Here is a 144,179-nt window from a genome sequence, read left to right as displayed (position 1 = left end):
AGTATGAAAAATTTTGTCAAGTTAATATAAAACAGTTAGACTATCATTGTTATTAGTCGATTCATAAAATTCTTTCAGTTGGTAAAACGGATGCTCCAGTAACCAGTTCTTCAGTCTTCGTACAAACTGCTGTTTTTCAGTCTTTCTAAGGTGTTCTTGGAGGGCGTTCCATAACTTTGCTCCTGCGTAGGTAGGTTTCTTCTCTGTCATAGTGAGTCGGTGTACTGGGAGTTGGTAGTTGGTGGCAAGCCTAGTATTGTAATATTGGGATTTTGTGCACCGGTTCTTGCTGCTTCAGGTGACTTAATATGGAGAAAGGTGATAGTTTCCAAGATGTAGAGATTGACAACAGTGAGAATTCTCAAATCATAAAATGGATGCCTGCAGGATTCCCTTTGCTGGAGGTTGCTAGGAATTCTGATTGCTCTCTTCTGATGGACTAGGAGACGTTACGTGTTATTCGCTGAGGTGCCTCCCCAGGCAGCAATCCCATATCGAAGGTGACTGTCGTATAGGGCATGGTAAGCAGTCTCGACTGTTGCTGTGTCACATGTACTTTTTATCCTGCGAATTACATATAATGCTGTGCTCAACTTTTTGCACAGAGAGTGCTCAACTTTTTGCCTCTCATACGAGATGAGAGGCCACCATCATGTCGGTTATATTTGACTTTTGTGATTGATTTGAAATTTCTTGTAGGTCTAGTTTAAACACTGGAATAACATATAACCTATGTCTATTTACGTTTAGAAATTATGGTAGAGCCATTGATTAAAAAATATCATTTATATGTATAGGGATGTATAAACTAACGATGAGACAGAAAGATTTCATTACTTTCAAGACTTTTAAATACATTATGTCCCGTAACTCTCTGGACAAAGGTATATGACCCTATTGCTGAGGTCAAGATAATACATTTCACAATATGAACATGGGATTCCGGTTCTTAGTGTCACGTCTGTCTGTCTGTACGGTATATGTCTTTAAAGACAAAATGAATATCTTAAGAACTAATAAATTTAATCGTACAAAATTTGGATCAAATGTTTATGGAAACAAGGCCAATTATTACTATAAAAATATATTATCCTCTAATACTTTCAAAATGGCGGCTATTATAACCCTTTAACTTTGAATATCTTAAAAAAACAATTTTACTAAAGGATCATAAGTGAAATGTTTAGTGAATTTTATCACAAACGTTATGACACCAACATTATTTAAGTCGAATAATAGAGTTTTTTTACTGTGACAAGACATGGCCCACACTAAGGGTTATTGAATAGCCAACTATAGATGATGTCATAATATTATTTTTAGTAATCGTCCTTGTTACCTTAAACGTGTGATCCAATTTTAGTTGATTTATTAGTTTTTAATATATTAATTTCTTAAAAAAAAAATATACAGATAGACAGACGAGAAACTAAGCACCGGAGACCCATGTTCATATGGTGAAATGTGTTTGTCTTGACCTGAGCAATAGTGTGATATACCTTTGTCGAGAGAGTTACGGTACAACCTGTACATTCTATTCTGCAATAATGTTTTTGAACAGATTGTATCCAGATATGGAAATGTTTAGTTAAAAGATATTAAAGTGTACAAAGTTGTACAATCAGTGCAGGACTGAAGGAGATAAAAGTATTATCTAACCTTTAAACTGGTCTAGATAGCGTAAGTGACAAATTCAAACGTTCAAGATTTGTTGATTTTATCGAAAAAATTGCTATAACATATAACTTTATTTGAAAGCTTTATATGTGTTGTGTTTCTGAACATACTAGAAAATTGATTCTGAGATTAGGGTACGGCATGTTTACAATGCATGAACTACAAGATGAAGAAACGGGCATGGTTCAGCAAAACATTCTCTCAGAGACTGCATGCAGCTCGAGGAAACAAGCGACAGAAGAGAGTTCATCATCAAACACATTTTTAAATATTTTAAAATCAAAATAATTCATTTCTATAAATTGGTAAGGATATGTAATTTTTCAACCAGCTATTAAGACCAGCTACAATTAATAATACTAGTTGTCGTGGCTTACTATGCTATTACATAATGACACTCGATATTTTTAGTACTCAGCTTTAAAATATGAAGTATTTCCATTATTGATCAACCGAGTTTGTGATACATGGTATTGTTGGATTCACAATTAAATGATCTAATTGTAACATAATAACTCTACATTTTTATGATATCCAGATGTTAAGATATTTACGCTTTAATTTAAATAAGCCTCTATTTCGAAAATAAACCTTGTAAAATTTAATTGTGTTTTAGTTATATCTTTGGGTTTCAAAGCTATATTTCAAATTTTAATTTATTAAATGTAGTATTCAAATGAAAAAAAAAAACATGATTTCTTGTATCACTAAACGATGGAAATTGTCCGAAAAAATCCACTCCTTTCACAAAGTGACTAGGTTTGGAGGAATTATTGAGTTTTTGAAAGTTTAAATATGATTTTCCTTTAGTCCAGCGATAACATCTTAAAAGATTGGTAGAGAGTTCAGAGACATTCTTTATATAAAGTAGATTAAAATTACTGATTATATAAATCAATAACTTTTAGGTTTAATGGAATATCGTTTAAATACGGTTTATTTTTTAGTGGTTTAGCAATGTTTACTCAACATCTGCAGGCTAAATTAGGAATTTACTTTTTAATACCGTCATTGACTTTTAATTATTACGGTTGGTTTTGAAGTGGCTAGAATTATGTGACTGAACCCTGTAATCTGTTAGGGGTACAATGTCACTCTCGAAATTACTCCACTCCGGGGAATCTCCATATTACATAATCAATCAGCCAATCGCTGGGCCCGCACCGTCACCGTGATCCAACTCGCCGCTACCAGGTCGTGATTTACGTACGCAGATGACAACTAAACAATGTGACGTAACGAACAACACAACAAGCAGTTTTAACCCGTGACTGTGACGGATGACAGATCGGACGTGCCTGTTTACATGTAAACCAGTCCTATAAATCCAGGCGGCAGTAAACTCTATATTGTCCCGGGCACCTGGCCACTATGGGTTTACGGGCCAGAGGTCTGCTACCTTGTGCCTTGTATTGGCCCTTATATTGTCCTCGGGGCCTCTCAACTGAAATAAAAATATGTCATGAGGGCCCCAGCCACCTTATTTGAGATTCCGGTGTTCTCTCTCTTTATGCACACGGCGGATTCTCCCGGTTTACGGCTGTTTTATGGTCATGTTTTTATTTTTTCATCCGAACGCCGCCGCCCTTCCGGACGCCCCCGCGTGGAAATGACGCGATCGGAAAATAAAGAATCGTGTCACAAATTGTAAATTTTATCTGTAAATGGTTTGTTTCCACTGACTCCTGTGGTTAAATAAACGAAGTTGCTGGAAATCTAATTTCTCCTATTAGGATAATATGACATAAGGACTAAGGAATGTAAAATCTATTGAATTATCTTTAAGTTATCAAGGAAAAACTCAGTATATTATTATATAAGTAATTTTTAAAATAAATTTTGAGTTTGTATAATCTACAAATAAATCTCGTGATTTCTTTCATTATTATAATTATTCAAAATACGTTTACCTACTTTGGTTTTTGTTACACCGTGGATTAATTGTCTGGTAATCGAATGATGTTTGATGGTGATGTATAAAGCATAAAACTGATGGCGATTTTTCACCCTTATTTTGCTCGAACAGACTACCCTTAGGACTGTGAGGAGATCTCAACAAGCGAGATAAAGAGGTGAGTAGATCTATCTCAAAGGGAAGTAATTAATAATTATAAAAATTGCTTAGATTAAAACGTAAAAGTTGCCTATTATTATAATCCAAGGCTAAATAATAGTACCATGAACTTCTTTGATACTTTCAGTTGTAACACAGAATAATTAATCCATTAGGGAGAACGAATTCAGTCTAAAAAAATTAATACTTTGATTGCACCTGTTGAAAATGTTATGTCAGAACTATGAAGAAGTAGTTGATTAGTACTTAAAAAAATAGGGAATGCCATTTTAATTGAAATGTGCAATATTTTTGATAAAGTTAAAAAATTAAGAGTTTTTATCTCCTAAGGCATAAGGATACTAAAATGGTTAGTTATTTTAATCAAGAAAATGAAGTTTAACTAAAAAAACTTGATTTAACACTAACAACAACCGATAACTTTAAATTTCGGATGTATATTTCTTATAAGGCCAATTACGTTGATAGATAAAAATCAATTAATTATCAAAAGTTATCATTACAAACTGAAGATGAAATTTCAGTCAACTTTAATATTGTTTACCAAGTAGTCGTTAAGGACAAGTACTGAATGTAACATAATTATTAATAAATCTAACAGTTTTAATAATGAAAAGATATTTTTTAAATTGAGACCTTTTGATTATTTTTACTAAATTTAATAAACAAATTACTTTATAGGAAAGAAAAATATTACTACAAAATGAAGGAACCTAGCTATATAGTATTGTACTGAATATCCAAAAGTATATTTTTTATTACTAATTATAAAAACATTGGCTGGCGATCTTAATTATTATTATACGGAATATAATGAAATCGATACAAGCAGAAACGCTGATCTACCTACTGTCATTTATACTTAGTCATGACAAAAGCTTTGAGGCAAATACTCCTGACTTGGGCAATATATGTATGGATAGTCAGAAAATCAATATAAATATTCGAAAAGTTCTATAAAAATCTTAACACTATAAAGTAACAACTCTCAAATTTGGCTTTTTATGATTTGTAAGAAATCAATTCAGACGTGATTAATCAGAGATGGAACCTGTATTCATGACAATGGCTTTCTTATACTCACGATTTACTAAAGGGGATCTAGAGCCATTTATTAATGAAATTTTAAAATAATTTGGATTATTTGCAGTAAATATTTCCATATAAAAGTCGGAGTACTGTTTGCAGGAAGTGTATCAAGCAGATTTACATCATACATAGATTTCGAGCGTGACATTTCTCACAGTTCTTTAAAAACCATCAACACTATTACGTTATATGTAATTTATAAGTAGTTTTGCAAGAGCGGTGCTTAATGGTTTAAGGAAATGTCTCGAGGAAATTTGATGGTCGTCCACCACATAGTTCCAGCATAATGTCTAGTTAACTTAGAATTCTGATCTGTTCTTTTGGAAACCGGTTCTAAGTAAACATTTTCTCGCCTGAAGGCGTCACCCTTGGTAGTAAAAAGCAGTTCCACTTCTTGTTGTATCCTTTTCCTTCAACCTCATTACTGTTGAGCCAGCTGATGTTCGGTCCATTTCCATTACTTCACAACTTCGGCAATCAGACATCTCCGTAAATTTATGCCTCAGAGCATTTCAGTAGCACAACCCTAAATATGCTGGAAACGGAATCAGCCTTAGTTTGAGGTTGGCTGAGGTGATTATGTCACAGTTATTAGAAGCACTTTCAAACTTCACAACATATTTAAAGATGCTACAATGGGCAATGACAGCGTGGTCTATTTAGCCATTGCCGATGTTTCGGAGAATTAGAAAAACCAAAACAACCGGAAGTCACAAGTTATCGTGATGGTTGAAGTATCCATTGCCATCGATTTTAATTTGCCTCATTATGAATTGTTGAAGCTTATATACGAGTACTCGCCTTCGGATTACTGGGGGGGCTACGCCCCCCCCCAGGCTTCTAGGTGGGTTGTTAGCAAATTCGGGTAAAGAGGGATTAGGTATTGTTTGAATTTGGAGATGAGGTTTCCAAATTTCGTAGTCGCATCTGTAACCGTTTTCAAGAACCGTGTGGGTCATAATGCTTCGCTAACACTCAGCCAAATGATGTGGTGTGTATGCAAATAATCAATAGATTGAGTAGATAAATCAAGTGAGCAAAATTAAGAAGAAGAGGAAGAATTTAGTGATAACTAAAGTCTGAGATTAGTTTTGCCAGGAAGTGAAAAGTAGACCGTAGCTTGCTTTACAAGTTTTCCGGTTTTAACTATACTTTTGACTTTGGGGGCGTTATTTTGACTTAACCGTTAGAGATACGACAAAAAGTGACTGAACCTTTCTTGTACATAAGCTAAAATCTTTTGCTTAGCCGGCACAGAGCTGAAGAGAAAGTACTGCACGGGTCAGCTTTTATGAATTTTTAGAGTGAATAAAACTAAAAACCGACCAGCTCGAAGATATTGTTTTTTTTTTTTTTTTTGTCGAACATAGAGGGAGCCTGGAAATTCTATGGCGTTTGCTGACGATCTTCTGTACCTTGTTGACTCGTCCTTGAATCTTCAACTCCGTATCACAGTTAGCTTGTCACTTCACGACGAGTTTTGTTGTCGATGCTAGTCATATGAGCTTTCAACGGGCAGCGGCATCCGGGAGGAACAAGGAGAGAACCAAAGCACTTTACAGTTTGGTGGGCTCAACCGTAGCTGGCTGGGTGGACTACGCTACCTTTTCAACCAATTTCCAAAAAACTAAAAAAAACTACTAAATTTCCTACTTTTTCTCCCCCTCCCCCCCAAACCCGACGCTCAAAATGGTGTAACTTTTTACCAAACAATAAGAGGGTTATATAGAACAATTTGGAGTTGGAATAAAACTTTTACTTTGGATGTCAAGGTTAGGCCTTTTTTTAGGTTAATAACACCGTACTATTTGGAATCTTAGACCAGTTTAAATTACGTTTCAACCATTATCTCTAAACAAGTCCACATCGTATCAGGAAATAAATTCTGTAAAGATCCTCATTGCCGTGGTGTTTGTTGTAATACTAGAGATAGAGTTGTGCATGTAAGGTGAATATTAAACGTCTTTTATAAACATACCAGCGGATTTATCCAATACTGACTGGTGGAAACAACACTTATAAGACAATGAGTTGAGATGCCATAATCCAATTTGCTGTTTAAAAGGAGCAACCACAGTTACAAGCAATATTCTTTTTATTTTGATTATAAAATACGGTGAGGTATCAGGTTAAATATACTAAGTATTCAGGTGAAAAGTAATTTATAGTGAAATGTAAGCAGATACGAAGAAAGGTTTAGTTCTATTGTAATATTGCAATATTTGGCTGAATGTTAGTGAAGCCTATCATTTGAAGGGATGGAACAATTTAATTTCTGTCTGTCAGTCTGTTCGAACGATATTTCGTAATGAAAACATGGAGCGGTAAACAGAAGGAGATTAAAACGTCGAGAACATTCTAAGCAGTTTCGTAACAAGTCTAAAAAGTCTGTTCAGAAACGTAGACGTAGGTTTAATAACAATAAGTCTACAGTTAAAAAAATTTAAAGAAAATACTTAAATTTGATGATTATGAACTTCAACTACTGCATGCTTTGAAGCCTGATGTCAAATTATAGATGTATGACAGCTGTTATTCTGTACGAAAATGGATTGAATACAAATATTATATGACAGATGAAATGAACATGTATTAGAAATTAAATTAATTAAATTTTACCTTATCAATAAAAATCAAACAAATAATTACATTTAAATAACATGGAGTATATTAATATAATATTTTAACACGTAAATTAAAAATTTACAAATTAATAAACTAACTAATTTTGTAAGTCCTTAAAACACATTAAACAAAATGATACTTTTAATATATATACACATAAAACACAACAAGGTTATTATAACTAATTATTCCTAATAAATCCTAACTTTAATTTCAACAAATCTCACATTCATCCCTCTGCCAGTGCTACGACCACACAGACCGGACCTGCCGCGGCTAACCGCTTAAGATACATATCTTTTAGTTTCGCCACAAACCGGAAACGGCTATTGATGGACTGTTTGAAGAAGGGCATCCCACATCCTACAAGCCATCATTACATAGAATCAAACACTGTAGTTCTGTGCTGGGGCATTCTCAAAACCGGAGCGAGTGCTTCTGCACGGAGGTGTACCATGATACACAAATATAAAATATTCAGGAAAATATCGGAGAAAAACATTTTTATATTGAAAGTACTAGTTTTAGAATTTTAATAAACCTTTGATATTTTACTTTGAAAATATTTGACTGAATATAGTACGGCGTGATGTGCTGCTCCAGTTTCACATCGTAAACGTAACGTATACAATAGTTTTGAGTCCTTCGCAGCTTCTCACTAAGTGCTACGGCCATGTCATTGATCACGAAGTTACAGTAGTTGCAATGCTGAAGTACAAGTGATTTAGTCAAGAGCAGCCTCACTAAGTGCTACGGCCATGTCATTGATCACGAAGTTACAGTAATTGCAATGCTGAAGTACAAGTGATTTAGTCAAGAGCAGCCTCACTAAGTGCTACGGCCATGTCATTGATCACGAAGTTACAGTAATTGCAATGCTGAAGTGCAAGTGATTTAGTCAAGAGCAGCCTCACTAAATCACTACGATCCGGTAAAAATTATTGTAAACGTTTAAGTGAGTGAATAGATGTGAAAACCCGTTCACACACCTCCGCAACAGCATCAGTCCAAGTCAAAGTCGAGTTTATAGTGAAACCAAGATCTTTTACCTTGTAAAGTGTTACCATTTACAGATCAATAGTATTGAATTTTATTGAGTTTTTCTAATCGAGAGTTACAAATAATGATTGGTTTCGTGTTTGTGTGGTTTAGAGCCAGGCCATGAGTTTCGGACCACATAACAATGTTTTTAATGTCACCATTAATGTTGCTTTCAAGTTTTATTGTTAGAGCCACCACAGTCAACAAGAGGCAACACAGTCCGTTTCAGGCTGTATTCTTACTTTGAATAATTCAAGTTTCAAATTTTTAATTTTCTAGTAGTTTTCACAATAATATGCGTTTATAATACTGAATAATTGTATTGAAAATGTATTTAATAGGTACAGTGAAGATTGTACATAGACATTTCAATCCGCTTTGAATATCTATGCACAATTTTTACTATACCTATTAAAATATGTTTTTACTTTTTGAAGGATATAAATATCCCCCCTTTTCAAATATTTGACTTAAGTATGGTGGGTAACTTTAAATTTTCAAATTGCAACCTCTATCTTGTGACATGACATTTTAAATGTAAATTCAAAAGAAACACAATGAAATGAACAAAACATCTCTACGATGATCCTAGGAAAGGTTATGGACAAACAATCAATTACATCTAAAGGGTGTAAATTAAGTCTTGATACGCCTGGATATATTCCAAACGGATTGAGATATCAATGTACAACCTTCTCCATACTTTTTTAAGGGTTAAAAAATGCCAACTCCTTTTTAAAGAGAGTAATTTTAGATTTTAAAATTGCAATCCTTATCTTGTGACATGTCGCATTAAAGGTATATTCAATAGAAACACAATGATACTAAGAATACACCTCTATGCCGTTTCTAGCAAATGTTATGGACAAATAATCCCTTACATTGTAATGCTACATAGAAAAAGACGCCTCTTACCAAAACTATGCTCACCAGAACCATCAGATACAACGTAAAGGGAAAAGCTGGGCCTCTCAAAGTCTTACTAAAAGATATCACGCATGTTTTGTGTTGAAGATTGGGGAATATCTTTACCCTCCAAAAGTCTAAAAAAAGTATGTTAATAGGTATGGTGAAGATTTCACATCAATATTTCAATCAGTTTGGAATATTTCCAGGCGTATCAGGACTTAATTTACACCCTTTATATAGTTTATGTATGTGTCTGTATATTAAAAGCCAAATACCATTGACTGACTGACTGATCACACTCTCTTAAAAACTATAAAGCTTTGGATCATTACATTTAAAGGCTCTAGATTTTAACTAAGAAAAGCTTTTTTTAGTTAAAAAAATTAGGGTTATCTAACCCTTAAGTATGTTACATACTCAAAACTAAGTTGATTATACAGGGTGATTCATGAAGTTCTCCCCCACTTCTACAGCACATTGTAGGCTACTAGTAAAAATAATGAAAAAAAATGTTATATAAACATAGGTCCGAAAACGCTTCGTTAGCGAGTTACAGCTAGCGAAAGATTTCGCCTGAATTCCTGGGTTAAAGAGTAAAATAAAGCCATACTGAACTTTTGGAAAGGTTAATTAAGTAAGAAATATCGTGGATTCTTATGTATTTTTACCTGATAAATCTAATAAAATAGGTTTCAGAACTGTACCTGTAGTAGTTTTTGAGGGATTCAGGGTTAAATGCAAAAATTTAGGGCACGAAACAATGTTTTTTTAAGTTTGATGTACAATAACTTTGTTAAATTGGTAATAAAATACATAAAATCAACAAACATTAATTGTAGAGAATTTAATTCTGAGAAAATTGATATAATCAAAGTCTAAAATAAAACAGAAATAAGTACCAAAAATCGATTTTATTCAGTATAATACATTACTAGCTGTAAAGAAATACCGTACGGTATTTAGTTAAAATAAAACAAAAACAAAATGTTTGTTCCTTAATGATGAGATAAATTGAGAAAACAAGATTAACTGTTAAATAAATTTGTTTGTAAATAAAAATATCATGTTTTATTACATTTTATTTTTTTTTTAATAAAAATTTACATCAAATGTTCGAAAATAAATGAAGCAAACATTTTCCCATTATTGTTTACTAATCATCGAAATGCAGTTTTTTGTTTTATTAATTTCTAAGTTGGTAACGCACGAATAACAGCTGAATCAACAATGGTATTCTGTACTGTTACGTTAGAACTGTGTATTAGTGGTGTTTTGCAAGCTACAGCAGGAGATCGGGTTCTGTGAATCGTGTTATTAAATGCAATTTTTCTGTGAGTTATAATTCGATTGTTTATTCAGCGATAAAATGCCTTACTTATTTACATCATCGGAATACGCTGATATGGTTTTTATTTTGGGTTACTAGAGCTGCTGTAGAAGAATATGAACTACGTTACCCTAATAGGAGGATTCCAGATACCAAAACAATTTCAGGAACTTTTCGTACTCTTCGGGAAACAGGATCATATCCAAGTACTAGAACCAATTATGAACGAGCTGTCCAACTTGATGATGGATATTGTTATTAATGCTGTTCATCGCAGTCCAGGTGTAAAGTACACGACGTATTTCTAGGCGGATAGGAGTTTCGCAGTCAACGGTGTGGAGGTCACTTAATCGAAACAAATTTTATCCGTTTCATAAACAAAAGGCTCAACATCTACAGCTAGGGGATGGTCCGCTTCGCTTGGAGTTTTGCAACTTTTTGAATATTAATAATCAACTCTACAAGCGTATTTTGTTTACGGATGAGGCACAATTCACTCGGGATGGTGTCAATAACTTGCACAATGAACACTCATGGGCAGAAGAAAAATCCACATGAGGTAGTGGAACAGAACTTTCAAACACCGATTTAGCGTCAATGTCTGGTGTGGCCTTTTGCACAATCGGCTGATTGGACCTTTCATATTACCTGGACGCCTAAATGCTGAGTTCTATTTGCATTTCCTTCAAGAAGAGTTGCCGCAGCTGTTAGAGAATGTTCCTTTACATCTCAGACAAAATTTGTACTTCCAGCATGACGGAGCACCTCCCCACTTTTCACGTGCCGTTTCTGCTTACTTAAATCATCAATTTCCTGGACACTGGATTGGTCGTGGAGGGCCTCACCCTTGGCCACCAAGATCACCAGATCTATCTCCATTGGATTATTTCATCTGGGGATGGATGAAAGACATTGTATACAAGACAAAAGTGAATTCTCGTGATGAATTAATTGCCCGTATTATGGATTCGGCTGTGCAGATACAGGGAAGTCCTGAAAAAAATTAAGAAACGCAACAAAAGCAATACATAAACGTGCTGCAAAATGTATTGATAATGATGGCCTCATTTTCGAAAATCTATTATAAAAAGGTGCGTACGGTTGGCCCAACCTGATTAATTTTGCTTAAAACTAGTAATGTATTATACTGAATAAAATCGATTTTTTTGGGTACTTATTTCTGTTTTATTTTAGACTTTGATTATATCAATTTTCTCAGAATTAAATTCTCTACAATTAATGTTTGTTGATTTTATGTATTTTTATTACTAATTTAACAAAGTTATTGTACATCAAACTTAAAAAAAAACTTTGTTTCGTGCCCCAATTTTTTGCATTTAACCCTGAATCCCTCAAAAACTACTACAGGTACAGTTCTGAAACCTATTTTATTAGCTTTATCAGGTAAAAATACATAAGAATCCACGATATTTCTTACTTAATTAACCTTTCCAAAAGTTCAGTATGGCTTTATTTTACTCTTTACCCAGGAATTCAGGCGAAATCTTTCGCTAGCTGTAACTCGCTAACGAAGCGTTTTCGGACCTATGTTTATTATAACATTTTTTTCATTATTTTTACTAGTACAATGTGCTGTAGAAGTGGGGGGAGAACTTCATGAATCACCCTGTATGCATGTTGCCTACCTTAATTTTACAAAGGGGCTAACCTACCATTCTTCATACCTTCTAAGCAAGGCACTCACTAAATACAAAGCTGAAATGAAGGAATGGTCCATACTGATGCCTGAACCCTCCGTTTTAGTTTCTTTAGCTACTGTAAGTATGCTGTCCCAAAATGCTATAGGAAACTGATTCCGAGTATCCTAAGTAATTCTTTGTTTGAAGGTTATTTTTGACGATGGAAGGATTGTGAAGGAAACAGGATTTTTCCGGACATTTGCCATCGTTCAGTGAAACAAGAAATCAGTAACACTACGTTTCGAGATCTGCAATCTGATCTCTTCTTCAGGTAAAGAACTAACCTTTTATTACAAACTAGGTTAAAATAAACAAATCTTACCAAAGCGTTGTGGCACGCCTAAGTAGACTAAATAGCTTGAATTCGTCACTGCTGCCATATATTCAAAACATCACGTTAAAAAAACTCGTGAAGTCTCAAATTTTGTTTCAGCAGCAGTAGTAAAACCATATTTTAGGTTCAACTGAACGTAAAGCCCATTAATAATTTAAAAGTATATAGTAGAAAAACCTTATTTTCAGTTGAACCGAAAACTTGAACAAAATTTCCTCTCGACTGAGGTACTTCTCCAAAATAAATATAGTAGGCTACTTGTTTAAATTCTCAGAAAGACTAGCACACTCCATTAAAGTACGGTAAAAATGTTTGTGTAAATGTATGTATGTATAATAATACCATTTGTGAATTATGGATGAGAATTCAAGAAATATTACATATCCTTCCTTTCCCGGTTTGGAACACAAGAGAAACTACAAAACAATTCTTCCAGATTTATTCATCGACTCGAAAGTTTCACAACGTCCGGCGCGTCGTCCAGCCGCGGCCTAACCGCCGGAGTTATAACTTGGAGAGCCACGGGAGCGGGGATGAGATGCAAATGGGGCGACAAGGGGCGCGGGAGGCACAGCTGGGAGGAAATGACATGCGGCCGCCAGTGCCGTACACGGGTCTGAAGGGCCCTGTGCATGTGGAACATGAGGGAGTCCATTCTAGTCAGAGAGAAAGAATGTAGTATGTCTTTTTTTAAACTATTCTACAAAGAGCTATTAGAAAACAACAAGTTATTTTGCTCTATTTTACTTCTGAATGTTTTTGAGATTTAAAAATACTAAAAAAATTAAAATTTATCGTGTGAATAGAGAAGGAGGCATAATATATCATAGGTTTTCTGGATATTCGTAAACTATAAGTAATTCAAAATAATTTAGTATTTTTGCAAGGTCACTTTTACGCCCCTAATTTTTGACTATAGTGTTGTGGAAGATGTTTCATTTAGAATATTTAAGCCTAATTGATACACATTTACAAATCAAATCAAATCAAATCTGTTTTATTGCTGAGACAATAATACATCGTATGGCAAACGTCAATTAATAATAATATCCTAAAATTTCAGTCATTCATACTATAATACACATACAGACATACAATGTTTAAAGTCACACCTCTTTCATTCATCGCCAATGCAACCCACTTCGAACAGCGGTGTCATTCTTCAAATTGGGCGGCCTCCCAGTTGAAAGCCAAAAACTCACCTGCATTATAAAACGCTTTTTAGTTTATTTTTTTTAAATCGTACGTGTTTTTGAATTTTTAAACAATGGAGTTAAAATGTTTGAGATATTTTTGTGAATAACCTGAAAAATGCTAAACAAAGTTTGGAAGCGAATTAACTATATTTTTAAATGTCATCTCATATTATTCTACGACTGCAATTAAGTTCGTAAAAATACATTGTTCGTATGAGGCTTCAACCAAGATAGTCGCCAGTATAATTGGCTCTTAAAAAGAAAGAGAAGTGTAGAGATACTAAACAATTCCAGGAAATAAATTTAGGCGATGTATGATAATGAGTATGACAATACTTAGAATAATGAAAGCCCACAACAAAGTAAATCTTTTAAGAGTCACTATATGGAATTCAATTCCACAAGAAAGTAACACAATTTAAACCTAGGGATTGTACTATGGATATCATAATATGATCGGCGCCAGAGCTAGCTACGGCGGACAGCATGTGGTCATTTGATGGGATTCCGATATGCGAAAACACGGAGAAATAATACAAGACAGAGGACGGGGCCAGAGAGAAAGAGAGCTAGCTACGGCCCTGGACGTCGCGGGCAGCATGTAGTTATCTGATGGGATTCCGATATGCGAAAACACGGAGAAATCATGTAAGAACGGCGAAGGGGCCAGAGAGAAAGAGAGCTAGCTACGGCCCTGGACGTCGCGGGCAGCATGTGGTCATCTGATGGGATTCCGATATGCGAAAACACGGAGAAATCATATAAGTCAGCTCGAGGCCGGGGCCGGGCCAGGCGAGAGAACTGTAATAAAAGTGTGAAAGGGAGGCTGACGTGAGAGGAAAGGATATCGGGGATAATCGGGTGGTGTCTGGGGACCGGTGAAACATCGATACTCGCAACATAACAACATCGAAGATTGCTGGTCATCGAAGCGGGGATGATGGGTTCTCGGCTTTATGGCATTCGCCAAACTTCCATTTACTATGATAAACTTACATACTCGTACACTTAACATCGCAATTTGTGGTAAAAGTATCGAAAACCAACACATTGGCCATTTACATTTATATAATATCAATAAAATATACTTATATGATCACTCAAAGTATTTCGTTAGATAATTATGTCAATATCTGTGAGAAGATTTGTCCATTTTCATGTAAAAAGTATGAGAAACCAGTTAGGTATGTTTTAAATGGGAATATTCGTGATTTCCAAGGACAAATAAGCTATTGATATTAACCTTGAGGTAATATTCAAACCCGAAAAGGTAAAATGTTGACCGATCCTACCCTCAAGAACAAGATATTGTGTGTGTTCATTTGTATGAGGACGCATGTTCGTGTACACCAACACCAATGGTACACTTTTCTACACATTTTCATTAAATTCCTTCGTAACTTTAGATCATTGGCGAGATGAATTAAAAATTGGGGTTGGGGATTTTATTTACGAACATTTCACAATACCTTTTTCGTTTCGATTGAACAAATTCTTGTAGATACCTCCAACCATATAAAACATATACCCTTATAAAATTTAAGCCATTAACAGTCGGTTTAGCATAAACGTTTTAATATTTTGTTTAAAATACTGAAACATAAATTATATAAGTACTTTACGGCATGAAATTTGATTTGGAGACATTTATAGCGAAAAACATATGTTTTGGAGATAAGGGCTCTCTAACCACATCTATGCTGTCACTCAAAATTGTGTCTTAATATTTGGAGCGGTGTTCCAAAATAAACAGCCAGCAATAATTTCACGGTTACAATAGATTTGAAAGTGTACTTGTCACATTTGTACTTGAAACCAAAAGAGTCTTCAGATTGCAAAAGAGGCCATCAGAATCCTTTTAAAATTGAAAGCAGAGAATCTTGTAGGAATTATTTCAGAAAGCTTGGTTTGCTAACCCTGCCTAGCTAGGTAGCAGGGTTTACACACTCGAGGTACCTGTGTATAGACGCTTCAGGTGTGAAATGACCCGGGGAGGATGTTCATGGATATACCACGAGAGGTGGGGACAACTTGATCGCCTTCCCTCTCAGGTTGGTGTCATGCTGACCAATGCTGTTCAATTAATTTTAAATTCTATCAAGTATACAGACTTAACATATTATATTTATATCACGTAAAGATTTGTACTTAGTATTTTATACATTGTCATAGAATTCATGTGATATAACAAATTTGTTCAAAGCAAACAAATTAATGTGATGCAATGCCTATTCCTTCACAGACATGTTCAAGATTACTTATTGTGTTATTGCACAAAATGTATACTTTGGAAAACTGATGAAATATTTCTATTCATACAACATAATACATTGTGGATACACCAGTTACTCGACAAGTCTTCATCTTTTCAGGTTGAAGATGTTGCAGAGAAATTTATCGGTACGTTTCTGGGCTAGACGATTATTTCTCTTAATTTTTATAAAAAATAAATTTAAAAAGTTTGGATGAAAAAACATTAATATGAACAATATTTATCCAAATAACCAACAAAATTCCAAAATTTGGTGCAGGCAGTAATATAAAAATGACCTAATAAGAAAATACTAGTATCTATAACATTTGAACCCCATTCCAGCAGATAGTTGATCAAGATTTATACTCCCAAACATTTACCAGAGACTTCTCAGCTAAAGAAACAGTTATTCTCTAGAGTCAGTTCATAGCTCTAGAACTGTTCTTCGTTTCAGGTTTGCAGCATTGAACCCATGTGTAATCCAACGACGAAGAACATCTCCTGGAGTCCACACTAGCTGAAAACCATTTTTTGGAACTATTCTACTTTACTACTCCTATACAATATCTCGACTTATTCGAATCAAACGACTTCTAAACAAAGACTAATGATCAAATATGACTGAAAATTCCTTTCAGTTCCTCAAATTGGTACAATTAACCGAAAATAACCTACTCCGGCGGGTGCACCTTTTCATTTTTCGTGGAAATCTGTACCTCGCTGTTTCCTGAACTGTTTAGTGTTTACAGAAATGAAAATGACATTGTAATTCTATTATTGCGGTCAACGACCAATGATCTTTGACAAGATAGAAAAGATAGCGGGAGAAGATAAATTAAATATTTACAAGTATGTCCGCAACCTCCAACCAGTCGTGAACACCTTGGGAGCGGTAGACGGATTGAAAACAACCCAAATAAAAGTGGAAGATTACAAGAGGACTACGCCTGCAGCTCTGTCGGGCGGTGCGTGCTTGCTGAGTAACGCCGCCTGTTAGACTTCAATAGCACAATTAGCAGCTTCACCATTAACACCTGGTTTTAATGACACTGGCTGCCGAGCCACGCCGCTGTCCGCCTCATATAACTCTCCGTGCCGACTACTAGAGGAATTAGATTGATGTGGTTCCCTCAACATCTGGTACCTACAGCTAGTGCGGATATTCGGAGACTTTGACCAGCTTGAGAGACTTTGGTCTTCTTGATCATCCTCAAAATGTGGACTTTGGAGTTAAAGAACAAGTATCCCACTCTGACATCAATTATCCAATCATCATCTCAATTTGCGGAGTCGAAGTTGGGCTTCAGGCAGCTCTGGATTATATTCTTTTGGTCCAAAGTGTCAAATGCCTTTTTCCCTGTCTCTAAACTTAGCCTTGGTAGGTGAAATAGACTACTTTGTTGAGTCCAGCGCTGACTCACTTCATGCCTAAAAACCAGCTTTCTCTTAAGATATTCTGGACTTTCCGTCTGAAGAACCTTATGAATCAGTTTGAAGATGGGAGCAACCCTCCACCGTCATCACCCCAGCACTTAATCGGTACTCGCTTATGTGATCAAACTTCCTCAAACCGTAAACAAATCTCAATGTCCCATTCTGCAAACGGGTGAGCAATGGATGGGAACATTAAGAAGACCTATGTTACAGCTCCTACTTTACCTCATGGGAATATGTGTTTTTTTCCCCAGATTGACCTCCACCTCTGAAGATGACGTACCTTAGTGTGGAATTTGAGGTGTATTCGGGGATGAAGAAAGTGGATCCTGTTAAATTCTCTTGCATTTTAACGGGACAAAGAAAGCCTTTGAAGCCTCTGTAGTATTTGGATATTTGGCACTCATTTATGTTTCCTTGACACAAGGTTTGCTGTTTGTGATGTCATTGTAAATTTAAAAGTGCTGGAACGCTGAAAATACAATGTGGTATAGGTAGTTGATCTGTACACCGATGATCAGAATTCTTTCTTAATGGTTGTGTAAACGATTTTGGTTGGGAAGTTTTAAACATTTTAAAGTCGTGCCTCTTTAAGATAAGATAATGTCCCTCAGGATAGGGATAGGTAGGAAACGTGTTGTTAATCACTCCATGGGGAATTACAGGAATTTAAAATAAGAAGTTTAGATTCTTTGCAACCACAGTAACAAACAAAAAGGTTGAAGATAAGAATATGAATTCTTTACATTAGGTACCTAAATTATAGCTTGAAGGAGTAGGATTAAAAAAAAACGATTTATGACTTACTTTTAATGAAATATAACTTAAGAAAATTACAATTCAGCTATGAGCTGTAGTGGGGACCGTTTGATTTTAACCCAGTAAGAACAATGTTAAACCTCATACCCTTTTGTGACGTTATTTTTCTGTCTTAGAATTTTTAGGGATGTTTCATTCTAAACATACAACATATTATTCTTCTTATTGATTATTCAGAAAAAATCTCTAACTTTTTTACTTCATAACTTAAACAATGAAAGAGTATAAACTCTACAAGAAAAAATAAAATGGCATTTGGATGCATATTATAAGGTCTTCAAAATGAGACAACTGCCGTAATGCTGCGATCAACAATAAGAGTCTTTTGTTCTTATAGAGAAAGAAATCTCAAGGTTGTTTCGCCGCAGGTCCAAATTTATAAATGTATGTTCTATCAACTATTTAAATATTGTTTTAAAAGGATCACTAAATTAATGTATTAATTATAAAAACAGCTAAATCTAATCAGCCAATACTTTATATAATTATTGACTATATAGTCCAATGATTTATTAACTATCATTAGTTTGTACATTAATATAAATAGTCCATGTATACATTAGTAAAAAAATTTTAAATATTTACCTTATAATATCTGAGTGCTTTGGCGTTACTCAGGTATTACATATACTCGTATTGTACAACGAATGTTATCAATAATATTTAAATACAGGATTTTCAGTCATCGTTTAACTATTGAATTTGAATATCCTATTCTGTATAGTATAGTAGTAATTTTCTCATAATAGTAAAATATTGTTCAATAATTAGCTATACATATATATATATATATATATATATATATATATATATATATATATATATATATTAGTTCTTAGGCTTATAGCAGGCGGTGTCACCATTTACGTTTTCTGGTTCACACGGCGTCGGATAACTAACACAATTAACATTTAGACCTGGCTATGGGTTTTATATTTTTTTAAATCTTTTGGTTTTAACTATTTAAATGTAGTCCCCATTAGTAACAAAAAAATGTATCGTTCAGTTTTGAGCTATGTCAGGTTTTACTAAGGTACTCGTACTTAGGTTGTGTGTGGTTTAGTTCGACTATTCAACTATAACTTATTCCAACACAACTCTAAAACTGCAGTTGACCTGAGCTACTGCACTCTAATTTCATGCAAATTTGTATCATAGGAAAAGTATAGCAGTAGACTTTCTGTATCGGTTTTAACGTAGGCTTTTTATTTCAGTTTATATTTTTATTCTATGTCGTATTGTGGTGGAATTAATAAAATAGTTGCAGAAACACAATTGCGAATTGTGTTTATATTTTTACGATTTATTATAATATATTATTGCGATCGAATCGCAAAGATTGAAAATTCTGAAAAGAAATAAATACATCCTTTATGGAAAATAATGAAAACATTTACTTCAGGTTGATCAAAAGACTGCTGGTTAATTCCTACGATTAATTTAAAAAGATACGTGTTGTTTGGGTGGTTACGTCTATTTCAAAATTGTAAACAAGAAAAACGGTCAGCAAGCAGCTTATTTGTCTAAATCTTCAAACAGAAAGTCATTCAGTGCAATACATTTAATAGTTTCTCTGAAGGATTTAGAGATGTTTTTCAGTGAAAACGATCAGATTTATTATATATAGGGTATATAGACATGAAATTTGGGCGCATTCTGATAAAACCTGCGAACAACTACTGGTAAAGTTCGTTGTAATCCGGTCAACGAGTTGTACATCATAGTTTGAAATCATCTCAGTTAGAGTAAGAACAGCTGATAGAGCTGCAGTTTTTTTTATGCTCTAGCCTACTACGATGTTGTACATCAGTGTCACCACTGGTCGTGTGGGGCTACTAGTCTGCATATACTGCAATGCCTCCGACCCAGCTGAGACACAAAAACTTGACGGAGCTGTTGTAGGGTACAGACACCGTTACCAACTAGTTGTACAACTATTTTGAGTTGAGCAACTAATCTGCCACGGCTAATAGTCCCAATTCGGCGTAAGGTTCATAAATAAGCTCCCTGATGAGATAAAAAATTTAAATGATCCTAAAAATTTCAAAGCTCGATTTAGAAACCTATTGGTGTCGAGGGTGTTCTACTCTGTTGAAGAGTTTATGATGAGTCGCTGGGATTAAATTTGAAGTTAATTGAAATAAATTGATCAAGTCCTTTAGTTCTGTTCTAAATTTTAATCAGCATAGCTGAAAACTTTTTAATGACTGAAATGACTTGCATTTAAATTGATTTATAAAGTTGAATTCATTTTAATACACGTATATTGACGATTGTATACAATTTGCTTAAATTGTGAACGCAATAAAGATTTATTATTATTAATTTGATTCAATACGCTCAACACAACTGCCAACCCAATGGCTGAACCAAGCAACATCGAGCGTGGCTGCTGCTTTGATGGGTGACCGCTGAACAATCCTGTCCGTGTTTTTCAACAGAAAATTGCGTGGGAGGCCACGGGTAACTGTTGTATTCCAATCAGCACTAATACACCTCAACATTACATAAAGCAATTATGTTGCAGAATTTGGCGAATGTTAAAGTGAGTATGAAGATATTAAAGAATATTATATTGAAAAGTTTGATGTAAAGTTTTTAAGGTGTTCTTAGTTATTACAAAAGTATATGTTATTTTAATTTTTATCAGTTTTAGAAGTAAATTATTATAAAGCATTAGAGTTAATATTTAATTTTTGCTATATTTCAAGGTTGCTAATGCTTTTTGGACCAGACTATTATTTTCCGTTAAAATACCTAGAGACCTTTATACTTGGAATTCAACAGAAACTTTCTTAAAGACTTGTGAGACACATTACTGTTGCTTTTTAATACAAAGTGTGTTGACTATAGGCTACGTTTACACGTTTTTCTCATAAGCTATTCCAATAATATAATTAAATTTTATAATTTTTACAAGTTCTTCGGTACAGCTCTGTACACTTGATTTATTATTATTTTAATGGATGTTTTTTTTAGTATGAACAAAAATGTGGTAGTGATGGTGCGGGGGGGGGCTGGTTAGCGATGGATCCTTGCTCTTATGGAATTTCAGCAATACATAGACATTATTATAGTGTATTCCGGAAGAGGGGGATTTGAACCGGTACCCCTCCTCTAGTTACGGCCTTGTTTCTTATAGATTTACCGCAATATTCATACGATTTCGGGAATACTAGTACCTATGAGAAAGTCGAAATAAAAAAACACGAATGAACAATTTTAACTAATTAAACGTATAAGACAATACATTCAATTTAAAACAATCTTGACTGGCTTTTAAGGAGCTCTCATTTGAACAGTTTTTAGCAAATTAAGCGCAATAAATTCCCAAATTGGCGCACATTAAGGAGTTTATGACAGATTTAACGCCGGCAGCTGCCAATACAACTTTTATCGAAGAACTCTCATTTTAAAGTTTCCTTCCGAGAAGGTTCATAAATAACGGAATATAAAAGATTAATGTCGTGTTATTATTTAATTTCCAACTTTGCCGGAGTTAACAGGCGCATAAATAACACCTCACCGATATTGCGATAAGGCGCGAGATTATAGCTGCAGCCGAAGTTACGACCGATGTTGATGCTGATTTTTTCTCCCCTCAAGTCGCGCTGGAGTAGCGCCTAATGTCGCGCTAAATCTCGGCCAATCGAGTCTCACATGCGCGACAAAAAAGTTCCCGCCATTCTACATAATCTACTTAAAACTTTGCCCTCTCTAATTAAGTTAAACCGTCCCACTTTTTGGGTCCTTTGTCGGCTATCGCACTTGATTGCGATTGGTCGCAAAAGTGTTTTTCCTAATCAGTAGCAATAACTTGACTCGACCCTTTCTAATGCGTTGTGGAACGTTCGTTTTTATGTACGGAAACTTGTTGGCGGATCGTTTGGCAAGGAGAATGTTTTCTCTTGGCTTTATTCCTAGTTGAGCACTGCACTTTTTATCTACTTATTCCTGATATTGTAGTTTTGCCTGCAAGCATTGCGCTTGACATGAATGCTTGCAATAGATTTTGTTTATTTTATAAGTACATTAATCCAAGAAAACATTCCTTTTATTCCACCTATTTACGTGGAACGTAGATACTTCAAATCGTTTTGCTAGATTAAATGTATTTTGGGATGTAAAGTAAAAACCCAAGTAACTAAGCACAAGTGAAAATAAAAACTACATAGATGATTCATATTTTTCTTTTACTTTGCATATCTGCTCTATTAGTTTAGCAAGGCTAACTCAAAGATCACAGTTATCTAATGACAACTGATAATAAGAGATTCAACCACTTTGGCATTTAATGTTATGATCGAAACGACTAACAAATAAGTTTTCAGTGTTGCTTATTTTCTATAAATTTCCTTTTTGGGACTTCAAGTTATCATTTACATGCGCTTACGTGATCTGATATTAAATTTAGGTACTATCTCGGGAACGTTTTTTCTTTTTCTCGCCAGAAGTGCGGCGCCGAGGTCGCCACCGAAGTCCGCACTGATGGCCAGGGGCGTTTCCGAACAGTACTTTCCCGACCTCAGATCACGTTGACGGACCTGGCACGTGATCTGAGTTCGGGAAAGTTCCGAGCTTCGGTGGCACCCTCCCGCACTAAAAAAAAAAAAAAACATTCTTCTATGTAGTACCCAAATTTAAGCTCAGATCATGTGAGCGCTCGTAAAGGTTAACTTTAACTTTGGTACTACCAGTGACATATTTATGGTAAACAAATCTAAATCTTATATTGCGCAAAAACAAGTAGAAGATAGAGGCCTTCGGATAATAGCAAAGTATCTAGCATTGTCAGAGCCGTTAATATTTCATGATTCCGCTAATTCTGATGGAAAATTGCTCTTAATTTGGGTTAATTTCCATGACTTGTCTTTTGGCGCCATAACCGCTTGCTCTTGCATTATCTATCTGTCTTTGCGGGTGGGACCCACAAATTCATGAAAAAGCTCGTTATACTCAACTATTTTTATATTTTATTAAAACCCACAAAATATGTATCCTCACAAAACCAAAGCATATTAACAAAATGTTATTACAATAATAATCAACAAATACAACGGAGTATCAGAGAACCTAACAGAACGTAACGAAAGTCCAATCAATAGAAACAAGTAACTTAATCACATGTGTAATTATGTCATATGATAAAAGTGGTATGATTGTACTCAGTTTGTTTATGTTGCGGTTTTTACGTTGCCATCATTATTACCTATGAAACCAATGTAACCAATTTTGGATTTTGTTTTTACCTTTAAGTGTTACCCAACATAGTTCGTATTTTGGCCAAACGAGTCAATACAATAAATTATAATAATACAACTATAACGCAGAAAACCAGAAGACAAATTATTTTAGACAAAGGGAGGAATAATATAAATTGTTTTAATAAATTGGGAGTTGATATAAAGCGGCTGCATAAATGTAAGCGATCAAAATCACTTGCCATTCTTCTTTGGAAATCAAACCCCCGAGGCCCGAGTTGTCGAAGAACCGATACTACAAGGTGTGTTAGGATAAATTTCCCCTACATCTGAATCCACTAGATCAGTGGGAGAGGGTCGGTTCGTATGTCCTAAAACTCGGGCATAGAGAATTATTCCCTTTGACGAACTGAAAATCCACCTAAAATACGAAATCCAGCTATCGCTGATATATTCCATAGGATAAAGTAGAAGGACGCCTCACCACGTGTTGCTGAAGTTGCTTGTAAAATTTCAAATATATAGCTCATTTCATTCTCGAGATCTTGTGTACAAATAGATAGATGGAAAATTATAAAGAAAAGAAGTTTTACATTCCTCCAGTAGAAAAAAAAGAAACAAATCAGACTACTAAGTCGTAGACTAAAATGACGCTCAGCCAAATTCCATAGATAAACATTAATTAAGTGTTTCCATCAGTTAAGAGTTAAGTTAAGTCCATCATAGAACTAATTCAAGTTTTGTGGTAAATTTAAAGCCTAAAAAGTTCTAAAAAAATATTACTACACAATACATTCACATATAATATTTGATCATCTAAATTAGATTCCATAGTAGTGATCAAATAATGGAAACCCCGATTAGCAAGGGAGGGTACTACAATGCAAGATTACGCTGAATTAAAATATTATCACTTAATTTTAACATTAATTAACTCTATTATTTTTTATTCTTTATTTTTACTCTATGGTAAATTGTCACTTTTTTTACATAATCTTTCTCATCTGATTACACTCAGTTTGTTTACAATTTTATTTATTCAGTTTTTTTTCTTCATCACGGTTATCCATAAGACTAATGTAATATTCACTATGGTTCAGCAAATTCTCATGGGATGACATGCACTATTATCGAATTCTTTTTTGCCTACATAGATATGAAGCTTCATGCACACATTAAAGTCTGTATGCCAGGTCGTTTAGGAATTATCTTGTGGATATACAGACAAACGAGAAAGGCACAAATTTTGTCTAGTCCCTCAAATGATAGGCTTCGCTAACGCTCAGCCAACAAGAAATCTGTCATTCAGGATCTAGGGTGAACAAAAATGTGTGTTATAATAAACCACATAAGCATAATAAATCGCCGTGCCACGCCCAGCGTAGGGACAAGCACCCCCAAACAAATTGACCTTAGTAAAAAAATTAATCAGTATATATTATACTGATTATTATAGGTGTTAATAACTATCATCTTATCTATATTTGTAAACAGATTCATCTGTTAGTCTCCAAACACTTCATCAGTTTTCATCGTATTCGTATATTCAACGTTTTTTGGACATTTTTTCCAAAATGTCAATCAAAAACGATATAACAAAATGGGAAGATGTAAGGTCCTCTCTGTTAGTGTTAGAATATAGAGGTTGGATAATATTTATTTACGAATGTGCACCACTGTCAGCATTAAACATATTTCAAGATAGATTTACTTTGGCACTCAACGCTCGTACCAAACGTATTATACATTTCCACTACTTTTAAAAAAAGTATTGAAATACGAAAAAAAATACAAAACTAATTATATTACACAATAAATATGATTCAAGACGAAATTCGACAAACTGTGACCCACGAAGGATGCCTTGGACATATTGTTACACCTTGTCAGCCCATAAATTGTAATGGCAAAAGAATGTACACAGGAAAACAGAAAATATACTAAGTTTGCTGGTACAATATATCATAGTTACAAGAGATACATAGACCAAAGTAAGAAGAGAAGCCAGTTGTAAGAGCTTAGTGACAAACGAGAACAAATTGAATTTCTTGGGCTTAGTACACAAGAACTTGGTACTTAAGAGTTAAAATTTCAAACTTTTTTTCATGTTTGAGAGTTGATCTATTGCAGATCAATGGACAAACATAGGTAGTGGCGTTGTGGTCATTGGAGAAACATGTTCATTTCTTCATTGGATCCATTAATACCGTCTCTCGATATTCTAGTGACGTCAGATTGCTGAGCGAGAACAAGCGATATGTCCAAATACGAGTTTTAAGAGTTACAATCCAAAAATGAAGAGTTGTTGGTAAAACACGCGAAGCTCTGTAATGTTACGCGGACCTCTTGATGAAGTTATCCGTAGCTGGGATTTTCCATTTCAGCTCTGAAAGCTCATATTAATGTCTTCGCTGGATCGAAGAAATCTTTGCAAAACCTGAAGACCTAAGATATTATATGTCTGTATGGGAGTTGATATAAAGCGGGTGCATAAATGTAAGCGATCAAAATGAATTGCCATACTTCTTTTGAAATCAAACCCCCGAGTTGTCGAAACGATACTACAAGGTGTGTTAGGATAAATTTTCCCTACATCTAAATCCACTACATCAGTGGGAGAGGGTCGGTTCGTATGTCCTAAAACTCGGGCATAGAGAGAATTATTCCCTTTGACGACCTGAAAAACCACCTAAAATACGAAATCCAGCTATCGCTGATATATTCCCTAGGATAAGGTAGAAGGACACCTCACCACGAGTTGCTGAAATTGCTTGTAAAATTGCAAATATATAGCTCATTTCACTCTCGAGATCTAATCCCATATGTCTATATGTCTGAAGATCAGACATCAGAAAGACCGGTGACGAACTTAACAGATTCCGGTGATTTTATACCAATACGTTAGCTACATATTAGAAAATATACGAGAAGGCGATCGCTTCACAATTGAACACCTATATATCAAATAATGAAAAATTACACAGATCAGTCTGGTTGGTCTATCAGAAAGGACAGTTAATGCCACGGAGTAGCTAGTGCATGTCACAGACAAGTACGAGTGGCTCTCGACAAACATAAAAGCAGCTTTCGACTCCCTGTCGTGACCTGGAGTAATCGAGAAGTTGATGTGTTTGACCTATAGCAAGGAAATTATCAGCATCATTGTGAGCTAAGTGAAAGTACCGTGGAGGTTGGCTTTTGCAGTACTATCAGACAGGATACGATACCCTGTCTTCATTTTTTGGCCTTGAAGAACGTTATCTTCGACTACTTTCTCATGTCCAACTTCCCCGTTGGAAAAGCAATTAAACTCATCACGTGTGATAGTCCAGTCCGTGATGATAAAGGTGGACAAAGGAATCGGATAGACTGCAGAGTCCGTTTGGTTAAATCTGTAGTAGAAACCTGGACAAAATTGCAGTTTGCCCCAACCAAACAAAGCAATGAAATGCTCCTTCTCCATGCTCCATTATAACTTACTGAACAAGTAAATGCATAAATAGATTTATAACTACGTCCCGTCAACATAATTCGTTGAGAGCCGGTGGTCATCTTCATTGTGAGCCAAATAACTCATCACGTGTGGTAGTCCAGTCCGTGCTGATAAAGGTGGACAAAGGAATCGGATAGACTGCAGAGTCCGTTTGATTAAATCTGTAGTGGAAATGTGGAAACCTGGACAAAATTGCAGTTTGCTCCAACCAAACAAAGCAATGAAATGCTCCTTATCCATGCTCCATTATAACTTACTGAAGAAGTAAATGCATAAATAGATTTATAACTACGTCCCGTCAACATAATTCGTTGAGAGCCGGTGGTCATCTTCATTGTGAGCCAAATAACTTTTTAAAACTTGTTCGATATTCTATAAGATTTTATAAGCTTTAATGCATATTAATTGTATCTTTAAAATGAGACATCTCCCTTAACGCTGCAATAAAAATACGGGCGAAAATGTGCATAAGGTTAACATTATTCTTACGGGGAAAGGCTGAATGTTGTGAGTGTTAGTACTAGACCTGACTACGTCGGACCACACTATGAACAGTGTTCTAGTAAGACACATTACGTAATTATGAAATGATGTATGAGTTAGGCTACATGTGTTAATATGCCAAATGTTTGAATCTCTTATGGGTGTATCGAGTTTTTTTACAAATTAATGTATTCTGCTAATTTCTCGATGTCGTCATTATGGTTACTAATAAGACCATTGTAAAAATATTCGCAAACGCTGAGTCGAATTCCATGGAGTGACAAGCACCATCATCATGCAAATGTTCCTCAGAGAAATGAAGCTTCAAGCACAATTTTAAGTTTATAGCTCAGTTGGTTTTCGAGGTATCTTGGGTACATATAGATACACAGAAATTAAATTTTCCAGCCCTACGATTGAAAGGCTTCGCTGAAACTCAGCCAGTAATAAATATGGCAAGATTTTCTTCCCTTATAACCTAGAGGTTGTATTTAGTCTTCTGCACGTTACCAGTGAATGATTGAATGTTTATGTTGAAATTTTAATCAACTATATAAAATTAAATTACACAATTTTTATGACGGTATTTTGGGTACATCTGTGATTTATGTTAAAAAATAATCAAAATCATGGAAAACACTTTCTTATATTAACATGAGAATGTTTTTAAGTAAAAATAAGAACTGAGTTTTACAATTTTAAAACTATGAAAATGGTAGGCTAAACAATTTTTATACTTACACATAAATTGAATTAAATACTGAATTTAATCAAATTCTAACTGATCGGTTGATCTTATTGATTCGAAAACTTAAATTAAATCCGTAACCAACACAAAAATGTAATCTTTGTTTGAAATGTATGGATTATTTTAAAGAATACCAGTATTTCGGACATTTGCTATCATTATAAATGACTAATTATTATATTCCACCGTTAGATGATTGGAATCCATCCTAAATAGAACCCCAAAACAGCAAATATGGACGCAAATTAAGTATTTGGGTTTTTCTTAAACACTATTTGGAGGTTTTTTACTATAATTATTGTTATTTAAATGGATTAAAACTCAAAGTAGTGTAAAACTCAGTCGGCCTTTAAGATGATGTAATCGAGCTATGACTGGAATACTTTTTGAGTTTTTAAGAACATTTTAGTCACAGCCCTTTAGATATAAATTCTAACAAAAAGGAAAATTGAAATAAATATTATTCTACGTGGAGTGGTAAGAACTTGAGGCAGATTTCGAGTCATAGTATAATTATACTATGACTCGAAATTAAAAAAACAATCAGGTTATAGTTAAACCTGATTAGGTTTAATTATAAAATATAATTTCTTTAAGTCACAAACGAATAAAAAACAAGTCACCTCCTAAAGTTATAACTAATATACATAGTGTAAAACTTACATATTTTTACATCAGCAATTTTTATTTGGACATGATTACAAAATTGCGTAAATGTGCTACTGTAGTTCCCCAGTAATTTCTCGTGGAGTGGTTAAAAAATGTAGTGCTTTTCCTCTTGAAGAAGGTTCATAAATTGAAAATAAACATATTTTCTTAACTAAAAATCAATTACACTATCTCAAGCCACCGTGACATATAATGTGTTGTAACCCAGTTAGTTGGAGGCTAGATATTGTAAAATTCGAAACTATGCCGTTTGATGATCGATTCTCAAGTTGTATAGACGTCCTCTTGACGCTTTCAATAACATGAATACTAGTACTAGAGAGATCTCATTATTTATAGGTTGGTTAGGAGACGTTAATGGGTAATCGGCAATTCGAAATAATGAGACGAGCTTTTCAATTAACCAATAGTCAGACCAGTACATAAGTGCCGCTGTTTTCTTCAGTTGTCTTCTTTACTGAGCTATTAATTAATGACGTCGTCTAGGATTCTGTTAATGTTCGATTTAAGACTATATAGGGAACCAACGTCAATTAATTATAAAAGTAATTTATCTCATGTTTAACCATGCTTATTGTAACATGTACTACAACGTCTTTATTAAAACAAACATGTTGACTTACAAGTTATATTGGATTACACAACTGAAGCATCTACTCGGAATATAATGTAGTTAAAAATAATATAATTAAAGGAATATACGAATATACGTAATTAAAGAAAACGGCTATTTTCTTTGACATAACATTGTTATCAATGCGCACACCTCCGTAACACTATGACGTCCAGGTTAGTTGTTTCTATACGATTTCCTAAAGCTTAAACCTCCTTTCTAAAACGATTTCCTCCCTTGCAAAAGAACTCTTGCTATTCTGAATTTCTTTAGTTATCCATGTCAATTTTGTAAAAAGTCAATTCAAAACAAGGTAGGAGTAACTCCACAAAACGTTTCGCGTAACAGGCTTCACCGAGGTTCCTTTGAAAATGTCAAGATAGACTTCATAAAGAAAATAAATGTTTACATCTTACTAGCATAGAAACAAAAGCATGGCGGCTTTTAGCCTACTTAGTAACGACGTTAAATTAAATTCCATGGATATGTACGTACCATCGTATTGTCTATATAGAAATGAACTTGTATGCAAAACTTTATGTTGATATATGAAACATTTCTCGAGATATCTTGCCACATGATAGAAGCACATTTTTGTTCATTAAGTTAAATTTCATAACTTTAAGCAATAAAATGTTTGGTGAGCTAGAGAGGATACTACAACGCAAGATTCTGCGAAGATTAAATCTTGTCACCGACTTTTAAGATTGACATTCCACTCCATTATTTTTTTACGCTATGAGTAAAAAGTCTACGCACAAAGTCACCAACAGATGAAGGTGTATATATTGGGGTAGTTATACTACATGTGTTAAACTCTATACTCCATTTATTCTGATACTTATTGCTGACGTCATGGTTACGCACAAGACCAATGTAAAAATATTCGCTAACGCTCATCCAGATTTCATGGAGTGACATTCACCACTATCGAATTCAGTGTTGGTTATATAGAAATGAAGCTACACACAATTCTGTCTACCGGTCAGTTCGCCTCGAGATATCTTTCAGACAAGACCAAGTTTTATAATCGTGGGTTATTGTTTACCGGACTATTAAGGCTTCTCTTCGACATATCTCTAAACCTGTTAGAGTCACTTTCATTCGTACGTTATCGTCTCTTTACTTTTTAAACGACGCGACGTTACATGCTTTTGTAACAAGATAACGTAGGTACACTACATCATTCGTAATTTCGGTGCTCAGATAGGGTATTCTGACAATTTTTTATATGAAAGGATAACAGGATTTCGGACATTATATGTCATATTTTGGGATGTCTTTTGTTTAAGCTATGATCAGGAATGAAGACTGATTCAAGTTAAAAACAAGACCTTTTGAATTTTTATGCACTAGATTAAGATAGGTTTTGGTCTCAGATCATACCATACCTGAAATTCTGACGTCTCCGAGTAGGCTAATAAGTGGAGGCATAGCTGCTCGCTAGCTCAAGCCATTACGTACCTTTCTGAAATGTTCTAAATGTATAACTTAGAGCCATACTATCCTACCAGCCACCAGGATTGTACAGGTATATCAGAAAATTTGGACGTACATTTTCTCTTCCACCACAAGCAAACAAGTGAACCAATTAAGTTGAACTGTTGTATTAACTTAGGTTGTACACTTGGGTAATATATTGCCTTATTTACATTTCGAAATCACTATAAAGGCTCCACAAAACTGGAATTTTAGTGTCATTTAAATGTTTATGAGAAAGAATGAAACGGGTCTATAAAGTAAAATTGATGAAAATAAAAAAATCTTCTCGTAACAACTTATAGCTTGGAACAGAGTTTACACGTATGAGAAAAGAGGAAATTATACTTCAAAAAAACTTTTAAAAAAGATAAAAATTGTTAGAATCTAGTGTTTGTTTAGTAGTATACTGCAATTAAAAATGGCAAAAATAACTCAATTTTTTTGTATGGCACCAGTTACGAATTAAAACCATTTAATGTATCGCGTGTATTATTTAAATAATAAACTTCCATAAATCTAACTTAACAGCTGGGAGCCATTTTGATTGTAGTCCTTTAAAAGAACAATGTTGTCATTTTGAATATCATGTACATCCACTACCTTTTTTCCAGTCGTAGAACTGGGGAGATGTCACATTTTAAAAATATAATTAAATGGCACCCATACCCTTTTTACTTTTTTCGATACTTTTAAAGATTGTTCAGAAAAAAATGTCAAACTCATTCAAACTTTGCAGTTTAAATACTACAAAAGTATACACCTTAGAAAAAATAAAAAAGCTTTTCGTCGTGTATTCAGGCCCGTACTCAGACCGGTTTTTTCGGACAATTTTACCTGGGCCTTGCCATACGTCTATCTGAAGGTACCGTGTCGACGGACGGAGGGATATGACGATGTGCAGCCGGATATCTTTTCCGGGGCCCGGCAAACAAGGATGCAGCCAGCGAGGGGGTCAAAAGGGGTTCGGAGCCCCACAAAATTTTATTTTTTTCAATTATTTTTTTAGTAAACTGTTATTACTATTTAAATCATTCAGTATTACTGAAATATAGCCTACTGCTGAAAGGTCGTTCTCAACAAAGAAACGGGCCAAGGAACTTTTTAAGGAACAAAATGCGGCCTTACTCTCTGTCCACTACGGGAAAATATCAGTTGTCTGGATCTCCCCCCAAGTTTTTTCCTAGCTTCGTTTATACCTGGGCGCCCTTCCCCTACACTAAAATGACAGTAATAGTAAATATAATGATAGCATTATTATTTCTACATTTAGTTTCTACATTATAACAATGCAATATTTATTTAGGAGTTTATTTTTATTTGAAATACTAGTGTAAGTTAAATACAAGTAAGTAAAATGACACACTAAAATGATAGTAATAGTAAATATAATAATAGCATTAGTCTATTATTTTTACATTTAGTTTCTACATTATAACAATGCAATATTTATTTAGGAGTTTATTTTTATTTGAAATACTAGTGTAAGTTAAATACAAGTAAGTAAAATGACACACTAAAATGATAGTAATAGTAAATATAATAATAGCATTAGTCTATTATTTCTACATTTAGTTTCTACATTATAACAATGCAATATTTATTTAGGAGTTTATTTTTATTTGAAATACTAGTGTAAGTTAAATACAAGTAAGTAAAATGACACACTAAAATGATAGTAATAGTAAATATAATAATAGCATTAGTCTATTATTTCTACATTTAGTTTCTACATTATAACAATACAATATTTATTTAGGAGTTTATTTTTATTTGAAATACTAGTGTAAGTAAAATACAAGTAAGTAAGCGTAATCTGCGGCTGAGTTATGCGTATTACCACGCTTCCCGCTTCCGCAGTAAAACCGCGGCGATCGGGGCAACTTGCAACGGTCGTGCCTCCCTCGAATGGTCGTGACAAAACGCAATTTTTCGAGGGTTGAGGAAAGTGAAGAAATTCCGTGTTTTAGTGATACAATAATAATTAGATATAAATGGAATACAATTTATATAAAATATATTGTTCGCTATCAAATTGATATAAAACCGAGGAATACATTAAAATCAGCAACACTACGTTTCGAGATCTACAATCTGACCTCTTCTTCAGATACATAACTAACCTAACACATAATTACAAACTAGGCACATCTGAACGATGGAAAATGTCCGGAAAAATCGGTTTCCTTAAAAAATCGATGAAATGGGATAACACAACAAATAAGGACCTGAAGACAAGGACATTGCTTCAATATTACAGAGGGTTGAAACATACTTTCCACGAACGAAAGTCAGGAAAGGGGTAGCCATGGAAACCAATACTGAACTATTCCCTTAAGAAATTATTCTAATCGTGAATATCATGAAAATACGAAATGTTTGTGCTTCTATCATGTAATGACTACTAGGCTACTCATCATTCAGCTGAACGCTTCCATGAAATTGGTTTAAACACTGAAGCAATAACATATGTAAGGTGTGAATGAATATTTACTTTTCAAAACATTGCTGCATTATATTACATTTGAAGACCGTGCAGATACAAAACTATAGCCTTCGACTACTAGATTGCACTGCCAGTAACTATAGTGACTACTGAAATCTTAAATGGTATGGAAACCATCTATTGTGGCATTTTGCATAGACATTTTCGAAACGTCCCATCAGTGCTCTCAAAGAAACCGTTCCGCTCTCCAACTTGAAGGTTCGATGCACTGCTCTATTACTATTCGAAATGGACATATTAATAGGATTATCTTCCAATTTACTTCAGTTACGCACTAAACTAAGCTATTGGCGTGCCCTTTACACAGGAGATGACTATTGAGCACTTGTTATAGTGAAGGGAAATTGTGTGCGAAGCCACGGATAATACCTGACGCTCAGCTTCGGGTCAGGGCGTAAGTCTTCGCCATTCTTTACCCCTCATCCGCTACACTTCTTATTTCATAATGATTACCTTGGTCGATCTCAAAAAGCCTTTTAGAGAGTTGATACTCTGTTGTTGAGTTGGAATGGTGCTATCGTAGTTAACCAGCAACCCCCACGTCAACATCACACCCTCGTCTGTTGGATTCATCCATTCTGTCCAGGAGTATACCAAGAACGTAGCCAGGAAAAAAATTATAGGGAGTCCAGACAACTGATGGGACATAAGTAGTGAACAGAAATTGTTCACTAGGCCCCATTTTGTTCCTTAAACAGTTCTTGTCCGTTTCTTTGTTGAGAACGATCTTTCAGCAGTACATTTCAGTATAATACCTACTGAATTATTTAAATAATAATACTGGTTTATTACAAACATAATTTAAAACATTTTAAATTGAAGGAGGAAGTTCGGACTCCTTGAACACTCTCGCTGGCTACGTCCCTGGAGTACTCTATGAGAGGTGCTAATTCAAACGTTAGTTTTGAAGTGAGCATTTCCTGTCCAATGAATTATACCATAGAATCAAATTTGTACAATGCATATTTTTTTATATTAAAAAACTAATTAAAACGGGTTTTGCAAATCAAACATTTTTCAAAATTCCCTCGCACTTTGTAGCCTTACTCTATGTAACAGAGATTTTAAATTTAGATTTTAACAAAAGAAATATAGGTTACGTCACTTCGAAATACTATAGGAAACATAGCCTATTTTAAACTGTTCCAGATAAAGTAGCGCACTAAAAATTATAATCATACAACTTAAAGATTATTCATAACAGTAACTTACCGAGAACTTTGGGGTTGTTTTAGAACTTTAGAGATTATTTGGATAGTTCGAAGAACAAAAAATTAAGTTTCCTTCCTTATTCATAATAGGTAACAAAATTTGGGACTTTGGGAAAAGTGTTGCAGTGTGTACCTACAGTACGGTGTAGGCTAATACAGTTTCGTCGACTAGTATATTTTTATTTTATAATATAGTAATGTTGTTTATGCTTCTAAACACGAGATAATCCATAACGCTATTATACATTTGCTCAAGGGATATGAAATAAAAACTGATTTTTTTCATTAGAACTGCATACAATAAAATAAATGTCCCCGTAAACATTGTTTGAAAAATACATTACAAAGAATAAAAATAGACAATTAAAAATTAAAAACTCTTAAAGAAAATAAAATCTTTATTTTTTTACCATAAATATAAACAACCGTCCGTTTCTATTGAAATCGACCTCTGTGGCGACAATAGCAAACCAACATTAAATCTTGAAATACAATAGCTCAATAGACACGGGGACAATGTTATCAAAGCATTATGGTTCCTGGAGGACTGTGCGGGGTTGCGGGGAGGGCCGGGCGGGGGTTGGGGGGCGGCGGAAGTGGCCAATAATGACAAGACTGTATAAAAACTTGTCACTATTCCAAGTATATTTATTACGAGTTGAGAAGACACGGTGGGTAGGGGTAATTGAGTAATGAGTCGCGTGTAGGGATGGTGGGGGAGGGGCGTGGCCGGCCAATCAGAGCCGGGGGCGTGGTCTGCGGCACTCCCCTCCCGCTCCCGCGGATCACATGTCGGCAGTCAGTGTCCACCACGGCGTCGACGGAGAATCTCAGTGACTCGTCGCGCGACTCTTTCCAGAGCGCTGCGATGTTGACCCCCATGTTGAGCTTTCTGGAGGCGTCGGGCTCGCCCCCGCTCGCCGCGCTTCACTCCATGACCGAGATGAAGAACGGGCACCCTTCTTCCGCCAACCCGCACGGGATAGAGCACATCCTCTCCCGGCCGACCAACGTGGCTCGCGGGTTCAACGTCGGGATGGCAGCGGCGGCAGGCATGGCAGCGGCCAGCTACTACAAACACCACACACACCCTCTGGCAGAGCTGACGGGCCGTGGCGGCATCTACTGGCCTGGACTGCAGGGCCTTGTCAGCAACCCCATGGCCTGGCGGGACCGTCTAGCGAACAGTGAGTAGATCTGAATCTTAGTAGATAGATTTTTCGTCATAACTTTACTTTTGAAAAGAAAAACGTAGGATTTTGGAAAGAGCAAATAAATACTAGGCTATAGAAACAAAAAGTAAATACAAGAATAGAGAAAGCAGATAACTTATAGTAGCATTTTACAACAACAAAATTTGTATAAATTATAGAAAAGTGCTACTTATGGTTCCCTAAATTACTGTAATATTCTTAAAAAGTCTATTAGCTTAGACGGCCTGAGAAATATCAGACTGTAGCTAAATTCCAGTATTCCTTGTTTTAATTACGTACATACTACGAAAAACTGGCGGGTTATATTACGTTTCTGTCTTAAATTGTAGGTATTCCTCATAAATTATAAAATTGACCTAATTTATGCCTAATCATGAATGTAGTAAAAAGTTGCACATTATTTTAATAGTTTCCAAGTCGTCTAATGCAGCGTAAATTCCTGATTGGGAAGCTTGTTTGAATAGTAAAAATATAAATTAAACAAAAAGTAATTGGTGGTTTAAATTATCACTCTAAGTATTACTATATTTCTATACTCTTCTGCTTCCCATTTATCTTAGGCTACATACAATTTACTTTGGTGAACAAAGATATTTCTTATTGAAGAATTAATATAACAGAAAGGTAGGACAGTACAGAGACAAAAAGCACGCTCACAAAAATATAGCTACTAAGACTAACCTAGTAGCATAACGTATATAGCAAGAACAAGATTTAATGAACAAAAATTTAATAGCTAGTTAAAATTAATGTTTTAATTGCCGTACAAACAATGAAGCAGTAAATATTGCATCGAAATAGCATATTGGCTAGTCAGTATAACGGAATAAATAGGTAATTACATGGGCAATAATTAATAGTTTATTGGCCATATATTAATTAATTACTTTATCGTCAACGAAACGTGTAATATAACAATATTTGGTTTTATACTACAGGAAGTACTTTATTTTAAATACCGATGTTAGAGATTTATGGCAAACAATTTACACCATACTGATGTTTTAAAAATAATTATTTAATTTCAGACGAACACTGAATGTAAATAAGTTAGCATAAACCTTGTCGGTGATGAGCATTTACAGTGGCCTAATATTATTGGAATGGATAATGCTACAACCACATTATCGTACACGGTTGTCCAAAGTTTAAAAAACAAGTAAAAGACATCAACGCTAGACATCATGTAGATTGTAACAGTAAAACAAAATGTATTAAGGCCTATACTACGTTTACCTTGCTAAAATTAACTTGCTAAAATTAACAACATGAGTTATAAACTCATAATTCGTATTTTTTAAGTAATGCAAAGAAGGGGAAAGCCTATTTTAGGCTAAATACCAATGCAATTAAAATTATTACAATATTAACTTATACATGTGTTAGTACCAACGTTAAAGTCCATGTAGCTATGTACCTACTTTCTGCATAATATTGTAAGTTAATTTGTAATAGTTCTTATTCCGCTTATACTACTTTTTTACCATTAATCTAAAAAAAACCAGGAAAGGATTCTAAGAAATTAACAAAACTATAAGGCCACATTACGGTTCGTATTGCATTTAGGCTATTTAAGAAATCACTTCCGAATGCAGCGATTTTATTGTTTAATTTATATAAATCAACAAAACATGATAAATAATATTAGAAATAGAATCTTATGAGACTTTTAATCTACCTACACAAAATACGCATGCGTTACAAAAAAATGATTTTTTTAACCAATTCAAAACAAATAAACCAATAAATTAAAACAACCAATAATAAAGTGAGACAATTTAAAGAATACCAGGAATATGATTCAAGGAATATTGAAATTGATGACAAATAAATTTTAATCTGGATTTAAAATTGTCAGAATAGATTGTATAGCCTGAATATAATAGGATTCTTATACAATTAAAATAAAATAGAGCAAGGCTAAACTATAATAACAAAATAAATACAAATTTATGCTATGGGAATAGCGCGAAATTTTAAAGGTTTGTTATTAGTCTTAATATAGGCCACACTTCCAATCGAAGAAAATTGAGCGTCATTAATACAAATACAGTAGTTCACACTTAACATTTTTGTACAAGATTTTGGTAGGACTTTACGCAGATTTCAAGAAATCGTACATAAGAAATAAATCAAGAAACAAATTCGATTTACAATAATAACATTGTTTTACTTTCAACGCTTTGATTCCAGATACAAACAATAGAAATTGATTAAATATAAAATGTAATGCAATTAATAATTACGTTCAATAAATACGTCTAAATTATAGTATGAATATGATCGCCATTCATACAATTGTATGTTGACTTTTGGGTTTAGATTAGGCTATATTGCATGACCTTTCTTATTTACATTTTCTTATAAACAGATCGTGCTATATTTATGTCAAAAACACTTCCTCAGCCTTATTTAAATTTAAATTTGTATTCCCCAGTTAAATATTAAGAATGACAAATAACATGGATTTTCAGTGTAGGCATAAGTTTAATTTAAATTGTCTCATAAAGTAGTTTGAGGGCTTGTCATTATGTTTATAAATATAATGACAGTCTATTGTCAACGCCTTTGAAGAAAATATGTTCTTTTGTAATTTTATCATTTAAACATATAGGTACATAAAAGTGACAAACAATAGATATAATTTATCAAATAATTGTCTTTGTATACAAGTTATACCTATGAATTTTTAGTTGTATGTTTATTTTTTAATGTATGCATAATTTCCTTTGTGTATTGTCTGATACATAACAATGAACAATTAAATGAACGTTTAAACCTAACTCCACACAACAAAAACTTAGCGTGCTTCTATTGTATTGTATTTATAAAATTGTTCTATGAATCTGGCGACACTTATTAAGCACAGAGACCTTAAACCAATTTACACCGTATAAGCCCAAAGCCTGGCTTTTTTTGAAATCGATAGAGTAATTTCCTCTAAAAAAGAAATCGATTGTCAGCCGCTCTAGTTTTGGTAAATCTCGAAATAGGAGGCTATCATCGAAAATATAAAAATATAATTTTTACACCAGATCAACTTCACACGCTTAATACTCGTATCAACAGTTAGCCACGTAAATACATGTTAACTTAGCGTCAATTAACCATATACAGACCTTTGTGAACATTCGGTCTCTTTATCTAGTTGTCTGGCGATAATATAACTATTATTTATGAGTCACGTTTGGTTTTAAGTGTGACAAGCTAGGACAAATAATATGATATTTAAAAAAACTGTTTAAAATATTTAATCATTTTGAGATCGCCATTTTGACCTTCACCAAAACTATCGCGACTGATGATTGTTGTTTTCTTAGAAGAAATTCCTCTTTCGATTTCAAGAAAAAAACAGTTTGTGTGCTTATACAGTACAAAGTAGCTCTTAGCTCTGAGACCTTTATGAATTAGAGCTATCTACTTAAGGAACTTGTTGACAGTTAATTTCAAAGTCTCTTCGTTGTTTAATGACTTACAGTTGGTGGGTGTAGGATTTTGGTGCGTTTTAAAAGGTGACTGACACAATAAGATATGATTGCCTGTAACTTTGGCCTATTTTCAATTGCGCATTGAAGATTGTCAGAAAGATTGGTGTGCTCCCACCAGTTCTGTAAGAATGTCAAGGTATGGCCTATGGCGGAGATCCGGATCAATTTACAATGTTCCCATGCCAGCAGACTCGGAATCGCTGCTGAAAGATAGCCTACAATGATGATGCCAGTGAGACTAACTTATCATTGCGAACGGTCTGGTCTCTTGGAGTGGAATCTGATGGTCTTTAAGCGTCTAATCCTAGAAGTCTGGGCCTCAAGGGTCTACTGCCGATTGGATCAGCACTATGATTGTTTGAAGCAGCATACGGACTTTTGGTGGAATAAGTTTATGAATGACATACCGTACACGATGCGTGAGGGGGTTAGGCAATTCACCCCCTATCCCAAGTATACGGTTTGATGGTTTGCATAGTGTTGTAGGTACCGATGCTTTTCCGTTTTTCTTTTCCCAGTTTGTTTCCATTAGTGCAGGTGCTAATACTACGCACTAAAACCCTGTTTATTTGCCCACTGAAACTATTTGTTTGTTTAAAGTTCATTTTTAGTATGGACTGTTTGGTTTACACATAACGTAGCTATGATGGGAGGGGTTGATTCAACGTGATTGTTGAGTCTAGCTCCAGTTCACCTTCCTCTTAGTGCAGTGTCTGGAATCTGACGCTGTCACAGACTTGACCCATGGATTCTAGTGTCATGGTCGTCTGAAGATATAAAAAAAAACCGGCGACGAAGAACCTCAAAATTACTACAATGTTACAGACACGATCTCTAAGCACGTTGGAGCAACTGAATTTTCTGCACATAATGTAGATATGGTGGGAAGGGTTGGTTCAATATAAATGTTAGGTTTAACTCCTGGTCGCCTTCATCTTAGTGCAACGTCTAGAATCTGAAGCTGTCACATATTGTTTAGTATAGTAGTAATTCTTAATCAGTGTTGACTCTCAATATTTAACATTGAAGAGTCTCTATTCCCCCACCATTCCCTTCTTGACCCCCCCCCTTCGAAGAACTTTTTCGATCTCCTGTGTTTCGGGATTCTCAAACAGGGGTTGTGTAGTTATTCCGGACTCACCCAATGTACTATAATTAATCCAAAACTAAAGTTTTATTATACAAGTTTACTGTAATTTTACACATTAAATAAATAAACACGGTTTAATATAAAATATAAATTAAACTGTAATACCACGCGAAAGGATCCAAAATATAATTGGTATTGTACCCTATTGGGTAAGAGCCTTTTTTGGAAAATTGATATTGCTTTTAAACTATTAATAAATATAACACCAGTGTAGTTATATTCATTAACACAGGATATTCCGGAACTTTATGCGGGGCACTCATAAAGAAGCAGTTGTTTTCATAAATATTTAGGTTTTGTGCTTTTATGTTCTCGCCGCAATTAACACAATAAAGGAGTGAATAAAGAATGACACCAATTTCAAAAAGTTTTTATTGGTGTTTGACACATGATGAGCTAAAGGCTAAGTTGTGTGTGTAAGAATAGACTATTTAGTCATTTTAATTAGTCTTGCTTTTCGGTAATTTTAGAGAAGAAATCGGAAAAATGACAGGAGTTCATTAGTCAGCAATAGGAAATCCAGAAATACTATCGGGAAGGGAAAAGGGGATCTGGAGGGCTGTGGGGGTTGTAGAATATGCAAAATATTGTTGATTTAAGATTTTTTGAGATGTATCCTTCGCCATTGGAACGATACTGAGTCTAGAAAGCACAGTTGATGAATTCAGAAATAAAGTAAAGACAAGTAAAGTAAAGATATTTTATTTTTGCAGGCGAAGTTAATAGTAAGAAGCCCTCTCTAACACTTAAACCTGGTGACTAACGGCCACGGCGGGTTAGGCGGGCAGGTTGAATAGACAGAATCGCTCAGCAGTCACCCATTCAAGCAGCAGCCACGCTCGACGTTGCTTGATCTGGCTATTTTGCGATAACCGTAAAAACCGTAGAAATGAGTAATTGCAAGTGATATGAAACGTAAAGCAGGAGTAGCTTAATGTATAACTTTCAGTTTTAAGTAACGAGTTACGTAATAGTCTCTTTACAACACTAGGGGAAAATTTAAGAATTTACCAAAGTTACAACATAGCCTATTAAAAGTAAAGTGCTTAATTTTAATTGTTGACGTTATATGGCAACAACATAAATACTTTGTATCGATCCATTGTCTCAAATTAACCGTATCAGACGTCAAGACATCAGGTTTTAAATGCTTACCTCCTTGTACCACGATAGTCGTTACGTAATAGCAATTTATAGTTCCATTATCACACAAAGGTTATACCAGTACACTACTAATATTATTTAAATAATTTAAAAATTACATACCCTACTACTACTATTGGGAGTATACCTTTACAATCTTTAATGTAATTTCTTATTTTAACACTTTCTTCATGAAAATGGTTCCAGCGTGTAAAACTCCTAACAAATGAAAAATTTTAGTAGATATTTCCTAAAAATTCTAAATACTTTTGACGCTGTGTTACAAGAATCTATTACCAGTATAAATTATTTATCCAGATTATCTAATATTATGATTAATAAAGATAAATTTAGCATATTATCAGTTTCTGCTACAACCGGTAAGTATTTAGCAGACTGTTGTGCTTTTATACATTTCTATAAAAATAATTTTATTAAATTAGTAGTTATTCATAAAAATTAACATAACATGTGCGATATACGTTTAAAACAAAAATGTATATACTATAAGCTAAATTACAGAAATAGTGGTTACAGTTGTTTCAAGTAAATAGAGTTACAGAGCTATTCCAATATTTTAACTCTTCCTTTCCGGAAACTCGAAGTTCAACAATTTTAAAACAGTGATGTAGATTCCTGAAGTTAAGATCGCGTGTCACAAAATTCTGTCATGTCACCTCAAAGTGTGGATACTGTCTAGAATATTCCTGAGCGCCACGAAGGTAGTCAAGAATCGAAAATTTAAAGCAATGGGTTATTTTAGAACTGCTATACATTACAAATCAACAGTTCAAGGCCTCAGAGTATTTTATAATAAAACATTAGTAGCGTAAATATTGAAATATGTTTCATGTTTGAATTGCTAATAGCAGCCTATAGTGTTAAACATTAGGCTACTAATGAAATAACAAACGGATCACTATTACACAATAGAACATTTACTCACTAACTCACTAATCATTTTCCAAAAACAATCAACTTTATTGCCACAACAATACTGTAAACGGTGTTATTTTTATTCCGCTTCCCGTGCGATTTTCAATTACCGTTCCGCTTAATTAATTAACGCCCCGGCCGGCAGCCGCACGCCCCCGCACGCACCCTGCGGCCACAAACGGTAAAAGTGTTGAATTTGTTATTTAATAATCTGTAACGAGGGAGCAAAAAGCGTATCGTTTTATAGGCGGTTTTAATTATAGGGGCCTTTTAACAAGTGGGCATCGCACTGGGGTAGCCCCAGGGGGCGAATTACGGGGTTTATTGCTGTTTCAGTTACGGGGCCCACGGGGCTCGTGAGTGCCCCTTACACTTTGCCTTCCTTCGCTAGCTAGCTATCTGTCCTCATTGATTGAGCTGGGGCAGTCTGTATTATATGCGTGGCTACGTACCGCACAGAAATGCCCAAATTGTCAAGTCCACGAAAAATTGACTTTCCATATAGGAATTTTTATTCTTCTTGGTATTATGCATTTTTGAGAGCGGTAGTATGTGAGTATGACCACTGTAGGAGATTCAGGTTAAACCTTCTGAATAATTTTCACTCTCTTTTTTTAATAATCTGTTGTTATTTAAAGCTACAGGACCATTAGAGTAAAGTACTTATTTATAGATTTAAAAACTGTTTAATCTTTTATACTCAAATACGGTGTTGCTAAATTAGCGTAATCCATCTTTAGAGCATAAGAGTACTTAAAAGGTTGCTACAACTTTCAGAGGTATTATCACTATTGTTGAAGGTGATCTGATAAAATGTTTACTATAAAAGAACTTGCTCCTTTGGATGTGTCTGTATGCATTAAATTACATAGTACAGGTACAGAATGATTGAAAATAAATTGAGAATCAGTTTCTACAAGATTAGCAGCCAGGAATTTGGCTAGAAACTTTAAACAAGGAAGGTTATTGGTGATTAGGAATGCTCTAGGCTGTATCTAGTAAAAAAAATGGTCCAGGAGGGAGTGCATGAGGCGTTTCTGTATATATATTGAGACTAGGTTTTTCCTCATCCAAATCTTTCAACTAACCTGTGATAGAAATTGAAGAAACGTGCATATAATCTCAAAATTTAATTTTCTACGTCTTATAATGGATCAGAACTCAATTTAGATTTCGAATCTGCGAATAATTTTGGAACACCTAGTTGCTTATTTAGTCCCTTCATACATGCAAAGGATCCTCGTGTCATCGCATCTTCTATGCTGCGGTTCCTTGATGTTGGGTGATCTCTCATCACTAACATTGTCTGCACATTAAAACGCCTAACATACTTTTAGATTACAAATCTAGTTGGACATGGTCTTCTAAATGTACAGGTGAAACCTTGCAAACGAAGACGGACATCAGTCGTCCTGCGTAGTGATAATGTTTCAGAACGCCTGTAGCAAAAAGAGATGCAGCGTAGAGGCTATGTTCGCCTTGTATTTTAGTGATCGAAATAAACAGGTTGTTCTTATAAGTGACTCTTTTCAGAACTACATATACTAAGGATGTCTTAAAATATCACTGTGGTGATTTTAAAAACCAATTGATGAACTATTATGAAATGTTCTATTCAAGAATATTTTAATGTACAGTATTTAATTGGCCATAAACATTGTGACACACCTTTTGCGATAGGTTTAAAAGTTGCTGTCAACATAAAAATTAATGTTTTTTTAAATTAAAGTCTCCGTATAAAAAAAATTGTAGTAAGGTTTTTTAAAAAATGAGGTTTTTAATTGTTTTATAAGAAAAATTATTGTTGCAGTTGATAACCTAGAAGACTACTAAAAGACCTTGCGGATTTCTTGTGCGTTTTGTTTCTGTTTGTCAGAAAATAATATAATTTGTGCCAATTAATAGGGCTTTCAACCCGAAAAAAAGTAGAGAGAGACACTCCTTTTTCATTTTGTTGATTTTATTATTAAAATAAAGTCATAGCTTTTTCATTGACTACTAAAAGACTTTTAATAAACTTACGCGTACAAATTTAAAAGAGCTTTCAAAAATTGATGTAATTGAAAATGCCTTAATCTTGTTTGACAGTTATTTAATTAGCAACCCCCTTTTTTATTTACGAATGATTATAGAGTTCAAAGAATATATAACGAAGGAGTTCCTCAAGGGTCTCTCTTCTAATATTAATATATTTACGTAGATGGTCTTGGTGAATTGAAATTACATGAATAACTGTTTATTTACACTTGAATTTTAAGGCATGTAAATAATATAGCAAAGCATGGCAATAATACCACAAAAGTATATTATACATTTCTAGATATAGAGCTGTGTTACTTGCCATTTTTGTTGGTGCAAGTTACCCAGATTTTATAATGTTTATGATAGCCTAAAATTTCATTTGGCCATTCTTCCATGTTGTTATTTTTATAAAAATGTTTAACCATTTATGAGCTAAGATTATGTGTTTTGTGTTTATTTATTGGTGAAAACCTTTCGTTTTGCTGCTATATTCGAATATTGGACTATTTTATTATTATCATAATTTAATTAGAAATAGTACTGTTAACGGGCCAAATCCCCATGTTCATAAGCCTGTACTTGGCTAAGAATGTATTTGTATAGTAGAATTGAGAATTCACATCTTGGAATCTTTCCAATAGATCAATAGAGAAAAGTCAAAATGTTAAAGTTCCTTAATGTGGGTTTAGTCCGTAATTTTCAAGCTATAGGCTAACGTTCAAAGGCAAATCAATAACATATAAAGAATAAATTTGATACGTTTGCAACTTGTTACATTTACACAAACTTAATAGCCTATAACTGACAGGTTTGCATACCAGAGCAGAATACTCATTAAAGAATAGAATAACAATTATTTATGTATCATTACTTCTAAAATTAGGTCGATAGAAGCACTATAAATAGTGTGAAAACTGTTACCATAGCAATAACCAATAATAGAAAACTTAATTTCTTTCAAAGGTGTGTAATAAGTCCCTACACGAATAAACGGTAAAATAACACATTTAAATGTATTATGTCACCACGCCACGTCGAGGTTTCAAATTTAGGTTGTAGGCTACTCAATCTGACAATGATAAACAATTGAATTAAGTAAACAATTAAGTTGTAGCACGTGACTACTAATAATAGTAGTCTAACTACAAAGGTAACACCTATGCTCTCTACGCTGTTTCTAGTTTTTGAGTTTAAAAAATGTATTTCCTAAAGGCAACTTGCCAATTATAGTTATGAAGGATCATATAAGTTAATTGTTTTTTTTTCAAAAGTGTTGATTTTATTACTCGATTGTTCGTATAAAATATTAACAAAAATGGTAAATTATTAAATCACACAATATATTTTTAAAGCATTGCTGCAATAATGCATAATTATTTTAGGAGCGTGTTAAAGTTAAAATTTACGATCACGAGTAAAACGAAGACAAGTATTAATTGCTATGTCTAAAATTAAGTCTTCAACATTTTTTAAATTTATTACTTGAAATTTATACTTTTAATACATTAATTGTGGTAAGAGGCAAAATCCTTTACAATAATTTTGCAATAATTCAAAATCATCCTACGTAACAATGAATTTGAGATTTCAAAGTTTAATGCTTTAACGTAATTTATCTATAAATAATAGGGGAGAAATTTGTAACAAATTATTCTCTCGATTACATAATTTAACAAAACGACACAAGACTGTTACTTGCAGCGTCAGTGCTCACTAACTAGTGACAATAATTAGTGATTTGATAACTACCAATAATAATGGGTAGTTAGTGAGTGGTCCTCGACTCTACAATCGACAGTTTGGACTATACGATGATATGCGGCATATGGTCCCGTGTTATCGAGCACAATTATACCCAGTCATAAACCGGGTATTGCAGCTGTCTGTCTGTCTGTCTGTCCGTGTGCGATATTTTCTTGCCAATGTCGCTTTATGACCCGACAACCATCCGTTACAAATAACGAATCCGGCGCGCCGAGCCGATATCGCAGCGAATAGCGCTTATGGTGTTTATTCTGCTCCATTTGATTTAATTCTGCGATATATGACGGCTATTACGGCCCTAATCAGCTAGATGAGGTGGAGCGGCATCTGTTTCGTTTATTTGGCGATTTTGTAACATATTGTTGCCGTACCGGTGGAATAATTACATTTATTTTTATTAACAGTATTAGCTCTATTAAAGGTCGTAGATTTACTGCGCTTTTGAATGTTATTGGAACACTACCCTAACTGAAGTTAAATGGATTATAGTTTGGAATTTTTATTGATATAAAGGTTTTATTTAATTTTGGGTAATTGGAATTTCTTAAAAGTTTTTGCTAATTTGTTTGCTTTACTCTTTTTTGTGGCAGATATTTTTTTATTTTATTAAAAACGCGTGCCATTTTTAGCAATTCGTGTACTGTGATATAAAATCATAATATAAATATCAACTTCATTAGCAAATTTTTATAAATATTTTGTTTTTTTTTACTTATGTTATTATTAAAATCATCTTAAAATATAAAAACCTAAATTTTACTTTGATTTTTGTTTTATAATTGTCAGGGTCGAAGCAGAAAGAAGTAAAATAAAAAATTTAAAATTTTCAATCCACACAAAAAATCTTTATTTTCAAAATATCAACCAATCACTTATCTCTCAAAATAAAAATATAGCGCCCTTTTTTATTTAAAAACAATTAACGTCGGATCATATTATTTTGGACTACCGTCACTGGAGATAGTTTGATCAGGCGTGTTTATGCAGTAACATTCAATAACAGTGTCACAGAAAATTGAGACCTATATTCAAGCACATTTTTGAGAAATTGAAAAAAAAACTTGAGGCTTTTGCTCGATGTTGTAAATTATGATTTTGAGAAGGTAGATGTGGGCAAATTGCTATTAAAAATAAATGAAATAAAGGTTATTAATGATAGAATATGTAAGTAAGTTTTATAGTAGTTGAAACAGAATCTGTTTAGAACTTGGACATACCAGAAATCTACTCAACTGGTTGAACGATATTTATGGCTGACTCCATCAAACTGAATTCTTTAGATTCACCTACAGTACGGTTACATAAGATTAAACACAAACGAAACTTAGACGCCCCTTTAAGGTTAGTTCTACGACCAGTATACAGATGTCGTTACAGTTGCGCTGTATTCAGTAAATTCTAGTTTCTAGGTTTGGTCGTAGGATGGCGTTGTAAACTGTTCCAGTGAAACTTCTGTTTTTATGTTTCTGTGGTCGTGATTCTAGCTCGTGTCACGTAATCGGTGCACGACGTTATTGACCTCAATAGTCAACTTACTAGGCAGGGACATAGTCGATTAATGGTTGGCTCAGTACAAACCACTGGGTTCTTGGAATACAAACCACTTAACGCAGGCAACTTGCTCACTAACTGAGTAAAGTAAAAGATCATATAAGAAAAACTTTGTTTTCTAATCAAATTTATTGTCTAATAGTCCTTTAAATTGAAACTTGTGCTTAATGTGAATAATGTATAAATGTACAATAAAGAAGGTATTTGGAACACACCTATTTGTAATTAAATAAATAGTTTAAAGTTTATAGGCTTAAGTTTTTTTTGAGATATCGTGCGGACAAGAAGACATACATACATACATATATATATATATATATATATATATATATATATATATATATATATATATATATATATATATATATATATATATATATATTATATATATGAATATGGGAATGCAAGTATATACATACATTATCTATAATAACCAGAATGTTGACCTCTGTGAGTTCATCATGACTGGAGTAGAGAGGGATAACGGGTTGTAGTAGCCAGTAATATCGAGTCTAACTGCCACTTTGATACTGACCAGACCTTTGGGGCTCGCGCTTTCATGTCATTATGTATAAGAGATCTTTAATAAGGCATGTATAATTGGTTAATAGTTACAGTTTAATCACGTTGCATTACAGCTATAATTTAATAACTTATCTGGTTTACTAACACTGATGCAGTTAATTAAAATGCAACTTTTCTGCATATGCTTAAAAGTGTTACTTTATTGACAAGTATAAATGAATCTAACGTAGAAGCAATACGAGTAGTAATTTTCTGCGAATTTGTTGCGGAAAAATCTCAAGTGACAATTAATTAATTCAGGCCTTGTTAAAATGCCTGCACGTCCGTTTCTCCCTCCGCCAGTAGGTAAATTTCAAGTTAGTTTCAACGTAACACAGATCGTGTCTGAGCGAAAATTTTCGGAATATTCCATGATTTTCATCTACTCATAATGCAATAATAATAAACAATAATAAAACAATAATAAATCTTTGATTGGAAAGATTACTACAGTCTGTATTAGTGAATTTTAGTTGTACTGTTGTTATGATCTTTATAAATGATTTATTAGCTAAAACAGCATCTTCCTCTGCTGTGATAATGTTTCACATTGCTGATATGTTATTTAACTTTTTTTATTAAAGTCACTATTCATAAGAAAGATTAGAGTTATACCAATTTTACTGAGGTAGCTTCAATTTTGTAAAGTAAATTTCAATGAAATGAAGATGAAAACAACATTTGTATCTTGGCTGCAATTCAGAATCTTTTGGAAAGGAAAAACAACAGTATTTTTCCATATTTTTGTGCTTTTAGGCACCCAGGTTGAAAATAAAAGTAAACATAAAGCTCATGTCTTATAAATTATAAATGTTTTTCAGTTTGGAAAGAATAGGCTACATCAAATTATGTTTCTATTTGTAGGCTACCTTTATTACTTTGGTAGACTATTAGCATATTAAGAAATTGTAAAATTACATATTTCTAACGGGGTTTTTTGATTCATGTAAAGAGCAGCTATATTAATATTTAAATTGCTAAAAGGGGAATAAGAATAGCTTTAAATTTATTTATTGTTTCTTACATCCAATCGGAATTCAGTAAAATTGGCAGAATAGCCTACAATAAAATTAAGTGTAAGCGTGAAAACGACGCGATACCTTACAAATAAATTATACAACAATAAAATAAGCCAACAACTTCAACTCGGAATTAAATTGTGCAATTTTTACTCCTATCATTAAGGATATACGTTCTACTAGAAAACAGTAAATTTAAGCAAAGTAAACATTGAAGGATATTGATTACTTGGTAAGACAATACGACTCGATGTCAAACAACCTCAGCTTGAAGTGCTGTATGATTAAACATGTTTTTAATTACAATGTACTCGCACCTAGTATAGTAATAATTGATGCGTGCAATGAAATTAGGTTTCTTAATTATTGTGTTTAGATTTCTGTTGTCTTGTACTATACTTACTGGACATATTCTTTTCTGTTTACATAAAATCTGTATGACCTAAACTAATCTAATCTTTTAAACCCTAACCTAACATAATCTTACTTTTGTAAGGCATCAATATAAGCGCAAATCTCCCTTTACCATACACTGCTTATACATTATAGTTCTAGTCACATTTTGTTCTAGTTGGATCTATACAAAATAATAACCTTACTATATACCTTTAATACAATGCTATCTGTTCGCTTGTATAGTAATTATTAAGTAACATTTCTGCAAGAATGTGGGTTTAGCCCAATATTAATAAAAGCAATAAAGTGTATGTAGAAAGGATCGCATTTTAAATGGAAACGCTTTTGAACTTCATTATTTTAAAAATGCAGTTTTGATTCTCCTACATCTGCAATAATTTACTTAACTTATTTTTCAAGTTATTAGAGAATGATTCTGACATAACTGAACACAATAATATAATTTAAATAATTTATTATAAATAATATAATAAATAATTAATTATTGTTTAATTTACCTACCCTTTTTTGTAGAAACCAATAAAGACAAGTTCGAAGAAAGTTTTCTATACAACCAAGGAGCCAAGATTCAATTAGAATTGTACACGCACACAACCTAGTTTTCGTGATGTCGGAAGAAAACTATCTTCTAGTTAAATATCGACTGTCAGTCGCTTTAGTTTTGGCTGTAAGTTTCATTAGTTTATAAGTTTGAGAAACAACTGTCAGACATCTAAGGGTAAGGCTTTATCTGGGTCTTTGTAGAGTTCGATGAGGTTGATTTAATTTTTATTTACGTCTCACGGTTGACTTAACACGTTTTCATATTTAAAATAATAATAATAAAAATAAATAATAAATAAAAAATAACAAATAAAATAATTTAAAATGTCCCTGTAATACGATTTATGATTTGATGTTTTTAGGTCTTTCAATACTAAAATGAAATGAAATACCCATTAACCGTCACCAAAATGAAATGCAGCTGTCGACCGAGTTCTGCCTTATATGAAATTCCTCTGTCGATATCCTTAAAATTATAGGATGTGTGCTTATCGCAAATATAACAAAAATTGGTTCCAAACTTAAATAGTATCAGTATCGATTTTCACACTACACACATTAACATACGTTTTTGTCACTAGTAAAGGAATTTTCAAATTTGACATTTTTATCGATTCACGTCGTACAGATTGCTCTAATCACATGATGAGGAGAACTTGAGGAGCTTGTAACTCAAGTTGAGTGAACGGTCTGCGGAATGATTGCGCGATTATTTGGCCACAGCAGTGACAAATGTCGGCTGCGGCCAATGGTTGGCCGGTCAGCTGTGGCCAGTTTCTCTATAAAATCACCCCCTCCCCCTCTCACACCCACCCACCTCTTCCATTAACACGGCCGCTGAAATATTGCAGACTTGTTCACCGCCGCAATAATATCTCATTATTGACAGCTGGATAGTTTTTTGACATGTTTACTGCCGGCGCGGTCGAGCTTTTAGAGGGCGACGCAGCCACCGAATGGGCCAGAGACGTTGTAAAGTGAGACGCTAGTCGTGTTTCTCCAAGAACATAATAGTAACGTTTTCCAAGTGTTTTACACGAAAGAACGGCATTATACGTACATGTTTGTATGTATTCAGCATATAAAGATTGGCTCATTTGTATTTTTTAATAATAAGGTGTACATAGCACCACGTGTCACTGAGGTTACATAGACATTTCATTTATATACAGATTTCATTAGGCTACGCGTGTTAATATGTCACAGTATGATACGAGTAAAATGTCACGTGACTATACTCAAGCTGTTTCCTAATTTAGTTATTTATCAATTTTCTTGTTGCATATGTTCGCTAACGCTCAGACGAATCTCATGAAATTACAAAACTGAACATTGAACTCGGTGCTACTTATATAGAAATGAAGGTTCGAAGCGTATAGGTAGACCTATAAGTTATTTTCGAAATGCCGTGCAGATAGAAATGCACACTGAAATGAAATTATTCCAAGTCCTCATATGATTGCCTTCGCTGGCGCTCAGCAAATATATTTTGAAAATTAAATTCACAAAGCCATAACCCTGCTTTGCAAAAATTATTTGTATTGATTTGTACTGCTTTGCTAAAAATTATGATGTGTGTGTGTGTGTGTGTGTGTGTGTGTGTGTGTGTGTGTGTGTGTGTGTGTGTGTGTGTGTGTGTGTGTAGCACATTCACCCGGCAAGTGAGAGATCCGGGTTCGAGTCCCGGCGGAGCAAGTACTTTTTGTGATTCAATGTTTATTGAAATTTTATATATATATATATATATGCGATATTGCTGTATTTAATAGTAAATTATTAAAGGTTTTATATATATATATATATATATATATATATATATATATATATATATATATACTATCTTAGTTATATACAGATTGTCAATTAAGTCTGGAACCTCTTTTTTAATTTTTAAACCACAATATAAAAAAATACCAAAGTTCACACGTGCTTACTGGTGATAATAACGCACATATCTGCCCAATTACCGACCAGATAATCCCTTTGGGGGACGGTCAGACACTTAAATAGCAGCATTTAGGTCATTTTGAACAATTACTTTGATCACAGGTACTTAAAAATTGGTGTTTACTTGTAATACTTAATAATTTACATTGTTCAATTGTTTTAAAATTCAAATAGCTATAACTACTGAATGAATCCACCTTTTGAAGTCCGGTTTGCGGCATTGTACTCTGCTAAGTAAGACCTTTAATGCCCTAAAACTTGACCGATGCTGCTATTTAAGAATTTTGTCTGACTCCTTGTGGACCGTCCCCCAAAGGGATTATCCGGTCGGTTATTGGGCAGATGTGTGCGTTACTATTACCAGTAAGCACCTGTGAACTTTGGTATTTCTTTCTATTATGGTTCAAAAATTAAAAAAGAGGTTCCAGACTTAATTGACACCCTGTATATATATATATATATATATATATATATATATATATATATATATATATATATAGATATAGTATATATATATATAATATAAAATATATATATACACTATAAAATATAACGATAGGCCTATCGCATTCTCAGTAAAAAAGAATATACTTATTTTGAATTAAACGCGTTTGTTAGGCGATGCACTCACTCTACGTTAATTGGGATAGTGGAATTGGTCAGATGGATCACTCATGTAATTACTATACAATCCTATCAAGAAGATATCGACTGTCCAAAACTACCCTCCTCACCTGATTATGTTAAAACAAATCACCTACCCAAGATTTAAAACGGCCTTTCCTTAATTTCCCGGTTGGGTTTGATTTGTTTCCAAATTGTTGTAACAAAGCGAAGGCCAATACGGAAACACGCTGTTGATCCAATGGTCTCTACTCATTCATAACCGTGGTCTGAACCGCACAGGATCATCAAACCGTGTAGGATGACAGACCACCAATCTCAAATCAAGAAACGGCACTGAAAGCCGTCTCCAGCTGTGTGTATAGCAACAATATAAACGGCGAGGGTAACAGAGACATCGAGGCAACTGTAAAACACAATTATAACGATCATAACGGCACCGAAACGCGCATTACAACCCTAAAGATAAGTGGTCCGCGAAACGGGCGGCAATTAATTCCGTTTAATGAATTAATTAAAGCACGAGGCTAATAAAAGGAATACAGTCGTCGTTATGTATTTCAAGTAGTCGGTAGCAAATTAATAAACAGGTGCAGCGCGGCGGGCAGTGGCGGGTGGTGAGGGGGGGGTGGAGGGGGCAGCGGTGTTTTATTGGAGGATTACAGAGCAGCATTAGCGAGGTATAATGAGCTGCTGGACCGGCGTACGTTGTGCTCCTGCTGAAATATCTGGCACAATTAGGCAAGCCCTGCTGTAAGGTGGCTTACCCGGCCAAGGCGGCTTAGCCTAGATAAACTATCGCACATTTGCTTCGACCTCTCAAATAAAGTTACCGGTAATTGTTTCGCTATTCTGGCCTCTATAAAATATAAACGGTGATAAAAATGTGAAAAATGTTCGTAGTTGTAATCTAATAATTGTATTTAGATGGTATTTTATTTAGATAGATGGAATTGAGAGAACATCTACGAAAATAGGAAAATAGTGTCCATTCAAGCGACCGAGGTTTCAAGCGACCGACCCGTTTTATGACGTCATACTGATACATCAAACAAATCTTATCCTACCAATATAAATAATTAAACTATTAAGGAGGAGTTACAATGAAGAAAGACGCCTATTGCAAAGTGTCCAATAGCATCATGAATTATCCTATTTCGACAAATTGGCGAGGACTTAATATTTATCATTGAACTAACGTTGAATTTCTGTTTTCGTAAAGCAAAAGGGTATTGTCTATTTTCTGTAAAATACAACAAATCGTCCTTACCGTATTCGGAGAAAACAAAGGCGTCTTGTAAATGTGCACTTCTATCTCGATCTGAACTTCTTCGCTCGAAGAAACCCATTTGGGAAGATTGTGTATACAAGCATCTACAAGCATCGAGCCACCCTTGTTCCCAGCTTGCTTGTAGCGGGCTTGTAAGGCACGCTCCGTTTATTGCCTTGTCAAGTTCCAAAGCAGAGAACATTTGCATCATTTGCTCCTTTATTCTGTCCTAGTTCGCCGGGAGAGGGCAAGATTAGGTTTGGGGCGTTATAAATCAAAGGCTCAATCAGCCCTCCCACCCCGCCCCCGCCCTTTTCGACCGTGTTAACCGCACAAAATGGTTGTCACCCCGCGCCCATTCCTCTACATCCACCCTTCCTTCCACCCACCCCACCCCACCACTCCCCGTCCCACCGACACTTAATCAAACCTTGCATCAATAGTACTGATGGCTCACTCGGCCACTCACTCCCCGCTTCGGACCTTTAATTAATTCTCTCTTTGTCTCACCTCTGACCCTTCATTCTTCTCGGCTGAGTAAACACCGATCGCCTGTTCTGCTTCTTGGACGGAACTACTTTTTTATCATGTTTACTCTGAACAGACTGGCGATCAGTAATCGATCGATTTTCCGAACTCTGACAAATCAATAGTCAGTAGGACGTTGAAGGTGCTCCAACAGATTTGATTTGTAAAGTTTGTCTCCAAAGGCAATAGAGCTACCATGTCTGTTCGTTTGCTTTATGGTGCATTATTATACACGCTATTTCCAACCAATACAAATTTACTTAATCAGCATGAGTTTAAATCAATCTAAAGTGGGGTATGTGGCCTTTAAGCGTAAACGAAGGGTGCAAATTTGAACATCGGAAAGCCAAAAGGATATCAGACTTTTTTCAACCCCGCTCCGACATCTCGATCAAAACTTTCATCTTACAATTTGCAAGACATCTCGTTTCATTTCATCATTGTAAAACACCTCCCTTCAATTCCCCGCCGAACTTTTGATTTATCGACAGGTTTATCGCACACCTCCCACCAAATAACAAGAGATATTTATTCAACTTCGCCCCTTTTTATTCCCCGGGTGAAACATAAACAAAGTTGAGCCATTCGCGCCTTCAGCTCTGTACACTCGCGTTCATCACCCTCCGCACTGTTCCCCACCATGGCGACTCCTCGGCTTGTATCGAGATACAGGTACACACTCGCCTGTTTTATGTGGTGAGGGGGAGTTTTAATGTTCCCTTCTCTCGGCACTTGTGTAGGTTTAAACAGCGCGCAGATAAAACTAATTCTTATGATTTTGTCCATGAAAATAACAAGTTGTGTTACACTTTTTATTCCAGAAAGAAGCCATTTTTAAATATTATTATCTGCAAATACTTGGGAATTCTATACGTTCAGAAGCTTTATCGCCATTTCAGGAAATATATATATATATATATATATATATATATATATATATATATATATATATATCTGTTGGTAATTTCAGAACTGAATTGAACAATCTTCATCTTTCAGGCAACGTTATTGAACAGCTGAGGTTTCAAAGGTAAAGCCTTTAGCCTTGTATACTTCTTTAGTAAATTCAAAAAGGGATCAAAAATTCTTTGATGCCACGTTCAGAAATCCCTTGCGCTGTAGGGTTGTTTTTAATTTTATGGTAACAAAGACCATTCGGCAATATTGAATATACTTTTATATACAATAATTTTACAGAAGCCAAAGTATTTTTTGATTGAAAATAGAAACAGTGTTTATTTGATATTACAGAATAACAATATTAATGAACTTTGTGAATTATTGTAATAGCCCCAAATTGAACAGCTTTTCTGCAGCACACGCAGTCGTGATGTTTATTTCATACTTTGGAGGCAGATTGAAAAAGACAAACTTCTGTATTAATATTAAGCTAAATACGTAACCTGAATAACTTATTGTTTTTTTCAAACTCTTAAATTAAATCTACTAATAATATAATATTATATCAGTTTTCCACACAAATTGCAATTATTGTTTTGTTTTATGTCTGTAACAAAAGAGATTCCATGACACATAGTTAAAAAAAAGAAGCTGAACAATTTTTGTTTCAATCGAAAAAGATATTTAAAAATATTCAAATTGACGATTAGAATAGACGATAGATATGACGAATGTCGATTATATATTATGTTGCACTGTGTTAAATACTTCGAGTCGTACGAAAATATGATACAGTTAAAATGTATCACCTTGGTCACTGCGTCAATTAGGTACAGTTAAGAAGCAATGCAATTTGCAGTTGCGGCAATGACGGCAAGATTGCAGAATGCGATCGCAGGTTGGCTGATGGCAGGTGTGAAGATGCCGCTAACTGGTTGACACGTTGGTGTAAGAAGCTTATTTCTTTTTATGGGAGATTCTTCTTCATCACCATAGCACCAAATCACCTCCTGGTTCTCACAGCGCTTTCTTCTTAAAAGGAAAGTACTAACGGTGATTCAGAATTTTCGTAATGAAGGAAAGATCTCAGAATGTGGTCGGAGATGGATTATTAGGAGGTTAACATGTTAATAGGTTCACACAATGGCGTTAGAATTTAATTCAACAATGTTCTCTTGTCAAAGAATTTTACAAAAATAAATATTTTTCGCTAAAAAAAATTAATTCTACAACTTCTGTCATAATCTAAATCTGGAAATTATGTATTTCCAGACTTTGTCAATTGTCAATGAAGTTCAAATCATACTTACATTCCGACTTGTCAATTATAGTAACCAAGTAAACATATATTTTTGAATGATATCTTACGGTTACGAATAACCTATAATATTTTATTTCCAAAATGATGATTCACTTTAAGATTGATTTATTCTTGACCGTAGCGTAGGAGTAAGGCTGCAGCTGTCTAACCGAAAGGTCACGAGTTCGATTCCATAGGGGTCAACACGATTTTGCAATTGGGTGTGACAGTATTCCCTTATATACGTTAAAAATAATCAATTACAATGTTGTTACCCATTATAAATGCGATTGGTTTAGATTAGAATAATCTACGTGCACGAAGTAGGAAATAATACATGGAAGAGTCGAGCACAAAACACGTTTCACGTATAGTTGAAAACAATAAATTCAAACTAAATTAAACTGACCGTAAATAAAAGCGGCGGAATTGAGAGAAAAAAGAGAGGGCGAGAGCAATATTTGAGTTGTGTCGCGGTGATGAAACAAAGTTGTCGGGAGGGCCGGGAACACATTGCAGCGGCTAAGTCCGCCACAATTACTGGAACACGACCAAAAAGTTGCCATTTTGTCGGTAATTAATAGGGCGCTGTAACCCGAGCCATAACTCATCCTGCGACCGTGGCTATGGCCGTGCGACTTGCCTTGCAGCTCGCTCTCCTACGCTGGTTTGTTCTTCAACTTTTTTGATCAATGATAATGCCTTCGCCACAAGTGGTCTCATCTCAACATGTACAATTTCACACCGTTTGGACAGCATCTAGCTGTGTAACTACGAAGTTAAAGTTTTTTGTTTTTTCTCAGCAATCGTAAAATAACGATTTTGAAACGATGATGATACTTAAGTAATTAGTTATTTATTTCTTAGAAAAGATTCATTTCTAAGAAAAGTTGCAAGGTTTTTATTCTGAAAATTCAATTTTTTCCTTTTTTTAGTCAGAACCTTATGTGGATTTACTAAACCTCATGGTTTGAGTTACTAACCCACATAAGTTGTGTTACTAAGCTACTCAAGTGGTGTTACTATGCCATATAAGTTGTGTTGCTAACTCACAAAAGCGACGTTACACAGCTACTGTAGTTGTTATTTTGTGTCTTTTAAAAGACAAACAATCTAATCTGGCCTGGGACATAATTTATGTTCATAAGTCACTTAAGTTGTGTTAATAAGCTACAAAAATGATATAAGGAAAGGCTTTCCCGAGAGGGTATTTCAAATATATTACTAAAAACAGACCCCACTATATATTTTATCACGAAAATATCCAAAATTTGAATTTATGTTTGAGTACAGTTAAAATAACCATAGTAGTTAAACATAAAAAATGCTGCAAAAATCAATCACATTAAAGTTAAAAACGGTAATGTTATGTCATTCTGGATTCCCATTACTCCGTAGGTGGTAAACTAATACTTCAATTTACCCAACCAAACCTTTATTGTCACAACGCGCCAAAATTGAAACCCTCTCCCAGAATTTCTAGTCCACTGAGAAGTCTACTTATGCTCTCAGTTTGATGTCTTGGGAACGCATTTTTATGATTTAGGCGAATGGCTGGATTACTAGAATCTTAGCTGATTTTAAACTTCTGAAAATCTTTTTCACCATTTGTGTCCATTACGAATTGTACGTATTTTCTAAAGATCTCAATCATATCAAATTGTGTTGCTATAAGTTCTACAGCAGAGTAAAATCTTGAGGTATCAAACTCCCTAATAATTGACTGATGAATAATTATTTTACAGTATAAAGAGCAATAAATATGCAGATAAACTGCTGCAAACACTGTAATGGACAATTTTTCATGAGCGAAACATATATTTTTGTGAACTATCAATTTATAAAAGCGTAGAATATTTTTGTTGTGGGAATATTTATTTTCGCAGGCGAGGAGGTGGCACGACTGACAGATTAGCATTTAACAACAATAGCCTTTGTTCGCCCACAGAAAGGTCTGGGACAGCTGAATGTCCCTCGTGTCGTATTGGTGACATTAAAAAAGAATTAATCATTATGCATTAGCCACGCCGAAGTCAGCTCAATAGAGTAGCAGACCGACTATAGAGGTTAAGCTTTATAATAGAACAAATGTATATAGCCTAAATATCAAATTTTATGTAATGCATATTTTAACCGTGTGTCAAAAACATCTATGGCTTTAAAAAAGACATTAATTTCGGTTTTGCATAGATAAGTTAAGTAAGTTAACAAGACATTTCTGGACTCAATAATTATTGCTGGTACTATTAATGCTAAAATATAAATTAGCACATGTATAATACAGATAAATATATTTTTTCTACAAATATAGAAACTTTGTTAAATTATTGCAGTTGTAATAAAATATCGGTTTTGGTGGAAATTATGGCTGTAATATTCGAGTTTTACGAATTAAATAAAACTATATAATTTTGTTTTACTTGCATTAAGGGATAACTATAAAAAACGACGATAAATGTTTGCCATCCCAATCTTGTTGCATAACATTACAGAAGTTTTTATATCAATAACTCATTATTTATAAGTTTTATACTGACTCCTTCAAATCCTTAAAATGAATCAAAAAACTTGAACTATTTATTAATTTTTGACTGTTCGTAGGTTTAACATTTAAAAATATGTTGTCAAATGATACGTATCAATCAGTGTTTTGTTTGATTATCAATATTAATGGAAAATTCAATATAAATTATAGGCACTGTGTAAGAGTTTCACGCAGTTCGACTATTTAATTATTATGTTAAATAGTATTTATGTATGTGTGTATATATATTCAGGGTGGTCCGGGAGGAAAAGAAAACATTTTAACAGGCGATTGTAGACCTAAACGTAAGTAAAAAAGTAAATGTCTGGAAATGCTTTGTTAATGACATAAGGCGAAATATTTCGTCCAGATTTCTACAGCGAGAATTAAATAAAACCATTAGAATGATAATTAAGACAAACATTTGATCGTTTAATATGAATTTTGACCTGAAAAAGTAAATAAAGTAGGTCCCAGAACTGTAGGTCCCTTATTTTGTAAAATAACTTGCTTAAAACACAAGAAAACCGTTAAAACACAGTTTTTACGTTTGAGGTGCTTTAATTTCATTAAATGCCTTACACATTATTGAAACCAATGAACAAAAATTGTAGAGAATTTAATTCTGAGAAATTGATCTATATAAAGTTAACAACAAACAAGTATCTTTAACAGCAATTCCTTGAACCTTATCTTTTCGATGTAAGTGTTTTACGAGTCATATCATAATATTGGAACAGAGCGGACCAAATTACCCACCAGTGTTATGATTCATAATTGCAACACCTTTAATAATTTTAAATTAAGAAATAGAACAGCCCATGAATAACGCATGCAACTGCGATCAAGAGTCGAGACGGAGAGAAATGTGTTTGTTCCTGGAGAATTAAAGCGGAAAACGGAAACGAAGGTGGTTAATGTAACACGTGCTAATGATTTACGGCCGTTGTTGCGAGTTGGCCGAACTGTAGTTGATGTGGTAGGCAGCAATCAGGGGCGCAGGGGTTGTGGCGTGACCGTGTGGTGTTCCACGGCTACTCACTTCTTCTTCCTCTCCCCGAACAGCTGATACTAATTACCCGTGAGTCTACACTGGACTATCATTTGTTTACAACATAGCGATCCCTCGAGCCGTGCAACCTAACCGCTAATGATTCTTGGTTCTGTAGTAGATTTAAGGGCAGTCTGACATGAAAAAAAATTTTTTTTGGGGAATTTTGGTTTTTTATTTAATAATATTCTTTAGAATTTTCTCTTTAAAATGGTATATAATATACCTTATTACTATAATATTAACCTTATATAAAAAATATATATATATAAAGGCTTGCAACTGTTTGTTTGGCGTTGAGCACCACTCCTTATAGTAAACAACAATCTATAAAATAGATATTAATTGGTTTTGTTATGTTGGTACTGTTTTGCTTTTAGTCTGGTTTTAGCTGATATCACACACTGTCAGCAATATGACAGATGTCATCTGTTGTTATTATTTTATGTTGGAGGTTATTGTGAAGTTTTGAAATACTGTGTTTTGTGATTTGCAAGTTTCCCTGTTGTTTTTTATTTGTAAAGGAGTTTATTGGTAATTGAATGTAGATTAAAATGGGTAATAAGAAGAGAGTAGGAACTAAGAAACTATGTTACAAGAAGAAGACTGTTGTTCGTAGCAAGAAAACAGTAGTAACTTCAGGTAATGAAGAGGAATAGGCCTAGAACACCCAAAGTTGTTTCCACATCCAATGAGAAATTGAGCCCTAACCTAGCCTGCTATGATAATTCAACTGATACCTTACAGTATGGACATAGTAAACATTGTACAGCTAGAATCAGTTTTGAAAGATGTTGCAGTGTGTAGGGTTTGTCATGGCAACCTATCATTTAGTCGAAAACCATTAGCAGGGCTCGCAGTACAAATTTTCCGTCTCCTGTAGCTGTGGCATGACAAAAGCTTTTGACAACTGTCCCCAAAGCAACAGATATTAGGCCTAGGCCTATTGAGGCACCAAGCAAAAGTTCACAATGCTACTATGACTTGAACCTAAGGTTAGTATACGGCTTGCGTGTAATAGGAAAGGGCTATACTGCTGCCCAAACTCTTTGCGGCATGATGAATTTACCCGCTCCGCCCAGCAAGTTCAATCAACATGAACAGTTTTTGTCCAGCCATGTAGAAAGTGTGGTGTGAAAACTCTATGAAGAGAGCAGTGACAGAAGCAGTTATTGAAAATGGAAATTCTAATGACTTATGTGTTGCGGTTGACGGAAGCTGGCAAAAGCGAGGCCACACCTCGCTAAATGGCGTTGTCACAATTACTTCAGCAGATACGGGTAAAGTAATAGATATTTATTCAATGTCAAAATACTGTAACTGCCCTCAGAGAACAAGCAACCAACACTTAGAAAATATGCAAGGCAAATTATGTAGGTAGCAGTGGAGGTATGGAAGCTGAAGGTGCGACTGCAATGTTCAAAAAGATCCGAGACTAAATACGGTGTTCGCTATGTGGAGTACCTTGGAGATGGTGACTCCAATGGCTATGCAGCAGTTGTGGCAGAAGCACCATATGGCCCAGATGTGTCCATTCAGAAGTTGGAATGTGTAGGACACGTCCAGAAGAGGATGGGGACAAGAATAAGGGACTTTATCATGAAAAATAAAGGCTTGAAGCTTTCTTCTGACGGAAAATCTCTTTCTGGGAAAGGTAGGCTAACAGGGAAGGCGATCCAACAAATCCAAATATACTATGGACTAGCCATCCGTAGGAATACACACAGCGTGGAAGCCATGAGGCGAGCAGTTTGGGCGTTTGTACTGTCATGTTCAGTCTACTAACGATACGCCTTTACATATTTTATGCCCAGACACCGAAGACACATGGTGTAAGTATAACAAAGCCGCCAAAGAAAAAACTAAATATGACCACAGCCAGCATTTTCACCTCTCACCTGTTCTAATGAAAGCAATCAAACCTATTTTTAAATCTTTGTGCAGCCTAGAACTACTCAGAAAATGTCTCAAAGGAAAATCTCAAAATCCTAATGAGTCTATGAATAATGTCATTTGGCCTCGGCTCCCTAAACGCACCTTTGTTACACTAGGTGCTCTTAGGCTAGGTGTCTATGAGGCAGTCCTATCATTCAATGATGGGTACAGCTCCAAAGTGAAAGTTTTAGAGCACATTGGGCTAGAACCAGGACTGAATATGCGGTTAGCTTTAAAACGTCTCGACACCCAGCGGATTCGCAAAGCAGATAAAGCGGGCTACCGACATTGAAAAAAAAATCAGGCAATCAAGGACTTTAGCCAAAAGGAAGCTGGAGGATCTGTATCAAGAAGCAGAGGATCCAGACAACCCTTCCTACAGTGCAGGCCATCATTAAACCAAGGTATGAGTCCAAAATATGCTACCTTCTTGCTTTTTCTTGATTTGCCGAAACTTGTTTATTTTTTAACTTTGGGGCCCTATAACTCAAAAACTACTAGGCCTACCCCAGTCAAATTTTTATACAGTATTCTACTTACTATTGCCTAGTTCCCCTCATGGGAATTTATAAATATCTCTTGTCAATGAGGCACAGTAAACATTTTTACTTATAAAAAAGTTAGTTAAAAACAATAAATTATAAAAAAATTATAACTTTTTAATTTTTTTTTTTTCAAATTTAAAAACCTCATGATAAGACCTAGATTATAAGCAATTTTAATAAGTAAAATAAAAATCAGGACTCTATCTATAACCATTACAGAGATATAGGTTCCCAAGTTAACATTATGTTCTTATGGAGGTCGGACTGCCCTTAATTAAAGACGCGTTTTCTTTTACTTCTAGACCTTTTTGATGACCACCACCTCTGACTTTGCTTTATACCGTTAATTTCGTGTGTATCAAAATCAGCTGTTTTTACTTCAGTATTTTGGAAACTGTTACACTTTTAATCAATAACCTTTAAATACGCATTTTACTAATATTACCATACACGAAACAAACACTAAACAATCCATTTGAAATTGGAAACTACAGACCAATTTCACTCTAACTGTTTTTTGGTAAACATTTAGGAAAATCATTAAATATGTTTCAAAAAGAATGTGTTCTTTGAATAACTTTAAAGAATGCGACTTATACTACTTGATCGTCTTATGACCATCCGATTTGAATTCGGTAATTAGAATTACTTTTATAGTAGCTTTGATGTTTAAATCATAAATATGAATGTTTTATTATTATATTAATTTTATGGATCGGCCATTAATGAAGAATTTTAACCATATTATAAGGCCTATCTAAGTTTGAACAGCAGGGTTATTTGGTAAAACTTTTTTCAATGTGCATCAATCAGCATTGATACAGAAGACTTCAAAATGATCACAATATTTGGTTACATTCTGTCAAACGAATTTAGCATTAACTTGTAATGCATATACTCTAGTAAGATAACTTACGACTCTACTGCACATTACTACTAGACTAATAGTTTATAGAGCAAGTCGATATTGAATCCAAAAAGCTTAGAGCAATCGTAAATATGTAGATGAACAAATCTTAAGCTGTATTAATTATATATCATTGGAGAAAAGTGTACCTCGTATAAAACAATACATCGGAGCGAACCCTATGGACAGCAAGAATGTCGATAGATCTAAGAACAACTTTTCTGCCCTTAGACCTTTGGACGCCAAAATAAAAATAATCTTCCTGGGAGCCAGAGAAACCCATGTACCAAGTTTCAAGTTTCTAGAAACATTCTACCAAGAGTTATTGCACACACGGACGGACTTACAAATATTCGATTTTAAGAATGACCATTGTGGCCCTTAATGCTTTTAATTAGACTGTCGCTTCATTCTGAGTGTCGTAAAATATGACAGTATGATGAAGAACACACTTAAAAACCAGTTACCTTGAGTTGAGATCTGCAGATTTCAACAAGCCCTATTGGAACGCTTTTGTGTCCACTAATATCGAACGAGGTGCACTAAAGCCACATTCAACATCTGGAAACCGGGCGTCCTATAAACAACCAACAGACCGTTTATAGGAGGTAAAGGTGTTCGGGCACAGTCAGTGCAGGTATAATAGCTTCACAGTGACGGCCGGCCGGGGGCAAAACATAACTCATTCTCCCGGTTTAGTGTCACGCCTCCGTGTCTTTACGGCGCACGAAATTCGGTCGTTATGAGCGATAAAGCGTCGACCTGTTCTTATATTGAATACCCGCGATCAATTAAACTTTACTACTCCAGCAATTAAATGACACCACTTACGAGGTAATTTGACCCGTAATATTGTTAATTTATAAGGCAATAACGACGTATACAACTTGGATTGGTGTGGTCCAGAGTGGTGACTGCCCTGGCCAGGTGGGATATAACCTTTAGTTTGTCCAATTTACGGCCCCTTTACGGAAATTGCTGGAAGTCTATCGGTGTTGGCGTTCCAGCGATGTCACGTGACTCACTCCGAGGACTTTATCTATAACAGGCTGATCGTGTCACAGACAGGATTTGAACCTGCGATATATCTAACCCGATTTATATTATAAATGTAAGCATAAATTACAGCCATTGTGATACAAATTTATCACCGATTGCAGATGTGGAAAAAACTAAATTCGTGTTTTTTGTAACCAGTGGTAGTTTTTCAGAAGGTACAAATTAAAATAACACCAACTCTAACACCAAAGAATGACAGATCAATGTGCTCATTAGAAAAGGGAAGAGGTCCCCTATATCAATTCTTTTCAAAATGAGTGAAACAAAAATATTATTATTTAAGTTTAATATCAAATTAAATTTTGTTCAGAACGTCCAATTTGACTGTTAAAGGAACATAAGGCATTGATCCATAATTCTAAAGAATAACAAATATATATTAACAACTAACCTTCCTCAGTTGTAAATACTTTCTGTGTTTGTTTTATGTGTGAATTAGCATTATGCAATTTACCTGTCATAGCTCGTACCCGCAAGTAATTAATCAATAAGCACAAATAAATACTGCTTGCAAAATATAAATTTAGATCTGTTAAATTATATTTTTAATGAACAGAACAAGGGTTATGATGGTGGTCTTTGTACTACAGCCATCTAGATTATCTATAGCAGTGACATTGTTTTCGGACCCCAGGGCAGGCTAGCTAGAAATCTTCTATCCACTTTTATCAATCAGTATATCGTACAAAAACACAATATTTTTAAGCCATCTTTCTATGTTAAAAGAATGAGAATAACAATAACTAAAAATTGATATATTATTTTCCCTCTTTATGACTTACTTTTGGATTACATAAACTACATTGTCTAGTAAAATTTAATAAATAACATAACTGACTTTTAATTTAATGTACATCAGCGTTAATAAACAGAAAACTATCATAGTGCTGGTTAAAGTCTAAGTTTATGTAAGTAATCAACTGTAAACGTCAAAAGATAAAAAACACTTGTTAAATAATTGCCCGAAAGCAAGGTCTTGGTTTCCATCGGTTGGTGCATCTCAACGTCCAGGGGTGTAGTAAGAGAGAGGGGCTCTCAGGGGTCCACGCTCTTCCAAGAACCGCAAAAAAATTAAAATTAAAATATTCTGACAGTTATATAATTTTGCTAATAACGTATTAGTTTTTTTAAGTATTTTCATTTAAAAATATAATAATACAAATTAATATAATAATTATTGAATTATAAGACTGGAGTTGATTGCTTCCATGCAATGCTTAAACAAAACCGAATCCCCTGAAAGGAGAGAGTGAGGAGCGCGTAAGTGCGCTACGGCAGGCCGGTACTTAGGGTTGTGAAATTTGTATCAGAATGGCTGTAATTTATACTTGTATTTATAACTTAAATCGGGTTAGATATATCGCAAGTTCAAATCCTGTCTGTGAACGTAGCATTCGGGCTTAAGGAGATCGGCCTCTCCTTAAAAGCTCTTATTATTATTTTTATAGAAATAAAGGTGCTCAATTTAGATACCGCATAAATAATTAAATTAAATTAGCGTCAGCTAAAAACTGCTTAAATCATTGATTGTATGTATATTCTTCGCCGGGTTTAAGAGAAGACATTTTTTTAGACGTCAGGAACGACGTTTGAGAGATTTCCTTTGGAGACTCGCCGCGCGAACATTTTTCTCTGTAAGAGCAGGAAAATTAAATATAATCCCATTGTTGAGAATAACTACAATTAGGTATCGAAATAAGTAAATATATACTAAATATGTTGTAATTAGCGAAATATTACATATTTTTTTGTTTAAATTAATTCATTTAATAATTTTTTGTGGATTAAACTATATTTCACAAACACCGAGAGATGTAATGTAGAAAAAGAGATTGTATTATTGCCAATCACCACTGACAAAATATATGAATGTGGACCTCCCCAAGGTACGCCCACTGCTCTTGCATCCCAACTACGGCCCTGAACAGTGAACTGGTCAACTATGATCGCACAATCAAATCCGTGATCACGCAACGAGTAGGTACCAGATGTCACAGTAGAGCTGATACAGTAGCTATGACCGGGGGGGGGATGTTGTCCGGGGGGGGGGGGGGCACAACGAACGGTCAGCAAAGCAGTGAGTGATTAAGCTCATTATGGTGGCAGTATTAACACATGACGCCATCGCTGATGTGATGCTGCCGCTCCGCCACTCTAGTTAGCAATTAGCTGATGTCCCATCAATTACCGGTCATCTGTCACTATTTGGGCCCGGCCGCTCCGAAATGTAATCAACTACTTCAATTCAATTGTGCTCGTAATTGATATCCGTAATTATGGATATTTATGTGTTATTATTGGATGGAAAATTAGATAATGTTGAGCATCACCTACAAAACTGAGTTAGCGTTTTAAATACCCAATCGTACGTTTATAGGATGATTGCGTGGTGGATACTATTATAGATTTAGTTTAATGTGCTTTGCGGCAGTGCTTCGGCGAAAACTTCATTATTTAGATTGAGTACGTAATATATTTTCATTGACAAAAAGTATTTTGGGTAAATAGGAAAAGGTTAAAATGAAATGAGGTTTAAAAATGTAAATAGGTTAAAATAAAACTAATCAAATAATAAATATGTATTTCGTGAGTTTAAATTATGTAGTATCGTAGTAGAAATAAATTAAGTATGACATATCTAGAAAAAAAATCAACATTTTCAATTTAAAATAATGCACTTAGAAAACGGGGTTGTTTTCATTTATGTTAGACATTGCTGTTTAACAGTTACATATTATTCGTAATTGTTCCGACATATCACTATATAATGTGGTGTAAGATGCATTTGGTTGGTTTAGTCTTTAAAGATATATTTTCTTAACATATTACAAATCGGAAAACGTCCCCTCCACGATCAATACTGTACAGTAGTCAGTTTGGGCAATTTTGTAAGTACGATCAGGTGCAAAAGTGTATACGAATATATTTTTATAGTGTATTTAGTATGAATGAAGGAAATGGCATAGTATTTTAGTGAAATACGGAATAAGAAAATTACATGTAACTTATTTTTTATATAAAACATTTCAATCCCCTTTATTTTATATACATAATCTGATAAATATCCATAGCTCTCATCTTCAGTTTTTCATTGGGATTGATATTTATGATGAAATTTAAAATACTTTCAATATTTTTCGGAAAAAAGTATTTAACACTTTTGCAAAGGCTGTCACTTGCAATTTTATTAAAAACCCCCAACCGAAAACTAATCACACTAACCTAACGTATCCTTACAATATTTAAGGATGAGGTTTCCAACTGGAAAGGACACCTATCTAAACTACACAGTAGGTCTCAAGAACAGCAATAGCGCGGTGTGAAAGCGGCTCTAATATCGGTACGACACGTGTACACAACACCCGACACGAACACACGTGTCGCTACACAGTTACGTAGACACGTGTCTGCAAGATGGCGCGTTGGATTGTGTACATTGATGATGCGAGGATCTCTAACCAATAAGCTGCCATATTGAATTCGATGAAGTTGTAGCGGACCCTAGAGACGGTGTGGAGTCAGCACTACCCCTCCCCCCGCCAACCACCCTCCACCACTCCCTGGCCGGATATTGTTATGGATTTTATGGATCAACCAAATCTTCCTCCGTCCTCGCGGATTATAATCCAACACGACGCCACGCTTGTTTATACCGTGTTACTTCTCACGCCGCTTCGGTTTTATATTCCTTGTTCAGTTTTCATCTATCCTCTTCGCAGCGGATCTGTTTGTATCACGTGACGTCATTTTGTTTTCGGATCTTCGTGGAGAATTCAGAATAAAACATTATTACGCCAATCTGAACGTTGTTGGGGGTTACCTGTATTAAGAAACGTTATCACCGATGCCACTGAATGTGTAAAATCATTGCTGAAAAAATATAATAGGCCTACATTTATTAATACATTCATTAACATAACACTCTTGTTTCGGCCAATTACCTTATGCCATGGACTCATTCAAACTAACCTCAAAACAGTTAACCTTAAAGAATTAAATGACGTAAACACATATTTTTACGATTCGGCGAAACACGTTTCAGATAATAAAATATTATTACAGGTTCTTTTCAAATGTACTTTCTTAGTAAAGTAATTGCAGAACAGGTGAACAAACAATACAACAATATAGTCGGTACAATTAAGCTCATATTATAATATCATATCATATTATCATATTATTATTAGGTATATTATAGTCGGTCATATTATAATTTTTTTTTAATAAAATAAAATTTATTTACCAACCGAAGTATATTTTACGAATGATTTAAACGACCTTTGGGGAATTGTAGAATTTATGCAGTAAAATACTATCATTCTATAGGATTAAAAACTGTAACTACTGTTCAACAATGTTTCAATAATGTTCCTAATATTTTAGTTTTGATGAGGTCGCCAATTTAAATAATGTTAACATTGTTTGTGTTATTATACACAAAAATTGATGGTAGAGTGAAAATTAATTTTTTTAATAGAGTAGAAGTCGTGACAAATTGAAAAAAATACGTTTTGGTTTTCTGCGCTTTTGAGTTCTCAAAGGGTTAGGTGCAGCCAAAAATGTAAATACTCGACTACATACATTTTTGAGACTCAAAAATAATTTATCAACACACAATATACCTGGATTACTATTGAATTGGAAAGGGGGTTGCATTTGAACCTAGCGCTCTAGCCTTTTAATTGAATCGGTGTAAACATGTAGGAGTTACGTTTCAATATAAAGTTTTAAAGAGTAGAGCAGGCATGCGCGCGCGCCGGTGCGGTCGATGCAGCCTGGCAGGTAAGGAAAGGCGCGCATACTGTGGCAGGGCGCGCTTAACATGCAAATGAACAGACTTAATTCGGTGCAAAAGTTGAGTTTCATTAGTGCGGTTGCCATCTCCTCTCCGCCACACATTGCCGGATAAACGGTCATTCCATTCCATTCTCTCCCTGCTGCCGCAGCGGGCTGCGCCCAATTACTGTAATGTTAATGCGCTTATACGTCACCCGATTGGCGGATAATTTGTTTAACGACCATTGCCGCTCATTATACATCCGGCTTCATCCGCTGTTAATGTTCTCTGATAAAACAGTAATGATGGCGCGTACATCGCGTACACTGTCACTTCTGTTGTTTGGTCCTGGATGAAAACACGTTCGATAAAATGGATAGTTTATTATCGTGACTGTACAGCTTGTATAAACAGGTCCGGGATGTTACAATGTTGAGACGTTGCAAATGTTTCCAGTCTTTGGCCTTGGCAAGAGTATTGACGATGAAAAGAGTATTTTATTATTTAGCCAATAAGGCAAACAATAACAAACCAGAACGGTACCTTGCATTGGTTGTGCATTGTTGTGCTTGTTTCTTCCAAGCTAATACTATTCTGGATGAAATGAGTAGTTTGTTATTGAGACAATAGAATTGGTATATTATAAAGATGTTTTTGTAAAATAAACGACCAAACTAAAAATCATCAGATTATTGTTTTTAAAATATAAAGTGCAACGTACCTGTATACAAATATTGATGCCATACGAAATGTAATATTGGTGTAAACCTACACATTTGTTTACAACTTAGGATCACTTTATCGGTAAACACGAAATGATATTTACAATTGCACATAATACTGTAAGTATATAGATTATAATCAAAAGTCACATCCAAAATCCTCAAAAACTATGAAACTATAAGCGGTTAAAAATATATGTTGTTAACATTTCATTATTAATTATGGGTTTTCCAATTTCCAATTCTAATCGGTTGTTTAATATAACGAGCTCATTTATTACTTATAAGATTATCACTATGTGCACTATATTAGTTATTTTAATTTAAAAAATGATTGTGAATAAATGAATATTAAATATCGATGATTGTACTAATCGAGAAAAAAACCGAGTTCGCTTATCGTACTCTACCCATAAAAAAATAAATATAAAAACGAGGTTATTACTATGAGATTTAAATTTATTTAAACTCTACATAAAAAATGTGTATATTAGCGCTATATATCTTTTATAGAGAATAACTAGTTTTATGGCACAACATTACTGCCTGATATAAATAAGACAGGTTAAATTCTCTGGAAGGTCAAAGCTAATAATCAAGATTATTCAGTGTACAGCAGAGAAAGCGCACTACGGTGAATAGTAAATTTTACAAAAAGGAATTTTGCGATACCAGATATACTTTTCTTGTTCACTTGATTCTCACGCAAAACAATGATGACAGGGGAAAACAATGTATTATCGGAGGTATAAAAATTTATTTAGGAAATTCAGAAAGAGAAAGCATCTGTTATGTTTCGTGCACGGCTGTAGAACACCGCATTTAACACAGGCCTGATGAACAACAATTCTCCGGGAATTAACCCTCTTCAAATTAACAATGCAAAACACAATCCGGCATTCTAGTGTTTAAATTATACAAAGTCCACTCGTGTGTTTTATTATTAACTTTAATTTTTGTCGAAGTTGATTTAAGTGCTTTTATAGCGTTTGATTGCAACAGCTGTTACAACTGCTTTATAAAATAAATTCAAATTAATATACTCACTTATTTTGATTAATTTATTGAGTTCTTTATAAGGCTAAACTGATTAGCTAGTATGGAGTTTTACTATCATGGATGGGATCAGGAATAGTAAAAATAAATTCAGCTTTAATCTACATTATTATATAAACATCTAATTATAATATATATCTGTGTGTTCTTGTGTGTTTACTCAATCAAGTACAAACTGCTGGACTGACTGTGCTGAAATTTTACATGGACATTCTTAGGGTCTCTGGTTATCATATAGACCTATTCTTATTTCGAAAATCCCTCTAGGCTACGCCCCATTGGTCTCTAAATTTGTGAAAAATTCCATCTTGGTCTCTAAAGTTTCATTACAACAAACAAATATTATTAATTGAAACCGTTGTTGAGCACGGAGTAAGAAAATACCCAAATAAAAGTAAAAAGTATTAATAAATATATACTTTTAACTATACGTTTTACCAAATAATAAGTGTGCAGTGCTTGGTCAGTACTGTAATGCAGATATCAAAGACAACGTTAATATCTAGCTTTTAATATAAATGTAAACACTGTTATAAAATCCATCTTAGTTGTCTTTTGACAGAAATAGGGTTCTGTATGTATAAAAGAATATATTTTTATTGGGAAAACAAAACAAAATTAGCTATATAAAAAAATAAACTAAGACCGGAGTCAGATACAATGCCCATAGATATACACGTTTTGACATATTTTCTTGAACGTGGCAATAAGGCAAACTCAACATTGGCGCCAGATATATAAATCTTCGAACCAGAAGTGCTCATACACGTGGAAGCCTTAGAAATTGCGTGCGGAGCCGCGGGTACCTGCTAGTTTTAACTAATAATATCTGTAAATACATTTAGTCACAATATTTTTGTTATTCATGTTCATTCCTAATTCATAGATAATTTCCTCATAAGAGTGTTGATAAAAATCATGAAAAGAAAACAGAAATCCGGTTTTTACTTGTTCTGGAAAAGTATCAGCCCTTTTTTAAAAAATAATTTACTTTTAGGTTACTAACTAGTTTTGTTTGTTTGTTTCAATACAAATTATTAATACATAATTAGGTATAAGCTGAAACAAGGTAATGAAAACTAGTTATAAACACTTTTGACTCTCAAAGCTTTCTACAAACTCCACCAAATTTCGCTGAATCTAACCTCAAAACACAGCTAGTACTTACTGAGTAGCCTCTAGCTCTCAGCTGTGTAAGGTTGACCAGCAATCAGCTGACGACGCCATGTTGGTAGCACAAGACGCGTGCGCCACTCCCGCCAATACCGTCGCGTCGTTCCGTCACGCCACCGCTCCGTTCCGCTCTCGGTCCGAAATCCACATTTCCACTTCTCACCCAATATCATACCCTCGCCTCGTTTCTTGCTCGTCAATGTCGGCATGTCTGTCAGTCAAATCAACAATCCCTCGCCCCTTAGCCTTTTCCAGCGTGTGCGTATCATCTTTTGTAGAGAATAGGTGTAAAAAAGAAACAGCGTTTCCAAACGTTTGGCTGCCCAAATTCAATTTAAAAATAATTTAGTCTCGAGATTTCAATATTATTTATTTTAAATTTTTACAAAAAATAACTACTAAACTTTGACTTGAAAGATATCAAAGTTATAATGATGTTCACGAATTATATAATAAACGAAATAGTAGCCTAGTAATACATTTTTACATGGGTACAACTAACACGAGATCATTGAATTAAGGCTATAGATTACCATAAAGTTATAATAATTTGACATTAAAATAATGGTCTAATAATGTTGCTGCTTTAAGTTGTTCTATTATACTGTTAAAAATTATGCATAAATTCGTTTTAAATTTTTATACAAACAACAGTAAATTATGTGACTTGGTTACAATACTACAAATTTGATCTTATATTATTAGAATTAATGTAGTCCAACTTCTTATTTTTTGTAAGCCGTTTTGTATTTACTTACAGCTTTGTAACATAGACCTTTGGTGGTATCATATACGGCATTGTTCTTTGAATACTTCAGATTGATATGTTTGTGCTTGTTCATCATGACAAAATACCGCAATATTTTATGAATTTACTGTGTGTTTTTTATATTTTATTATCTGTACATAAAAGGAAAAATGTCAAAGATGATATTTACTAAGGCATTAAATCGGCAATCAATTGTCAAGTTAATTTTAGTGATGATAACATAGAAATTTTACGTTGCATTTTCACCTTAGAGATTTTTTAAATGAAATAGGTTTGCAAAATGAACATTAATTGCACAAAAGGTAGCTAAGTCACTTAACATGCACACATTATGTGGTGGGATTATAATGGCAATAGAAGTTTTGAATTTTGTAACATTGTTTTTCTGTGGGCTATTAGCCTACGTTCTTATTCACATTATACAAGTCCTGTCTTTTTTATGAGTTGTTACTGATGTTATTACTGATGCTTATTTGTTTCGTTATCATTATCTTTACGTTTCGGGTTTTGGATTGTGATGTTTTGGCCAATCAATGGGCTATTAATCAATTGGTTAAATTTCCAACCTTAACAGTATTTGTCACCTGATTAAAAAATTAATTGTCAATTATAGAGTAATTTTATTCTTTTATTTTTATATGTTTAATTTGGGACTACTAGTAGTTTATGAAAGGTTTATTCTGTTTATTATTTTCACTTTCGGAATTAATAGTCCCAATTCGTATAGTTCTCTAGTTGATTAACATAATTAAACATTATTAAATATTACAGTCTCTCGTGTATGTAAGTAGAGGTTGGTATAACTGGCATGTTGGTACTATTGACTCCTGTTGCAGTGTCAGCGGCAGCGGCGGAGAAGGACGGCAAGAAGAAGCACACGAGGCCGACGTTCAGCGGGCAGCAGATCTTCGCGCTGGAGAAGACATTTGAGCAGACCAAATACTTGGCAGGCCCCGAACGAGCCAAACTGGCGTACGCGCTGGGCATGACGGAGTCACAGGTTAAGGTGAGCGAGAATCTTTATTTTTACAGTTTTATTTTACAAATTAACTGTCTACATTGGTGACGAGAAAAATTAAATTATGCTAGAATACAGTTTGCAAGATGTAAAACGTCATTTCAATAAAAATTAATAATTTCTTAACTATATTTTTAAAATCAAAAACTATAACTTTAATTATACTGGAACACTATTTTCATGCAGACTATATTTGAAGGATGAATTGTAATAGTCCTGCCTTTGAAATGAGATATATCGCCCCAAAGTAAACAAATATCGCACTAAACGTATATATGTTTTGTGAAGGAAAAAGGATTTTCTTCGGACATTTTCCATCGTTCAGTGATTCAAAAAATCAGTAACACAGCAACAGTTTTGTATCACTGAACGATGGCAAATGTCCGGAAAATTCCTGTTTTCTTCACAATCCTTCCATCGTCAGAAAGAAACTAAAAAAAAGAATTGATTCACGTATAGGTTTTACTGAATATATACTATCTCAGCAGTAAAAATTGACAAAATATAAAAACTTTATTTTTTGCTTATTAACGATAACACTGATCTTCACTTAAATGCGTGAACAACTGTGAAATTTAGTAATTTTGTTGATGGCTATATTGATAGTAAATAGATATACTGACTGAAAAACTTGAACAATAAATTTAATAGATCTACACTTTCCTAATTTAATTAACGAATGCGGCATTAATCTCGTAGCCGAGCGCCATTATCGGAGGAGAGTACAGGGACGGGTGGTTAGCCGAGGGCAGAAGGGCGGGCGGCCATGGAGAGATCATATGGCTTGATTAGAGGCAGTAACGGGGGCTAATGTGAGGGGCGGGGTGGCTTGGGCGCCAAATCTGTCTGAATGGGCTCCCTTGTGAAGAGCTGCTCTGGCTGCATACATTACGGCAAGGGGTGCCACAGGGCGCTGCACTGGGACTTCGGTGTCATCCTTCCATTTAGTGTTGTACTGAATGTTACTAATGAAGAATATCCTCAGTTACTCATTCATGTGTTGTTGTTAATATAACAATTTGGTGTGTTCAGACAGTAATCGTTCAAGAGAAATATGGAGAGTACAAATAAATTAAAAACGTTCTATATAAGTTTAATCAGTCCTAATTAACCGAAGATGAAGTCACTTTTCGAAATCAGTTCTCCTCAAATCGTTGATTCGTGTCGACCAATGAAACCTGGGCATACATTAAGTTGCAAATGTTATAGAAAATACTTTTCTAGTCATAAGAATTCCTGGTTACAAAAAAAACCAAATCTGGATACAATTTGATTGTGGCTTGGGGTGGTTAACCTGAAAACAGCGTAAAGCAGTTAACGGTGGTCGAAACTAGGGATTTCTCCGGCGAAAAGTTTTACAAACCTTTAAAAGAATCCGTCACGTCCTACCTATGTTAAATACGTGTCTTCTTATCATAGCAACATGAAATGACAAATCTATTATATTCATTACAATCCACACCGATTGCATTATCTACAGAAAGAAAAGATTTCACGTGAAATGTAACGCAAATAAAGTATCTACACTTCGCAATTGTTAAAAATATTTATTTTCAATTAAAATATTGGAATTACTGTTTAGTCCAAGGACTCTGGACCCTGTGCATTATGCGATGTGGGGCGATATGACTATAATACGAATGCGTGTTTAATATCACTGTGATATGTGTAACTACAGAGAAGTTATGCATATTTATAATAAAATAAATAGGTAATAATAAATTTCAAAATATTAAATTTAATGTTTTCCTACAATTGAGACTATAAACTATGCCAGACTAACAGTTGCTTAAATTAATATTATCCTGAGCTACTTCTTATAAATATATAAGTTATTATTAATTAAAGGAAGTCAAATTTATTGATTGGTGATTTGTGGGACATTTCAAGATTAAAATCTCAAGAGCTGTGTCATCAACATAAGAATTAATTAATCTAATTAATTGCAATTAATCTAATTTTGCGTATTTAATTTCAAAGGTATGAAATTAAATACGCATTTAAAAATATGATATTTCATATAAATAACAAACTGTTATAATTGGAACATTAATATTGGATAGGTCACAGTTTATAATATAGTAATGGAAAAAAATCTTTCATAAGCTGCAAGTGGATAGCTAGTTTTTAATTAGTACAAATACGATATTTTATCTACTGTATTAGTATCTGAGTGGAACAATTTGACAATTAATTTAAACAAAATTATTGCTAAAAAGAAAAATACACGAGTGTACGCTTCTATTAATTATGAATTATTTTAATGTACTTAGAAAAAAAAACAAATGTAACTTACAATATTAAATGTAACCAAGTAAATGATTCAAAGTAATTCTGTAATTAAATATTTGTGATAAACTATAACCAAATATAAAACAATTTCTTATACATAACTTTAATTTAATGAATGTTAATAATAAAATTAAAAGGTACTTTACTATTTTAAAAGGCAGTAACAATGAATATAATCTTGTAAAGGATAAGATACCTATACACTTTTTGGTTTCCAAATTGTACGAGGACAATGAAATAAACCCTTATGATTCTTTGAGGTCGGGAAATCGTGGTGGAAAACGAGCAGAGCGGTGTTAAGGAGCATGTCTTGTGATAGTTTGCATATTTGAGGACAAGATGGCGTCGCCGGGTCGGGGTGGGTGGCAGGCGGTAGTGGGTGGGGGGAGGGTGAAGAAGTGGAGCTGTCACCTCATACTGTAACCATGACAACCGTGCCGCTATAATTGGAGGATTAGCCAGATAATTGAATAAAGCTCCTGTCCCGGTTTCGATAAAAATGTAAATATGGCGCGCGGCACGGCGGTGCGGAAAAATATGTCAACAGGGACAAAGCGGGGGAGGAGGGATTTGGCGCCCCCGGCATTAAAATTATACCGCCACAGATGAGCTGCATTGTCAGTAAGCCGGCATTTATATCGCTTATTAGGTGGCAACGGGGCTTAGGCGGCACGGCACGGCGCTCTCGGGCTCGTCTCAATTTACATATGAAACAGTCACAGTCGCTCCAACGATTAGCTAGGGATTATAATGCACGGGTTGATAGTGCTCGTATGGTACAGACGTATTCTAGAAACATAAACGTAGTACTACAGTGTTTTACCGAGTCCCTTCTTCATTACTGTTGGAACTAAATTACCCGCTCTCGCCGATACTTCATTATTTCTTTCTCTAACAGCAGCGTGTTGATCAAAAATTACAGAGCACATGGAAAGAACTAGTTTTAAAATTAACTTTAAAAACAAGAGGGCTCTGCAAAGAGAGCAAAAATTGTTTGCTTCTTCAGGCAGGTAATCTATCTCAAGATTATATTTATTTCGCCTCAATATTAATTATTTCCACATGCTTCTTCTTGCATCATAGCACACAAATTTTAGATATTCCCAAATTATCATTCTACCCTCTTGATTTCTGCCTTTTGGTCTTCTCCATGTTTTTTTTTATGGATTTGTGCATTTATATTCTACAATCTGGTAAAACAAGGCAGGCTTTGTCAAAGAGCTAAGTTTGTTTGCCTTAGTTTATCATTGATTTTTGTTGTTTATGTTTATGTGTCATACAATTAGGTAATGGTGTTTACAGTTTAAGAATTTTTAGAATTCACACTCTTACTGAATTTCTTATTTCGAGTATTTTTCTCTTCATTAATTTGTCCGCTTTTTAAAAAAATGGTAGTTTTATCGGGTTCACAAATACTGAACAGGTTCATTTTGAACAGGTTGATTAAAAGACCCTAGTGTATGATTTTGTACAACAGTTCTACACTGTAACCATAACATATGTGTTCCCAGAATTTTAGTTATGTACAGAAATAAAATTGGTAGATCGATTATTTCGTACTTTCAAACAATAATAATACAATGAATTTTTTCCCTGTGTTTATAACTGGTTTAGGTTAATTATAATACATCAGTCTGTAGCTTTAAAATCACCAGTTTTCATGAGTTCGTCCAATCAATGGTGGTATACATTGTACCTATAATAAACAGTTTATAAAGTTGGTAATATAATGAAAAAAAAAAAGAATTGGATGCATTTGATAGAATATTGAAAACAGAATAATACTCGTAACACCCGGGTGTATTTTGAACAGATAATGTCTGTAGCCTACGGTATATCGCAGGGGATGGTGTTGAACTAAAAATTTTCCTCGAAGTAGAAACAGTTGAATTGCACCGTGGCTACCAGTAATAACTGCAAAGCCATTATTTCGCGAGAGCAGGAACAGTTATGGCTGTGCAAATCCACTCGGAGAACGTTTCACGATCGCAGTCGACGAGAAGTCACGTGACACGAGAGTTAACCGAGTTACGGGGATGGATGTCGGCAGTGAGATCACTTAGCGCGGATTGTCCTAACCCAATTAGGCCGATGTACCGCCGCTCTCCGCTCTAATCCCATCAGATCATGTGTTACAATTTAATATCGGAGCGCAAACTGTGACGAATCGCCCGGCTTTTAATATTATTTGAGGGGATAGATCGGATTAGTAGGGAGTCTTTGTGGTCCGGGGCGCCATATGGGCACCCCTGTCCGCTCGCCCTTCACTACTGACTCAACTGCACAGATTCCGACCGCTCGTCGCCGTAAACGGTTGCCGACACTTGGGGAAACGTGCGAGTGAATAAAAACAACCGCTTAAAGTCACCATCGGTAAGAGGAATCACTCTTCACAAAACTATTGACGTTTTCCCACCTAAGAGTAATATTGTGCTTGTTTAAGGGATGCATGAACTTCGATCACTAAAAGCAATCTCGTTTCTTAGAAATAACTGAGTTTATACTGTTTTAAATGGAATCCGAACCATAAATGTCTCGAAAACTTTTAAATTGTATGTATTTCCTAAGTATTACTAGTTCCCCAGTTTCAAAACGATCTACATCTTGTGCCATTGAGTATATAAGTACATACCATGATGAAACATTTAGGTACCTAAAATAGCAAAACAATCGTCATTTAACTCATATTTATTCATACCCGCAGAAGTTACAATAAAAACGTGTTGTAGCGTTTATAGTATAAATAGTACACAATTGAAATGTTTTAATGAAATTAAAGGATATTAAATAAAATGATATAAATAAAATGTTATAAATAAAATTATATAACTACAATGTTATAAAATAAAATAATTTAAAAATGATATAAAATAAAATTATATAAATAAAATAATAATAAGTATTGTTACTAAATCGTCGGAAGAAAGTAAGCTGAACAAACTGCGCACTAAAGCGATCTAACTTTCCGGGAAAATCCATCCCACCGCACAGCTTCGTGTTCATTTTATTAAACTGGTGGCTGGTTAGTTAGTACTTTTAAATTCTCTCTGCAGCGCACAGGAGGGTTTAACGAACCCTAAGGCTGTTAATGCTGTTTTATTTTGGCCTTGTGTGAAATACAATTCAAGTGAAATAATTTGTTCAGCCATATGATGTTAAGAGATTTGGGGAGTACATTAAATGAGATTGATGAATGGTGTTTGTGGTAGAGTTAATGAAAGAATATCGACAACAATAATCAACGATAAATATTTCCCGATAGTAAATAGAATTATAATAGTATTGTAGATCAGCCAGTGTAAGGACCTCTAGTAATTAGTTCGAAGGATTAAAGACCCTTCACATTTACACATATAAAAGATACTTGCATGCATTACTGTTAAGAGTTACAGAATATTCGTTGTTATTACGTTAACGGTAATCATGCAACATGGGAGTCCCTCAATGATCGGCATTGGGTTCCATCATTTTTATAATCTTTTCGTTAAAAACTGTTAATGTCCCTTACAACCATTGGGTATTGTGAGCCTGTGATATTAACTTAGGCTTTTCAGTGATACAATTAAGGAAATACAATTAAAAGCCGTGCTTATGTACCTCAGGTTTGAAATTCATTAAATCTACATAAAAATGTAAAAAATATGTCGTTACAGTAACTTTTTACATAGCTAAAACAAGTATGTTGTTCAACTCGTATACTGTTCCTTAGGCGTGTCATGCCTTAGATATTTGTGCTACAAAAGCGAGCAATACTTTGTGTGTATTTCCGGACACACAAAAGAGAGACTCTTGTAAAACTGCATTAAAAAGAAATATACAGGGTGGTTATAAATTATTGTACACATTTTAAGATTGAATAAATAAATAACCAATCAACTTAAAAACATGGAAATTGTTTTATTAAATAGCAAATTTAAAACAGTTTTATTACCAATGAAGGACAAAAAGATTACTGTTACTCATACTTTTAGAAGGAAACTAAACTAATTCCACGTGCTCTCCGAGGTTTGAACGCAAAGTTTGTAGTCTAAATTCAACCTCACACCATGTGTTTCTGAGCATTGCTGGAGTTATGCTTCCAATAACCTCTCGAACTCTATTATTGAGTTCCTCAATATCTTGAACTTTTTTGGCGAAGACTGTGTCCTTGACATAGCACTACAAAAAAAAGTCTAAGGGTGTAATGTCTGGGAAACGTGGAGGCCAAGGAATTGGACCATCCCGTCCAATCCAACGACCAGGAAACGTGTCATTTAGGTAGTCACGTACTGTCTTACCACAGTGTGGAGGGGCACCATCTTGCTGCCAGTAAACATTTGGTTGTCTATGTTCAATTTGCGGTATTGCAAAAAGTTCAAGCATGTCCAGGTATACCTCTTTAGTGACTGTCGGTTCTGCGAAGAAAAAGGGTCCTATCACTTCATCTATAGCCAATGCACACCAAACGTTTATTTTAGGGCTGTCTCTTTCTTGTTCTCGAACATTATGAGGATTTTCAGTACCCCAAATCCTACAATTGTGTCTATTCACCTTACCAGAAACATGAAAGGTTGCTTCATCAGAAAAAATTACTTTTTTCAAGAAATTGCTTTCTCCAATATTTATTGTTTGTTCTTTGAGGTCAAGTAATCTAACAGCAAAATCGTAGCGTCGAGGTTTATCGTTAGGTTTTAGTTCATGTAATAACTGAATTTTGTATGGATGGAGCTTAAGGTGTTTGTGCAAAATTTTTAAGACTGTTGATCGAGGTAATCCTAATTCCAAACTTGCACGCCGAGTAGACTTACCAGGGCTCCTCGTAAACAATTCTCTTACTTGATCAACAATAGCTTCAGAAACTGGAGGTCTACCAGCACCTTTACTATGTTGGACACTTCCCGTCTGTTCAAACTGCCTATACCAGCGTTTTATAGAATTGTTACTCGGAGGATTTCGCGGCCATACTCTAAACGAAACCTTCTTTGAACAGTTATTACAGATCTGCTTTCATGAAACCAAAGAACACGCCTTGTTTTTTCTTGCACACTAGCCATTTTGATACTGAGGTTAGTTTAGTGTTTGTTTAGTCAACTGTAATTAACAGCTGGTGTGGAAAGATCCATTGTTGACCAATACACGCCAATGTTGTACGTTGTGCGGAAATCTCCCAAACCCTATAATACGAGAGCAAGCAAGTTAGGCTGTGGCTTTCTACCGGAGAGTCTCAGATTCTGTTCTCGGGGAGCAATAAAAATTTTAAAATGGGTTTGTACACTTTCCCCTTAAAATAGTAGATAAGATAGTGCAATCAATTAAAATACCATGAGTGTAGAAATAACCCCCTTCAAAAGAATACAAAAGAAAACGAATAGGATATTTATTAACGGAGTGTTTTTATTCGGTAAGGGACTATGTAACCTGGTGAATGTTTTTTTCTTTGGCATATACATTATATAGGATATTATGCATGTCATTTTATTTTTTATACTTAGGTTTTATTTTATGCCATTGATACAAAAGTTTTATTCTATAATACTAAGAGTACACTATATATTTCTTAAATAAACTATATTAATTGTAAATGTCGACGTTCTAATAACTCTTGTCAATCTGAATATTAAAGTCTCATATTTTAGAAAACCGAAGGTTGTCTTAACATCCGATAACTGTAGACTATTTCTGTTTCATTTGCTAGCATTTGTGACAAAAAACCCACCGCAAATATACCTGTACAAACACAATGAATTATTGAGGTTAATTATGGGAAAAGCATTAAGTGCAATATGATCAGCAAAGAAATGAGCCTATATGTTATTGATACTAAAAGGCACTTCTTTGACTGGTTTCCACAATATAGAAACTTGCCAAATATTGATAAAACAGTGAGATTGCTTCGGTATACAGTGTAGACAGAAGTACAATATATAGGTAGAGAACCATATTTTAGTAGTGGATGATGATGACTTTGTGCATAATACAGTTGTCTCAGAGCTTCGATTTCTTGTGGGATTGAGTCTCACAACTCGGCAACTTGGGGAAATTGCAACTATAAGTTTTGTCTTTCAGAAAAAAACATGATAAACGTCAAGAATTAAAAAAAATCACATAAGGGAGGGTCCATTAAATATTAGTCTCAGTTAATGTTTCGCACTGATATCTAATGCGAAAAAGAATTGCTGAAAAAATCGTTAAATCATTCCAATAGTAATTTGATTATACTCCTAATCACCAACTGTGTCCACCAATGATTTATGTAAGCTCTAAATTTTGCATAAGAATCGACTTTGTAGAGGACTGTGAAAGACTCCTTTATCGGCGAGTTAGACATAGGCAATAATATCGCCGCTATCAGCGAGTGGGGCCGGCGCCCCCCCCCCCCCGGCCACCGTGGGGCAAAATTGATGAATCGGTCTTGTGGCGGGCGGTCCATTTGTCAACCGGCGGTTTGGACCCTATCAACGTTTTTCATCGCGATATATAACTTGGAAAAAACAGAGCCCTTGTGTTTCATTGAGCTTTATCAACAGCGCGGCCCCGCCGCAGACCCAGCGTGGAAATATATTTTGAGTAACTCGTCCGACGCGAGACCAAACTGTATTTTTGCGATCGGCTTTTATGACCCGTTTTATATGCACCGATTGCGATTGCTATGCATCAACCTCGTTATCAGATCGCGTTTTTTCCCGCGCGGAATCGAGTAATTTATCGTCCGATTGATAACAAAAACACGTGCAAAGCGTTGTTCATCTTTTAAACCGATCGCGGCTCGGATGGAGCCGGTTAACGTTCGTTATTTTTAAATGCATACTGATGAGCTTTAGTGTGAAAAATGGCGAGTGGTCGCAGATTACATGCATATATCAAGCTTTATGTGGTATCCTATGGTGTTTAGAAGAGGACTGTTTTTTTTTTACTCCCATTATTGTTATGAGTTCCAAAGTACGTTTTTATCTGGGGGTGTTTGATCATTATGAAAATGCTATTTTATCTTACACATTTAACCTAAAACCTAAAGTGCTGTGACACATACTCAATAGTCTTTGGACATTATTAGTTGACAAATTGTATCCCTCCTTATAATTCTTATTATACGGATATTGTTTATATTTAAAACGTAATCGATGCCACAAAAATGAGAACGACTTTTGAGGTTAAAGATAGTTTTAACCGAACATTGATGTGTAATTATTATGAATCGAGAATGTCTACTTGTAAAAGGAGCAACAGATAAATGACACAGTAGCGTTAAATATATTTTACTGCGGTATTAGAGCTACTGTATAGTTTAGAATTACTGTAATTATACTTACGCACCTTACTTATTGGGACACGGAAATCACCACTGGTGAGGTGTAAATTATTTTTAATTCGGATGGTTGTACAATCGATAACCGGAACATATCTAACCTCGATAATCCGTACAACAATAATCGTTGTTACTTCACAATCAGTTTTCAGTCTAAATACAGAGAAGTAAAATACAGTGTGTACCACAATAACTTAAACACAGTCCCTCCGCTTGTTTCTTACCCTCCCCCAGTCTCCCCTCTGCCACCCTACCGTGTCTCACAAGATGTTTGCCAAGCTATATTGATATCTTAAATGTCATTCTTGTTGGTTGTTGATTAAATTAATTAATCTTACACGCTCGCAACACTTCCATTGTAACAACCGTGATAAATGGATATTTCCAGCCTAACTCTTGGAACGTGACGTCATTTATTGACTACCTGTTGTAGTATATTCCTTATTTTTATTCCTGAACCTGTTACTAATAATAGAGGAGCTGTTGGTTTAAAATTCCTTATGATTACTTTTTATACTGAATATGGTAATCATTGGAGTCATTGGTAACTAAATATTTATTCCTGAATAAATAATAATTGGTATCTGAATTAGCTACTGATAATAGGAAGATATTGTAAAAGTTATTGTAGTTATGAAGGTCTTTATAATTGTCTTTTTTTACTTAAATCTGATAGTATATAGAGTAATTGGTAACTTACTCTAAAATAAAAGTTATTCCAGAATAATTTTCCAATAAATATTGTGGTCTTATTGTAACGATAATTTTAATTATAAAAGCCTTTGAAATGTCTTTTTTTAATCGGATAATATATAGGGGGAAATTAATACTCTAAAACATTATCCTCTTACTATCAGTAGTTTATTTATTTTTTATGATTGTACTTGGTAAGGTTACTCCAATACAATGTGTAGTGGCAATGTTAAAGTTGTGCAGTCTTATACGATGTTTCATTATTGAGGTAACATTATCAAGAATACACAATAGTTTCAAATTACACTGAAACAACCTCTAGTCTCACTTTACATAAAAACGCTTATGTTTGGTTAAAATAATAATATAATACTTTAAACCTATCTGAATGAATTCTTAAATTCATACACATTTAGGTGAACTTTTAAAATTCATTTAGGTGCACATCTTGCATTAAGAGTACTTTCATATATTCATCGCTAAAAATAAGTGTAATGAATCAAATTTCTCGTGTTAAACCCTCAATGAGATAGTAATTGGTAATATAATCTTCGACTCTCTGAAACTGATAACACGAAAGAGTTTATTTAGAGTTTGTAAGGTTAATATACATTTTAGAATTTAGCTCAACTTTAAAATGAAAATCTTGTCATATAATATGAAAGTAACAGTGACAAACTTTGCATCAAATAACAATTAATTTCAATTCCATATAATATGTACGACGAATCAAAGTTCACAAATGTAATTATCCAACGAGATAGTGATTGAAATATATATACACACTTAGCCTATTTCTTCTCCTTCCCCCTCGTGTGTTTGTCTATGTGACAGTAGACAAGTGTATAGAATATATGAGCGACGCGGTATGTCACAGCAGACAAGTGTATAGAATATCTGAGCGACGCGGTATGTCACAGCAGACAAGTGTACAGAATATCTGAGTGGCGCGGTATGTCACAGCAGACAAGTGTATAGAATATCTGAGCGACGCGGTATGTCACGTGGATAAGTGTACAGAATATCTGAGTGGCGCGGTATGTCACGTGGATAAGTGTACAGAATATCTGAGTGGCGCGGTATGTCACAGCAGACAAATGTACAGAAATTCTGAGCGACGCGGTATGTCACGTGGATAAGTGTACAGAATCTCGAGTGGCGCGGTATGTCACAGCAGACAAGTGTACAGAATATCTGAGCGGCACAGTATGTCACAGCAGACAAGTGTATAGAATGTCTGAGCGACGCGGTATGTCACAGCAGACAAGTGTACAGAATATCTGAGTGGCGCGGTATGTCACAGCAGACAAGTGTATAGAATATCTGAGCGACGCGGTATGTCACGTGGATAAGTGTACAGAATATCTGAGTGGCGCGGTATGTCACGTGGATAAGTGTACAGAATATCTGAGTGGCGCGGTATGTCACAGCAGACAAATGTACAGAAATTCTGAGCGACGCGGTATGTCACGTGGATAAGTGTACAGAATCTCGAGTGGCGCGGTATGTCACAGCAGACAAGTGTACAGAATATCTGAGCGGCACAGTATGTCACAGCAGACAAGTGTATAGAATATCTGAGCGGCGCGGTATGCCATAGCAGACAAGTGTACAGAATATCAGAGCGACGCGGTATGTCACAGCAGACAAGTGTATAGAGTATCTGAGCGGCGCGGTATGTCACAGCAGACAAGTGTACAGAATATCTGAGCGACGCGGTATGTCACAGCAGACAAGTGTATAGAGTATCTGAGCGGCGCGGTATGTCACAGCAGACAAGTGTATAGAGTATCTGAGCGGCGCGGTATGTCACAGCAGACAAGTATATAGAATATCTGAGCGGCGCGGTATGTCACAGCAGACAAGTGTACAGAATATCTGAGCGGCACAGTATGTCACAGCAGACAAGTGTATAGAATATCTGAGCGGTAATCCCGGTAGTCGTGCGTCTGATAATGTGAGGCCCAGCTGCCCGCCTTCCTGGGCTTTGCGGATTACCGCCTATCATTATGTTAAACTGGGACCCTTGCCCTTGCTTTGCAGGGCTGTGGCTCTCTCGTTGAATATCAAAGGATTTAATACTCACAGGGCGGGTTTAAAACTGACTAAATCTTCCAGCGGGGTTCGACATGATTTAGAAAGGCGGATGGTGGGATAACCTTCGACTAAGTATTATTTGATGGTTACCTTTGCGTTAAAGACAGTTTAAACGTTTAAATTCATATTTATAAAAACTCTGCAAATGGAGTTCTCACTTAAATACACTGTGGGGATTATCTGTACTGCTCCTTTCGTTCTCCCTAGTTTGGTGCCTAAGTTTCCAACAATCGCTCAATTTTCACTTATCTATTCAAAATTATTGTTTAAACAATTATTAATTGTGTACTAAAACCGACTTACATAAAATTTTAAATGTGTGGCGTTGTTACTTTTAAACACTGTAAATTAGATTATTTACTTTTAATAAAAATAATACATTTTATATATATATGCAAAGATTAAAATGAAATTAGAATAGCTTGCTATTCTCTGTATTTTAAAAACTTATTAAAACAATAGACGTTTTCGTTGTAGAATGGGTAATTTATTGAACTTTAGGATCCAATCTTATTAAGTTGAAAGTAATAGAAAATATAGTGTAATGCACTCATTCTTCGAACTGTTTTATGAGCAGACATATTTGTGTTTACATGGCGTACAGTGTAAGTAGAACCTGACTGGGTTAGTCAAGACCCAGTATGCGTTCTTTCACTTCTAATAATGTTCCTCTTCACTCATAGTCTTCCACTTTCCTAATTTATATTAAAACAAAACGTAAATTCCAGTGGGGTACATTATGACTTACAGAGATACAGAAACTAAAACTGAACTCTATCTGCTTGGGTTAATAATTGATACGAGACTTCGAGCAATGAACCCGCTGACATATACAGCGTGAATGGACCTTGTAATACGCTGTGGAGTACAATGTACTAACAGCCGTATAACAGTTAATCCGGCTGAAAGAATAAAACAGCGCCGAGCGAAGATGTAATCTGTTATCAGTAATGATGGTCCCGGTAAGCCAGACTGCAGGGGGAGGGGGTGGTGGGGGGGAGGGTTGGAGTCGAGTGGGGAGGGAGTATTTGCAAATTACAGGATATTTAAGCGTCATGTATCTCGCATCAATCGTTGGTCGTTAGCTGTAAGACAGCTTCACTCCTTGATTCATCGTCTCCCCATCGATTACACTCCCCACCCCGGCAGCCTCGTACCCTTCCGTTACCTATGATAAGTTGGGGAGGGGAGGGGGAGGTTATCGCCGGAGATACTCAATCAAGGAATAAATCACGATTCATCTGTCTCGTTGAGATTTGTAACAAGTTGGAGTTATGGGTTCGTCTGAGAGCTGAAAATGAGTGGGGTTTAAGTTAAAGATGGATACGGACGAATTAACTCGAAGTTTTGGCATATTAAGTGTCTGAAAGTTGTGCACGATTTGAACTGTAGCCGATAAATTATTGTTAGAACAGATGAGTTTCATTAGTACAAATAAAAGAAAGCAGCGTGCAAGAACAAAGATAAGTTTCAGAAACGTCCTTTAAAACGATACCAAATGTATGAAACGCTCGGTTACTTTTGAATAATTAATTAAAGAAGATAAATTTTAGTTTCTGCTCATTGTCACCTGGAGTTCAAAAATTACATTTCATCTCAATAACGATTGTTCAGTAGAGTACAAACAGAAGGATTAATCTTAAATGCACGCATTAAAGTTGCTTACAGTTCAAGAATAATTATAGAAAGTGATAAAAATGTAAACTGTTCTCTCATTTGGCAAATGTTTGAACATCGATAATATTCTACGCAAAATAAACCTTGTTATACTAATCAGAGGCATCAAATTAGGTAATTATGGTAAAACAATGAAATGTAAAATGTGTTTTTTCCAAGTAATTACAGGCTTTCGGGGAAAGGGTGATAACCTCGTCTCAGGGTCCGGCCGTATTGGCGGCCATCTTGATTTTATCTCCGTAAACTTTAAACACTCAAAATTCTTATTTTTATGCGTAAATTTATGAGAGGTGTCTTATTTCAAATTCATATTTGAAACTCACCAAAATCTTTTAGATATTTTAATTATTTGTAAAAAACACACAAATTTTTCTAATTTATATTTTTAATACTAAAAAAGTTTGCAATTAACAAGAAAAATGCAAGATTTAAAATTTTCACTGGAGCCGGATCTAAAGTGTTCTAGAGGTCTGATATTTCAATTTGTTGTACTAATACAAATACGTCTAAATTCCAAGCAGTGTATCGAAACAAGAGTTAAACTTGCTTTATAAGTGAAAACAGCACACAGTTCATACAAAATGTATTTTTTGAAAATAAACAGAGCAATAGAGGGCAGAGGTAATTAGGTAAGTGTGATTTCATTAGTGGGCGGCTGTTGTACTGGCGGTGGGGCGATGCAATGAGGACGGCAAGATACCCCAAGTGGGCCGTGGGGAGCGATGCAGCACCGAGAAAAATACTGCACAACGGTTTTAATTTAATGGGCATTCGCGGCTTAATCTTTGCTCAGGTAGAGTTCATAACGCTGGCGGTGAATCTCGCTGGAGCATTTTTACGGTAATGTGGTCTGTGCTTGACTTTACTCGGGCTTGATAACTTTGTCCTGTCGGGCTCTTTTACAGATTCAGCACAGTGGTGTTCATGGAAGAATGTAAATGTTCAATTCGTTGGTAAATACATTGTTATTAATTACACAGTATTTCAACGTAAACCTCTAAAATCCTATTTATAAACGCAGAAATGACAAAAACACGTTTTTCATAAACAATAATGGTTGAGTAAGTCTACATCAGCATTGAGTTACTCAGCAAATCAGCATTGAGTTATAAACAAATTCAGATTAAATCTTAAACGCATTACTTTTCTGGTCACAAAAGATGACTCATTTTTATGCTGCCCAGAACATTGTTACTCATGCTGGTAGAATGTATACTAGCGTGTATATATAAACATTTGCTAGGTAAAATATATACTAGGCTCTGTAATTTACCTTTAGTAAATACTAATTACAATGGCTATGTCGCTTTAAGTTATCCCAATACATGCTACTACCGCTTTACTATGTAGTTAATCAAACTAATTTCTGTAGCTTTAAATGTATTAGAGATTGCAGGATGATATAAAAATAGCGACATCGGAACTACTACAGGCAATCACATATTCAAAAGTCGAGTTGTTAAATGTTATCGGTCACCATGCATTTAACATTTGTTATAACATGAAATAAAGAAAATAATAAGTTAATAAGTTCTCACATTAATACTTTGAAAAATCGCCGTTAAAAATCATAGGAAACGAATAGTTCATTTTTATCAATGAGTTAGTGTAATTTAATCGCTGAACCCTTTGAACGGGTTTAAAAAATTAAATATAATCTACCTCGATGAGCCGTATGAATCAAATTCCAAACAGCATGTTCCAACGTCCGCGCTAATGTCCGATGGCTTTATTTCACTCTCTTACAAGCTGGAGTAAACTCATCTTTTCCAGGACCTAAATTGTTCCCCGCTGCCAGTTGGCGGGAGGGGGGAGGGGGACATGATGAAACACGAGGCGGTTTACAATTAGTGCTGGTGTTTATGTAATTAATTAGAGCGGATGGAGTGAGAGCGAGAGGAAGTTGAGTGGAGTACGTCAGCCTCTCTGAGTAACATTGGATGAAACGCTAATGCGATTTGTAATAATGCCTTGAGAGAGAGAGAGTGAGAGAGTGAGATAGCTGTGGGGATGAGAGAGGGACAGGGACGGGGATGCTACCGTCTACTCAGTAATGATGTTATCATATGGGGGGTGGGTCTGTAGGAGGGAGGGGAGGGAAACATCCCTCTGTATTAATGTTCTCTTATCGTGTTCTCCGGTTGTTTTTTTAATGTCTCTACATTACTCCACTAATTAAAATCTATCAAGGGTGGCCAAAGTGTTTCATATTTACATACGGGCCAGCTGCGCCCGCCTTACTGCCCGAGCTGGCCGATAATTTACGCGCATTTTATCCTACTTTGGAACATCCTTTACAACAGGTTTCCTTCATTTAGTAGGAGATCCCTTCTTGAGAGCAAATAATACACCATGTACTCTCATTTCATTACGTAACAAGTTAATATTACTTGAGCGTGTTTATGGATCCTTCAAGCAATAGCCTATAATCATTATAGATAAGTACTGCTACTTGCCCATCACTGCGACTATTTTAGGCCTATTGTGATATAAACCTGCTCATTTTTGCTAAAAGAGTTATTTACTCTCAAAAAAGAGCAAGATACTTTTAAGAGCCATACTTGACATTTATTTTGGTAATATAAATAGCCTTCCCAAAGTGGCAGGAGCTAAACATTACTTTTTAACGTTAAAAAAATTATAACTAAACAGATTTAAGCCTGTAACGGGTATAGGCCTAGCCTGTAACCTAAATCAACTTTTACAATTAATAATAAATTCGAGAATAATATAATACAATAAACAATATTTTTCTGTTAATAATAAATCTAAATGAATAGGAATCCAAACCGACAATTTAATTGCTTAGTTAATGTTATCATTCTCATATTTGAGAATAATCAAATTTCAATTTATTATGAAGGTTAGTTGTGCATGGTGACATAGCCCGTCACTGACAGTTTTGTAACCTCAAACATAAATCTCGAATGGTAAAGTGGCCATATTTAATAAAACTCGATAGTTCCTCATCAACATCAAAGAACAAAGGTAAACACGGCAAAAACGCGTGCCACGATTGGCTAACGTAACGATTACTCTCATTGGAGGGTAGCGACCCCGCGGGAACGCAAACTCGTTCTCTGCGCACCGAATTCGAGTGGGTTGTTAGCCAGAAGTAAAAGCGGATCATTTTTCGACCAGAAAAAACGGAAAATTTCCGTTTTGAAGGGTATCACTTTTCCCTCTCTGCGCTACTGACGCGGAGTTTGGGAAAGAGAGAGTCTTCTTCTTCCTCGACCTCTTGATGATGTAGTACGTTGTGAAACAGTTTTTCAAAATTTTTCAATTATTAATCAGTCTTTTTTCAATGTGATCCAAATTTAAATTTTTCAATTATCTGTGAGGACCGCCGTGTCGCCATCATGGGATTTGGTGAATATGTTTAAGAGTATTTAAACCTTTTCGATCAACATTTTAACTAATCAGACTCTAAATTTTAACTGCTAGGGAGTAGGGGTATTTTCTAATTAATTATTTCAAGCTAATTGGATTTTGTGTTGTAGGATGTTATTTTAAGCATAGCCATAATTTCATTTCATCAAAATCATGTTTCATTAGTATTAGTTTTTATTCAATAAATCTAAAATTTGTTTCTATCAAAATTTTATTTTCATTTTACCACACATAGCTGCCCTACGCCGCACCCATTGTAAAACGACCCTGTAAAGACAAAGAGTCTAAAGCTAATATATTTTTCACAAAACCTATCTTTTTACAATTTATTTTAATGTAACGAATCCGTTACAAGCCTAAGTCCTTTAATCGTTTCTGGTTTCGTAATAAATTATGAACTAGTGATCTGATACTCTATAAAATAATTAGCGTTGTCAACTATTGCAAATACATTGTTAATTCTAATGGTCTGCTATTTTCTGTTTGAAATCTAATAACACAAGTACATACTCTATTTTACATTTAGAATTAGTACAGTATTTTGCAATAAAAACTAAATTAACAAAAATTATGACCAAATATTTTCCACAAGTATCTGTTTTTACAGATGAACTTTACAGTTTGCTGGAATCTCTATTTGGTGGTTTGATTTGATCGTATTTGCAGTTTTGAAAGATTGCTTACAAATAGTTGGAACAACTAGAACATAAGAATTGTAAAACTACCATTTTATGACAGTATAAGTAAATAGATACATATATCCATGGAGTGTATAAACTTGGTTTAAAACTGTTTTAGTTGATACGAAAATAGAACGAAAGCATTTGTTAGTCACTGCAGTAAGCTGTATGGAATTTCGACTGTAGTTATATATAACCTGTCTTTACCGTAAGCCAAGTGTCTTTTTTTAACATCTGGCTTCAACGCGACGTCAATTAATGTCAATTAATTTTTATAACATTTATGAATAACTATTCACGGTTGTTATGTTTTGTTGCAGGTGTGGTTCCAAAACAGGCGAACGAAGTGGAGGAAAAAGCACGCGGCAGAGATGGCGACGGCGAAGCGCAAACAGGAGGAGGCAGAAGAGAGCGAGGAGGAGAGCGACCTGAGGAACACCGCAGCGAAGAGGTTGAGACAAGAACTGGCATCTCATTGTGGCAACCCCGCCATCTAGCATCCGATCTGGCCGTCGTCCCAGCGGACCTCGGAGTAGACCTCGGAGGCGGGCCTCGGTTTGCGGCCTCCGCGCGGTGGTATACATAGACAACAGTGCGGCAACGGCAGCGGCAGTGGTACCGAGTGACGTCATCGGGCCATCATCAATCGTACAGAATATTCTCGACCCGTTCAATGGAGAGAAAGTTTTAGTAAAAAGCAATTCGCCAAGCTTCATAAAAAGTATTGTGCTGTCCGACAAGAAAAGAAACTGTATTGAATTCAAATAATGTTGACAAATCATTTGCCATATAAAATTTGTAAACTAAACATCCCCTTGCACATAAAATAGTATATAAATTTATGTCTACACAGAGGAGAGTATCAGTTAAATTCCCTGTACTTTTGGAATTCTTGGAATTTTAGACTCCCTTTTTTGGAAAAACAAATAAGGTTTGTTATTTCCTATGAAGATTAAATTGTTTTTATTTATATGATTTTGAAACTTATAGAATTCATTATTGCAATTAATAAAATATTGTACTGACACAGTGAAAGATCGTATTTAGTTGTTTTACTAACATTCAAAAATTTATAGTTCCAATAATATATTAGGGAAACGTAAAGACAGCAACATTTTGTTCAGAGTTTGTCGGAATGTTGCTTGTACAGGTTTACAAACTGCTTCTAGAAATGTCACGGAACACAAAATATTGGTGATTGGATCCCGAAACAGTATTGCCAACTGCTGACACTATTCAGTACTAAAGTGCGACATGTAATACGGCAGGACTGAGCATCCAAATGAACCGCCTTTTGTACTTTGTAAGCTCTTCAATGTTAAGTATTGTATTATAATGTGTAAATAGTATATAAGATTATTTAATATGGATTATAGTATATTATTTATCATAGTTTTAATATAACCTACCCTGTATACGTTATAAATATGCGTTATGGTTTATTGGTAAGATTTTCTGCTGTAGAGATGAATCTATGTAAAGTTTGTATAATTTATACTGTAACTTCCGCGAAATTAGCTTTAAACTTGGACAGAAACAAAAGCTATTTGTATAAATATTCTTGAATTGTCAATGAATAAAATGATATATTATAACCCTTTGTAACTGTTATTGTTTTATACAGTTGTATCAGTTTAATAAATGTTTTTGTTATGTAAATTAATTATAAACTTGAAGATTTGCTTATATGAACATCTGAAGATAGTAACGTAGTGGATCATAAATTTTAACTAAACATGAAAAATAAAATGGCTCATCAATAATATTTTATAATTTTTATTTCAAGTTCAAGATCTCAACGCATAGTCAATTATCGATGTTACATTATAGAAGATAGGTTTGGATGTTCAATTTCACTTTTACAGTGAATAGGTTCTTGTTATAATTTCCGAACACAATATTACAAATTATTATTTCACAAGAATTGTCCAAAATCTTCGTAAATCAGAAGGAAACGTTAAGAAACAAATTTCGCCACTGAAACTTTGATTTGTTACTTCATTTTTTTGTTTAATTAGTTGCTTTATACAGAATATTTCTGGACTGAATGGTACACTAATGATATCCTAGTTCTTAGCCTTACAAGGTCAGTGTTATGGCTACCCTCTTAGTTTTTCAAATCATACCGCGTCAGGATATTGCTGTGTGAGTTTAACACATTTTGTCTAAAGATGACACTGAAGTTAGGTCTAATATTTCAAGACCTTAACCGTAGCTTAGGGCTAAGGCTGCTACATTCGAAACTAGATGTCACAGGTTTAGTTTCCTGGGAGGTCAACATGAATTTGTAAGTGGGTTTGGATCATTTAATGTAATTACCAAAATGCCATTGTCTTAGAAATAATTCCCTTAAAAAGAAAATAATTGTGTTGACAATGTTTTGACGCTGTGTGGAAAAATTAGAAGGTAGTCAAATCAAAGTTACTTTGTACTGAGATGACGACAGTGTTCTGAATTTTCATTTTTGTAAGTACATGCAAATAAATAGTCTACTAGTAGATGTTCCAGTTTCGAAGACAAATCACTTGTAACCACAGAAGACGAACTGATAGCTTATTTCTAGGTGATATTTTCTATTTTTGTTACCAAAGATTTGTTTGCTATGTAAATAGTAGGTGATGTGTTACTATAGCAATACCAGCTGTCTGTCTGGCTTTCGACAGGCACAGCCCTTGTAAAATAAATCCGTTATTGGCCATATGTTATGTTTAATTAATTATCCTCATCCTCATTTATATATACTACAACAATTATCTTAATACGGTTCAATAGTTTGAATTAAATATGTAAAAACAGTGCAAATGAGTTTATTGATTGGCGATTACAAGTATACACAAAGTAGTATTACAAAGTTATACACTTAGGGAGCTGGGTTATTTGTTTTTTTATGGTCACGCTTCTTCAAGACAACTTTTTTGAAGAAATGAAGAATAGGTTTTTAATAGTTTACTCCAAAAAGAATTACAGGAATTTCAAGTAATAATTTTGGAAAATTCCTGGCCCAGACAAAACCATTGAATATAATGATATTGTTTTTTTGCGGTATGTATGTGAAATAATAACATTAAAGGTACGTTTTTTTAAAATTAATTGCCATTTAAGGATATAAAAAAGTCAAATTACACACACACACACACACACACACACACACACACACACACACACACACACACACACACACACACACACACACACACACACACACACACACACACACACACACACACACACACACACACACACACACACACATATATATACAGATACAAAATAATTGAATCGTAAAAGGTAAGGTCTCTGTGGTGTAATGGTAGCACATTCACCCGGCAGAGTTCCGGGTTCGAGTCCCGGCGGAGCAAGTACCTACCCTTTGTGATTCAATCTTTATTGAAATTTAATACGGCTATTGGCATTTATACAAATTTAATTTATATATGTAATATATTATTATATATTTATATATATGTAAAGGAATATATATATATATATATATATATATATATATATATATATATATACATTACAGTATATAAAATATATATAAAAGGAAATTATAATTCTTTGATAAACATGCAAACGCACACTTTATATACAGATTGAAATAACAATTATCTCTATTATCAGCTATCTGATTTCTAAATATTCTAAAATACAAGTTTGAATTTAAAACATATATTCGTGGAACGAGTTTTTTATTGTCTTTATGAAAGGTATCAGGGTTGTGACGATCACATTAAAAGAAAATAACCCAACGAAACACTCATAAAATCCACAATTTTCAAGAATCTATGATTGCAGGCTTGTTTGTGTTATGTCTGTATGTTTGTCACTTGTAAGGCGCAAAGGGTGATGTGTCTTAACAAACCTAAATATCACAGATTCTATACCTTCCTTGGAGTAAAAGAAAATTACTAATTTATATGATTTTATTAAAGGAACAAATCCGCATCCTAGTAATTATGTACAAACGAATTATACTGACAATGTATGTTGAATAATATAGCACATAATTATATAAAAACCCCACTTCAATGAACGATATTTCAATGTAAAATTGTAAACACTGTAGTAAATCAATTTTAAAATCGTACTCTATATCTAGAAAAGTCTATGGCTCGTACAGTCCATTCACAACAGGTTATGGTAGCAAACTATTCCATAGTATCCAAGTGTCAACACTGTAGTAAATAAATATTAAAATCGTGTACTATATCAAGAGAAGTGTAGGCTCGTGTAGTACATTCCAATGTAGAGGTTACGGTAGTGGACTGTTAAATAATATCCAACAGTCAACACTGTAGTAAATAATTGTTAAATCGTGTACTACATCAAGAGAAGCGTACGTTCGTATAACACATTCTTAAATATAGGTTACGATAGTGGATAATTCCATAATATCCAACAGTCAACACTGTAGTAAATAAGTGTTAAAATCGTATACTACATCAACGGAAGTGTAGGTTCGTGTAGCACATTCCAATCAAGAGGTTACGGTAGTGGACTGTTAAATAATATCCAACAGTCAACACTGTAGTAAATAATTGTTAAATAGTGTTCTACATCAAGAAAAGTGTACGTTCGTATAACACATTCTTAAATATAGGTTACAATAGTGGATAATTCATAATATCCAACAGTCAACACTGTAGTAAATAATTGTTAAAATCGTATACTACATCAAGAGAAGTGTAGGTTCGTGTAGCACATTCCAATCTAGAGGTTACGGTAGTGGACTGTTACATAATATCCAACAGTCAACACTGTAGTAAATAATTGTTAAATAGTGTACTACATCAAGAGAAGTGTAGGTTCGTGTAGCACATTCCAATCTAGAGGTTACGGTAGTGGACCGTTAAATAATATCCAACAGTCAACACTGTAGTAAATAATTGTTAAATCGTGTACTACATCAAGAGAATTGTAGGTTCGTGTAGCACATTCCAGTCTAGGTTACGGTAGTGGTCCGTTACATAATATTAACAGTCAACACTGAAGTAAATAATTGTTAAATCGTGTACTACATCAAAAGAAGTGTAGGTTCGTGTAGCACATTCCAATGTAGAGGTTACGGTAGTGGGCCGTTACAAAATATCCAACAGTCAACACTTTAGTAAATAATTGTTAAATCGTGTACTACATCAAGAGAATTGTAGGTTCGTGTAGCACATTCCAGTCTAGGTTACGGTAGTGGTCCGTTACATAATATTTAACAGTCAACACTGAAGTAAATAATTGTTAAATCGTGTACTACATCAAAAGAAGTGTAGGTTCGTGTAGCACATTCCAATGTAGAGGTTACGGTAGTGGACTGTTACATAATATTTAACAGTCAACACTGTAGTAAATAATTGTTAAATCGTGTACTACATCAAGAGAAGTGTAGGCTCGTGTAGTACATTCCAATGTAGAGGTTACGGTAGTGAACTGTTAAATAATATCCAACAGTCAACACTGTAGTAAATAATTGTTAAATCGTGTACTACACCAAAAGAAGTGTAGGTTCGTGTAGTACATTCCAATCTAGAGGTTACGGTAGTGGACCATTACATAATATCCAACAGTCAACACTGTAGTAAATAATTGTTAAATCGTGTACTACACCAAAAGAAGTGTAGGTTCGTGTAGCATATTCCAATCTAGAGGTTACGGTAGTGGATTGTTACATTATATCCAAAAGTCAACACTGTAGTAAATAAGTGTTAAAATCGTTTACTACATCAAGAGAAGTGTAGGTTCGTGTAGCACATTCCAATCTAGAGGTTACGGTAGTGGACTGTTACAAAATATCCAACAGTCAACACTGTAGTAAATAAGTGTTAAAATCGTTTACTACATCAACGGAAGTGTAGGTTCGTGTAGCACATTCCAATCTAGAGGTTACGGTAGTGGACTGTTACATAATATCCAACAGTCAACACTGTAGTAAATAATTGTTAAATAGTGTTCTACATCAAGAAAAGTGTACGTTCGTATAACACATTCTTAAATATAGGTTACGATAGTGGATAATTCCATAATATCCAACAGTCAATAATGTACTAAATAAGTTGTTAAAATCGTATACTACATCAACGGAAGTGTAGGTTCGTGTAGCACATTCCAATCTAGAGGTTACGGTAGTGGACTGTAACATAATATCCAACAGTCAACACTGTAGTAAATAATTGTTAAATAGTGTACTACATCAAGAGAAGTGTAGGTTCATGTAGCACATTCCAATGTAGAGGTTACAGTAGTGGGCCGTTACATAATATCCAACAGTCAACACTTTAGTAAATAATTGTTAAATCGTGTACTACATCAAGAGAATTGTAGGTTCGTGTAGCACATTCCAGTCTAGGTTACGGTAGTGGACCGTTACATAATATTTAACAGTCAACACTGAAGTAAATAATTGTTAAATCGTGTACTACATCAAAAGAAGTGTAGGTTCGTGTAGCACATTCCAATGTAGAGGTTACGGTAGTGGACTGTTACAAAATATCCAACAGTCAACACTGTAGTAAATAATTGTTAAATCGTGTACTACATCAAGAGAAGTGTAGGTTCGTGTAGCACATTCCAATCTAGAGGTTACGGTAGTGGATTGTAACATTATATCCAAAAGTCAACACTGTAGTAAATAATTGTTAAAATCGTGTACTACATCAAGAGAAGTGTAGGTTCGTGTAGCACATTCCAATCTAGAGGTTACGGTAGTGGACTGTTACAAAATATCCAACAGTAAACACTGTAGTAAATAAGTGTAAAAATCGTGTACTAAATCAAGAGAAGCGTAGGCTAGTATAGCACATTTCCAACTAGAGGTTACAGTAGTGGACTGTTACATAATATCCAACAGTCTACACTGAAGTAAATAAATGTTAAAATAGTATTCTATATCTAGAGAAGTGTTGGGTGGTATAGCAGATTTCCAACTAGAGATTACAGTAGTGGACTGTTACATAATATCCAACAGTCTACACTGTAGTAAATAAATGTTAAAATAGTATTCTATATCTAGAGAAGTGTTGGCTGGTATAGCACATTTCCAACTAGAGATTACAGTAGTGGACTGTTACAAAATATCCAACAGTCAACACTGTAGTAAATAAGTGTTAAAATCGTTTACTACATCAAGAGAAGTGTAGGCTAGTATAGCACATTTCCAACTAGAGGTTACAGTAGTGGACTGTTACAAAATATCCAACAGTCAACACTGTAGTAAATAAGTGTTAAAATCGTTTACTACATCAAGAGAAGTGTAGGTTCGTGTAGCACATTCCAATCTAGAGGTTACGGTAGTGGACTGTTACATAATATCCAACAGTCAACACTGTAGTAAATAAATGTTAAAATCGTATTCTATATCTAGAGAAGTGTAGGCTCGTATAGCACATTTCCAACTAGAGATTACAGTAGTGGACTGTTACATAATATCCAACAGTCTACACTGAAGTAAATAAATGTTAAAATCGTATTCTATATCTAGAGAAGGGTTTATGGTAGTGGTATATACTTTGCTTTAAGGCAGTGGATTTCATCCAAACAGCGTTGGTGAGTATACGCTTGCTCAGGAGGGTGCCCTGCAGATAGATGGGAGAAATATTAATTGTTCAACTTGCATATCATTGTAAAGCAGTTGGATAAGGAAATATAAATTAATGGTAGTGAATATTAATTAAATACTCGTAAAGTTTAGAATCTGGTTTTATGATTTTTAACATTATAGAGAGGCTACAAATAATTAGAAAGGTATATTAAATTTAAACAATATCAAGTCAAGACAAAAAGTATTAATTATTTCTTCATCAAAAAACATTTACATCTATTTTACATGCATTTCCTTAGGTGAAATAAAATATACTACAATAACTAGTTACGTTGCTGTAAAACTCTATAAAATGAAACTTAGAAATTAATTCCCAAACTAAGTAAAAACTTGTGTTTTGAGAATGAGTCTTATAATATATACCGCATTGGTACTTAATATTTTATTGTAGTTTAATTACAACAAACTAAAAAGAATTTCTATATAGCCTACTTTTGTTCAATCTACTTTTTTTCATGTAATTATTTTAATATGATTATCACTTAATGTACACTAAGCGAACATTTCTAATTGGTGATTTAAAAGCAATTCAGTTTTATCCGTAAAACTATCCTTATCATGCTGTTTTATTAACAAAACAACAAGACGTAAGAAGGCGCATTTCAACAGTTTTTTCATCATGTTATTACAATTACAGGATAATGCTTATATATATATATATATATATATATATATATATATATATATATATATATATATATATGTATAAAATGCTTTGCTAGGATTATGCCCGATTTCCCAAAAGGTTTTCACATTTGTTTTTAATTTTAAGGTCAACTGAAATTGGCAGATCTAGTAAGTATCTGACCCTGTTATGTTCAGTTTTAAATGCATCTAGTACTTCCCCCAGACACACAGTAAGTGTATATTTTATCGTGTCTTATCTTTCCAGGTTTCGAATTACCAGGGATTATTTTTACTGTATTTTCTTATTAATGCTCAAATAGTAGATTGCTTCTACAGAGAACAAATATACGCTTTTAAGAGTAATCACGCTGGTTCAAGCAGTACCCAATGTGTTTACTGGAATTCACATCGAAAAGAAGTAAGTCATCAGCATTATCAACTGCTTTGTGTGAATTTTTCTACTTATCTGTCAAGTTACTATATAGTTACTACATTGTAACCCTATTATTTCTGTCTGCAGTCCTCGAGAGCGAATGACAATATTGTAACAGTAGTAGTAACATATACAATACACAATGTAGTTGTGTATGTATAGGTCTTGTTTCAATGCGAATGTTGAGTTTAGTTTCATTTCACCTTCACCACTTAGGTCTGAAATTTGGCACTGTCACAGACTTGGCTCCTGGAGTCTGGAGTCAAGCTCTGTCTGAAAAGACCGAAAAAAAGTCGGCGACAAAGTAGTTCAAAACGAATTCTGTATCACTTCGATTTCAGAGAAACCTAGGCAACAAAATAAAGTGTAAACTAGATGAAGAATTTATCTCATTAGGTGCACAATAATGTACAAGCTTCTTCTCGTACAAATGTCTTAATTGCTTATGTTCATTTAAAAGAAGCTTACGAATAAGCGGACTTATTAGAACTCGAATATTTACCGAAGGATCTTAATTGATCAATGTGTTTCTTATTATCATAACCACTTTTGTTTTCCAACCTTCGTTGTGATTCTAGACTTGGTGTCCATAGTTTCCTCAATTCCAAAGTCCTCAGATCTTAGTCTCATAGTCCTTCCGCCTTTTAGTTCTTGAGGATCTGTGTACCATGAATACTCTGAATTCATTCAATCTCTGACCCATGACTTTGAGCTCGGAATATCAGTTTCCTGAGATCCTTGGACCCTTGATCTCCTCACTCCTACAGGACTTCACACTTAAGGCCATTTACCCTAAAGTCTAAGAGTACCGCTTGCTCATCTTGATCTGATACCACGATCTGATAATGTCCAAATAGACAATCCTAGAGTTACTCCAGTCGTAGAACGCTTTTGATAAGTTCCCACTATCTTTGGTGTCCTCTGTTTGGGGCTAGAGCTGACTTCAGGCTTCCCCTCAAAGTTCAACAAGAGATTGGACTCCTGGATTATCTAGCGTCTTAATCTTTATGGTGGGGTTTCCACCGTCTGGGTCGATCTTTCTAATTGTTTTTTCTGTATTCATGCCACGCATTTTCATTAATAAAACCGTGTAGAAAATTACACTGAGTGGGATCCGTGGATAATAGTTTACTTACAAGGCGTGTTGTCAGTTATTTGCCTTAATATTTATAATAATTTTGCTCTTTAACACATTCATTGCTACTATCCCGGCTGTTCTAAAGTCTCGACTCGTATTGCTGTGAAGGTGTTAAATAAACACAAATATATACACATAAAAGAATATAATAAACACAAGGTTTTGGCGTTACAATCTTTATATCTATTTGGCAAACAAAAATTATCATGGCATCAAGGCAATAACTGTAAAAAGAACATTGAGATTGTATTTTTGATTCCCTTGCAATGAGTTATTTTCTGTACAGTATATTCATTCATAGCATCATCTTAATATCTCACATTTATATATCCTCTTATTGTAACAGGCATTAAATACTGTCTATCTATGTTTCTGAGATTTAAATGGACAGATTTAAATAGAAACAGTAGTGATTTTATGATAGTAGATAGTATACTTACAGTAAGTACTTTAAAGATATTGGACTGTCTTGGTTTGAGTATAATCGGACGGCTGCTCCATAGAAAATGCCTTGGATTTATCCGCTTCCAATATCCGATATATTATTCGGTCAAGTATCGTCTATCAAGATGCGAACCTGATATTGGTATATCATGATGCACGAATGCATCATGATGTACATCTGTTGTCTCCTTTACATCTGTTTCATATTTACCAGCTTCTCGTCACTTGCTCTTATGATTCCAATAATAGTGGCATTGTGAACTGAATTGTCTGTTTTAAATATGTGGATAAAAAATATTAATTCATGTAGTAGCTGTAACATTTTCAGATAATTTTATTTGCATCCCGACCAAAACATTTGTATCAATTTGATTTTAAAATATTTGGACTTTAAAGATATGATTTGAAGATACTGTAAAAAGAATTTAACATAACTTATATTTACTAAGAGTAGCGCTTAAAGGTTGACGTAAACAGCAATGTTAAAATACGGTTCATTCTCGTATGTTCAGATCTACATAATTCTCTCGTTTAAAAAGTGCGCGAGGTTATAGTCCTTATATATAGTAAGGTAAATAAAACCCGAAAAGACATACAAAAATTGATGACCATAATTTAAAATTTGTGAGGTTAACAAGCATCATTTCACTTTGGAGAAGAACAAGTCTTCTCTACTCTTCTCTTGGTGAGAAAAGTATCCTCCAAGCCCAACTGCAGTAGACAAAGATGAAAAATTAACTAAATATCTGTAGGTAATATGCTGACTATATATTTGAGGTTCGATCACTTCTAATTCCAAATAACCATAATCAAATGATATACTTCCGATATGTAACCAAGAGGGTCACAAGTTCAATTCCTGGAATACACGGACATAAAAATAGATTCGGAATACTTTACCCCAACATTTTTCAATTCTCTAAATATAATAGAGACCACTACGAAAATATCCTGTGATTGTCATGACCCAATTTTCTTATAATTCCAATTGATTTAATTCTAATTTACCTTACCCATTTTTTATATTATTTAGATACACAAAATACATAAGTAAGAGAGAAGTGAGAGTTTTAAATTATTTTTCTACGAGTCAAATAGGAATGTTCGTTTGCATTGTAAACAATAAGCAATATTATATTCTAAAACATATGTTACTCTTTTGAGGAGAAACACTAATTAATTTTTAATTCTCTCTTTTATACCGTATACTATTGGCAATTAAAATAAGTATATAAAAACTTTAATAGTTAATTTCTGTTTAAAAATTATATGAAATATATGATATGTATGTAATTATAATTATAATTTTATGTATCAACAATGTTAAAAATGCTATTTTTAAGGTTGAAAAGTAAACAATTTATTTATATCTCACATAATTCACGTGACTCAGATTTTATAACCATTTAAATATATAAATTATTATATTCTAAAATGTTATGTAATAGATGTGTTGACAATGTTTTAGCAATATAACAATATTCTAATAAGTAAGAATGAGCTGTAGTACGAGTGAAATATTATACTGATGGTTTAAAAGTTTAGATTATCAGTTATTGGTGCTATTTCGCGAGTTAAATTTAACTGGTTTAAGACATCTTTGTTCGTTATTGCTATAAAGTGTTATAGTTTGGCTTTTAGGAAAAATGTATTTATTGTGATACATTTAAAATATGTTTCTAGATTCAATTTTTGCATTTCCACGACGCGCTTTGAAATTTTGTACAAGATTCTTTGATCTGTTGGAGTTATTTAAACAATCTGTTAATTATTTAATTACAATCAACATTTGTATTAGTTCACAATTATATAATTCACATACTATATGGTTATTAAACTTATTTTAAATAATGCTAGGTATGTACGTCAGACTTCTGTTCAGTGTAATATCATTTTTGCGGTCGGTACTCATTGTAATCAAACAGGGGAGTCTTATCCTCTACTCAATTATTTTGCACGAAGCTTCACTTCTTTCTATACAAGGAATTTCAAGTTCACGGTGGTGCTTTTCACTTCATGGGATTTAGCTGAACGTTAGGGATTTTTTACATTCATCTTATGGGTAATTATGGTGGTAACGAGAAAATCACAGGATAAATAAATTTGTAAACAGAATAGATATCAAGATATCTAGGTACCCGTAAGATACCTTGAGGAAGGATTTATTTGTAGACTTTAAATTGTGCATGGAAATTCATTTATTCACAAAAATAAAATTGTGTTAGTTTAAAAGCATGAGTTCTATGTTAGTGATGTGTATACAAGGAATTTGGCTAAGAGTCATTGAAACCTATCATTCAGAAAGTTAGCACAAGTAGTATTAATGAGTTCTGTAAGGATTTGCTAATGCTGCAGATAAAAATATAAGCAGCTTTACAGTGCCTTCGCGAATCCACGAATGAAGAAATCTTATCCTCTACTCAATAATAGTATTTAATGTGTTCTGTAAGGATTTGCTAATGCTGCGGATAAAAATATAAGCAGCTTTACAGTGCCTTCGCGGATCCACGAATGAAGAAGTCTTATCCTCTACTCAATAATAGTATTTAATGTGTTCTGTAAGGATTTGCTAATGCTGCGGATAAAAATATAAGCAGCTTTACAGTGCCTTCGCGGATCCACCAATGAAGAAGTCTTATCCTCCACTCAATTATAGTATTAATGTGTTCTGTAAGGATTTGCTAATGCTACGGATAAAAATATAAGCAGCTTTACAGTGCCTTTCGCGGATCCACGAATGAAGAAGTCTTATCCTCTACTCAATTATAGTATTAATGTGTTCTGTAGGGATTTGCTAATGCTGCGGATAAAAATATAAGCAGCTTTACAGTGCCTTCGCGGATCCACGAATGAAGAAGTTAGTCCGAACCACGGACTAACATAAGTTAGTTCAAGAATGTCATTGAGATAATGTTTTGAGTTTTCGAGTCGTGTGCATAAAGATTTATTTTCATTATTGTGTTACTAATCGAGCTGTGAGGGAAATACGCCCAAACTTGTTTATTTGCAACACTTTAGTATTACCCTTGGAGATAACTGAAGCAAGTTAACTTTATCGTACTAAATAGATAATTCGTGGCATAAATCTTTAGAACCTACGTTAAAGCGGCTCTTTTAAAAGCTCATTAATTACTTAAACAATAAACTTAAACATACTGCCACATTAAAAACCCAGTAACTCAGACCAAGTAAACACGACGTTGTAAAACAAAATAGCCTTAAAGTTAAAAAATTAACTAGTAAATAAAAGATAACTGTTGCAACCAAGGTAGTCAAACCAAAAAGATGTAAGTTATGACTCATAAAGATTGTAATGGCATGTAAAACCCGGAAAGCATTATAAAACCCAATAAAGCGACAGTAGTCATGAATATCATGTCGGCTGATGATCCCTGCCGTCGAACCCGAGCCAGTAAAACGTCAACTAGCGTCGTATTGGCTCCATAAAAGTGAAGGACCGGGCGGGTTCGGTTACAAGAATCTTTATGGAAGTCGAGGCGGTATCAGGTTTCATTAGCAAATCCGATGCGATCCCAAAAACCGTTCTTACAAAAATATCCGGAGAAAGGAATGGATCGGTTGTTTCTTTTTATGACGGAGAGCCTTTTTAATACAGGGTCGCCCGAGAGACATCTCTAATGGAAAAGGAAAACGGATGAATAAGGCGGTATTTGGGACGTTGAGGGCGTGTAATATTTCCGCGATTGCACCATAAATCGAGAAGCGGGGTGGCTGTGAGGGTGGCGGGGGGAGGGGAGCCGTGGTTTGGAACTGCATCCAATAAAAGAGATCAGGAGTAGGATTCATCGCCGGTTTCAATGTTATCATTCTACAGTTGCGGCCGGCTCCCCGTGGCATCGGTAATTGAAAAGATAAGAATCAATTGTCGAGGCGCCAGCCGGCTCGGTTGCTAGGAGACCGCCCTCTGACCACTCCCTCGACCTCGGTCCGTCGTCTTGGTCGCGAAACTGCCCTCATGATCTCGGCGCTCACTGTGTTGTCGCGAGGACCCCGGCTCGCCATCTTCTACCGATTGGATTTATACGGTTTCAACAGATTTTCCGCTACCAACTTTCAATCACTGCACAGTTTCAGTTCTCGGAATTGTCATAAATTCCGAGTTTATTCTTCGGTCCGATTCTCAAAAGGGGTTTTATAAGTTTGTTTTCTTTGCTTTTCTCTTATTTTCTTCCGCTGAAGATAAAATTGATAGGCACATTTGATCGCGCGTGCGAAAAAAAAAGAAAACGTGTATTAAAAATACACGCCTAAATGTTTTTGGCGGGGCCGTGCCCGAAGGGGAATATCAGGGATGAATGTCTACCCTTAAATTTAGAGATTTAAGTATATTAAAAAATATAGGAAAACCATGTTATAAATGAAGTTTATATCCTTATTTTAAGCAAGTATTCTATGGGCCTAGTTACATGATGTTTCAAAATGTTGCTTTGAGTACCTAACATTCTAGTGAAAAGATTAAATGTTCGTCACTACGTAACTAAAGGGTTGTGACTAAAATAATGAAGAAAATCACCACCGACTACATAAAAAAGCATCAAGTACTATTTTTCCGATAGTAATAACTTCTTACCTATTTGTATATCTATTAAAAAAACTGAAAGAATTGAATTTTTTTTAGTAAACCTGCTCAATAATTTTTATTTCAATAAAGACAACCAAGCGGTCTTAATTTAAGATGAAGTTTATGATGGTTTCTCCCTAATTATAACACATAGTGTATTTAAAAATGATGTTATTGTTGTTGTAATTTCCACTTTCTTCCACCTTTTGACTGAGCGTTAGTGAAGGGACCTGTCAAACATTCTCTTATATCTCTATATTATATTCTTGTGTAGGAAATGAGGTATAGACTTGACATTTTGCGTGATTGCAATGTAGTTTGACCAGTGGTGATATGGTGCATGGAAATCCATGTGACTAGCGAAGCACAACTTAATGCAAGATATCTTGTGAATGAATTGAGCTGTATACTTTTGGTTGAAACTTCTTTTTTACATAAAGCAGATCGAGTTCGATTATGCTGCTTGCTCCTACGTTAGCAAAACCTATAACTCAGGGCGATATATCTAGTCACTGAGATATCTGAGCTTTACTGGAGCCAATCAAATTTAGGTCCCAATCGACAGTGACTTATTTTTGAACATACATACGAGAAGTTTTAAGGTGAAACTTAAAAGCCAAGAATGAGGTCTGATTGAGGCGAATAGAGCGGGAAACTAACAGTGCCCAAAGTCCTTTCACTCCGGCAGCCAGCAGAGTCCCAAAGACGCGTCTCTTGAAGCCATCGAAATATTTCACTTGATATATGACTTGTGTTGCCCAATCCTGACAATCACACGGTCGGCGATAGTTTGTTCATAGTTTGTTAGAAACAGTTTAGTTTAGTTAACAACTAACTAGTGAATGAAGTCTAATCATAAATTCATGAACTTTTCTACACTGTCAATATTAAATTTACTCAACATCAAGACTACTGACAACCCAACCCCAGTAAGAGTCATGCAGTATTAAGACTGTTAAAGATTAGTATTCGATAACTTTAAATCGAATGTACAATACAAATAAGAATTAACATGCTCAATAGATATTATAAACTCTGGAATAGGCTATGGTTACCTCCTCGAATACGAATCAGAGATCATTCTCTGCGCATAGGGTTTCCAAGAGACTGAGGAGGTTGTTAATCATATCAATAGACCGCAGGTGCACACAATTGCCGTGGATGTCGGTTAACCCCCGTGTCTACACGCCACTCTAAGTCGACAAAGATGTCATTTTATTGTCGCCTTTAATGTCATGGTAAGCTAACAAACCTCTTGTTTGTAACAGGAGGCAGTAGCTCGTTAAGTTAGATGGTAACAAATGGTAAACAAACAGTTTCTAGAATCATAAAATTTATGTGGAGTTTTTCAGAAAAATAAAATTTATAGAAGGATTCCCTCCAAAATTGAGGTACACTCACAAAAAAGCATCCGTTGACCATTGCCCATTAGACTTAACTTATTTCCACACCCTCTCTTTACCTTGTGAATAAGTGCAAGTAAAAATATTTGCTCTACAAAAACATTGTTATAGAATGAAGATGTGGTTTTGGGTGGGTAGTAATGATGCTTTGATTTTTGGAAGGATTAGGAAAAACTAGGAAGAAGAATTTCAACTTACGATATCTGATAACATAAAAAAGAAACTAGAGGAACAATGTAAAACACTGAAATCCCACTTTAAATTATTCCGGTCCATTGCTTCAAATAATAAATAGTTTTTCCGAAAGATATGAAGTCTCGTTTTAAACATATAATAATTAAAATGGCATACGAGTGACATTTATCCATAACACCGATTCAAGCTCGTTTAATGGCAAATGTAAAAGCCTTAATTAACAGAAGCGACGAATTATACTTATCTGATTGCATGAATGCGTTGGTTTCATTTCTGGCTCGTATGTCCAGGACCGCCAAACATAGAGAACTTTAGTTTTAACAATTCTTTCATTTCTCTCGACGATAATCTCTATTTTTGCGTAGTAATAGAACTCTTAATACTATGTAACGTAGAAAACCACAAATGATATAATTGTATAGTCATACAAATATAAAACAATCAATTAAAATCAAGTAAAAAGACAGCAATGTTGTATGCCCTAGGTATTATTACGTTACATTAAAAATTTCAAAAATAGAATAAATAATGACAACATACCATACTATGTAACAAAAATACTTTAATTAAAAAAAAAAAAAAAAAAAAAAAAAAAAAAACAGGTGCAAAGTGTTAATAGAATTTATAATGATATCGAATTTTAACAGTAGTAATGATTTATAACAATAAAAAACGTACATATTATGAAATTCACACAATTAATCATCTTCCCTTATTAACACCACGAGTTTATATTAAACTTGCCCCCACTAATAATATTTGGAAAGGAACAGAATATCCATACCCACCAAAAAACCTTGATTGTACGGTTTATAGGCGCGTATTGAAATAACTGTTCATGTGGACCAATTTAAAAGCTCTGTAGAACACTTAGTAGTCTTGAACGAAAAGACAGGTTAAGAGCGTAATTGGGAAAGGGATATTAGGATAGCCGCAGGCACCAACATTGCTGACTCATCCACGTTTAATTCGCCCAACATTTTATGTAAGAGAGGTTGTCGGCCTGTAAGAACTACAGACCAAAGAAGGAATAGACTGGGTATAGGCGAATCGCAAGTGAAGCCAGGTCAGAAAGGTTACACCTATAGGGAGTGGGGAGAAAATCCACTCACCACTCAACCTCACTACCGAGAGTGAAGCCTTACTAATTCACTAATTTTACTACAGCAAACCATTACATTATGGTAATATTATGTACACTTGAACAAAGTTCACGTAGTTTAGTTTATTTAAAAAACAATGATAGCAAATATGTTGTATTTTGAATTAGTTAGAAAGTAACAATTAGAAATACATTTTAATGTTTTTTTTCTGCTTTTTATCAAAGACGTATGCTATATACTGGTTTTTTCATTTTTTAATTAACTATCTATATATATGCTCATGCATGATATAAAGTCAAAATATTATCACAGTAATATTATTTTACCTATAATAGGTTTGTTATGGTGCCGACGTTTAATGTAAATAATACAACTATAGTTATCAAATTAGCATATATAGATTTTTTTATAAATCTATATAATGTATTATAAATTTTTATAAAACCTGATAAAAATTGATAAATGTAAGCAAGAAAATAATTGACTGCAGAAGACTTAATGGTTTGATAAAAAATGTATTACTGACATAAAACAATGGGTAGGTTGCGTTGTGGCATGAATGGATCGGGCGGCAGACTCACGCGGTTCACTTTCGTAACCAAACTGCACAGTTAATGAAAAAATATGATAAGTGCAAATTATTTATTCAGGTTTTTCCAACAACTTCAACTGAAAAAATCGCCTGGTCAAGAAAACAGAAAATTTCTCATGAAATAACTATATGATTTGTTTTAGTTAAGAAAGGTTTTGTTACCATTAACTATAATTTATTCTAATAAACACGAAAAATAAACTTAAACTTTCTGGACTACTTACCATCATGACAATACACTTCTGTAGAAGAGCATGAAATTTCAGGATTGTATTACAAATGTAACTATATTTTGCGGCTGTGTTAATTTATCACGGTGAAATAAACCTGAGCTTCAGTTTTAGACGCTGATTCAATGGCTTCACTAATAAGGGGGCGTGGATCGGGTTCAACTTTACTGACGACTCTTATATAAGATAGCTGAATCTGTTTCTTTCTTTAGTTTACGACCAGAAACCCACCCCCCCCCCCAAGATGTGGTCGTAATTTTACTTCACCTACGTTCACATACTTATAGATTAAAACAATACAAGATGTGGTTTCCTTAAAATATTGAGATGTCAAGACCAAATTCCTCAAAACCCTTTTTGGACCTAGACCACCAGATCCTTCACAAAGTAGTCGTGTTCAGCAAGAAAACGTCTTTACGTAGTATAGCTACTTAGGAGAAAGAGACGGGCTTTATGAATGATTAACTCTGTACTCTCGGCCAATTCAGAAGTTAGCATTCATCCCTTCACGCACTCACAAACCGGGTTTGGTAACACATAACTCGTTATCTCTTCCTCATAACATAACTCATCTACTTCGTTAGTCAAACAAAATTAGCTACCATTCCGTGAACTGTACGTTGGTGTCTGTAATGACCACTGTGTGTTTGGTGATAGCATTGAATAATGTTTGATTTAAGTCTCAGATGTTTTTTAAGTGATGAGGATCTGGAACAAGATTTTATAGCACCATGAAATGTAAAATGATATATTTTATTGAATAAAACCCCAAACCTGCAGAAAGATTATGTTTGGCACTACTATAGCCAATTACTACTAATATTATTACTAATTATTATTATTAATTATTACTAGTATTGTGTTGGTGACTTGGTTTCGGGAAAATGTTGGGATTCTTGAAAACAGAAAATGAGACTAATTTGTAATAAAAGGAGGAAATTTTAATATATTCTTCCATGTAGAGATCGCTCTAGAGCTTTCTTGATAGCTGAGACCATATGCGATTCTTAAGGTACGCTTTTGACAAGTGAAACTTATTGTGCTAGTCAATACTTGATTGTGCTATAGATCCCCAAAATTAAAGTCCATAGAAAAGAGCAAATGGAAGTTAACCAAACTGGACAGTTTGTGTGGCTCTGTGCAGAAATGAAAACCAATTTAATCCGAGGGGGACTACATCTCTGCAATGGGAATTCAATAATATCCTAAGAAAACAACATTGATTAGATGATCGTATCATATAAGTGAGACAATCTAGACGTTGGATCTTGTGATTTTATTGTTATCAACACTGTATACAAACGATAGATAAATAGTATAGCAAATTATATTGATGTAACTTTATCAGTAAATAGGAGTATACACTATATTGTCCCCAATTGAAAATTCATTCGAAAGCATTAAACAGTCATAATAACGGATTAAAATGTATCGTTGAATAATAAATAACAGGATTCCGGACATCGTTATGTGTTAACAAATTCTATCTCTGTGGCTTTATAAGGTCCAGTGTTAATCAATATAAAATGTTATATAAATAAAAATATGTGAGTTTATTTCTCAACGATGTAAGGAGGTCATATGAAGAAGAGTCAGCTATCTTCAGCACAGTTAAATCTTTTCACTAATTATGATTAAGCGACAGTTTATACCACAGTTATTTAAATGTTTTAATTTATTTTGTAAATTCGTTTGGGCAAAAACAAGCTTTTTAAGGGGACACGAGAGAAATATTCTGTCAGTGGCCGCGTTGTTTAATAAGTTGCGGGTTATCATAGGATCTTAATGTTAACAGTCGTGTCGACTTTTAATTCAGATGTCTCTCTGCGGACTCTTCCATACACAATTACTGGCTATCAACTTAATTCTGGTTGGGAATTCCTCTTTTACGCTAATTCGGACTGTTAAAATATAAGTATAATTTGATTTTATCTTTAATTTAAAAAGTTTTGAAATATGCGAGTATATATTTCTTCATAGGTCAACAATACATAGGTTTTGATACATGCCCATTACAAAACTATATAACAAATTCATCTTTTGCAATATTTATGAAAAGAAATATATTAAAAAATTTGTCATTTATCAATGTAATCACTCTTTATTGTTATCGTTTAATTATTGCGAATACATCATGTAAGCGATGTCAATACGTGTTTATTGTTCAAATTTTAGCTCTCTTCATTTTGTTATCACGATTTAACTAGCTTTTGCATGTAATAGTGTTAAATATTGAAACAAAAGATCTTACAATGAAATTGTGTCATGTTTATTTTTACCATACAGATCATTATTGAAATCCCATAGGGAAAATGAACCACTACTTGCCCTCGAAGCAAAGCATAAGAATGAGAAAATATAATACCGACTGCTCCTAACTTATAGAATATTTCCTCAAAAAAGTATTTGAATGTACCTGATTACAGAAAGAGAGTTTATGAGATTGTATAAGAATGGTATCAGTTCATGCTTTACGTGCAATCAAGAAGCCAAAATTGAACACTTTTAAATATTTTTAAAAAATCATTTACTTATCAAATATTATTATTTATAATAAACTCCTTGCAAAAATTATTAAAATTTAGGCCGCTAATCTTAAAATAGATTGGAATACTAAACATGTTCAATATTCGCTGAAATATTTAGAAACAAAAAAAAAAGAAAAAATGTACAAACGTAATGATGTATCCAAAGAATTATTTTTAAATGTTCCTTTGAAGAAATTATTAACATATAAGAAGATAATATATTAGTAATACTGAAAATTTCATAAAAGCTTTAATTAAGAATTTATAAATTGCTTAGAATAGTTTCTGAAATTATTGTTTTACTGAATAGTGAAAACAATTGTGAATGCCATGCTAATGTCATAGTTACTGCCACATTGCTACCTCATTGGTACCCCCTAAAAAGAAAATGTTTCCATTTTCAGAGTGGAAATTATTTAAAGTTTTAATAGAAATTACTTTTATCTCAGAAACTACGGAATCGATACTGTAATTGTATCACATAATTCATGTTATCTCGCAGTAGTCAATTAGGTACATATTTGCTCTACGATTCTAAGATTTCGACTCTGTGCTATTTGAAGTTATCAGAGGGATATTAGTTAGTATTAAAAAGAACACAGTTTCATTTTGCATAAAAATTCATTCTACCTCAAAATTTCCACTATGGCATGGCCTTCGACTTGTAAGCTCTACCCCAGGCCTTAAATATTTCTATATTAACTCCTGGAAGTTTAGGAACTACTCATTCAAATTTCTTGGAATTTTGTTCCGACACTCTGCTGATTTCTACTCTTACATCTGTCCTACTAACAAAATGTTTCGCTTTTATAATTTTTAATTCACCAGCCCACTAACCTTTAACCTTAAATTCTAGCTGAATGTGAGTTACACGTTGTTAGATACAATTCTCCAAACTGATTGTTAAAAGTAGACATTCAATGAATCGGAAATAATTTATAAACTTTACGAAACAAAATGTGTCACTCGTATGTAGGCCCTATACAAGTTAGTATTCTCTACGTTACTTCACTAGGTAGATAACATAACATGACTGATTCAGTACTCGTACAAGCAAGTGAAACTTGCCTTTCAAAGGTAGAAAGACTCAGTAATTTCTTCATTCAATAAAAACAACAATTAAAATGAACGGAGTCCAATTAATACATTGTGTCTATTAATGACAATCACTAGTCATAATATCAATATTGTTTGTTGCGTCCAAGACTAATAATTTACATTGATTATCGTTCCCAAATTGACGTGATCTGTTCTTGACTTAGTCATTCAGCTATTTATAGAACGTCTCAATGAAGCAACATCGGGCAGGCATGAAGATGATATATGCAATAAAGGAACACAGATAAGAGCATAAAACAGCGTATGTACTGCACACGGCGGCAATTCGAGATCCCAGCGGTCCATCGTATAGGGCATAAAACAGGGAATATGGAGGTGATCAGCAAGAGAGAGGATCATTTGTATTAATAACGGCGGGGGCCGTGGCCGGGGCCGGGCTCTCACATCGCCTCGTCCTTTATTGAAAAATAGTATTAGATCCGACCGAGTGCTCCCCTTTATAGCCATCCATTTTATTAGTGCTTGGTAATGTATCGCTAATAAATTACTTGCTAACAGCTCCCCTCCGCCTGTCAATCAAAAATTATCTGTGCCGTTATGTCTGGCGGCGCGGCAACTCGTGCACAGTGACTCAATTAGATTAAGCGCTTTGTTTGGCGGGTTGTTTAAATCATCAAATATATTTAGATTAACATTTAAATTTTAGATTTTAAAACACAAAATAAATGTTTTCTTCAATTTTTCATCCTAAAATATAAAACTTTGTAATTAATCTTGCTTTACCAAAAGTTTTAACGTATTTTAAAATAATTGAATACGCACTATTCGGTTTTAAATAAAATTCGTTAATTCAGTCCAAACTACTATACTAAAATTAATGTAATATTTTTTCAGTTTTCATAACGTCACAAATAAATAAATAAACAATTCTAAATTATCCTATTAATATTTTAACTTTATTGACTCGCCTACAAAAATATTGCACTAAAACAACAGTTCATTCGTAATAAGCATAGTTTCAACCTTTCAGTTATTTGTAGTTTACTGAAATATCCGTATAGTAACTTGAAAATATAACTATTTAAAATCAATAAATAAAAAAATCTATATGTTTTTAATTTTTAAATGGTAGTCTATAATTCGAGCGTTTTCGATATTTTAAATTAAATTTAAAGGTACGGCTGTAGCAGAATTATCGAAATTAATCAGATTTTAGAATTATTGTTAGTTTTAAGTTTGTTAATGACGATGGAAGATTTAAAAGGAATTTCGGACATTTGCCATCGTTATATGTTACAAAATATATAACAGAACTTTTCGAGGATTGTATCCTATCCTTTTCTTCAGATGAAGGTGTAATTAGTTCATGAAAAAAGATGCAGAAAGGAAGAGAAAGAAAATGAGTCAAACAAGCCCCTTGCGTCAATGCTGGAACCGTTGTAATATAACATATAACAATGGAAAATGTCCGAGATCCTACTGTTAATAAAATTATTATCTTCATCAATCTCAACGTTTTCGTCAATTTCCTAATAGCGAGAATAAGATAAAAAAGGAAACTACTCTTAACGATTAAAACATTCCCTCTCATTTGTAATATTTATTCCTCTCTCCCTCACTTCATTCAGGTACGTCATTTTCACGTGATACGATTGGTTCTGGTCAGTAACGTCAGCAGGGAATAAAACTCGTACATTGAAACTAAGTACGGATCTCAAACAAAACACGAATAGTTAGTTTGAATGAACTAGTAGTAGCCAATGCTGTATCACCTCAATGTAAGCTATACTAAGTATAGCAATGTATAGTAATATAAAATTTAGTGTTTCTTTTTACAAACTATTTAAAATTTTCAAATTCTTTCCTCTATATGAAACAATATAGTATATATTGTAAGAGCTTATGGTGTGATTTGACGATTTTAGGCATATATTGGATGCTTTTTACTATGGATAATTAGATAATTAGTTCGTAACTTGGTTCATTGTAATTGTCGAATATGTGTTTTTTAGGGAGGGGGGAATTTTACGTTTGTGAACTCATGAATTCAAAATACTTATGTTACTCTTATTGGCAGCCGAGAATGTTTTTGGTTAACCCATAAAATATTTAGAAGTAAAAACCAGCATTGAAATAGATGCTAGGTTTTTAATCCCAAAATTCAATATTATTTAGTTGTACATAGCATTACATCTTAAAATTTGTTAATGTACTATTATTATTTAATTATAGTACAAATTTGGCAAGGCTATACGATTTTTTTAAAGCACACGTAATACTTCTTACTTTGAGACCAAGAGGAAGGATTTGTGATGATTCGATAGCCAAAAACTTCAGCCTAGCCTTAGATGATTGTTCGCATGCAAAACTACCGTCCTCAAACGGTGATTCGAACCCGAGTTCCAAAGGTGAAAAAATGAGACGCTAACAACTCAGCTACCAAGGCCTCGGCATGGGGAAGATTTAAATTGACAAAGGTCAACAGTATCCACTCTCCAGCTGGACATGGCAAACTGGCAAATAGCACATAAGTAGAATATGAGTATTGCAAGCTAGTTTCTCCTTACAGAATTGTAGTTAGAATGAAACCAATCATATGACTGCCATGAATAGGTAAGTTTGAATCTAGGTGGGAAATTTTGGGAAAACATTTATACTGAAAATTATTTGTTGAAGGAGTCAATTGGTAGTAGCAAATATAACACTAGGATATTTACCCCAGTGTAGACCTTCACACTAGCGTAGTGGTAGTGCTGTAGAGAACTAAACACTCTAAGACGACAACCTTTTTCTCGTAAAAACGCTTAGCGTGATCTTTTAAGAGCTATTGACGTAAAAATAAGCCCCTTAAAAACAATTATCGTTTCTATCACAGGTTATCTTGACGTGCACTCTTACTTAACTTCTCGATAATCGAGTATAGCAGTGACAATATCAGAGTGTCAGTGGTGGTCTGGGACAGTTTCGTCCAGTAATCCTCACCGCACAATCGGTGGTGCCTGGGGACATCACCAAGGCAGATCAGGTGGTCGCCGATGGTAGGATTATAGACGAGAATGAGGCGGGAAGTGTTGCCGCCCCCGCCGCGCCCCGGAGACCCGCAAAGCCCCGCTGCAGAACCCAGCTGCTCACCACTGAGGTATTAATATCGGCTCGGTTATAGAAGGAGGGGGGGGGGCACTTCACTCCCATATTCACGTTTTTAACACCGTTCGTGTTCCTGATACAAGCAACACCGTCCACCCTTTGCGGCTGGCTCAATTTCGTGAGTAATGGTACTTCTGGGGGAGGCTATCACCGCGTTCATCCTTCTCGTGCGTTTAACACCATTTCAGGAGATTTTTATATTGATTAGCATTCGGTTATTTCTTCATTTCCATAACGGCCAATAAGGCCCAGCGATGACAAATATTAATATTTACTAAGGTTAAGTTATTTAGTTATTTTCAAAACGTTTCATATATATTTTTTTAATAAGGACTAAATATGAAAAGTGTATAATTTTAAAAATCTGATGTTATTCCTGTTGCTGTACACTCCATAGTGGTTCTTTTAATACCATGGAAAGGTCTGTTACTTTAACAGCCTCAACTTATTATCATGCATTGGGAAGACTAAGTTATGCTTTTATGTCCTATGCAGAAGAACCCTTATGTACAGTAACACAACAATTAACAATATTAGTGTACATAAATTAAAATATTCTTTTCTCGTATATGTGTGTTTAATTATTTATGTATGTGTATGTGTGTGTTATCCCTTTAAGTATTAATGCTAGATTATCAAGAGGTTGGGTGAACTTCAGGTTACGCAAGAAACCCTCTCTCCAAACATTTTATCCTTAAAATATCCTAAAAATAAATCCTCCAGTAAGCTGGATTACATATAAACGCCACCAAAGATAGCTGACGCCCGCCCCCCTAAGGCGATCAATGCACATTGCTGTTAGAGATTAGTACTAACAGGAACATCTGTCCATCGCCGTGGCCTAGGGGTAAGTTAGCATATAACTGAGAGGTCACGAGTTCGAATCCCGGGAAGGTCAATAAAAATTTGTAAATAAATTTACACCCTTTCCTATCGTTGGCATAAAGAAATTTCCAAATATACAGTAAAAATTATTCAATGACAGTTAACATGAAAAACAAATACAATTACGTAAACCGTTTAATAAAATTAAATCATTACGGCACGCCCTGTGTTCGTACGTAACATAAAACATGGCTGTGGTGGTTTAAAAGTTGGGACTGTCCACTGGCGGCGCACGGCACAAACAAGGGGGGAATGAGGGAGACTAATTGTGGAACTTCAGACTCAACCTTAACTTTCGTCTGTGCCGGCGAAATAACGAAGTTGCGGTATCACAGTGTCCAGCTCGTCCCTATCCTCAATAATTTATGGCCATCAACTTTTTCTCTGTTGATTGCAAATTTCAACTCCCCCTTCTCCTCTTACCCCTTGTTTCGATTTTCCAAGTAAATTCTTGTAAAGGGCTGTCAGAAACAGAACTAGTTTTTATTTTAGCCGCATAAATTACAAATATCTGCAAATAAATTATTTCCTTTAGATTCGATAGTATAATGTAGTAGAACAGTGATAGACGATTAAAATAGGCTATTTACAAATAAATATTTTTATCGTAATCAATATTAACAATAATACTATATTACATTAAGTTATCATAGTGATTTGTTTGATAAATGTATGGTATGTTAACGTAAAGTGATGGGAAGGGCTGGCTCAGTGCAAATATTAACTTTAGCTGCTTCCTTTCACCTTCCGCTTAGAGAGCTGCGCCTAAAATCCAACACTGTCACAGACTTACATGATGAGACATTGAGAATACCTCTTCATCGAGATTATAATGGAAGGGTTTTAAACCAGACAGAACTCTTTTGTCGTCTAGGTTTAATGCCGAACTGTCGTAAAGAGTTAGTTTTTAATGTCTTCGTTGCCGACTTTCTTTATCTCGTCAGAAGTCAATTCTGAGACCGTTTCAGATTTCAGACGTTGCACCGAGTGGAATGTGAAATGGATTCAGTGTGGCTAAACTCAACAATCCGATTGCATGTCTCATTAAATATTTCCCCTTAAAGCAGTGAAAAACTTTGACTACAGTGCGAGACAGTGGGTTTGATGTTAATGCTTGATTTAAAATGTCTTTATCACTCGTGGATCAGAGTATCTCGGAAATTATCTTACCTATAGTCTTGACATTATGAATAAGGCTTCATCTCTATTTGAGAAACACTGATTAGATTAAGATCCATGTCCCTCCATGGGATTTGGCTGAGCGAACGATTATTTTTATTTTAGTTATATTTTTTACATTAATAACGATAATAGCAACATGAAAATAGCAGAACAAATATATTTAAAAAAACTCAAGATACTCATAAAATATTTTATCATGCGATTTTTTATTCATAAAGTAAAAGAAAACATATATACATGTAGCCTAGTTATTGGGGCACACCTAACATAATTTTATGAGGACTTGGTGTCTAGACTTTTATCGTTTGAACACTGATATGAAACGCAATCTAATGAAATAAATGTAAATGAACCATGTGGAAAGATATCTTGAGAAAGATTTAATCCGTAGACTTGAAAGTGTGCATGAAACTTTGTTTCTACGTAGACAAGGAATGAGTTCTAAGAGGTTGCATGTCCAACCATGGAATCTTGTTGATCGTTGGTGAAACCTATAATTGAGTAGGCTGACACAATTTCTCTTTTATTTTCTGGGGGATGTAAACATTTCTTTGCCGTATAACTGTCTGTCGTTCTATGTGTCAAATAAATGAGATGATAGACTTGAAATTTTGCATTTCATTGAGCGACCTGTTACGCGACACAATGTGGCATACTCCTACCCCGTATACTAAAAACGGGTGTGGGAGTGCCGATGGCCGAGCGGTTTGAGTAGTTGGACTTTGAGTTTGAGTTAGAGAAAGCGCAGGTTCAAATCCTGTCTGTGACTGTTGCACTTTTTATCAGTACCATCAACCTCGTACTGTATCGACTCTCCCCCTTATTCTGTTGGATAAGATCCTCGCACAGGCCAGAGTGGCCCATGAAGACGGACAGAATAAGGGGATCGCTCTCTCCTTAAAAAGAAAATAAAAAAAACGAAATTCAATGTTTTTAATGAAAAGTTCCATAACGGTGCTGTTAATTTAGTGTCACAAACCATATAATATGTAATGGTTGTGAGAATTCAATAAACATTATTACCATTTGTTTAAAAATTATAAGAATTGTTTAAAACATTATTGTATTATTAAACCTATAACACTTAACTATTAAACAAACTATGCGTGGTATAATTATTGGACAAATTTATTATTGTGGCAGGATTTATTGGTGAGGACAAAACTTTTTCCAAATATCCTTAAACACCGTCTAGTATCCCTTAATACTAATGAGTATGTATGTCTGTATGTATTTGTATGCGCTTAAAAAACTTGTATAAACGCACCTTATTTTTCAACTAATATTCTTCAAACTTGCCACACATTTGTAGCAGCCCTTTAGTGCGACTTTACTGCGACCTATCTAAAAATTGCAATTTGCTTGAACGAGTTAAAAGTATTACTAATTAATTCGCTAGTGTTCCTGCTATTTTCTAGTTGTCATTGTGATTACCTAAAAGACCATTTTAATAATAATATTTGCTCACGCTCAGCCAAACCCCATGGAGTAACATACACCATCAACGAATTCAGTGTTCCTCACCTAGGAATGAAGCTTCATGCAAAGTCTATAGGTCAGTTCTCTTAAGACTTTAAACCTATAATAATTTTTATTATAGTTTGCGGAAGTCTATCATTAGTGAAGCTGGAAACATTTCGTTTCTGTCTATTTGTCTGTATCCGTCCACGCGATGTGATGAAGACGATTTGAAGAATATTAGTTGAAAAATAAGGTGCGTTTATACAAGTTTTTAAGCGCATACAAATACATACAGACATACATACTCATTAGTATTAAGGGATACTAGACGGTGTTTAAGGATATTTGGAAAAAGTTTTGTCCTCACCAATAAATCCTGCCACAATAATAAATTTGTCCGATAATTATACCACGCATAGTTTGTTTAATAGTTAAGTGTTGTAAGACATAACTCAGTTCCAAACACAAAATATGACCTTCACAACAGTTTGAAGTGAAAATATTATACAATACCATGAATATATGAATAACAGTTATTCCTAATTTACTGCTAAAGGTGGGAAAACATTAAACTATTGTTATTAGACAACTGCAGAGATATATAAAACCCAGTTCTGTAAAAAAGGTACAGTATTACAGAGCAAACCGATGAAAATACAGTTTATTGAAAAAACCTTAAAGGATTAAACTTGATCGTAAATGATTATGATAAATGTATTTAAAAATAATAAATTTATAAAGATATCAATATCAAATTATATTCGTTGTTATATGTCAGACACCTTCATCTGCAAAGTAAAAATAACAAAACAGATTTCATTTTAACGTTGAATTTAAATATTTCAACATGTAAGAAATAATAGTATATTATATCAATATCATTAACAAATATAATAAGAGGTATTTGCACCATACACGGGAGAAAATATCGGATTTTAATTAATTTTTGGATTAAATTATGTAAATACTAATACATTCAGAAGTTGAGATGCATGTTCACTATGTTTCTATAAAGATGGTTTTAAATGAATTATATTAAATATTATTATTTTAGCGATGTACTTAACGAAACTACTGCGATAGTTGTGTAAGCAAAGTTTCTGAAGATGTCACACTTCGTTCCAATTTGTAGTTATTTTATTACGTGCATGAAGAATAAAACAGTTTAATTTGTTAAAACTATTTGAATGGAGCTACTATAATAGTTGTTTAATATTATTATTTTCATCGTTGAGTCCTCTTCTCCATCCAAAATATAGAAGTGAAGCTTAAAATTATTTCTATGTTAATAGAACCTTTATTTTGTACGTACCATTAATATATTAAAGAACGTATTAGATAATATTTATATACAATATAATATGTAAAGTTGCCAATCAACAAACAGAGTGCCCCAACTTAACATCTTCACAAGCCTTCTCCTAGTTGTTCTTTCTTGGGCATGGTATGGATGGGAATGTGTGTCCTGTGTAGGAATTAGTTGAAAATGTGATAAATATACTTAGGAAGTATCTACTTAACAATGAGCTTTCCATTGCACCCCAGCCATATTGAGAGAAAATACAAGCGAAGCAACGTACTGTCTTATATTATTAACACAAATTGGTTTCCTTTTTTGGCTTGAAATTTATTATTGACTGAGTTTGATTTGGAAGGATAACAGGATTTCAAACATTTGCTATAGATATATTTTGCAAGAATAGAACACTGCGATCTGATGATCAGACACTAGCCCTGTTCTGATCAAAATGGTAACGACGGAAAATGTTCAAAATCCTGTTGTTATTAGTCTTATATTTGGGAATTTTTAACTGTCCATACAGACCCTTAAAAAGTAAAAATTAATTATTTATATGTAAAATAGCTATATAATATTATACAAGTATGCAAATGTAATGAAAAACAAATGCGGAACATCCCTTTTCAGCTCTTACGTCCCAAATAGCTTGTCTTTTAATTTTAACCTGCAAACCAATTAAAAAAAAGTTCGTTTTTATTATTTTAACATTTAAAAATAGTAAAGATAATAGTCCAACCCAGTTATCAATATTATTATTAAGTTAATTTAAGAACATACAAATATATTAAAATTAATATTGTGTAAACCAGCGTTACGTGTTCCTAGGTCTGAGCATACCAATAAAAGAAAATCATGAAATTATTTTTTTAAAACGATGAATGGAAATTATTTGTATAGATAATTATTAATAATAAAGTGAGAAAGTAAATAGAATTGGTGAAATAATTTATAGCTACATTTGAAATAATGAAACAGGGATCGTGTGTTACTTCGACAAAAACTGCGGGTTTATATGCCGCAGTCATTAATTGTCTCATCAAATACAACAATGGAACTCGAAATGTGGTGAAATCTCCCACCTGGGACACACAAATTTATGATCCCAACATTTACGTGGTTAGTTCTTTCATGAATTCGTTCCGTTCATTTTATTTGTGTGTGGCGACTAACATACGAAACTTAATTGTATTGGTTTGTGGGCCAACACCACTGTTTGTCTGCTTTTGAAAACTAATAATCCTAATTTCGAAAATATTTACAAATTTTTATACAAAACAAGTTTGATACCACTATTGTTACATTATCAGAAGAAAATCGTTACTGTTTCCAAACAATTGTAATAACATAAATTTTTAAGGATATGTTTTGTGTAATTGGTAATAAATTTAATGCATTTGCACTTTTTCGAAAGATTAAACATTTTTGAAATTAATGTCTTATAAATTAAAATATATCTGTTATTTGGCTATCGGAAATTTACCACTGTTTTTTTTTTTCTATGAAACAACTAAAATGGCAAATTTACGTTATTAAATTATTTAAGAAAATTACAATTCAGAGGCTATGGTAGCTAGGGTAGGATATATTTGAATAGTAACAATGAAAGTAAAGTGGCACAGATCTAGCGGCAGACCTCAGAACTACCTGAAATTATTTTTCCGGACCTCACCAAATGTCGTCCGTATGAACGATTTATCTCCTGATTAGCTAATACAATCAAATGTATTACTCAGTGAATCTAGTTTGTATGACTATGATAGTTATTCTGCATACTCAGATTTAGTTTTGGTTTTAAAGCGAATTACCTATATTATTTATGATTTATTTTATTATACTGCATGCAATACAGATGTTAATTTTACTTTAAAGGATATTCAAATTCTATCTTATCTAATAAAAATTAATTGTAACGGGTGTTACATAGTTAAAATGTGTACATAACCTCATGAACTTACTGTAATCACAAAGTACTTAGAAGTGGATAAATAGTTGTTATATATTGAGTCTATTTGTGGAATATGCATTTAATGGTACTTAATTATGTAGCATGCAGATGTAATGTTGCATTTAATTAATTAACATTTAGTAGTTAAATGTAACTTTTTCCTACCACATATACAATATTACAATATCTCTGCGTTACACGAAGTTTTCGTTTATACATTAATTTAAATTCGACTAACAATATAATTTTTGACGTGACAACGTCTTAAATTAGGTTGCGGCTCGGAGTCACTCATGAAAAAGTGTAACGCCCGGTAACGTTACGATGCCCGTCCAGTGGGTCCGCCGCACGGGATCCGCACGGGATAAAGCAGATAACTGTGGGTCCGCCGCACGGGATAAAGCAGATAACTATGTTTATTCGTGAAAATGTGGAGTGCTTAGATTCGTCATTTACAACAACTACAACAATAAAGGTAAATAATTGTACACTGATATTTCATTATCGTAAACTATGATTGATTGATTAATTGTTAGATTGACACAAAAGTTGAGAAACTGAGTTTATAGGTTATGTCATACTATTGACAAATGTTGATAGTGTTAAGTACATTATTAGTTTAAATCACTCTGCAATCAATCGTAATTCAGTCGATTGAGAAGAAACAGCGCGTATTGCTAGTCAAACATTTAAAATAACAAATTATAACCTCTAACCTGTCATAACAGTGCGACCAAACAAACGAACTAAACCGACCAATCACCACGCGCGGAGTTAGAATTTAACTGTGTTTAGCAAGAATTTCAAATTCCAATTTTAGTAAATGTTTTATTCAACTTTACCATTTAAAATAACAAATTTTAATTAATTTCAAATTATGTACAATGTTTTAGTAAACAAAATATATTTCTATAGTTAAAATTTGTGCAATTCTTATTTTCATTCAATTCCTTGTTCCTATTGTGCAATTTAATAATATTCATATCAATAAATATTCTACCGAGAAAAAGACGTTGTCACGTAAAATCTTCGCCCGTAAAACCGACTTTACAGGCAACCATAATTTTTTTTTAAATTTAAAATACGATACAAATAAACTGTGCTGGCAAGATTTAATTTTAACTTTATTTAGGCCTATAATTTCAGGCAGACTGATGAAAAGGATTCGAACACTTTATATTTGTTCTAGTATTTTATATTAAACTAATTTTATAAATTGTAACTGACTACTTTCATTGAAAGCCACACTGCCTCTCTTAAAAATAATTATCAGTAGACTATTGCTATCATTTAACGTGTTGCTAGGCTAAAGTCTGAATAAGTAAATATTAAATATTTAAAGACCTGGTCGACCTGAAGAGTTATATACTGAGGGCACATACTGTACGTGATATATTGCGGAGACTGGAGCTCGAGACGGTCTCCCACGGTAGGTGTTCTGGGTAGGCCGGACCTGATCCAATTATTGTGGGATTTGTGGGATAGAGTGAACATGGCGCCGCCATCTTGAGGGATCTACTGAACATTTCCCGACAGTCTATATCATCTGAGGGTTCCTAGGTAATAACATATTTCTTCAAGAATCCTTTGTATATTCCTTATCATTTTAGGAATGCCAACTGTTCAGCAAGGATATTTCTTATACATAAATATACGTAAAATAACTTTTTGAATAACTTTTCGAGAAAGTATATGTGTATATATACTTTTTTATTTAGCTATGACTAAAAGATTAACAACTCTGAAAATCACACAATGTTGTATGACTGCACGATACACGTTTCTAAACCCAGAGGTATCATCATTTTTATAATATTGAAATCTTCTTCTTGCATTGAAACAATTGCATCAAGATCTACATTACATAATTTATTCTCGTCTTTATTAATCAATCGTTAAGTAAATGAACAAACTATTCCCAATAAAAATAATGATTAATATGTTCTTCTTCAAAAACACTGCCTAAGTGAATCCAAATTATTTTAATTTTAATGTGAGTTCTTTATTTTGGAATCAAAATTAATCTTCTCTTATATTTTAAGGTAGGCTACTGTAGATCTTTTAAATAATATTAATTTCAAGGTTCACTAGCAACTTAACGAATTACATAACTGTTTGGTAATCACTTTCTAGAGATGAGATAATACTTTTCAACGGTTCAGAGGTATTAATTATAGTGACATTTCAATTTGATACAAAATGAAAATGGCATACTAAACGCAAATGTATTGTCCTTTAATTCTAAACAGTTTAACTATATTACTATTAGTGTGCAAACTTGAATATTATTTTCCCAAATTTTTCTTGGTTTTCGATTAAGTAAAGCTTCCTAAAACAATATTAAGTGATATCTTTAAAGTGATTTTGTTTATGATATCGGTTATAATGTCTTGCGATAAACATCGTAGGCTAGGTAGATTATAATCTGAGATGATAAAAGCTGTTAAATACTGTTAATACTCAATCGTCACCGATTTTCCCAACACGCTTATTGTACGTAATACTCGTAGAACATACAAGAGCACGATACTCTTTAAAACCCAAAATATGCAATATAACTTATCAGTTTTGGCGCAGTTGTTATTTTATAACCACTCTCGGACAATGAAGTAGAGAACAATTACAAATAGATACATCACCTGTTATTTTAGCACGATCTCAAAATGACTTTTTCAGAAATTTGTCCAAGAATACGCGGTTATTTTAATTCCAACAGACCTTTAAGTTCGAAATTCTAAAAGAGTAGTTTTTACTCAGTAAATGAATATCTAGCACTAGCAATATCTATTTTGGGTATGTTTTCACCCTTTTCTTTCACTTTCTTCTTTCTGTTCTCTATTTTCGTATGTTTGGTATATTAATTATTAATTATGCTCTTGATTTTGCTTGCCCTAAGAAACAAATACGCAAAGGTCGAAGAAACCAGGATAAAGGATGGGTAACAACAGGTATTAAAGTGTCAAGTCAAACAATGAAAACATTACATGAAAAATTTAAAATTGGATAACAGTGAAGCGAATAAAGCTCATTATAAAAAGTACAAGAACGTATATTCTAAAACAATTAAGCAGGCTAAAGCTAACTATTTAAAAAAACATACTATCGCAATCAACTAATAAAAGCAAGGATGCATGGAAGCTAATAAAGGAAAAGTACAATAGTAGCAATGCTAATAATAACATTTATGTACGTATCAACGGACAGAATAGAATCAGATAAACAGGAAGTATGTAATATATTGAATAACCATTTTGTATCAATTGGAGCTAATTTAAATGAAAAATCAACTGAACCACCACTTAATAATGATCATTTCTTGGCGAGATTGGAATATCCCTTCTTCTTACATCCTGTGAAGCCCTGCTGAGGTTGTAAATGCCATCAAAATGTTAAAAAATAAGAATTCAAGTGGAGCTGATGACATATCCAATAGATTATTGAAGGCTTGTTCATATGCAATATGTAAACCCCTGTCTGTTATAATAAGCTCTTCTTTCCAGCAAGCTACTTTTCCATCTTTACTAAAAACTAGTTTAGTGATACCTGTATTCAAAGGAGGGGACAGTACGTCTCTTGACTGTTACCGACCAATTACACAAAATTTCAAGTCTAAGTAAAGTATTTGAACTTATTTTTTTTAAATAGATTATCACCGTACTTGCTCACAAATAATATTCTAACAGACAAGCAGTTCGGTTTTGTCAAGGGCCGCTCTACTGGTGAGGCATTGGCGACTTTTATATCCCATGTGGTCACGGGACTGGAGAGAAGACAGCGGACACTTGGTGTAATGATGGATCTGACTAAGGCGTTCGACTGTGTCAGTCATGACAGACTGATGGAGGGTTTGCAACGCCTAGGTTTTGCAAATGAGATACTGAGGTGGCTAGAGTCGTATCTTAGGGATCGAAAACAATTTGTCAAACTCAATAACCACTGCTCGGAACTGATTGAGATTACATTTGGAGTCCCCCAAGGATCAGTACTTGGACCAATTTTGTTTAACCTTTACATAAATAATTTAGTGCTCACTATAAACCACACGAAAATACAGTTATGTACGCTGATGATATTGCCTTCGTATTTTCTAATTACAGTACAGAAGAACTCGAAATTAACAGTAACGTAGTCTTATCACAGGCCTATCAATTTTTAAATAATCTGAATTTACATCTTAATTTCAAAAAAACACAATTTACAGAATTTAAAAAAAAAATAATCATCTTCAGCCTCCATGTGTTGAAAATAAACGAGAGAAAAAATAGAACACCCAATTATCAGTAAAATATTTGGGACTTCAGGTGGACGATGACTTGACTTGGCGATCCCACATAAACTTTGTGTGTGCCTCTTTGTCTTCATCGTCCTTCCTGATCTCCCAGTTTGCAAAATATCGCCATGTTCAGTTATTAAAAATAATATACTTTGGTTTGGTAGAGTCACGGTTGCGGTATGGACTTCTTGTTTGGGGGCTCGGCACCTCAGTACTTACTAAAAAGGGTTTTCGTATTACAGAAACGAATTGTGTGCGTGTTGTGGCTGGCATATCTCGCAGAAGTTCATGCAGAAATGCATTTAAAGAGCACAGCATTTTGACCTTTCCATCTTTGTATATTTTACGAGACCATTATCTATGCCAGGTTTCATTGTGCAAATGTAGTAGATGGAGCTGCTATACATGACCACAACACGCGAGCCCGAGTAGATCTGCGACAAACCCAACATCGCTCGGCTCTGGCGGGTGGACTGCCTCAAAATTCAGGGGCTAGGTTTTTTTGGAAGCTCCCTAGTCATTTAAAAATATAACTGAAAAAACAATTTTTAAAAAACAACTAAAAGAATACCTATTAGAGGGTTGTTTTTATTCGGTTGGGGAGTTCCTAGCCTAAAACTCTATTTTAATTTTAATAATCATTTGTATTCTTTTATTATTTAATGTAAAATTAGTTCCTACTCAGCTTGACTTTTCATACAAATATTGTATTTTTATATGTTATTTATTAATTAATGTACTACTGACTTTTGTCATACATGTAATACATGTCTACGACAATAAAAAGATTGAAATTGAAATTGAAATGTATTAATACCTCCCCCACCTGACGAAGAGGATAGATTCCAATCCTCGAAACGTTGTGTTATACCTTCTGTAACATATAACGATGGCAAATGTCCGAAATCGTGCTATCTTGTCAAGTAGAGGTAGTGTTTGATGCAATTGCATATAGAGGAGAAAACGTTTCGATAAGACAGTACGAGCATGTCCAGTATCGGTTTAATTGATATTCTCGGAGACACCCATTCGTAAAATCTTCGGTTGCCACGTGCGTAGATAAAAACAGCAACAGCAGCAACAACATCAATAATAATACTTCTTTAATGGATACTACAAAGTAAAATAATTAGGTTTAAAGCGTGATTTTAAAATGGAGGGTGAAAACTTAATAAAATTCAACAGTAGGGGAAGTGCGCTTAAATTGCACCTGTGCCTAAAATGCACCACTGATGTTGTGGCAAAATGAACAGACATACAGCGCTCCACGAGGGGACCAAGGTGAAGCTGTAACAGTTAAAAACGGTCACCCCACTCACTTGGGTTAATGAGGGAGTTGATTGCCGTTCATATAAAAAAACTTTTGTTTATTTTCACAGTGCGCTAGTTATCTTTGGTGATTTTGACTTTATGGTGCCACGATCCTGTGAAGGGTGAGTAAAATTCGTATTATATCAATATATAGTAGGCAATCTTAGCTTTTAAATGAAACGTAGTTCGATTTAAAATATGCAAACCTAACCTCAAAACACGAAGTAGTAGTTAGTTTCAATATGGCGATTTGCCTAAAATGCACCGCACCGGTTTCCCTAAATTGCACCATTTTTTTTTTTACTGGTGCAATTTAGGCTAATATGATGTTGTTCATTTCAGATGGCGAATAAAGGCAGAAAATACGGTATATGGAAGGAAGAGGATATGGAAAGGGCGATTGCGTCATTCAAGAACGGTGATTATGGGCATTAATGCAGTTTGTCGGGTGTACGGAGTGCCGAAAAAAAAACATTAAAAACGTCGCCTCGCCGGAACAAATACCTATGCAACTGATTCTAAAACAGGTGTTCGGTCGTCCCCAAGACTTGCCAGCTGAGTTGGAAAATGAATTGGTACAGCATTGTGTACTAGATTTAGAGAAAATGTTTCTTGGAGTTACCGAGGAAGATTTGAAGAAGTTGGCGTTTCAACTAGCTGAGGCCAATGGTCTACCGCATAGATTCAATATGGAAACCAAAATGGCAGGGGATAAATGGTATTATTCTTTTATTTTCAAGGCATCCACAGTTGTCTTAAAGAAAACCGGAGGCAACAGCAATGGCTGGGGCCAGTGGGTTTATAAAGGAGAGAACTGATATTTTCTACGATACCCTGACAAAAATAGTTGATGAAAACAAGCTGCAGGCCTGTGACATTTTCAATGTCGACGAGACTGCCCTTTCAACCGTCCAGAGGCCACGTAAGGTTTTGGCTCAAAAAGGCAAACATCAAGTAGGGTCAATGACTAGTGTAGAAAGGGGTACCCTGACCACTGGGATATTTTGTATGAGTAAAAGCTGTGTTTTTTGTACCACCAATGCTTGTTTTCAAAGGTTTGAGATTCAAACCGGAATGGAAAATAGGAGCTCCTCCTGGGACCACGTTTGACATGACTGAGAGTGGTTGGAGCAATGCTGAGGTATTTTTGAACTGGTTAAAAACCTTTGTGTCTTTTATCAAACCTAGTAAAGATAAAAAATGTCCCATTATGCTAGATGCCATACGTCATATACAAAAAATCTGGAGGTTATAGAATATGCCAGAGATCATGGGGTCATCTTGTTATCCCTACCATCACACACAAGTCACAGGCTACAGCCGCTCGATGTCAGTTTCTTTGGACTCTTGAAAACCAATTTCCACAAGGCATGTGAGGTTTACTTTAGAACTCATTTGACAAAAATTACTGTAAGCCATATAAGCCATCTACTGAACGAAAGCTATCCAAAATCAGCCGGTCATAGCTACGGCTATAAATGGCTTCAGAGCCACTGGGATTTGGCCTATAAACAAAGACATTTTTGAAGATCACGATTTTGCCGTTCATACTAATATGCCTGTTGTCATCAGGAACGACGCTGTCACAAGAGATCAGCCATATGATGACGTCAGACCTTCAACCAGCCAAATTATGAAGAACGGCTCTGACCGGCCTTTTATGCCAGAAACCCCCAGTTCCACTGCTTCCGTTGGAACCTCTAGAGCTAAGAAAACTACATCTATTAAAGACATTTCCCCTTTACCAGATTACTAGTGTTTTGCTAAAGAAAAAAAAGAAAATCAACTTCAACACAAATTGTTGAGGTTCTTACAAGTTCACCCTATAAAGCTGAGCTGTTATTGAAAGGAAAAGAGAAGAAAGAAAAGAATATAAGAATGAGAAAGAAACTCGAAGGGAAATCCTTAGCAAAGAATGACGCTAAGGAAAAAAGTGTTTCAGCAAAAAGAAAAATTAAATTTGTCTCCGCCAGAGGATCAATCTCGTTGCACGAAAACGGTGAAATTAAATAACGGTAGGTCTAACTTTAATGAGTCATCGTGGTTTTGCAAAATGTGCGAAGAGGAGAGAGAGGAAGGACATGATTCAATGTCTTAATTGTAGTGATTGGTTTCGTCATTTGTGTGGGGGTGTGAAACCATCCCAAAAGATGTTTAATTGCAATGTATGTAAAGATATGGTATAGTAAACTAAACGCAAAATGAAATCCAGTTATTTGAGTTAAAAAATTATGTTGATTTCATTGTATAACATAGTTAAGTTTTCTTTTCATGTCTATGATTCATAATAAATTGTTTTTTTTTTTATGATGTTTCGTGTTTTTATTCTTCCAAAACTTGATTTTAAATACGGTGCATTATTTAGGCATAATGGAGGTGCATTTTAGGCACATAAAGTGCAATTTAGGAAAAACTTTTTTTGTTTAATTTAGCTCGCAATTTTTTTAAATGGCTACTTATTCCAAAAATAGCCATGAAATCTTCTTTGTATATCCTTAATGGTAACATTGAAAAACTAAATATTAAAAAAAAATTTTTTCCTGAAATATACATGAAAGTGCTTAAGGGGTGCGACATAGGCGCACTTACCCTACTAACCAATTGGAGCGTCAAGCCAAATATTGTATACTGCCAAGTTATGATTCCATCAAGCGGCAGGCTGATGGCAGAGCGTGACGTAGTGCCTCATGGTACATGGGTAGTCTGGGGATACTGGTAAAGGTATGGTGTGACTCCGGTATGGTCTGCAAAAAAGATGACCAATCATTTTATCACTGATACTTCGGTCGAGAACGGTATGTCTGTGTAAAAAAATAGTTTATACGCAGCGAAATTGGCCAGATGTAGAAATTATAAATAATCGAGGGTCCATATAAAAAAATAAAACTACTTCAATAGTGAACGTTGAGTAAATTTTGAAGGACAAGTTAAACATTAAACTTATAATGTCCTGCACAATTATTATTATTCCTTTCCTCTCTCGTATGAATACTTTACCCATTATTTTAGTTTGCTTAGCTGGAAAACATGTAAGAATATTGGCTGTGAATCATTCAAACCATATCTATTAAATTTATGAATAAAACATACATACCACAATTCATAACGCTTACATGTTAAACATGATTTCGTCTTGTTGAATAAGTCACCAGTCTTCTTACATTATTGTTACAAATCAACAATATAATAACAATACAAATACAATATTAATAATAACAAAACAAATCAACAACATAATAATAAGAGTATAAGATATAATAGGGTTCTATAATAATTTTGCATATACACGGTGACATGGCAGATGTCCAAGTTCGCTTACTGTCTCACTAGAATATTTATCATCACTCAGAGTAGATCAGCAGTGAAGGTGTTAAATACGCGTATTATAGCTAGAAAATTGTTGTACAGTAGCTAGTACATCGTAAACAAATTCTCAGCGAAAAAATAAAGTAAAATATAGTAAAACAATAGTCCAAAGTCTCCCTTAATAACAAAACCGATCTAACTAGAATAATACGATCAATCTTTGGTCGCAGCCCTTTAAAATAACTTCACTGAAAACAGGAAAAACCGTTTTTAAATCTCTACGAGATATTACAGAGATTCATTTCTGTAACTTTTTGTAATTGAATGCAAGTAAGTAGGAAGACCGATATGGCTCCAAATTAAAATTAAAATTTTTACAGTATGAAAAAAGTATACGAATCGTGACGATAAAATTCCATTGCTTTTAATGATTGATTCATTAATTAAATTACATTTCATTTAAATATAATTAAAGAAAATTGCGTGGTTTAGAGATAAATATTATTTAAAAATATTTGTTATGTTATTAACTCCACTTATAGGGTTATCTATTTATATTGGAGACTGACCATAACTACACAAATATTGAAAAGAACATGGAAATTTTAGATATCGAAAGGAAAGGAGAGAAGTTAAACACAAAAGAAGAATTACACATTTATCTAAATTATAATAAAGATCCTCATAACATTTTAAATAGTAATCTGAAAAATAAGACAAATCCAATTTTTGAAAAAATTAAAATATTAAATACAGATTACTAATAAGAAAATTACAACTGTGTCATTTAAATTTAACATATGTTTAAAAGGTCCACATGTGTATATCTAATTGTTTATTATTTATTTAGAGGTTAATGTACACTGAAGATGGTTAAAAACCGAAACACGTGTATGTAATAAAAAGTTTTAATTTAAAGGGTTTTAGTTATTTTCATTACATTAATTATTTAAAAAATATGTGTTTTGACAGATAAAGAACCGAGTACATTGATCAGTGCTGTACTGTTATCAGGGCTGTATCAGGGCTCTGTGCATACTTTTATAGGTTATCTTTAGACAATATGATCTGATAAAATTAGAACTACGTAAGAAAGAAACAAGACTCAGTTTAAGGAATAAATGAATTAATACATTTTATTATTTCTGGTTATACAAATAATAATAATAACGCAACTTCTGTATACGTAATCTATTTTAAACAGTTGTCAGGCGTATTATTACAAATCATTACTAACATTTTTATTCTATAACACGTTCTAAAAAGGTACCTATTTGGACAAAGCTGCACAAATAAATTGCAATAGTTTGAATAACAGTTCTCCAACAACAATAAATAATGCGAATGCCTACACTAATGTTTTATGCTGCTAAATACTATTATATTGACATCAAATTAGAATATGCCATTAGACTGCAAAATAGGATGTGTTTGTGTGTGGAGTTTTAAAAGATTTGTTATTCTAAATGCATAACTTACACGGCCGGATATTGCTGGAGTGATTTTCCAGGTGAGTAGGGAAAGAACGTTCATACGTAGTCTCGTACTGCTGTAGTTCTGAGTGTCAGCAAGGAGATATCTACTTCCTCATAATAAGGTACAATTTGGTCGAAGATTGTGGCTAATATGTTAAAATCATTTTATAAATTCTGGAAAACCCTAAGTCTACGAGGTATGTACGTTAATCGAGTGACCCGCAACATGTTTTGCTGAAGAAAGAAAGAGGGATTTGTACCATAATCGAAATCCATATTGCCTATGAGCAAATGAGTCTTCACGAACACTGAAAGTCTATAGCTATATTTTCGACAATATGCTGCAGACAGACAGACAGACTCGAAAAAGAGATTAGTCAGCTCCCAGAGTAATTAGCTTCATTAACACTAAGCCAAAAGGTGTAAATTGAATACAAATGTTTTAAAATGAAAAGAGGTATTTTAACCTTTGGAAGACATCCTACGGGCTACTTTGGGTTAGTAGCTTGGATCAGACACCCTATTTGAGTCTGCATAAAATAATCATTTTGTGTCATATCGACCACTACAAGGGTAGCTAATTCAGCTCCTGCTCGACCATCTGTAGTTCCCAACTTCAGCCCACAGTGTATTCCGGACACAACTCCTGCCATTACTATCTCTTCTGTGGACGTATATTCTCTGTTATCTAATTTTGATGGATTCCCGCCAACTTAGAACATCAGAGCCACATGTGACGTCATGGCGGCGTCCCCAGAGCTACTTTTGATAATGTGCTAACTGTCCCTGCTGAAGTTTCTACTCGGCTTGTGCAGTTGTCCACTTTACTTCTGTTACGTACGTGTTCCGAGTATTACTTACCTCATTTGGTGCCCTCATAAAACTCATCTGACGATGATAAAGGAGGCAGCTGTTTGTGCACTCATATATTCCAAGTTACAAAAATGAACTGAAATATAGGATGCATTGACAGGTGTTAACCAAACAAGATGAGCATAAAAAAAAGAGAGAAAAAAAAAAAAACAGCGAATGAGTTCGAATTTAATTTAATTTACCAAAACAGTTACAGTGAATAAAATAAGAGTAACATTTGTAACTGTACTGTATATGGATGCAATAGCAATAAATACTCTATTTAGATTTTAGATTTGCTGCAACCATCTACTAGTGCTGTTCCAGCACTAACACTAACAGCTTTACTGGGCACTCCGAAAATATGAAATGAAGCCTTAAAAGTGTATAGTTTCAAGAGGCCAATAAAACAACTAGAGGTCTTCCTGAATTAAAATCCTGTTCAATGTGCAAAAGACGACAAAATCGATATCTAGCTAACACAGGAAAGAGGAAAAGAAAGTTTTCCTCAATATCGTCTTGCACAATACACAGGCATCTCAGTTGATAATCTCATGAGATAACACTCTGTGAAGACGTTTCTTTAGGAAATCTTGCTGTATGTTCATAACACCCAATTTGAAATAGATGTAAAGGCCATACACTTGAGAATTTCACAGAAAGATTTTGCGAACACATCAGACCTTTCATAACCCATGGTCCCCTTATGATCTAAAAACCAACAAAAAATAATCCATTGGTCCCGCTGAGAGAGGAATCGACCTGATAGTATTCTCAGACAAGTTAGAAGCTTAACACACAGGGAGTCTAACGCCTTCAAACCTAATAGCTATCAATGGAAATATTGCTTTGCCATTAAATCTCAAACAACTTATACTTTCTAATTGTAGAGTAGATCTAATTCTTCTAATTCTGTCCATGTTGATCCGCCAGTTCCGTATATGGCCACGTTCCAGTAACTGTAGCACCCACACCGCAAATTCCACCACATTACACTGGTAAGAGGGGTTTAAGAGTACACCCCTCGAAATTATGTCTAAACGGTTTGCTGAACGAAAATGTTTGGAGAATGTGCTCAGAGCCCATATGCAAACACATATTCTCTCAATTCTACAGTATGGCTGCAGCCATGGAAAAAGTGCTATTATCTTTCCTGCTGGAGGCGACAACAATAATGCAGAATGTTTGGTATTAAGTTTTATCGCTGGAAGAAGAGAGAAGATATATGTGTGCCTGTACTCGAACCATAGTCCCCACACGTTTGTTACACTTAAATGCCCTGGTACTTGTTATATTAACTACAATAAAGAAAAACAAAGTCGATGAAGGCGATTTGTCTTGTATGGTCCAAACGATAAACTAGGAAGCCACTTCAAACATCCACTCATAAATTCTTACCACGATGGATATTTTCTAAACTCTTTTGCCACTTTAAACTCTACAGAAACATTAGCAATGTATTGCCATCTACTAGTAAGCAACGCGAAACCGATGTAATGAATCATTATTACGGCAAAATGGGTCTATGCCATATATGCTAAAAATTACCAATAATTGATTAAGTTTTCCTCCTGAAAGATAAAAGTCAAAACCATCCTCTTATTTAGATTTTTTATTACCACTACAACAATATCCTATTTATTATCCTATTTATTAATGAGATGCGACACATAGCACTTGAACAAATGCCACTGCATTGTGAGCTTTATACGCTTGTTGTGTTATATAATGCCATTGTTCTCATGAACGCTCTCGTGTTTGTCAATCAAACGGTGGAGATGTTAGCGGATTATCACATGTCACTGGTTTTAATTTCGAATTTTGTTTGCATTATCACTCATTATCTAACCAAATAGAACATATTAGTGTGTGCTGTAATGTTATCAGCCAATAATTATTAACATTGTAAAACTTTTGCTATCATGTTGTTTATAACTTATCTTTATTGTTGATGTTCACTTGATTAAAATTAGAAGTAAGTATTTTCTGCACGCTGTGAAATCTGCATAGTTTGGAATCGGAAAAAATAACCAATTTATTTTTTTAATATATTAGTGTTAACTGCTGTATTTCGATATTTGACAAACATAAGTTATAGTACTGTCAAACATGTGAGTTACATGCATAAAAAGTGTAACTTAACATGTATAAAAAACCCTGTTGTTTTATTACTAATCATATTTTTAACTATACAAACCTGATGGTTAATGTTACTGAACGTCTTCTATAAATTTAAGAACCGAGTCGTTTGGAATGTGAAATAATGCGTTATTTACCTGCATATAAGCAACCATGACATAAGATATACTTATATATGCAAAAATATTAAGATTTTAAGATTTTAAAGATTTTTTGAAATTGAAATTGAATTGAAATTTCTTCAGATTTATTGTTATAATTTTGCCTCTGTTCAAATGGCATTAATTTTAGACCAAACTGTAACAAATTTATTTTTCTAATATTTTTTGTCTTAATTATGTTATTTAAATTTCTTTTATTGATCCACATCTCTACCTTCAAGGAGAAGGGGTGATTTTGAAATCCATCCAAAAAAACCTGGACACATATCTCTACGATCTGAAAGTAATTCTCAACCATCAATAAAGCTTGGACGGTGGAGCTTTCGGGTGATAAAATGTTGGAAATGCATGTATAAAGCATAATCAATCGGAATTTAAATGTATAAATATGTGTTTTGAATATTAAAACATTGTCTATCAATATCCATTATCATCCCTATAATAATAGGAAGAAGAAAATTCAATCCGATGTCTCTTTTCGTTTGTGTCACTGGTAATTTAAAAACGCTTTTATCTGAACGTATCCAAGCTTAGATTAATAAGGATTAAAAAATAATGATTAAATAATTGAATTTACGTTAGATTATTTTACTCACCGGACGATAACTATTTTTAGGCTTTAGTCTAAACTAGACTTAGCAGTTTTATAGTGTGGCAGGATGATCAGATGACACATTGTAGATTGATGACATGATAATATCAACGCCCCACTTGTAGAGACACACTCTTGACACAATAAACACTGATATGTGAAATGGCCTTTATTATATTAAGCTAAAAGGATGAAGCCTCGAGGACCTCATCCCCTCGCCCTCTCCTCCCCTCGGCTACATAGATTACTCTGAACATTAGATAAGACATTAGTACAGATTGTCCTTTAGAATGACAGCAAATTTCTGATATTCACAAGGAATAATAAAAATTATGAAAATAAAAATTCATAACTTTACGATTGTTACATAGAAATCACTTCTATTATCTTGAATAAAAAACCACTTTTGCTTTAAATACGATAAATTCATTTGTTTTAATAAAATATTGCTCATTTCAAAAATTGATTATTGATTATGTAATGTGCTAAATTTTTTATTTTGTAATTTTGTATTTTGTATTAGTATTGTTGTAAATTTTTGTATTTTGAATGTGAGTGAAATATATTTTACATGTTATATTTCACTAAATAATTAATATTATAGGAGAGTCAATAGTAGATTATTAATGAACTTCTAGTACTGAATAAAAATTTTTCAAAGTTTGGACATTATAGAGTGGTACTTTAGAGAAGATAGAGTTTATCTTATTTTTTTAGAGTTTACTTTTTACCTCATACAATGATAGTACAGGCTCAGTTTAATTTAAAACATACATAAATATCACCCTCAATTTTTTAAATAAAAAAAAATTGAGTTTGAAAACTATAAAGACGCAATCAAAAGTAACGGAAAGCCGCAGAAGCCATACAGCCATAGTGATGCATAAAATCCAGTTGGCACAGTTTTATTATTTAAGTATGGAAGTTGGTATAAAGAAGAGTCATTTTGATAACGTTTTATTTAATTAAACTGCCTATTTTTACAAATAAGTCAACATTAATTTTAGTTAGGATGGCTGTTTTGGGAATAATTGAAGGTTTTGTACTTGTTTTGTGCTATATCATGTCCTGTAGCTGTCATGTAAAATTGAAATAAATAAATAAATAATGATTGATAACATGTTTTAAGGAACAATAGACAGTAATACATAATTATTTTAAAGACATACATATAAAACAAAAGCTGTACAATGTAGTACTGAAGGATCCGGTAGAACGTGACAAAAAAGATATCACACAGACAGACAGACAGACGGACATAGTGCCTTTTATCTTATTACCAGAAATAAATAGAGTATTTTCTTCCACTTAGAAGAATCTACGTACCACGTTTCAAGTCTCTAGGATACCATGAAACGTCTCTAGGATGTCTGTAGGTTATCATGAGTTATCTCTCAGATGGACAAACGGACTGCTCTTTGAAATTTTTATCTTAAAATCTACAGACTTCTTTCTCCGACCATATGGCGAATGGTTTTGTTCCTTAAACCAAGCGGAATATGTTTAATATGTTGAATGGATAAACAGTTTCAAATCTCTAAGACCTTTCTATCTTGAGGCGCAGAGGATATTGGTTATGCTTACAAACAACAATTAGCCTTACAAAATGGAAATTATTAATTCACATGCAGTCTATATTTCTAACGTATACACGAACATAATTGTTAAATTTTCGAACTAATTTTAATTGTTACTCATTTGGAACCAGAAACTGTGATGGCGATGTCATAAAATTCAATGACGTAACAATGAGAACTATAATTAAAAAAGAACATTTTTGACGCCTACTAACTGCTTCGGTTTTTTATAGAGATGCAAAGACTGAATACAGTTTCAACTTTGGTATAAAAATCAAATCAAATTAAAATGTTTTGGATCTGAGGAACACCGTATACATATACATGCAGAATATTCACCTTCATTCTGAATACGTAGTTACTTTTGCTTGTTTGTTTTGCAGTTTGAATACAAAATTCTAGCAGAAGAAAAATATGCTTTGCTCTGTTAAAAATCTCTATTATATTAAAAATGTGGTTATGAGGACTATTCACTACATAAATAAGACAATAGTATCTATAAAACGCGTAGGCGAATACCCCTGCCAGTTACAATTTGAAAATAATAATGTTTAATATTCGTTTGTCTACTGAATTGATACGATAAGATTGGACTAAAACTAAACTTATAGAACTAAAATTATGTTTCTATGAGTAACAGTTTTCACGATCAGAGTTACTTTTATACCTCCAAATTTGATCAAACATATTGTTGAGATACCATAATTTACCAATAAATTATTTATCTTTAGTAGCTGTGATAAATATTGTTATTGTTCTTTGCAAACAATACCGTATGTATAGAGTTATACGGTTTATTTAATACCAAATTGTATATAATCGCCATATGTGATCAGATTAATCCAAATTTAATGTTTCATCCTATAAGAAAATATAGAATATAAAATATATTTTAGAAATATTATATATACAGAATATATATATTATATATATATATATATATATATATGAATAATATATATATATATATATATATACTATTATTTATTTTGAATACTTTATTTAAATACATTTTTATTTTATTCATTATCTTAGCGTTCACTTATCACGTTAAGATCCTATCACATCAAATTCCACTGCATGTGTTCGCCTAAATAGATTAGAATCGTTATTGGCATAAAAATAGCAACTTCCGTCCTAAGTCAAAGGTTTTAAACTTTATTTTAATTAGAAATTAAATATTAAGCACGGTATGTTTCTAAAAAAACCGTCACTAAAGGAAGGTAAAAGTACCGATCAGTCAATTTAAGGATACGGTAGCTGAAGGACTAAAGCATTACGGAATTACAGTTTGTTACAATGGGAGGAACTGTTAAAACCAAGATTAAGTGTGTGGCTTGGAAACGAACCAAGTGGACAAACACGGCTAATGTGTGTTTGTGAGAGCTAATTGTTAAAGTGTCTTCAACTTCATTTCGAGCTGGCAAAGTAACAAAGTTGAGGTCGGCCCGTCACTCTCTGACTTCTGAAAAAGCAATAACTTTCCTAATTACAATTTATGGGGCCCACTTTAAAGCACCCTGTGTAAATTCTAATTCGCCCACTGGAAAGTACATTGTATATAAGTAGCGATGTAATTGGGGAAAGCCTTTAATACTAAATGTAGTTACCTCTTTGGCTTCTATTGTTTCAAACGGCAAGATATAGTCCATAATTTCAAATTAGTCCAAGGTTGATTTCAAATTTATTTGCTAAAAATGGTAAAAATGTTGAAGATGCTAGTAATAACTTTAAATCGTGTTTAGTTTCCTACTTGTTTTCATATATTATGGATCATCAAAGATGTAAAATATACGCAGAAAAAATAATATAAATTCATTTCTTATACTACATCTCTTAGTTGTGTTGAAGAGCAATGTAGGGATGAAACTAATGTCATTCGTTGCATTTGTTTCTTAACAAAAATCGAAACTCTGAGTACCAAATCAGCCAAAACCATTAAACGGCATTAAGTGTCTTTTGGTTGGAAAAGTTTTGCCATAGTGAGGTGTGGGAGCCAAGTAAATATTATTTTAAAAATAAGATCTTGTGATCCATACAACTAAATACACTGGAATGAACTCCCAACCTCGTTAAATGGCAGCCGTCAAAATTTGGAATGTCCTATTTCATTAACACAAACCTGCCTTTTTTAAACCACAACAGTGGAAGTTTCTTTTAAATATAAATGTGTTATTATTATATAACTAAATATTAATTTATTATTTTAGCCTTTTCTTCAAGAGGCGTAGCTTGAACTTGAATTTGAAATATAGCGTTTCAGTACTGACAAGATGAAAATTGTGTGACATTGAACACTTTTAATACTTTGAAATGCAACGTCAGGATTTTAGACTATCGCCATGAAATTATGAAATGTTTCTGTCTAACTCCCACTTGTGGGAAGGGTGTGAGTGGATGAGAATCCAGAATTATATTCTAAGGACTCTTTTTTAACTACAACAGAAATCTTATCATGGATCGAAGTTGAAAAATATTTGTCCTGTATTTAACGAGGACCCTAAAAACAATTTTTGGCTCACATACTAAAAATGCCGTATAGTTTGGCTTCCCAGGATGAGTATTCGGTTTCCTTTGGTCTTTGAAACTAAACCAAAGACAAGTTCAAATTATTGAATTTTCATGTCGATGGTAAATCGATTAATATTCAGTTCAATATGTGAGCATACGTGAGGTTATCATTCTTTTTATCTTTCCATAATATATATATATATATATATATATATATATATATATATATATATATGGAAAGATAAATATATATAGAGATAGAAAATATATATAGAAAGATATATATATATATATATATATATATATATATATATATATATATAGAGAGAGAGAGAGAGAGAGATCTTGAATATTTATATATCATTAATTATATATATGTATATATATATAAAATTAAATATTTAATAAACAAAATTTAAAACTTTTGAACCAATTTATATCTACAGGCTTTAAATTAGTCATTGGGGAAAATTGAAATTGGTCACTTTTCTAGAGGACTTTTATTTACTCTGGCAATTAAAATGATTTTTGAGACAATGAATGCTTACTTTCAAACAAGTGATACGATAGAATAATATTTTATTGTACAGGCTGCCAAACTAAGAAGAAGGTATAAACAAGTTTTCTATTCAATAGTATATTATAAACTATGGAGGCTAAATCAAGAATGTACCTAACTATGGGGAGACTCCATTTTAATAAACTCTGGAAGTAGCAATACATCACTTTTGGTTGTATTTTAACAGTGTCTTCACTTATTTATAAAAATAAATTGTACTAAAAATTTTTTCATATTTTCTGTAAAATTCTGGTCAGGAAAATGAGCAATGCTTTTCAATTCAACTGAATATGAAAGTTCATCAACATCTGGCAGATGCGTGAGGTTCCTCCGCCCCCATAGATATCAGTGTTTTAATTGAAGAGAAAGCCACTTTCAATGAAGGCTTGCCTATACTTTCAACAAGATAGAGTAATTCTTTAGAAAAGCAGTTGTACAGAGTGTGTTATAAAAATATGTATTTAAAGGTAAAATGAAGACGGTAATTTTCCGGATTTAAGATGATCGTCAGACCTGACCACTTTTGATTATATATATATATATATATATATATATGATAACGTAAAAATAACTGTTTCTTCATAGTGTTTTTGCACAAAGTTATTATTATTTAACATAAGAAGTATTTACAGTTTGAAGGATCTGTATATTGTACATAACGGA

At 34.1% G+C, this 144,179-nt stretch overlaps 1 protein-coding gene across 1 annotated transcript; it reads left to right on the top strand.

Annotated features, from left to right (window-relative positions):
• The first annotated feature begins 35,697 nt into the window (after positions 1-35,697).
• On the top strand, positions 35,698-95,615 carry LOC124355935 (homeobox protein Nkx-6.2-like). Its single transcript, XM_046807089.1, has 3 exons — positions 35,698-36,069; positions 74,617-74,786; positions 93,236-95,615. Exons 1-3 carry the CDS (start codon positions 35,751-35,753, stop codon positions 93,410-93,412), a joined length of 666 nt encoding a protein of 221 aa, XP_046663045.1. The 5' UTR covers positions 35,698-35,750; the 3' UTR covers positions 93,413-95,615.
• Positions 95,616-144,179: the final 48,564 nt, after the last annotated feature.

Source organism: Homalodisca vitripennis, chromosome 1 (assembly GCF_021130785.1).
Source record: "Homalodisca vitripennis isolate AUS2020 chromosome 1, UT_GWSS_2.1, whole genome shotgun sequence".
NCBI classification, from domain to species: Eukaryota; Metazoa; Arthropoda; class Insecta; order Hemiptera; family Cicadellidae; genus Homalodisca; species Homalodisca vitripennis.
This window is presented reverse-complemented; position numbering and strand designations above follow the sequence as displayed.

Bases quoted from the DNA above. Each gene is read 5' to 3' on its own strand.
- LOC124355935 (XM_046807089.1), top strand. From the start codon at position 35,751: ATGTTGACCCCCATGTTGAGCTTTCTGGAGGCGTCGGGCTCGCCCCCG. The intron at 36,070-74,616 runs GTGAGTAGATCT...CTCCTGTTGCAG, and splicing joins GCGGGACCGTCTAGCGAACA to TGTCAGCGGCAGCGGCGGAG. The intron at 74,787-93,235 runs GTGAGCGAGAAT...GTTTTGTTGCAG, and splicing joins TGACGGAGTCACAGGTTAAG to GTGTGGTTCCAAAACAGGCG.